Source organism: Lissotriton vulgaris, chromosome 2_1 (genome assembly GCF_964263255.1).
Source record: "Lissotriton vulgaris chromosome 2_1, aLisVul1.2, whole genome shotgun sequence".
NCBI lineage: Eukaryota > Metazoa > Chordata > Amphibia > Caudata > Salamandridae > Lissotriton > Lissotriton vulgaris.
In genome coordinates this window covers 1,864,929,762-1,865,073,940 of record NC_141687.1, presented here as the reverse complement: position 1 = coordinate 1,865,073,940, position 144,179 = coordinate 1,864,929,762, and positions in this window count along the sequence as shown.

Sequence of the window (144,179 nt, the reverse complement as noted above, 5' to 3'; positions counted from 1 at the left end):
ATATATAAATTTTATTTTTTGTCTTATGAGTGGAAATGTATCTACTTTAATGATACATTTTTATCGAATAAAGTATTACAACAACAAATCTGCCATGGTCCCTGATACAAGAGTAACGCCCTCTCTAAGATCTTACTTTAAAGTGGTACCACAAGTCTTGGCTTTAGTGAAAGAGGGAGCCTCCTGTAGAGCACCCCCTAGGCAAATCTCCTTACCAAACAATTGTGACATCAGTCGTGGGGCCTTGGGCGCTGCAGAGATCGTAGAGGCTGCCATTGTGGAGATGGGGGATACAGGTGCATTGGATGAGCCGGCTCCAGAACTACAGCAGACAACAGAGACAGTGGAGCAAGATGCGGTTCAGCAGGAAGTTACTGCCTCTATGACTAGCTGCCTTCAGGTTGAGGGAGGGCCGCCTGTGGTCTCCTTGGAATGAATGTTTTCATCTTTGTCGTTGGACACATAAAAGGGATTTGAAGTGTCTGCAGCCAACCAGATGAAAATTAGAAATTTCTGTGAATCCTTGGAGAGTAAAATAGATGGACTTAATGCCAGGACGGTGGCTCTAGAGGATACTGTGGCAGGCCTCTCTCTCCATCTTGATAAGGCCAAAGTTGATATATTATCAATCACAAAAAAGAAGATCTCGCCCTCTGTGATAGAATGGAGGTGTTGGAGAATAATTCTCGACGCAACAGCCTCTGAATTCTTAATATTCCTGAGGGCAGTGAGGGTTCCGATATTAAACAGTATGTTATTACGTTTCTAAAGGATTCTTTAGGGTTCGAGCAGTCAGTAGAAAATCTAGGTACTGACATTCAAGGAATCCATAGGGACCCCTTGAGGCGGATCCCACAGAGCTACAATCCTAGGAAGATCTTGGTTAATTTTCACACCTACTCTCTCAAAGAGTCTATTCTTAACCAAGCTCTGAAACAGAAATCTTTGAGTAGTAAGGGGTTTACCTTTCAAATAAGCTCAGATTTGTCCAGGGCGACCCTGTACAAGCAATGGGAGCTGGGGAGGAAGTTAGAGGCCTTTAGAAAGTTAGGGGCGGTAGCACAACTCAAGTTTCCAGCTGCATTAAGGATAATGTACAACAATAAAATGTATAATATTAGATCAGTACAGGCCGCAGACGAACTGCTGTTGGACTTGAGTACAGATGAACCCATCAGGCTAGTTTGGAGTTGTTACTGGTTTTCAGTAGAGCTTTTTTTCTTCAGTTATCAAACTCAGTACTGGGGTAGCCTAGCTTTTTTTTTTTTTTTAGGATAGTTTCACATTCTTCTTATACTTTACACTAAGCATCGGGATATCATTTTTAAAAAGAGTATATTTATAAACAAAATAGGGAAAAAAGATTGAAAGAAAGGAGAGATAAAAAATAAAATAAAAAAAGGGCCTTAATTGCTTAATTGTTTGGCATCTTATTTGCTTCTCTTCTATCTCTTGGCAGGAGTTAAGCTTTGCGGGAGTACTGTGGGGCTCTACTTTCTGGACCTGGTCCGGATAGTTAGGGCAAGGGTTTCCCATGTGGGTAGGTGGGACTAGGGCACAGGGAAGGGGGGTGGGTGTCGCAAGGTAAAAAATGTAAAACATTTCCTCATTTTCTTCTCTGTAGTATCTTTTTTCTTTATAGAGTGATTGCTGGTGAAGATATGGTGGTGTTGGATAGGTTTAGGGGGTGAGGTTGGAAATTTGGCCATATGGTAGGGGAAGGCATTGTTACATATGAATAGTCTACAGATTCTCTCCTGGAATATTAATGGCCTTCGCACCAGTCCCAGAAGGGACAAGATCCTGCAATATCACCGTGATTTTGGTGCGCAGGTCATTGTTCTTCAGGAGACGCATTTGACAGAATTAGAGATGCTTTCCATAGTTAAAAAGAATAGATGGATTGATTTTTGTATCTCTACAACTCAATCCATGAACACTAGGGGGGTTGCGATACTTTTTAAGAAAACAGCAAAAGCTCGTCTTATTTCTAAGTTAGTAGACCCAGGTGGCAGATGGGTCATCGTAACAGTAAATATTTCGGGTGCACAATTCACAATTGTCGGATATTATGGTCCGAACCATGATGACCCCTCGGTTCTTAAATCCATTTTTTCTAACTTACTATCGTATTCGGAACCTATTGTTTTGGCCGGAGATTTTAATATAGTTTTAGACCCCCTCCTTGATAAATCTCCTAATAGCTGGGCCTCAGTCCCCTCTAAAACCAGTGCCTTCTTATTAGATACTATGAAACAGTACGCCTATTTAGATATATGGAGACTAAGGTCAGGGCAACAATAGGCATCTCATTTCGCAACTATAAATATCATCATCAATCAAGAATTGATTTTATCTTGATTAATCAGACTCTGAAGAGTGCAGTAAAGAACATTTCCTACCTCTCCTACCACTTGTCGGACCATTCCGCTATATGGTTGGAAATGGAAGGTATTGTCCAAGCTTCCCCTAGAATTTGGTTGTTTGATCGCTCGCTTCTCTTGGAAGAGGAGGAGATGTTGAGTGAGACTGAGTGGTTCATGAATGTGAACATTGGCTCAGCCTCATTAGGGTGTGTTAGGGACTCCTATAAGGCCTTTTTAAGGGGCCAAATAACCAGTAGGGCTATCTATAGGAGGAAACTATATAGGGAGGAGGTATCCACTATTGAGGCTGAAATTGTAAAACTACAATGAGAAATAGATTTCCATTCAGATGCCTCGGCTCACACTGTACAGGAGTTACAGAATAAGTTAATGCGAGTGAAGGGGCTGCTGGATTCAGTGTTGAATACTCGAGTACTTCGTAGGTGGGAGGCGAGTAAAATCGCTCATTTTGAATATGGGGAGGGTGCAGGTAAACTTTTATCTTGGAAAACTGAGACTGATCAGGTACGAAACAATATTGGCTCAATTACTAAGGATAGTGTTGTATATACATCTGATGATGATATTCAAAGGACTTTTAGGCTGTTTTTTCAGGACATTTATAAGGAGGATAAGTGTATTAAATCTGATAGTATTGAGGACTGGTTGAGTGAGATTCCATTACCCTCATTGACCCTGGAAGAACGTACCTGTCTGGATCGTGTGATCTCGCAGGATGAGGTCAATGCAGCCATTATGAGTAGCAAAAAGGGGAAGGCCTGATGGCCTTTCCGCTGAAATCTATAGGGATTTGGGCAAAGCAATTGTTCCATTCTTAACTAGCTTATTCAACCAGATCCCCCAGGAGGGCGTATCTCCCCCAGCCTCGTGGGATAATGCATCCATAACCCTGATTTTAAAATCTGGCAAACCTGCATCAAATTGTGGGTCTTACAAGCCGATTTCTATCCTTAACGTGGATTATAAAATCTTCACCTCTATTTTGGCCAATAGATTGGGGCTGGTAGCAGGTCACATCTTGCACGAGGACCAGAAGGGCTTTGTTAAGGGTCGACAGCTTTTTGAACGAACTTATTACTTGATAGAGGCTATTGATATCGCATCCACTGATCCCCCCCCCCCTTGGCTGTTCTTTCGCTCGACGCTACTAAGGCCTTCAACAGGGTTAATTGGTCATACCTGTCGGGGGTCTTAGGTAAGTTTAACATCGGAAATAAATTTTGGCGAGCAATGAGATTGTTATACCAGAATCCCTCGGCTTGCCTGCTGGTGAATGGATCTTTGTCGGACCCTTTTAACATCACAAGGGGAATGCGTCAGGGCTGCCCACTCTCCCCTCTCCTGTTTGACCTATATATCGAACCCTTTGCCCAACGGCTAAGGGATGATTTTAACATCAAGCCGTTTAGGTACAGGGAGTGGGAGAAGAAGGTGGCCCTTTACGCTGACGATATTTAGATTTTTTCATCAGAATTGCATACAGCCCTTCCTTTAGTGATTAAATTGGCTCAGGGTTTTGGTGCAATCTCCGGATATGAAATTAATGCCTCTAAAACAGAGATCATGTCTTGGAACATCGAGGAGCCTTTAGTAGGGGTGCAGCCTAGTTTAAAAATGAGGTATCTCAATATCAATATCGTCCAGGATGTCAGTAAATTAGCCAAAACCAATTTTTCCGTAGTAGTGAAGGAATGTCGAAAACTTATGAGATCATGGTCCTCATTACCCTTGTCCATTTTGGGATGGGTAAATTTAATAAAAATGTCTATCTTACCTAGAATCACTTTTCTTTTGAATACTATTCCTCATTATTTCGAGCCTTCTTATCTACTTAAGTTGCAGAGTGATATCAATTCATTTATTTGGGTGTACCATATACCCAGGATTGCCTGTAAAAAACTCAGGCACCAAAGACAAAAGGGAGGTGTGGCCGCTCCAGAGTTTCAGCTGTATGCATGGGCATTCCAATTTACCCATTCTCACATGCTACTGAAGTCGCCTACTAACACAGGGGTCAGATGTATGTTTAAGGCTATGCTTATTGTGGCAAATCTATCACAGCAGGGCTTTTTGTTTAAATTTGGAGATCCCAAATTTAAAAAAAATAAAACTAACAGTTTCACAGGGTATAGCTAGAACATGGGCCAAGCTGCGTAGCTCTGTAATGCTAGGGTATTTCTCTAGCATGGCACCTTTGTGGGATTCAGCTGGGGCCCCAGGATGGCTTAAGGACAGACTACCACCAAGTGTAGATTCCCAGTAGGGGGAGGTAACCATCTTGAGTTTCAGCTCACTAATAAAATCCCGGCAAAAAAGGAAATCTCTTTTTGGTACCACACAATTCTTGATGAGATTGATGGCGAATGTTAGCTGGCTGATAAGCTCTGGGGGAGTTCCTTCTTCGACCAGGATGTGAGAAGCCTGTGACTTAACTCACTTAAGACTTTGTGGAACATTGTTAAACCAGCATGGCTCCGAAGGAATCACCTCTTCACACTGCATAGGGCCTATTATTCACCACAGAGGCTCTCGAAATTCTCAAATAACTTGCCAGTATCATGTTTGAGTTGTGGAGCAATAGTGGCTTCAGATCTACATACGTTTTTTGATTGTCCATCTCTGTCTCCCTTTTGGGACTCTATAAGCAGATTAGTGTCAACCTCGCTGGGTCGCCCCATTGCAATCAATCACGCATTAGCAATATTTGGTGTGAAGGAGGGTGTTGTAAGCCCTGCCAAATATCTTCTTCTCTATACCTTCCTCCTGACTAGGAGAGAAATCTGCAAAAAATGGAAAGACTCTACACCACCCTCCTTTGCTGAGTGGCGGGCATCAGTAGTGCAGGTTTCTGGGCTAGACCTAATAAGATCGGGCAACTAAAATAAAAGAGCATTTTGGTATCTTCTAGAGTGGGGACAACAGTGAGACGAGGGATGTTTTTTTTTCCCTGTCCAATGATTACGCTGTCCCTCCATATCCTGATACATCAGGTTGTGCCCTTGTGTCTGCTTGGCTATATGCCTAGTTGGGCGGCCCCCTAAAGGTCTCTGAATAAAAATCCCTAGAGGTTCTGACATCACTGATAGGCGAAGGTCACCTTCTTATATGCCTATGTATCCAGTGTACTGAGGCAGAATGTCGCTCTCTCTTCGATTTAATGGAGCATCTAGGGCGGAAAATGAGGGAAAAAAATGATTGATGTAATATGTGATGTCATCAGCAGTGCATTGCAGGGGCGCAAGTTATAGTTAGCTGAACTAACTATAACAAGGGAATTTCTATGGTTTTGCACAAGAGAAATGTCCAACTAACTATAACGTCCCTGAAACCTATGGTTTTTTCAGTGAATATATATATAGATATGTACTCACACACCCACTTTGACATTCATACAGACACTCTCACGCCCACTGTGGTATCCAAACAGATACTCTCACACCCAGTCACGCCCACTACCCTCGACAAGACACAATTTGCGTAGCAGGCTGACATTCCAGATCTGACTGATGACGCCTGGGCCAAAGCAATCGCCAGCCCGAGGGGTGCGGTGGTCTACACATGCTATCGCTCATCCAGTTCAAAGACCTACATAGAGTGTACTATACAAGGCTTCTACTCTGGCAGGGTGTTATCCAGTCCTCTACATGTCTGAGGTGTGGCTGGGAGGAGGGGTCCTTCCTACATACGGTCTGGAGCTGCACGGCGTTGCAGCCCTTTTGCCGTAGGATTAGATCATGCCTCAATGAGGTGTTGTCATGGGAGCTCCCACTCGACCCACAACTTTTCCTGTTACATTTCCTGTTACATTCTACTGATGATATTGGGGAGAATCGATACAAACAGCATCTGTTGTTTCTAGCCCTTACTCTAGCCAAGAGGGACACAGTGCAGTTGCGGAAGGTGACATCTCCCCAGACACTAGGTAAATGGAAGACTGGGTTAGACAAATGAATTTGAGCCTAGATTGCTATTTTTGTTGCCCGGGGATGCCCCACGAAGCAGAGCAAGATTTTGACCCGGTGGGAAACATATAGAGGAATTGACCATCCCCCTCTGCAGGATATGTATCCATAAATTGTGCCCCTTAATTCCTGTTACTTACTGCCCTCTACTTTCTCTTTATAGCATGTTGCTGCCCTGTTTATTTGTGTACATCGAGACTGGTATGCCGTATATATACTAATGTGGAGATCGAGAACTGTCTGTATATTGTTTATATTGTTTCACCTGCATGTTTGGCGGGTATCATTAAATGACAGAAATGTGGTTATTGGAGCGCATAACATCCTTTCTCTCTTACAGATCTTTGTAGGGCTATTGCCATTCCTAGTGTAAAATAACCTAATAAAATTTGTTGCTAAAAAAAATAAAAAATCCTTTGAAATTCACTGAAAAACATAGGTTTCAGGCACGTTGTAGTTAGAAATTAGCATTTAAAAAACCTTAAAAATTCACTGAAAAAAACATTGTTTTCAGGGATGTTATAGTTAGTTGGACATTTCTCTCGTACAAAACCATAGAATTTCCCCTGTTATAGTTAGTTCAGCTAACTTGTGCCCCCATAATGCACTGCTGATTATGTCACATATTACATCATTCATGACATGGTCAGTGACATCACTGATGACATCATCCACGTGAAAATCTGATCCACCTCCTCACACTCTAATATAACCTTTGATACACCCACTGTAAAATAAAGACTACCATTTTCGAGACCATTGACATACCAATACCAGTTACTACATACGTACTCACTGATTCCTAGGTCTAATTGCACATCCACTCATTTACCCATGCTATCACTCATAAATGTAGTCATTCATCAATACAACACTATCATAAGCACTCGTACAATATACAGAAACACACACCACACCATCTTTGCACAGAGTCACACACCACCCACACACACACACAGGTACCCATACAAATACTCAGGCAACCAATTGATAACCCATATAGACACTCATGTAGCTACTGACCAACCCACGCAGCAGCTTATACAACAACAGACAGACTAATACAGATATTTAGTCACTAACCCATGCATTCAGTAAGACACATGTAATCACTCACTTAAACAGTCAGTCATGCACCTAGTAAATCTTCCATTCAGACACTTATACACCCGCTCATTCTTCAATACACATTGGCATATATATAATACATATTTAAACTTTAAAGAAAAGCACAGTCACTGGATGATGTCATCAGTGATGTCATCAGTGATATCACTGGCCATGTCATGATTGATGTAATATGTGACGTCATCAGCAGTGCATTGCAGGGGGGCAAGTTATAGTTAGCTAAACTAACTATAACAGGGGTATTTCTATGGTTTTGCACGAGAGAAATGTCCAACTAACTATAATGTCCCTGAAACCTATGTTTTTTTCAGTGAATATATATATATACATATATATATAGATATATACTCACATACCCACTCTGACATTCATACAGACACTCTCACACCCACTGTGGTATCCAAACAGATACTCTCACACCCAGCCACACACCGAGACAGGCACTCTTATACCCACAGTGGAGACATTGCCACATTCACTCTGATACCCATACAGACACTCTTACACCCACTCATGTATATAGACACTCTCACACCCATTCACACACACAGACACTCTCACACCCATTCTGATGCCAATACAAGCACTCTCTCTTCTAGTCACACACCCAGACACTCTCACACTCACTCTGACTCCCAAACAAATATTCTCACATCCAGTGACATATACAGACACTGACACCAACTCTGACACCCATAGAAGACACTCACACCCACTCAAACACACAGACACACTCACACCCACAGACAACCTCACATCTACATTTATGCCCATACAGACACTCTCACACCCACTCTGACACCCATACAGACACTCTCACACTCACTGTGATACCCAGACAATATCACATCCAGTCATATACCAAGATAGATGCTCTTACACCCACTGTGACACCCAGACAGACATGCCCACATCCACTCTGACACCCATATAGAAATTCTCACACCCACTCACACACCCAGACAGACACTCTCCCACTTATTTGGATGCCGATACAAACACTCTCACACCCACTCTGACATCCGTAAAGACATTCTCACACCTACTCACACACACAGAAAGACAGACACTCACATCCACTAAGACACACAGTCTCTCTCACTCCCACTCTGATGCCCATACAGATACTCCTGCACCTACTGTAATGCCCAAACAGACAGTCTCACACCCAGGGATACATCCAAAAAGTCACTCTCATACCCACTTACAGACCTATACAGACACCTGCATACCCAATCACCAGCCCATACAGCTACTCACACACCCACTCACAGACCCATAAAGCTACTCACATACCCACTCACAGACCCACACAGCCACTCACACACCCACTAACTGACCCATACAGCCATTCACACACCCACTCACACACCTACAAAACCACCCACACACCCACTCACAAACCCATACAGCCACTCACACACCCACTCACCAACATAAACAGCCACTCACATACCCACAGGTTACAAATAAGAAATACAATTAAAAACAATAGAACTTCACTAAAAAAACAAAGGTTACAGAGACCTTATAGTTAGTCTCAGACTTCCCTTTTACAAAACAAGTAAAATTCAGCAGCAATGGTTACCAGAGCTAACTATAAGGTGAAATGCACTGCTTATGACCTCACATATTATATTACTCATGACATGGTAGGTGACATCACTGATGACATCACTGAAGGCATCTCAAATAACATCACTGATGACATTGTTCACAGAACCACTCATGCACTGACACACACCTGCACAACCTCTCATGTATACACTCACACAGCCATATAACCACTCACACACCCACTTGCTTATCCACAGAGTCATCCACACACCCACACCCACTCACTTACCCATACACCTACTCATACAGCCACTCACTCCGCCATACAGTCACTCACACAGCCACTCACTCACCCATACAGTCACTCAACCAGCCACTCACCAATAGTTACTCACACACATAGTCATTCACCCAAACAGCCTCTCAACAGAGCCAGTCACACACCCACACAACTACTTACATACCCATTCACATATTCATACAAACACTCACATATCTACTCACTCACCCATACAGCCACTCAACAGTCACTCCTGCACCCACTCAGTTAACCAAACAGCCGCTCAAAGAGCCACTCACTCGATCATACAGCCACGTACACACCCAGCCACACACTCATACAGTGACTCTGACAGCCACTCGTCACCCATAGAGCCACTCACACAAACGAATCCACTCATTAGGCTATTCACACAGTCACCCACTCACCCAAACAGCCATCCACACAATCACTCACTCACCAATACATCTACTCACACAGCAACTCATTCACCCAAAGTACTACTGACATACCAACATATTTATCCATACAGCTACTCACACCCACTCACACATCCAAACATTCACTCAGACACCCACTCACACACAGATACAAACAGCCACTCATATATGTTAATAATACTATCACGCAAAGTATACTAATTTAACTTTTGTAGTACCTAAGTATACGTAAGCACTCATAAACATTAAGAAATCACTTGCAATCACTGTATGATGTAATTAGTGATGTCATTTGAATTGTCGTCAGTGATATCCTTGGCCTTGTCATGAGTTATTCAATATGTGAGGTCATAAGCAATGCATTGCAGGGGCATAAGTTTTAGTTAGCTTGGATAGCTATAACTGCTGAATGTCACTGGTTTTGTATGAGTGAACTCTGAGCCTAACTATAAAATCCCTATAAACTTTTGTTTTTTAATGACTATATCTATCTATGTATATTTTATTATTATACGGAAAAAAACAAAGGTTAAAGTAGCATAATAGATGAAAATTTCAGTGAAAACGTAACATTTCAAATAAAAAAAACCCACTGAAATTCCCCTGTTACAGTTATCTCAAGTAACTATAACTCATGTACTGCAGTAGCCATAACCTGCACCCCCACAATGCATAGTCTTCTCATCAATGATGTCATTTAAATGTTGCAGTGATATTATCAATCGTGCCATAAAATATGTCATGAGTGATGTAATAGCTGGGTAAATTAGCAATACAAGCAGTAACTAAGATAACTATAACTGTAATTTTCAGTGCTTTTTTTAGTCTAAAACATTATGTTGTCACTAGTATTTCAACCTAGCTATAATGTTTCTTTGACCTTAGGTATTTAAAGTGTATTTCTAGGTTTTTTTGAAACATAAACTAATATTTCATTACCATATGTAAAGGTAATCGTCCATTGCGCAAGCTAGCCTTGCGCTGTGCATGTCTTTAAGCCTTGAGTGTTGTGTGATTGACAGTAGGGATTGTTCTGTGGCCAGGCTTTACAGCCAACTACCCATAGGCAGCCAACGAAAACACTATGCATGGCCTTCGGTCATGTGTGGTGTAGGGTTGGCCACAGGGCATCCATTGCTCATAGGCAAACAACCTATTGGTGCATCCCTCCTCACTAAGCTACTTCAGTACAGGGACCCCATCACCCGAGGCCTTTTCTTTAAAGGGGAGGAGGCACGTTTTCCCGCTTTCCAAGCCACTTCAGGCCCTAGAGTTCCACTGGGCCTTTTTGTTAATTATGGGAAACGGGTGCTCAACCCCCTCACCAAGCCAATAATGGCTCCTGGGACCCCAAAGACCTGAGGTCAAAACTTATGTTACAGATAGGAGGGCACGAGGGCCCCACCCGAGCCTTAATAGGCCCCAGGGACCCCATTTCCCAGGGCTGCAGTTAACTTAAAGGGTAGGGCGTTAAGACCCCCTCCCCAAGCCTTAATAGGCCTGTGACCCCTTCCCTGGTACTGCAGTTAACTTAAAGAGGAGAGGGTGGGCGGTCCCTATTCCCCGTGGCCTATCTTCTTTTAGGTGGGTACCCCGGTGCCCACCATGGACACCCATCAAACCACAAGCTGGGGGCTGTGAGGGGAGCCCCCAAGCCCTGTGGCAGCAACGACTACCCACATGCTGCGGGAGTGGGCATTACTCCCGCCAGTAGAAGCAACTGTTTTTAGCTTTATCTCGCTGGGTGATGTGTGTTGCCCTGCCCACAGGAGTGCAGGCAGGGAAACAAAAGTCTGCTCGCATCTGTCAGGAGCATTTTTAAATCTTCTGCTGGGTGAAAGACACGGCTTCTCTGCCTTCATTCCTGCAGGCAAGGAAGGCATGTTTGCTCCCACCTGCCGGGAAATAAAAAAATTCTCCCTTCAGGCAGCAACAATTTTTTTTCCCCAGGCTCCCCTGGACACAGAAATTAAACTGGCCCCGGAGGATAGGGTTCCCAGGGTCTTAACAGGCTCTGGAAGTGAGGGCACGTTCCCCCCTTTAAAGTTTAGTTCAGTCCCGGCGATAGGGGTACCCGGGCCTTTTACAGCTTGGGGAGGGGGGCTGCGTGCCCACCTCCCCATTTTTATGAATTAGGCTCATCTGTTGTTGTGCTATTTTTTTATTTTAATCAGGAAAGTAGAGTTCAACTCAGCAGTGGTAGTAAAGAGGATGATTACTTACCACACTTGCAATGGTCAACCAATTGCTCTCATACATGTATGTGTCTTTTGGAGTCTGAAGTTTTTTTTTAGTGATGAAATGTTTATTCATTTTAATTACCATCAGTCTCTACACATTTCGAGGCAAGAAACTGGTCCTTCTGTCCAAGACAACTGCCCCAATTGCACTGAACCCCCACTCCAAAGATTCACTGGCTACCAGACATATATTTACTGTCAGCCTGCTGAGTTCTACTCACTGTCCCTTTTTCCCATGTCAAAATATGAATAGGTCTTGATACAGGTACACTGCTGTTGGGTAATCTAGATAGTCTTGCACCCTCTCCTCAACTGTCATAGTTGTTGACATTTGCTCTGTATGAATTGCCCGCACCTGTGTACTTTACTTAAATCCTAATACATGAAACAAACCCATTGCAGATTTTGGAAGTGAGTCTCTTGTTGTTTAATGTTTATTTGCCAGAGATGATGATGGTTGCTGCTGCTGCTGTTGAGAAAAGCTTCTGAAGGGCGGTGAACCAACAGCACCACCCTATGCAGAGGTTGAAGGCTGACCTTCAATTCTGCCAGGGCCTCAAATTTGCAAAAGTTCATCATCTAGATTACCCACTTTCCTAACCATTCAATTCTTGTAATTTGAGACATTCAATGCTGAGAAAGTATGAAAGGGGCCAGCATTTTTTGGTCATGTGTCCAGTATTGTGGTGCAGATGAAAGATACAGTCTATTTTCGCAGCCTTTGATTTGTGCAGTAAAGGATTAATCTGTTGACCAAATAAACTGTTTATTTCTGGATGTTGTTAAATGTGTGTTCCACCTTTTGTAAATGTCCCTGCAGCAGGTGCAACATTACGATTACATGGCTCATGGTACTATCTCCCCTCCATGTCATAATCTCAAAAGTCAGTATCATTTGGATCAGGCACTCCTCTAACCACCATTTGTCCACTTCCATTGTCATGACTTTGACAGTTGCATCCACTCTCGTTTGCATCATGTAATCATTGACAGACCTTTACTCCTCAAATGTGGAGTTCCAGCGTGTTGGCCCCTTCTGTATGAGGGCTGTTACAGGCACTCTTTTAGCACACTGAATGATCCTCAACTGCTTCCGGGCTTAAAACAAATTACTAAAATAAGTGCAAATTCTGGATCAGGTGGCCCGTATGTTGTTCACTACTTCTGGTTTGAGGAAGTCCTGTAGGAATCTGACTTTTTATATAGTGCACCAAAATGAGGTACACTATGTAAAAAGTCCAGATGTCCTTATTGGTTTACAGGGCTTACATTGATAATCCCAAATGGTCTCTTTGTTTTGTGGTAGTGTGGGCAAGCAGTTTAGGCTTATCAGAGGGTAGTGTTAAGCACTTGTTGTACATACAGAGTCCATAAATGAGGCACACACTCAAAGAGAAACTTGCCACCAATTTAAAAAAAATAACACATTTAAAAAAAAAATTTAGACACCAAGATCATCGGAATCAGGAGGTACTTTAGACGATATAGATTTTTACAGGAAAAATAGCTGAAAATTACAGCTGTCAGATTTGTGGTAAGAGCCTTGAATGCAGAAGTGTTATCCTATAGGAGACACATTCACTGCATAGGGACACTTACAGACGACTTAAAGGACTGTTCTTCTGGACTGAAGATAAGTAGGGGCCAAGGTCCAAGAAAACACTAGCAGCTTATGTTTACTTGCCCTGAGGTGTCCAGGTGGAGAGGTGCTGTATGCGTAGTAGCCTCCAACGCTACACCCTAAAGTCAATGGAAAAAGTACCTGTAAGAAAGAGGCTGCAGGTGGGAACTGTGGGGCCAGTCCGGCAGAACCGAAGAGGGGGCTCAGCTTTTGAGGGTTGCAGGACCATAGAGACACTGTCAGTTTACTTGAGCCTTGGCTGGGGAGCTTGGGTATAGAGTCCTTCTACTAGGGCGCTGTTCCCTCAGTGGGAGGGGGGTTGGCAAAACGGTGTACCGGGCAGAAGCGGTCAATGCCTGCTGGGGTAGGGAAATGGCTCCTCCACTCCAAGGAAGAGATTGCTGGATCGATAAAGTGCTGGGCAGACCTTCAAGGGTTTGGGGAGGCTGTTCTGCTTCTGGACGAGTCAGTCTTTGTGATTGTTGGGACAGCAGCAGCCAGACAGGGTTTTGCATCAAGTTAGGTGCTGGTCCACAGTTCTCATGCCTTTGGCTCCTTTGTCCTTCATCTTCTTTTGGGCAGACAAATCTGAGTTCTTGGTGTCAGGGAGCCACCTAAATACTAAACTTAGTGGTGTTAAGGGGAGTGAAGGGTAGTAACCAATGGTTGACTTATCCCTGGGTCCACTACACCCCCTATATGACCAATTCCTGTGGGGAGTAGGAATAACCCTGTCCCAGAGTACCTAATTCCACCAAAACAAGATGGTGGAACGCTTCTTTCGTGGAGCACATCAGGTAGCCCACCGTAGGGGTGTAACTAGCCTTTAGGTGCAACACGCCTACTGCTTAGCTAATTTCTCACCTGTCCTGGTAGCAAATAGGTCTCAGGGCAGGGGGTGGCATTCTCCAGATCTGGGATCGCATATCAAAGGTGGCAGAGGTTTTGAAGCCTCTGGCCTTGGTATACAGATTCACTAGCCATCCTGCTAGAGGAGGTGATAACTCCTTCTCCTGAACAGGCATTGTTTCCTGACCTCAAAGAGCACTGGCTCTCACCTAAAGGGGGTCAGAAACTCATCTGTGGTGACAGACTGGACAATACCAGTCACCCAACACACTAAAAGACTGTGGCCCTGTGGGTACCTGTCATAAGAAAACCAATACTGGAACCACGTTTGTCATGATGTGGATTGACTGAAGAGAGCTCTCCTTCATAGATTCACCAAACAATTGCAGCACTTGATGGCACAGCAACAGTGGAAAAATTTGGCTGGCTGGGAACCTTCCATTTTTGACAGAAGGTCTCCACAACCGTCAGAATCCTATTGCCTTCCACAAAAGACAAGCATTGGCAAAGCCAATACATCTTGCCTATGCAAGAGGTATTAGTTTGCCCAATATGTTTAATCATGTTGTATACCAGCATGGTAAAAAGTTAGTGGGGTAAAGGAGAGTAGAGTAGGGTGTTGTAAAGTGGAATAGAGTGGAGTGTTATGGAGTAGCGTGGAGAGTCGTGGAGGGGCATAGTGTGGAGTTGAGTGGGGTGGTGTGGTGTAAAATGAAGAGAGGTGGAGTGTCATGGAGTGGCACAGAGTGGAGAAGTGTAAAGAATTGTGGAATGTTGTGGAGGGAGTAGAGAGTCATAGTGGAAGGGCATACAGCCACATGCATCATTGTAGGAATTTGCGATTCCTAAATTGCGAAAATTAAGGAATCGCAATTTAGGAATCGCAAATTCCTATGCATCAAGAAATCGCAAAAGTTTTTGCGATTTCTTCATTTTCCTTATTTGCGATTCCTTAATTACGAATCGCAAATAAGGAATCGCTTTACATTGATTCCTATGGGCCTAGAGGCCCATAGGAATCAATGGGAAGGCATTCTCATTTCGCGAATTCGCAATTAAGGAATCGCAAAATGAGAATGCAATTTCAAGGGTGCAGGGGGGGGTCCAAAGGGCCCCCCCCTGCACCCCTGAAATGTCACGTAATACATTTTACTCACACACATGTCCCAAGGGCATGTGTGTGTGTGTAAAATGTAAGTTTCAAAAATGCATTTATTTGCATTTTTGAAACTTTTCGCAAATTACCATGAAGGGCAAAGTGGTACTGGGCTTTCATAGCTGCAGGAGATAGAAACACAAATACCGAGGATCAAATCTGGGGGAGAGACTTACCTACAACTGATTTGGATAGAATTTGGGAAAAATCAGTGGGAAAATGCTGGTTGACCCTAAAATCTGCGGCACTGAAAAGAAATCATTTATATACTATACACCGAGCTTATTGGACACCGAAAAAGCTGTCCACATTTAAAAACGCAGGAGTAAAGAAATGCCCGAAATGTGGGGAAGAAAAGGCAGACGACATCCATATGTTCAGAAACTGCCCCCTATTGGAAGAATATTGGAACGAAGTTTGTAAGACCTTGAGCATGATCATGAACAACAGTTAACTGTAAGTACAACCCCTACTCTTTTTGGGATTTAAGATACAATAGATGGAGGGGGACTAACCAAATGTCAGGAAAATCTACTCTTTGTGTTAATTGTACTTGCAAGGAGGGAGATTTGTATCAAGTGGGTTGGGCCCTCCCCTCCAACACATGGAGAATGGATGAACTCTGTTTTAAGGATTAACAAACTAGATAGGAAGGGGAAAACCTGTAAGAGATTTAAGTATTGGGTAATTTTGGAAAACCACCTGAATCCCAATACAGGGTTGGCATAACGGTCCCATGATTAATGCGAAACAACTTCTGGCGGACAAGTACGGTACTTGTCGAGTAGCCAAAGCGGCTAGCTCCCCCCCATTTCCAGACCAGATTTGACACTATGTAATGGCTTAAGGGTACTCCTCTAGAAATAATCGGGAAGATGATAAACTCCCCAGACAAGAGAGATCAAGGGGCAGTTTCGGAAAGGAAAACATAAAACCAGAGGCAGAAACCTGAAACTCCAAATACATAGAGCTTCGCAATATGAGGACAAAAAACCCCCCAAAAAAAACATCCTGCTCTTCAGCAAGTTCAAATTGATTTCAGACTCAATGCTCTCCCTGACTCCAGCCACTGCAGAGTTGAAAGCAATGGGCTTTAGCTTTGCTGGTAGTGTTGTTGATCCCCCGGCGATCCTTCTCCCAGCCTTTTCCTACCCAGAGGAAGGTGCAGCAGGTCATTTTCATTTCAAGAAAAAGGATGAGAGCTTGATGTCAGTGTGACACTTCTTCCCCTCAGTGGTCACTTTATTGGCAGGGACCTACTTCTTTGGGGGCCATCTTCTTTGCTTCTTTTATAGATAAGAACTCAGCATGAGCAGAAGAACTTAACAGAGACCTCTGGTATTATTGTCAACTAATTCTCATATTTCTTTCCATCTCAGTATCGTGCATGATGTCTTGTGCATCTGCAGGCAACAAAAAAAAATAAGTACAATGTCAGTGAGACTTGGGCAATCTGGTCAATGTAGTACAAGTCATCGCTGTCACAAATGGTTAAGAATAATGTGCCTATGCATAAACTATTGTTTACTCGCCGTTACACAGGCCTAGCCTCCATGATACTCCTATAGGTGATAGGCAAAAATGTAATACATTTATTAAGGAACTGCTGCTGCCCCTTCAGGGTCCAAGGGACCCCTATGGGAGGAAGGCAGAATTCTAATAAATTAATTAAATGATAGCTGATGCCTCTCCAGGGCCCCTAGGACATCTCTGGGAGGCAGTGGATGCTGTGGGAGGCAGGGGAAAGCAGGCAAAAACGGTGTACAAGCAAGTACTACAACCAGCCACACATACAAATAACTACATCAGGAAAAATATATTAGGAAAAAAATAACAAAAATGGCACGGGCTACTATTAATATCAATGCTTCTAGAAAATTATATTAAATTATGAATAATCAGAAACACTCACTGGTTCAACAAAACTGTGGTAGTGCACCACACAGCATGGGCAAGCAAGGAAAGAGGCATGGAGAAACAAGGCAAGATGGCCAACTATGGCACACGCACACAGATGCCACAAAAGTCCATCCCCACATGGCCAGCAAGGAACGCATGGAGAACAAAGACAAAATGACTGTCTATGACACATACACACGCATGTATGCACACAAACACATACACACACACTCAACAAAATGGCTGCCACCACATATAGGCATGGAAAACAAAGAGAAGTTGGCTGCCCTAGCCTGACTGGAGTCCCTCCACCTTCCAGTTACAAAACATTGCAGGTAATGGATTGGACAAATATAAATTTGAAATGTGACAGGGCCTACCCTAATATAGCAGAAACACTACATTCAACATCACAGCAAAACGGAAACTGCAAGAAAGATTAAAATAAACTTTTAAAATGTCTCAAACATAACCAGCACATGTTAAACATTGCCAATGTTACATACTTTTTAAAGTTGAAGAAAAACAATTAAACATTCATCTCACATAAACACAAACTCACCAAATGGTGGGAAAAAACATGTGGAAGAACAAAGGTACATGTCATATGCCTGGGCTTCTGGAGACAGACTAACCTTAACCCCAACATGCACATACAGACAAAGAACCCTAAATTCGGCACACATACAAGGACAAATAGAAGTCCCTAAAATAATAAAACATATCTCTACCACACAAGGAGTGAGAAGCTGAAGAAACTCTGTAAAAAATGACTTGCTAGATCTACAACAGACTAGGCACTAAAATGTAAAGCGTACCACAGAATGAAGACAAATCTAGCAAAATTCATTTAAAAACACACGGAATGGAAAAAATGCATATATATATATGTACATGGGCATGTGATCCGGGGCAAGGTGCACTCAGACCAATAGGAGTGGAGCAAGCTATTCAAAGGAGCGGGTGGAGAAGCATCCTGTTGTTTATTGGCATCCGACGAAGGCTGTTAAGCCGAAATGCATCATGCCCGAATTTTCCATTAAAGGTTGTTCCTGGATTCCCCTGGGCTTCATACTTTTCTGTATTGGAGGAGTCTGTGGTGATATGTGTGTATATATATATATATATATATATATATATATATATATATATATATATATATGTATATATATAGGCGTTTTCTCCATTCCGTGTGTTATATATCTATATATATAGATATATAATATATATAACAGCTCGGTGGGGTGTGTCCATTAAATGACCACACACAGGCACAGGTTAGCTGTCCCCCAAACAGGCCTTTATTTGGTGCAGAAAGTGCAATCTTTCAGTCCATAATTCATCCGGCTGCATATACCGCTGTGTTTCAGGACCTCCCCTTCTTCCAAGGTTATGCAGTCAACGTGAAGCATTGAAGATCCACCTTCCTTTTAAAGCATGTCACACGCGGAGATCAGCTGCTCTTTATGGGCTGTGCGTCGCCTGCTGGGAGATGTAGTTCGTTCTGATGAATGGTCACGTGTAAATAAGATGCAAATAACAGCCCATGTTTAGCCCAAAAGAGTACACTTTTCTCAGTCCGAAGCCTGTGCCCCACTTGAAGTCTCTCACATTCAGCGATTCATGGCCCCCACGACATGGGGTGGTGCAGGTCTGCAGCAGGACGGCCGCAAAACATGACGGCTCGGTGGGGTATGTCCATTAAATGACCGCACAGAGGCACAGGTTAACGGTACCCCAAACAGGCATTTATTTGGTGCAGAAAGTGCAGTCTTTTGGTCCATAAATCATCCGGCTGCATATACCGACGTGTTTTGGGACCTCCCCTTCTTCCAAAGTTATGCAGTCAACGTGAATCATTGAAGTTCCACCTTCCTTTTAAAGCATGTCACACGCTGATATCAGCTGCTCTTTATGAGACTGTGCGTCGCCTGCTTGGAGATGTAGTTTGTTCTGATGAATGCTCATGTGTAAGTAAGATGCAAATAACAGCCCATGTTTAGCCCAAAAGAGTACACTTTTCTCAGTCCGAAGCCTGTGCCCCACTTGAAGCCTCTCACAATCAGCGATTCATGGCCCCCACGACATCGGGTGGTGCAGGTCCGCGGCAGGACGGCCGCAAAACTTAACAGCTCGGTGGGGTATGTCCATTAAATGACCACACACAGGTACAGGTAAGCTGTCCCCCAAACAGGCATGTATTTGGTACAGAAAGTGCAGTCTTTCGGTCCATAAATCATCCGGCTGCATATACCGACGCATTTCGGGACTTCCCCTTCTTCCAAGGTTATGCAGTAAACGTGAAGCATTGAAGTTCCAACTTCCTTTTAAAGCATCTTACACGCTGAGATCAGCTGCTCTTTATGAGACTGTGCGTCGCCTGCTGGGAGATGTAGTTTGTTCTGATGAATGCTCACGTGTAAATAAGATGCAAATAACAGCCCATGTTGAGCCCAAAAGAATACACTTTTCTCAATCCGATGCCTGTGCCCCACTTGAAGCCTCTCACATTCAGCGCTTCATGGCTCCCACGATATTGGGTGGTGCAGGTCTGCGGCAGGACGGCCGCAAAACATAACAGCTCAGTGGGGTATGTCCATTAAATGACCGCACTCAGGCACAGGTTAGCTGTCCCCCAAACAGGCATTTATGTGGTGCAGAAAGTGCAGTCTTTCGGTCCATAAATCATACGGCTGCATATACCGACGCGTTTCAGGACCTCTCCTTCGTCCAAGGTTATGCAGCCAACAAGAAGCATTAAAGTTCCACCTTGCTTTTAAAGCATGTCACACGCTGAGATCAGCTTCTCTTTATGAGACTGTGCGTCGCCTGCTGGGAGATGTAGTTTGTACTGATAAATGCTCACGTGTAAATAGGATGCAAATAACAGCTCATGTTGAGCTCAAAAGAGTACACTTTCCTCAATCCGATGCCTGTGCCCCACTTGAAGCCTCTCACATTCAGCGCTTCTTGGCTCCCACGACAAGGGGTGGTGCAGGTCTGCGGCAGGACGGCCGCAAAACATAACAGCTCAGTGGGGTATGTCCATTAAATGACCGCACTCAGGCACAGGTTAGCTGTCCCCCAAACAGGCATTTATGTGGTGCAGAAAGTGCAGTCTTTCGGTCCATAAATCATACGGCTGCATATACCGACGTGTTTCAGGACCTCTCCTTCTTCCAAGGTTATGCAGTCAACATGAAGCATTAAAGTTCCACCTTGCTTTTAAAGCATGTCACACGCTGAGATCAGCTGCTCTTTATGAGACTGTGCATCGCCTGCTGGGAGATGTAGTTCGTTCTGATAAATGCTCACGTGTAAATAAGATGCAAATAACAGCCCATGTTGAGCTCAAAAGAGTACACTTTTCTCAATCTGAAGCCTGTGCCCCACTTGAAGCCTCTCACGTTCATGGCCCCCACGACAAGGGGTGGTGCAGGTCTGCGGCAGGACGGCCGCAAAACATAACAGCTCGGTGGGGTATGTCCATTAAATAACCGCACACCGGCACAGGTTAGCTGTCCCCCAAACTGGCATTTATTTGGTGGAGAAAGTGCAGTCTTTCGGTCCATAAATCATCCGGCTGCATATACCGACGTGTTGCAGTACCTCCCCTTCTTCCAAGGTTATGCAGTCAACATGAAGCATTAAAGTTCCACCTTGCTTTTAAAGCATGTCACACGCTGAGATGAGCTGCTCTTTATGAGACTGTGTGTCGCCTGCTGGGAGATGTAGTTCGTTCTGATGAATGCTCACGTGTAAATAAGATGCAAATAACAGCCCATGTTGAGCCCAAAAGAGTACACTTTTCTCAATCTGAACCCTGTGCCCCACTTGAAGCCTCTCACATTCAGCGCTTCATGGCTCCCACGATATTGGGTGGTGCAGGTCTGCGGCAGGACGGCCGCAAAACATAACAGCTCGGTGGGTATGTCCATTAAATGACCGCACACAGGCACAGGTTAGCTGTCCCCCAAACAGGCATTTATGTGGTGCAGAAAGTGCAGTCTTTCAGTCCATAAATCATACGGCTGCATATACCGACGCGTTTCGGGACCTCTCCTTCTTCCAAGGTTATGCAGTCAACATGAAGCATTAAAGTTCCAGCTTGCTTTTAAAGCATGTCACACGCTGAGATCAGCTTCTCTTTATGAGACTGTGCGTCGCCTGCTGGGAGATGTAGTTTGTACTGATAAATGCTCACGTGTAAATAAGATGCAAATAACAGCTCATGTTGAGCTCAAAAGAGTACACTTTTCTCAATTTGAAGCCTCTGCCCCACTTGAAGCCTCTCACGTTCATAGCCCCCACGACAAGGGGTGGTGCAGGTCTGCGGCAGGACGGCCGCAAAACATAACAGCTCGATGGGGTATGTCCATTAAATGACCGCACACAGGCACAGGTTAACTGTCCCCCAAAGACTGCACTTTCTGCACCAAATAAATGCCTGTTTGGGGAACAGCTATATATATATATATATATAAGCCCTGGCCTCCACCATCCCAAAAAATGCGCAAACATTATCCCTTCAAATCTTTAATCCCACAAGGGCCCCTACACCAAAATTTCTTGCCATTTAGCAACATATAAACCAATAAGCTTAAAAGGAACAAAAAAGTAGTGCCTGCCCTACCTCAACCAACAATTCTTTTGCAGATTACTACATTGAAGTTACTTGTTTTTCTCAAAATAAAGTACACATTTTAAGGGTGTGAATGCTGCAGACGATGCAGATAAAACGAGAGGGATGCTTTTCTTCCAAAATCTAAATCCAAAAAGTCCAAGGGCAGAACAAAGCAAAGGAAGGATGGGAAAGTTGCTCCCTGTATGGACAGTAGCCTCACAGTCTTTATGGCACTTTTTCCCTGTGAAAAAAAACAGAATGAAAACGTTTTTGGTACATAAAGTATTACCTAAACGGTCAGCTTGGGTGAAAATTCAGCTCGAAAATATACGTTTGACTTGATTTTTGGGTGCCCGCATTAAACGAACTGCTACTCATATTTAGAAGTGCAGTTTCATGCTGAAAAATTACCTGAACGGTCCACTATGGTAAAATATCAATCTGAAATGTATGTTGACAGTCTGCATTAAAGTACTGCTGCTAGCCTTTGCAAAATGCTGTTTGTGTTCATGTCAATTCTATTGTTTCCATGGTTCTCACGTCAGGATTTTTCACTGAATGGAATTCTTGCTAAGGGGTGTGGTATAAAAACATAATCCCGGGCATTATGAGTAAATGTCATTATGTTATTTAAACAAAACTACCTGATTACACATGTGTATTTAATAATTCATCATCATCATCATCAAAGCTTTATTTCGATATACAAAATATCATAAAAGCACATAAAAATATAAAACCACAGTTCATTAGCATTACATTTTCTGAAAAAAGATTATTAAAAAAAAACATTCATATTTCAATAAATATTTAAAAATACATATCAAACTTTTAGCAGCTTTGTGAGTATTTAAAAAAATTCAGCTAGGACTAAGAGCCTTTAATAGCCTTCAATCTAATCAGCCAGGCCCAACTAAGAAAAGTGGCCACCCCACACACCAAGGTTGTACTAGTGTCAGCCTTGAGTATTCTGAGTGCAGAGGAATGGTCCCTGGTTCCAAGCAAAAGACACACAGGTTTGACCATTTCTGCCTAGGTTTTACATAGGCTGGGCATACAAAGAAGACATGAGGGATGTTTTCAGTCACACCTTCACAAATTGGGCATACAGAAGAGGTTTGGTGCGGCGGCTTCCATTTGCAGGTCTGATCGCGGAGAGGGAGTGTTCCCAACCTGAACTGGATAAAAAGGGATCTATCTCTAGGTTTCTTGATAAAGTCTAGGTATGACTTTAATCATTAAAATTGTGCCTGGGCCTAGCCCATAACGCCATCACTGGCAAAGGCTCAGCTTTCTACCAAATATAACTTAAAAAATACTCATTAAACCAAACACTCTCCTCCAGGCGGGCAATTAATCCCACTTTGAGAGTTTGTTTCTAAAAACAAAAAAAAGTTAAAAGTTTGGTGAACAACCACCAAAACCGACGACTGCTGTCCAGAAAACTTTTTGTACCTTGAAAGGAACTATTGTGACTGAAGTTCCTTTAAAGGTACAGAGATGACCGCTGGGCTAGCGATCATCTTTAAATTTGATGGGCAGAATACGGAGTGCTCAATAGAGGAGTATCCTGTCCGCCAAACTCTAATTCAACCCCTATTAGGCAAGTCAGTTGCCATGTGCACCCTATATGTGGCCTCAATTCTTATTATAGATGGAACAGTATTATAGTCTATTAAATCAAACACAAGAGGTTTTGATTCAGTGCACATCCAGAACTAACATAAAGAAATGGGCTTTTGTGTGTGATATTTGACTAGAATCACACAATTTGGATAAGCGAGGACCCGGAATCGATATCATTTTTTCTGTTTTTTGCAGTTCAGCCACTAGATGGATATCTATTATTCTCTCCTTTTTTTACATAAAAGTTTAATGCTTTGCTTTTAGTTCTTGGTATAGCAGGTAAGAGTGGGGCTGGCAGTCAGAATCCACATGAAAGCTGGACTTCGAGCAGAGCTAGATGCAGGTACCTGGCTCAAACCTGACCTGAGCTTCTACTGGCTCTCTAACCTCTATTCGGGATCTCGCATTGTCTGGGACAGGCCTATGATTTTGCACACATGCGCGAGTGAGGGCCAGAATAAAAGTCGCAATACCAGATGCACTCGTAGTCGGGCAGTCCAGGCAGGGACACTTACTTGTTTGTATACCATACAGGGGACATTTATGCCCTAACAGAAATCAGTCCTAGTGGAAGGCAGCTTGATTCTAATTCTTTTCAAAGTACAGGCTCAGATGCAAATAATGTTGCCTTCCTATCGTTTCTTTCTACAGTTTTACATCCTCATAATGTATGTTATACAAAAAAAACCTACTCCCCTATATTCTAAAATATTACATGAAGGTCTGACCTTAACTTAAAACTTTAAATTGTTCTTCTTCTTTCTCTCTAATTACCCTTTTTTAACCTCCATCTTCTGCATGCCTCCTCTGTCTGAGTAGAGTCCAGTGGCAGCCAGTACGTTTTGGAGGGAGGGGGCGGACGGGACACACACACATGAACACATACACACAACACTAACACCCATGCATTCACACACACGCACACACACAAACACATTCATTCACAACACTCTTTCCCAAATATTCATACATGCATGCATGCACGCACCAAACAATTTAAAAACAAAACACACTTGCCTTCAGCCAGTTCTGCGCTGCCTCGGCGGTTCTAGAAGACTTGGGACTACCTCCTTCCCTCATTGGCTGATCGGCGGTTCTAGAAGACTTGGGACTCCCTCCTTCACTCATTGGCTGACCGAGAGACAGCAGCAGTCCCAACGTCTTCACAGAGTGGGATGGGGTCAGTGAGACTACTGACCCCACCCCATTCTGTAATGAAGTGTCACTGATTGGCACTCGACCCTGGGCGCATCAGGGCTTAAAACTGAAGCTCCCAGGTGCGAGGCAATCAATGACTCTACCCCTCATCACTGAGGGGAGGACCTCAGCAACCTGTGCTGAGCTGAGAACGTCACGCCCACCGGAGCTGTGACTTTCTCAGCCCAGCAAAATCCAGTTCAGGCAGCCAGGAGCCAGCTCTAAATGCGCATGTCTGGCTCCTGGCTGCTTGAACTCAAAGTGAACAGTGTCTGTCAGGCTGACCTTTGTTCAGCCTGGCAGAAGCTGTTCCTATGGGGCAAAGGATGGGGGGGCATGGCCTCTCTGCCCAAACGGACCTGCCGCACCTGGTACAGTCTACTTGCATGTCACTCTCCCTTAATGTCTGTATCCTTTATTGTACTTTTGCAATTCACCTACACCTCATTTTACAGACAGCAAACTTCCCTCTTTGAACGCATATCCAGGCAACCTAACAAATCCTAATCACATCTGTTCAGCCCATCAACCTTATGCAAGAACTTGCAAAGCCTCCACTAATTATCACACCTAACTCCTATTAATCTATCCTACCAAAAAGAACCCGGAGCAAATGCATCTAATAATTTCATTGAGAGCACTAGACTACTTCCAATAACTATCAATAACCACTAGATTAACCACTAACCTTAGCTTCCGCAATGGTGTTCTACTCACAGTAAAATGCTTCAACCGCTTGGCGGCGGTAGGAGTGCGCTATATAAATCCAATTAAAAAAGAATTACAATACAATACGTACATTACACTACTCAAATAAGAATCATGACAGACACAAACATCCATAACACTCCTAGGAGTGGCATCCTACAATTCACAAATCCACTTTGAGAACTCATTAATTAACTATAGAAATGGATCTAAAAACAATACAATACGAGACAATTGGACCACACTTTCTCTTAGAGACTATGATAGCGCCTCTGAATAATGGCAGTACTATTTTCAAGTTGTCTCTTAAAATAGTACAATTGTAATAACTAATTAGTTGGCATTATATAGCAAATGCATTTGCATAGCACATGAAAGATTAAATGATGTATATAATTGGCACAGCACTCATTATGCCTGCACATCATGACTGTTTGAAGGTGATGCTACACACAAAGATTCAGTGTGAGTGAACATGCTTTAATAAACTTGACCTTGGCTGTGCAAAACATCTTCCCCTTTAAAAGTATGTATGTAAAAATACAGACGTAAAGCATGAAGCGGGAGCCCCGTATCAGTCAAGTACTTTAAAGTGGTTGTGGTCGGTGGCCCTTACTCCCACCAGCCAGCTGCTCTTAAATGAAGGAGCAGCCATACTCTAGGCCTGAGTCAACGAAGCTTGGGTCAGCGGACTTGAAGGGGCCCACCAAGAGCTATAAGGTATAAAGGGCCATATGTATCAAGGCCAAATGGGTTCGCAAACGCCGAAATTCGCAGAATTTCGGCGTTTGCGAATTCATTTTCGGAAAATGGTATGTATGAAAGAATTTGGGTGCAAAATAAGGAATTGCAAAATTTGCTATTCCTTATTTTGCGATTTAAGGAATCGCAAATTTTGCAAACCCTTAAATGCAATGTATTAAGCAAAAACAAATTCCAAAATGCCCTTAAGGAATCGCAAATTACCACCAACTTCTAGTTGGTGGTAAGTTGTGATTTCCTTGAAAAATGCAAATTTCAGAATTTTTCAAAGTGCCATGTGACACACATACATGCCCTTAGGGAATGTATGTGCACATGTGCACCCATACTTTTTTCTGGGGTGCAACAAAGTGTCCTTTGGACACCCCTGCACCCTTGAAATTATTCTCAATTTGCGATTAGCAAAATGCGAATCGCAAATTGTGAATAACTTCCCATTCCTTCCTATGGGCCAGGAGGCCCATAGGAATGAATGGGAAAGTATTCCTTAATTGGAAATTCTCAATTTGCGAATTCGCAATTACGGAATATCAAGATATCACTAAAAAATTGCGATTTTCTTGATACATACCAATTAGCAATTCTGAAATAGCGATTTCTTAAAAATCGCTATTACAGAATCGCTAATTGGTATCTTGATACATAAGGCCCTATGTGCCCCCTGCTGTACATTATAAGGATATTTCAAGTCACCAAGGAGTTCCATAACCTTATAGAGGAACGAGGCCAAAGGCTGAATTCCATTATAATTTTCTGTTACTCCAAGTTGACTTGCATTACCCTTGTCATGTACGCCAGGACTTAATCCCATGCAATACATGGTCATACCATCACTTAGCGCACCTTTCACTATAGTGGATTTTTAGCCGGTGACAAAGGGGGAGAACCGGTGGGTTGGTTTTCCCGGCCTCATAAGTGGTGAGGCTTGCACTGGGCGCGCGCGGCCAAACTTTGCTTCCCGCTCGCTGCTTCTCTGCTCCATGTCAGGATAAAGAAAAAGTTATCAGTTTCCAGAAAGGAGCGGCGACTCATTCCTCGAGGGATTTGAGTTCCAGAGGCATACACACAGGTTTACTTGTGCTCGGGGTTATCCATCTCCCGAAGAGTAAATGGGAGGAGAAAACGTCATGCTAGGAATAAGTGTGGCTTGGGCGCTCGCGCTGGCGATGTGCTGTTTGGGGGATGGATATAATCTTCTCAGCATGCCACTTTTCCCATTATTTGAGAAAATAGTCTTAAATCACAGTACCGTTTCTGAGAGGAAAGGGGGGAGGTGTGCCGTGGCCCAATCAGCAGGAAGAGGTGGCTGCATGTTACAGATGAGAGCCAGGGCGGGGGCCAGTTGCTGCACTGCTTGGATCCAAACAGAACCAAGAACCACCATTTTAGTATTGTGCGTATGGTGCGTACATACTGCTCACTTGTCCACCCGTAACCGGGTCTCTCTTTTATTAGCTGCTTTTGAAAGATGAAGGTCTGAATTTACAGTGCCAATGGCGACTATAAACATATGAAACTTGTGATGCTCAAATTTCGCCAGCTCGCGACTTCAACTACCCTATCATGGAGATTTGCACTGCTTTTAAAAGCTTGCACCTCCAACTACTGCATCCCGCAGAGCTCTGCAGGAGTTTCTGTCAAGCCGACCTAACCAGTCGTTTGGCAGATGTTGAATTTCCCCACCGAAGGCCAAATTGAAGTGCACACCACCACTTCATATAATCAAATGTTAAGTTAAAGGACGTGGCTGTTCTGTCTTTCCTTTAGTCGTGTGCACACAAGCTGGGAGTGATGCACACAAAGGAGTAAACACATTCAAGCTAAGGTTAAATTAATACTTGGTTTTATAGGGCTTTTAAGGGGGTTGCCATGGCCTTTTCAGCTATATTCCTGAATAAAGCCCTTCAGATATTAGTCATCCCACTAGCAGAAAGTGTGAAAATTCTTCTGGCGGGTGTCCACCTCGGAGCGTCATGGAGGGAGTACATCCCAGGGAGTCAGGATGACCTCTGGCAAGGAGTCCAGACTTCTGAAACGCAGATCGAAGTTAACTGGTTTGCCACACAACATCTATATTCTTGAATCGCAGATGGAATATCCTCAAAAAAAAATGTTAAAGGAACTATTGGAAAGTGGCCTGCACTAGTAGATACTATGAGGCATATTCTCAAGGACTCATTGCAGATTTAGCTGCACTTTTCCACCACGAAAGATTGATCGCCCTATTCACAAGCCTGACCTAACAGCCGACATTGTCAGTTTACCTGCGATAGCTGGCGCTAAAAACATCGCTAAGGCTGACAGCGAAAACTAACGTTAATCATATGCCTTGTAGGCGTTCCCATCCAAAAACATACGATAACACCATTTCGCCATATTCTCAACGACCAGTCAGATCGGCGATGCCGTCCAAAAACAGGCGAAAAGGCATGTTAGCAGCAGGGACTTAAGACCTGCTTTTTTCTGGTCTTTTATAGGACGAAAGCCTGCAGTATAAAGGGAGCCCAGCCCAGAGCCACATCTGAAGACCAACAGATGCCATGGAGCTTGGAGACCCAAGAGGGCCACAACACCCACCACCACCACCCCAAGGACCATCTCCATCCCCAGGAACCCCCCCCAGACTAACACTGAGGCAGCGCAGAATAAGACGGGGGACCTTCCAAAAACACACCAGCCTCAGAGACTTAACGCTAGAGGATGTCATTGCCCACTATAGGCTCAAAAGAATAACCATCCTCCGCATCCTGAGCCACATTGCCCACAGGCTGACGGTATTAACACAGCAGACAACCAACATCCCTCCGCAGACAAAGCTGCTGGCTGTGCTGCCCTTGTTGGCCTCTGGAACCTTCCAACCAACAACTGCCAGAGTCAGATGAGTCTCACAGCCAGCCCTATCAAAGTTCCTCACACCTGTCTTGGATGCCATCATCAGCTTGATACCCCAACACCTTCACTTCCCCCACATTGCGCAGGAAGAGCTGGAGACCAAGCAAGGCTTCTATGCCATAGCTGGCTTCTCGCACGTGTTGGGAGCAATTAACTGCATACATGTCCTATTTGTGACCCTGCTGACACTGCACACAATTACAGCAACAGAATACACACCCATTCCATCAATGTACAGGCAATAGTGAACCACCGGGGACTGTTCACCAATGTCGTCGCCAACTTCCCAGGCAGTGTGCATGATTCCTACATCTTCCGACAGTCCATCATCAACCAGCGCTTTCAGGATGACACCTATGGAATTGGACTGCTCGTTGGTAAGTACCAATGGAACACACCACACACCTCGACTCCTCAACGGTTAAAGGCGGCAGACCCGGAGGCAGAGGTCGGCCCGGGACCAGGGTTCAATTCCCGACGCGGCCGGGTGCAGGACCAATGTCAGCGGCCCGATAAATCTCGCCTCGGTGCCACACTAACCATGGGGTCCCACGCTGCAACTCTGGGCAATAGCTTGCTTAATCTCCACTCCGGCCCTTCGCAATCCTGTGCGTCTGCTGCACCCCAGACCGATGGTCCCTACACCAGTCCGGTGCCCAGCGGTGATTGCCTGTCCCTGCGCACCCAGGCCTCACATCACCTGCAGCCACCGGCGTGTCTCCAAGAGGGCCCACCAAGTGCCGGTGCAATCTTCAGCCCCAAGGCCTGCAAGCTTGGCTGCCTCCTCAGCCGATCACTGGTTTCCGCACGACAGGCACCCAGCGGCACCGCACCGCGGAGTTTTGTGTGTGCTGACTGCTCCCTTCGCCTACACTGGGGTCCATCAGGTCTCACACAAATCAAATCCAGTCTGGACCTCCAGGCCTACTGCATCATCGCAGACTGCACACCCGCTCCGCTCTTCAGGTGGGCCTACCTCAGTGCACCACAAGTCATTGCCACATGGCGGTAGGCCTGTGACGGACACAGGGCCTCAGGTGCCACTACCTCTGTGCACCTGAGGCATCGGGACTCTGTGCGTGGTTCAGTTCTGGGCTCTGAGCGTGGTTCAGTTCTGGGCTCTGGGCGTGGTTCAGTTCTGGGCTTTGGGCATGGTTCATTTCCGGGTTGGCCACAAAAGTAACTATGGCCTGTGTCTCTGTTGTAGTGTTGGTGCCACCCGGACCTTAATCGACAATGTTGCAATGTTGCATGCACCCGAAGGGCGGGTTCACCCGAATGGATAAATTAAGGAGCATATAGTGTTGTGTGTGTATCTTCATTGATGCAGCATAAGCCAAAGGCCAAGCCTCAATCGCAGTGCGAGTACAGCCAGGCCTGAACTCTACATCTGTGTCCGCCCTATCCTTACCATAGGCCTACACACACGTGAAGAACCGGGTTTCTAAACCAAGCGGCGCCTGGGGCACGCCCAAAGTCTTCGGATTCACCTGTCTTGGTATACAGAGTCACGGAATACTTCTGGGTGGCGTCAAAGACCAAATTTATTAGCTGCAGCTAGTAACAGTGATCCTAAAAATACAGCATGGTAGTATTTCAGGAGACTGCTCAAATTCGTAGAGCAAGACATCTCCTTTTATACACAATATTCACATTTAGAACATACAACCACTGCGCAAAATTCTAACCAATGGGGTACATTCTCAAACAAAGTATCACATAGCCAAAACCCTCAGTTTACATTGCCCCAACCCACAAGTTCATTATTAGGAATGTCCCAAATCCAATCTCCACAAGCCGGACAAATGTAATGAAAGAGCATAGGAAAGGAAACAATGACAGATAGCGAGCAAGATAAAGCATGTGTAAAGAACCTAAAAGTTAACGATGTCCTGAACCTTGATTGGCAATCTCAGACAACGATCAACCAAGGAAATTGGCTTAGCGAGGTCAGTTTCTTACAATGCACCTTAGAGTCAAGAAAAGGCCTAGTTAATAAGTGTATGAACAGCGAAGCCCAAGCAACTTCGTTCGTTCGGTTACCTCCACTGGCCCACGGGCCTACGTGATGGCAACACAAAATGGAGTCACAAACAAAATGGAACCCATATTCAAAACGAAGTCTCTGAATATGTAATGAACTCGCTAGTTAACGTGACAAATTCACTCTATATTAGCCGCACTTACTAAATACGGTACAACTTCACCAAAATCGTGACGAAACCATAACCTCACAAGACAAGTCAGAATTTCACAGAACCTCAGACCCTCCTTTTGCCATTACGTAGGCAACAACCCAAACTCATGTTAATCTGAATCTAGGTCTATATCAATATTCATCAGATCATCAAGATGTTGCTGCAGCATCATCCTACCATTCTCTACTTCTCTCGAGACAGGTCTCCGCGCACACAAAGTAGCACAAAGGCTACAAACGGCGGGAGCACACTGGATGCAAAGACAACAAGAGAAGAGAATAGCTAAAACCATACCAAAAAACATCAGAATCTTCCATCCCCATTTGGACAGTAGTCCCCAAAACCATCCAGTCAATGACCAGTCTCCTTCGTCCACATGAATAGACTCGGAAACCTTATGCAGTCTAGAAAATGGCCTGGTATACCGTAGGGGCATTATCTGGTATGAAAACACAGCAACTAGATTGGATCAATTTGCATACCCCTCCTCTATCTGCAAGTATAATGTCTAAAACTATACGGTTTTGTAACGTCATAAGATGATCCGCTTGAAGCTCAGCGGTGACATTACTAAGGGCACCTGCAGTCTCATTGATAGTGGCCTCAACCACTCTCGTAAGTTGTCGTATGTTCCTGCTATTGGCCATAGTACCCCAAAATGGTAGGAATCCCTTGAAAAAGTCTCCTACTTCCTGTGCTGCGGTATCCTCCTGATCGAAGACATCTCTACCATATCTTGTCCTATGATAATCCGGAGTAGCAATGTACGTAGGGGGAAGCAAAAACGCCACATAACAAGTTCCCGAAAAATCAGGTGGCAACCATGTGTAGGCTCTGTCGTGACAAACAAAATACGTGCCTTTAGCTGGCACGAATGGAGGAGAAGTCTGAGATGAATAAACATAGGTGTGAGGCGAGCACACACACTCTTACCTAGCTGAGCTCTCGGATTTCCACCACTACCTTGCAAACAAAAGTGGCCTCGATGTGGAACAATCCAAATCGGGGGAGACTTTTTCGCCTCTCCTTCTCTGTCAGAGTAGTACTATATCCTGTCACATTCCAACCAACGTAAGCCTGCACCTCATCCTTAGGGATAGCATTATACGCATCAATATCTTGGATCATATCTACTATTCCCTTTATCAAGGCACTATTTCTCGGATTGTCTTTCACGGAACGTAAAGGATATACCTCATTCGCATAGATGAACATAGTCTGAAAAGCCCATACAGACCCATTGAAAGAAAAAGGCAAAACCAAGTAAGGCATACCTCTATCTGTCGTATGAGGCATAAGACCACAAACCCAGCAATTAGTGGTATTTACTACCAACTTATGCTGATGCAACAGCTGTATAAAAGAATTGTTAACAAATTCTGACCTCCTTGTCTGTTCATGTTCAGGCAACGTGTAAAATTGGTGCGAAGAAACAGTAGAAAAAGAAAGCATAGGTTGGGAAGTGGGTGCAGAATTCAGTGGGGTAGCATTGACAATCCAACCCACACAAGCTAATGTGATACTTAAAAACATAAAAGAACACAATATTATAAAACATTTGCTACGTATCAGTGTAAAAAATTTCATCTTAAAATCCATTTTATCAACAACTTTCTCAGTTATAAAAAACTCCATCCTCTAACCGTGCTGTTCGCGGCAGTTGTTTCTTTTTGCTCAAGTGTGCGTCTGTAAGTCCAGGGAACGCCCTAGAACAAACCAGAACCGCTGACCTTGTGTCAACACAGCTCACAACCTTAAGTCTTTGTACCGCGACCCTACAGCTGAGCTCGGATGGTAGCTCAAAAAAGAAAAATAGAACAAAAAAGTTTCTTGTCTGAAAGAGTATAGTTCTCGAAAACTCAAAAATGTTATTTGTCCATGTTAGATCTCAGATTGTAACGTTCTTTACCAGACACTGTCTGATCCTTAAAAAGCAACTCTGGCTGGGTAGTATCAAGCTTCAGGTGCTGAGGCACAGCTTCTTGAAGAACTTCGTCATCCGCACGTTCCGACTGAGTCCATGTCAAACTTGCATCACTAAACGGCACAAATTGTGGGACTTTTTCGGTTTCTGAATCAGCAAGTCCATCCCTGACGCATTGGTCATATGGTAAGGGCAGGGGAATCCTTTTACAATGGGTGGCATCCACCCAATTTTTCTTGCCGCAAACTTTGACAGCAGTCCGAGTCACCTACAGCACCTGGTATGGACCTATCCATCTCGGCTCCAAATTCTTCGTCCTCTGGAAATTCCAAATTAAGGTCCAGTCGCCAGGTTGGATCGGGTGACCTGCATCCACAGAAGCTGAAGGTAAAGTATTGTGCACCTGTTGGTGAAGAACACGCAATTTAGCAGTCAAGTCATGTAAGTAATCAACCAACATAGGATACTCAATGTTGCTATACTCATTCGGCCTCGGCACACTCCAAACATTCGCCGGGCGACCAAAAACAATCTCGTATGGGCTAAGTCCCACGCAAGAATGTACTGTCGTCCTTGTTGACAAAAGTGCCAACGGCAAAGCATCGGGCCATATAAGACCAGTGCTTGCTTGCATCTTAGCCAATTTAAGATTAAGAGTGCCGTTGTAGCATTCAACCAGACCAGCTACTGGGGGTGATTCGCAGCATGAAATTTCTGTTTGATTCCCAAACCCGCCCACACTTTCTTCATAATCTGGCCCACAAATTCACTTCCGTTATCACTCCATACCATTCTCGGCAATCCGTACCTAGGGAAATATTCCTTTAGCAAAACCTTGGCTGTAGATAAAGCAGTATTATCCTTTAGGGGGTAGGCCTCAATCCATCGGGAAAAGGCACAAACAACCACAAGGACATACTTTAGGTTATTGCATCTTTCCATGTGAATAAAATCCAACTGCAACACCTCAAACGGATACGTCGGAGGAGCAAAATGACCAGCTGGAGTTGGGTTTCCCTTGCAAGGATTATGCATCAAACAAATCATACAGTTTTTAACCAGATTCTCAGCACATTTAGGAATTCCAGCATTCTGCCATACTGGAGCCAACAACTTACATATCCCTTTCGAACTGATATGAGCCAATCCATGAGCCATTGTAACCACTGGGAGCACATACGCATCAGGCAACAACCATCGCTGGTGCTCCGACAACTCAACCCAACAGCCAGTCGAATCCAACATTCCCGTAGTCTCTCTCCACACATTCAATTCTTTCTCAGTAGCTTCCGCCTGAATCGATTTCACACTTTCTATTGTGTCTTCACACATTCCTCCTGCCATAACCCATCTGGCAGGGCCTGCAACATACATTCGACTCGTCACATTTTTCGCCGTTTCTCTCGCTACTTTATCCGCAAACGCATTACCACGACCAACATCATCCGTAACCTTCCTATGTGCACTGCATTTCACAATCACAACTTGTGTCGGCAAAGTAAGAGACTCAAGAAGTTCGTTCACCAATTGTCCATGCTGAATTTTCGTACCATGAGAGGTAAGGACCCCTCTCTCTCTCCACAAACGCCCAAAGCTATGAGCAACACCAAATGCATATTGGCTATCGGAATACACAGTGTTGTTTAAATACCCCTCACACACCAACAGGCCCCTTGGTGTCATGCTTCATCATCGGGGTCTTCGCACCCCTCTACGGGATGCAGCGTGCTGCGACTCACGGCTACGTAGGAGCACTGAAAGTGGACTATGTGTTGATGTGTGTGAAGGAATTCAAATGTGAGTGGTGAGGTGAAAGACAGTGATTGTTAAAAGACACCTGGCTCGTAGGAGAAAAAATAATAAAAAGTTTTTATTAAGCCCTCGACTGGTGTCGTTAAAAAAGTGCAGAGTGAGGTTGTTGGTACTATTTAGGGTACATCAACCTCTCAAGTGCGTCGACATGTTTCGGAGTAACAAGGACTCCTTCTTCAGGACGGGATGTGCACTAATATCCCCACCATACTCACATGTGTGTAGATGTCAAAGTGTGCTCTACAAAAATTGGTAGGAATAGGTGAAATGTACCTAATCGTGTTATGGATGTAGTCTGTTGCGCCCAATTGGCGTAGTTAATACAGAACTTTTTGATAAAGGCTAAATGGCCTCATGAGCCAAGGCGTGGTATTGGGGGTTCTTTTTTCTTCTTGCCCAATGTAGCAACAGTTACTGCCAAATCTGGTGGTGTTCCTCCCCTCAACGCGGCTCCGACGGTATGCAATTTTTACCGAATCGCATAAAAAATGAGATTTTCAAATTGCGAATTCGCAATTCCCATTCATTCCTATGGGCTGAAATGCCCATAGGAATGAATGGGAATTGCGAATTCGCAATTTGAAATCGGAATTCAACAAAGCATTTCAAGGGTGGAGAGGGGGGTCCAAATGACCCCGCCCTGCACCCATGAAATGCACTTTTACCTATAAGTTACATACACACATGTCCTAAGAGAAGCCAAAAATATTCCTACTTTCTTCAGCAATCGGAATACTAAAGAAAGCATTCTTCAGATCAATAACAGAAAACCAAGCAGCCGAAGCAGGAATCATAGTCAATAAGGCAGTAATGTCCGGAACAACAGGAAACTGTGGCACCACAATTTTATTAACCTCTCGAAGGTCGATCACAAACCGATACACAGGTGGCTGAGAAGCATCAGTACGCTTAAGGACAGGCAGAACAGGACTATTACACACATTACCTCTCGTTTCTTCAATCACATCCTTCTCAACCAAATCATAGATAATCGCCAAAAGAGCTCTCTCACCATCACTAGAGATCTTATATTGGGGAATGCGAGGTAACTTAGCATTCGACTTGAGGGTAACAACATAGGGTGGAATCTGCAAAAGGCCAACATCATTCGGACCTGTAGCCCACATGGCATCAGGGAGCAAACGCAATTCCAGTGGAAGCCGATCTTTAGACAAATACATCGGAGAAATCACTCTCTTACCCAATGTAAGATGTACTCCCGAAGGAGAACAATGTAATGTCGCATACAATCTTTTCAACAAATCCAAACCCAACAGATTCTCACCACAACCTGTCGTTAGAATAAGGGTTGCTTCCAATTCACATGGCCCAATAGAAAGAGAAAAAGGACTAGAAACCGGATTACGAACTGGGGCGCCAGAAAATCCTACCGAGACATTCATCAAGCCAGACAAAGGTGCGTCAGGGGGTTTAGAGTGCATGATAGAACCCTTAGCCGCACCAGTATCCAAAAGAAAAGGTTCTGACACACCTGATGCAATTACTTCAACATAAGGTCCACTCTGGTCTACTGGAACTGACACTACTCCCTCTCTTTGTCCATGGCTGTCCTAGCTAGCATTAAAACCAGCACTCTCACTTTCAACACAATAGTCATCCGTGTAGTATTGAGCAGACTGAACAGACTGAACATTCTGTTGATCAAAATAATTCATAGAATTCTGAGGGGGAAATGAAGGTTCATTCTGAGAAAACGTACCACGTCCTCTACCCCTAGACGCTTGTTGAAAACCACCACGGCCTCTCTGACCAGACACACCATTCGTACGTTGCAGCAAAACCGGACAACTGTTCTTGAAATGACCTTCTTCCCTACAGTAAGCACACTGATTAGGGCCTAACGGAAGTCGCGGAGGAAAAGACTCAGGCTTCTGCAACAATCTCTGGAACTGTGGGGGCTGCTGAAACTGGGAAGGTTGCTGACGCTGATTTGAGCGAGGCGGATACGCCTGCTGTAAAAGAACCTTCGTTTTCAATTCTTTAGCCTTCTTTTCTGCTTTATCCTTCTCATCTTTATCTCTATTCTCATAGTACTGTGCAGTAGCCAATATCTGGGCCAAAGAAGAAACAGCCCATGAACTCTCAGAGTCCTTCAACTTATTACAAAGTTCAGGTAGCAAATTAAAAACAAACTTATCCGCAAACAATCGTTGACCACCTTCTGTACTCATGTCCTGACCACTGTAATCGATGAATGTTTCTTCAAACCTAGTGAAGAAATCAGACACACTCTCGTCTTTCTTTTGTTTGCATGCTGCTAACTTGTCCCAATTCACTCGCATAGGAGGCATCAAAGTTTTCATTAAATTAATAATCCTACCAGGTAATTCTGCAACTAAAGGCTCAGGTTTGGCACCTCCTGCCTGTCGACCATCTGCAGCAACAATATTAACCCACGTATCTCCTAACTCTTGCGCATGATCCTCGTGACGGATCTTCGCTCACAAAGGTTGAGGGACTACATTACCCAACAACATATCCACATCAGCTAAATTCATGACACATGCATCTACTGTCTGAGACAACTCCTTGTAGTAACCAGCATGATTCTTACGAGGGTCAGGCAAAGTTTGCTTAAGAGCCAAGACCTCTGGTCTCTTCCAAGGAACATGTACCCATACACGCTGAAAATGCGCCGGAACACCTTGAATACCCTGATTAAGATTAGCCACAACTTCCTCTCTCCATACAGGGGGAACCTCTCTCAAAGGATACTGCTTCACTTTCCTCCGAACAGAAGGATCAGGTTCAAACAACGACTGAGAAGGAAGTCTACACCTAAATGCAAGAAGCGTCTCTATCGCCTCTTCAACATCGGGACCCACTATCGTCCCTTTAGCAAATTCAGACTGAACATCAAGCACTTCCCGCGGAATCAGACCCAAACATTATTTTCCCATTCTTCACGAAGGAAAGTACACATTACATCAAAAACATATGTTTGCTTAGGCGGATCCCACTGCAAGAAAACATCCATAACTGCTTGTAAATCATACCTAGAAACATTCAAAACCCATCTACGAGCCAAAAGATCCAACACTGCCCGCTCTTTGGGACCTGGAAGCTGACTACTACTCTGCTTACATTCCGAAACCGGGGTCATATTCAGTGACCCAAAGAGTGGAGACAAAAGATTAACAACAGTCTCAGTCATCCGTTTTCGAGCAGAAGGAGAAGAAGTTGACATAAGGACAGGAGACAAAGTGTTTTGAGGAGACAAAGACATAGGGTCAGTAGAAAAGGAAGTCAAAGGCAAAGGAGAAGAAGGCAAAGGAGTTTGAGGCAGAACTGTTAGCAAAGTTGGCGGCCCTAGAAAAGGCTGCGCCAATGGAGGAAGAACCAACTGTGGAAGAACGGCTGGCGGCTGAACAACACCAGCAGGAGGTTGAACAACTGGGGGTTGCGGAGGTGCTGTAGCACTCTGCACATAAGGGGTTGGTAATCTCAACAAATGCGACATCAAAGGATCCTTTTCAGGGTCATTTGTCGCATTCTGATGAAGAGGTGGCAAAGCATTTATCAATGGCCATGCAATGTTGTCTATCTGACAGCTCAATCGCACGATATTCTTCATCTTCTTTAAACTGCCTAGCAGCTTGCATTATCGATACATTCTTCTTTTTCCTATCTTTCTTCGCTTGCTTAATTTCTCGCTGTCTGGCTTCCTTGCGCCAAAGGCGGAAAGAGTCAAACATCGCCGGCCGGGCTTTCTTCCTAAATAGCGCAACTTCTAGGTTATCTAAAACCTCTGATTCTAAACTACCATGTTGGGGCCATCTTAAGACACCATCTTTCCTAGTATAACGGATCCATACTTCATTAAACGTAATTGGACCCACGCAATGCTTTGAATAGAGCTCATAAGTTGGAGTTCCAATCGGAGGTATCGGACACGAATCCTCCAATCGGGAATCCCTTTAACAACTACAACAAAACCATTTCCTAAATTTGCTAAGATCAGGCATCTCATAGCTCACTAATCTAGCGTCAAACTTCAAGGAGTTATCAATACGATATACTTGCAAATATACAAGCCCCTCGGCTTTGGTAGTTGCAACAACCAAATCTAAGAAACCCAAGAAACCAAACAAAGTCATGGGAGCGACCCACTTGTACTTAACCAAAATGTCTGTCACGCCACCAGAAGACCGTCTATTGTCTCGCCTTACAAATCATCAAAAACGGGTCCAAGACAGGGCGACAGTCAGGGCAGCAGTCCTTCGTAGCCATCGGAAAGGGGAAGCCTCGCAGTAAAGACCTTCGGTCCACAGTCGACATGCAGGGGTCGATGAAGTGGGGGCCCTCCTCCAGAATTTCCTCACGAAGCTCCTCACGATCTTCGGGCTTGGACCGGTACCGCTGAAGTCGCCCCACATTGGGCTCCAGTTGAAGAACCGGGTTTCTAAACCCAGCGGCGCCAGGGGCACGCCCAAAGTCTTCGGATTCACCTGTCTTGGTATACAGAGACACGGAATGCTTCTGGGTGGCGTAAAAGACCAAATTTATTAGCTGCAGCTAGTAACAGTGATCCTAAAAATACAGCATGGTAGTATTTCAGGAGACTGCTCAAATTCGTAGAGCAAGACATCTCCTTTTATACACAATATTCACATTTAGAATGTTGGACCCGGCCCGTTGGGCAGGTTCACCCCTAGACTTTTTGCTTTTTCCTAGCCTGTTTATGGAACCTGGTGTTGGTGATTTTAGGCCTCTGCGCACTTTTTCACTGTGGTACAGTGTAAAGTGCTTGAGCTCTCTGTGAATGAGTGGTGAGTGACCTGCCCTCCCATAGGAATGAATGGGGAATATGTATGCCCATAGTAGTTCCTGATGTGTGGGGAGCACAGGGGCGAGTTTGGTATGTATGAACTCGTGAGAATGAATGCTGCCAAATGATATATGCGGCATGACTGTGTCTAGTCTAGAAGTACTACTTTTGGAAGTTGGCATGTTTGTGTAAGTTGGTGCTGGCGTGTGATTGGCTGGTGAGCCTGGGTCTGCTTGTGGATTAACTGTCTGGTTTGAGGGTGACAGGGGCTGGAGAGCCCAGGAGGTTGTCTGAGTCAGCCCATGGATGAAAGGCAGCATCTGCTGCCAGGGAAGTGGGAGGAGATGGCACCTGATAGTGAAGGGCTGTGCCTGCCTAACTACAAAGCTGGCTCCACCTCCCGCTTGGCGACTGTCACCTCTGCCCCTGATACTGAAGGGACTTCCCTCTAAACCAGTCCAGCTGGTTCTCACACTGAGACTTCAAAGACTTCAAAGACTTTTCACTGTATAAGAAGGGGCTGTGTCCCCTTCCAAAATGTTCTTGTTTCTGACTTGAATCGACCAGGGGCAGGCGCTGCCCAGCCCCTGGATGCCTGGAGGACTTCTGGGGGGACCCCTCTGCCTTGCCTGGGCTGAGGGGGGGACTTTGCTGGACTTTCTGCCCCCCTAAGCACCTTGAAGTGCTTCTTCTTTGCTATAGCGCTGGGAGCGCTTTTTGCTTTATATTAGCATGTCTCTGCCCCGCATTTTGCGTGGGGAATTGCAGGTGCCACCCTGCTTTTTGCCCGACATCGCTATACTTGTATTTATGGGTGCCACCCCATTTATTTTATTGCCCTAGCGAGTGCCTACCTCGCTTATTTGCTATTTATATAATTTTCCTCGAGGGAGCCCACTCCTCGGGAAACTTTGCCTGCCCGCCTGCCTGTCCAGAGAGGGCCGCCGCGCTGCCCGCGGCGACCCGGAAGTGCTCGGCCGGCCGGCCAATTGCAGCGCGGCCGGCCGGAAGTCCCACCCCCGCAGCCCGGGTGCCGAGGAAAGGCGACCGCGAGGCGTGGGGAGAGAGAGAGAGGAGGCAGCATGGCGGCCGGATCGCAGGGCTCCCGTGATGCGAGGGAGCCCTGCTGCAGGAGGGAGACCGGCAGCAAGGAGAAGCCTGGCGGTCGAGGAGGAGGGCAGCTTCAGGCGCAGGTGGGGCTCCGGTGTCGTGGAGAGCCCCGCGCTGCCTCACGAAGAGCCTGCCGACACCAGAGGAAGATTGCCGGTGAGTGGGGCAGACAAAGGGGAGGGGCGCCGGGACACATTGTCGGTGTCCGCCCCCCCCCCCCCGCAGTAGTGCGAGCTCGCGCTCCTTGTGGGTGTGAAGCCACGAGGGCTTCAAGGGCGGCCCCGGTTGGCAGTGGGTCGCCCCAACGTGCACGGAGCCCGGAGAGGCTCCCCGCCCCATTTTTGTATTTAGAGCCCTGAGAGGCTCTGGGGGCATTCTGTGAAGTGAATGGAGAGTCAGGGCGGCCCCGTTTGCCAGTGGGTCGCCACAACGCGATAGAGAGCCCATGAGAGGCTCTTGGGGGCACATTGTCGGTGCCCATCCCCTCCTGCCTCCAAGTGTGAGGGTTAGAGTCCGGTGAGGCTCATGGGGGCACCATTGTTTTTAGAGCCTGAGAGCTCCAACGTCTGGGGCATGTGTGATATGCCCAGAGCCTGTGTGGCTCCAGCAGTAGCGCAGTTGGCGCCTAAGGGCCAGTGAGGGCCCTGGCGCAGTTTTGTTGTTCCCCAGCTGCCCAGCACTTTGTGGGCAGCTGCCACGTTTAGGCTTTTTGTACTTTGTGACTGGCGCTGCATGGCAGCGCGCTCTGACATTGGACTCAGGGCATCTTTGCTCCACAAGGCCAGTTGGCCTAGGGACTGCCACAGGTGGTGGCTTATGTAAGTCATGCGCAATGTGATTTCTATGGTTTTAATAGTAATTGCCTACTGCGTGTTTTGTTTGCGCTATTGACTTCTGTTCTGGCACCTCTGAATGTGTAGGTTTATGCATTATGTGTCTTTCTTTCCCTGCGCTGCACCTCTGAATGCTTAGTCATCATGTGTCTTCTTGCGCTGCACCCCCGAATGTATTGTATTGCATCATGTGCTTTATTCTTAACACCTCTGAATGCTTAGTCATCATGTGTCTTCTTGCGCTGCACCCCTGAATGTATTTTATTGCATCATGTGCTTTATTCTTAACACCTCTGAAAGCTTAGTCATCATGTGTCTTCTTGCGCTGCACCCCTGAATGTATTTTATTGCATCATGTGCTTTATTCTTAAACACCTCTGAATGCTTTAGGCATCATGTGTTTCTCTTTATTACTCCTCTGAATGTAGGTTATTGCATCATGGGTAATGTGCTCTTTTCCTAGACCCCTAAACGCTGAGTGATACTTAGGTGGTTGTCTTTTCTACTCCTCTGAATGTAGGTTTATTGCATCATGAGTAATGTATTCTTTCTTAGACCCCTAAATGCTGTGTGATACTTAGGTGGTTCTTCTTTTTTTAGTACAGGTGGTCCTAGTAAGGTCCTGGTACCTGTTCCCAGTAGTTACTGGATGTGAGGTATAACTGTTATGTTATGCTACAGTGATTTTATATTCCTTTATTCTGATTTCTGACAGTATTTCATTTCTACTAAGTGCTGATTATGACAGTGGCCCATGTGGCCCTGTCTTGTGAATTATCCCATGTGAATATTACCCTTGCCAGTTGGCATCATGTATATGTGTGATTTTATCTGATATGTTTTTACAATACAAAAGTTATTTTTATAATAACCTTGTGTGGAGTCTCTTTTGTGGTGTGCCTAGTATGTTGTTGCTGTTGTGCGCTCGCGCAAATGCTTTACACATTACCTCCGAGTTTAGCCTTACTGCTTGGGCCAAGCTACCAAGGGGGTGAGCAGAGGTTATCTTGGCGTGTGACTTCCTTGCCCTGACTAGAATGGTGGTTTCTGCCTGGCTTTGGCGTCAGCCTTAGCCTACCAGAAATAGCCAGTTCTAACATAGAACATACACCCATTGCGCAAAATTCTAACAAATGGGGTACATTCTCAAACAAAGTATCACATAGCAAAACCCCTCAGTTTACATTGCCCCAACCCACAAGTTAATTATTAGGAATGTCCCAAATCCAATCTCCACAAGCCAGACAAACCCATAATTGAAAGCACAATGCATGTAATGAAAGAGCATAGGAAAGGAAACAATGACAGATAGCGAGCAAGATAAAGCATGTGTAAAGAACCTAAAAGTTAACGATGTCCTGAACCTTGATTGGCAATCTCAGACAAAGATCAACCAAGGAAATTGGCTTAGTGAGGTCAGTTTATTAAAAATGCACCTTAGAGTCAAGAAAAGGCCTAGTTAATAAGTGTATGAACAGCGAAGCCCATGTAACTTCGTTCGTTCGGTTACTTCCATGGGCCCACAGGCCTACGTGATGGCAACACAAAATGGAGTCACAAACAAAATGGAACCCTTATTCGAAACAAAGTCTCTGAATACGTAATGAACTCGCTAGTTAACGTGACGAATTCACTCTATATTAGCCGCACTTACTAAATACGGTACAACATCACCAAAATCGTGACGAAACCATAACCTCACGAGACAAGTCAGAATTTCACAGAACCTCACACGTGGCCACCCACCTTCAATGGCCAACATTACAGTGTTGTTGTCAGGCTTGTGGAAATGCACAGACAGGCATGACAATGGTGTGCCATAGGAGTGCAAGTGATGCAACCGCGCAGCTCACACAAGTAGTAAATAGGCTCGGGGGAGGGAGGAGCAGCTGTGAGGCTATGTAATACACATTGTTCCGGCACATTTGCCAGAAGCAATACATGGCACACATGAATCCCAAAGTCGCACAAATCACACACCACAAAACTTGTAAATCTGCCAACACAGCATGCAGGACCACCAATGTACACTAATCTCACTTACCTCTCATCAGGCAGATCAAGGATATGCATTCTGCCCATGGATGATGACACCCCTCTGAGCCCTGAACACCCCGGCACAGAGGCAGTACAATGTGGCCCCAAAATGCACCAGGGGCATTGTAGAGCGCACATTTGGGGTGTTAAAGTCACGTTTCTGGTGTCTGGACATCACAGGTGGAAGACCCCTGTACATCCCAGAAATAGTGTGCAAGATGATCATTGCATGTTGTGTATTGCACAACATATGTGTACGTACCAATTCCCCATGGATCCAAGTGCCAGATGCACCAGACGATGATGAGGAAGATGAGGCAGGTAGACCACACCCCACTGCGGCTACAGCAGGAATAGCCCGAAAGAACACAATCATTAACAATTTATTCGCATGAGCATGTCACATTGTGACTGTCCTTAGCAATCATGGAACAGTACAAAATGACCACATGAACAGCATGTGCAATTAAATTCATTGTAACACACATTCCCTGTGTTCATGTCAGTCCTCTGCATTAGCTCATCAATGTGACAAGTGTAAGTACAACATTAAGTGCTAACAGTCTCACGAATAGCAAATAGATGGTGGGGATGTCACCTCTGTACAAAGAGGCTGTTTAGGGTGTCACGTATTCAAAATACTATTTCAGGGTGTCAAATGTAGTACATAATCCCACTCATCAGCGTATCACATGTGTACAAAAACATGACATGAAGGCTGTCATTGGTGTTCAAAAAAAGACAGCAGGGTGACATTTGGGGTCAAATATAACATTTTGGCTGTCATTTGGGGTCAAATATGAAATTTCGGGTGTCATTTAGGGTCAGATATGACATTTCGGCTGTCATTTGGGGTCAAATATGAACCACCCTGATGCAGAGATGCACCCTGTGACTCAAGTCCCACAGCATGAGCAACATGAAAGTAAGGGGGATGACGTCAGGGGTTGTTTGTGCACATGGATGTGTCAGTGTGCTCTGTTACAGATGTGGTCCACTCTCCGCCACCTCAGTGTTGTGGTACACATCATGTCATGATAATTGGACTGCAGCCATGCTAATCATCATGCAGTATCACTTGCATTGTCAGCGTGGCTCATGGATCCGCAGCTTTGCTGGGTTCAGCACATGTGCCTGAGTTGGTTTGGGAGATTGGTGATGTGTGGGGAGTGCCCCCTCTGGGCACATTGTCGACGGGGGCCTACTTGCTGTTTCTATGTGTGCTGCAGTATTCAAAGGAGATCAGGGACATGACCCAGAGTCATTGGGGGTGTGTACTGTGCTATACTTAATTGCTCATGTGTGCCATTGTGCCCATCTCCCTCCGTTCCCCAGTCCCAGGTCATTGATCACCCTGTTGCTGTTGGGTAAGGTCATGTTGAGCAGTGTCCGGTCCCCCAATTTCTGTCACCGTCCCCCCACTGTTGACTGTGGACACCATTTCCTCCATCTCATCAAGCTCCTGCTGTGGTGCTGGACTCCCACCTCCAGTTTGATTTGCTGCTTTCTGTTGGTTAGCGAGGTTCAGTTTGGTTTTGAGCTTCGCATCATTCCAGCGCTTCTTGTAGTCGTCCACTTCCCTTCTCTTCACTCCGACTGCATTCACCTTGGCCAAGGTGGACTGCCATATTGCATTTCTAGTTGCCAATGACACAGTGGAGGTGATGAACAGTTGTTTGTGGTGTTCTATCACCTCCTTAATCAGGATCTTGTTTTTCTGCGGGGTCTGAATATCGGGTTCTTCTTCGTCTCCTTCCCCCTTGTGCCTGGCTGGTCCTCCAAAGGGTTTGTGGGGTTCTGGTTGGCCTCTGTAGTTGTTCCAGCTTCCTCCATGGTGCTTCTCAGATGTTTGTGTTTTTTTGTTGTTGCAGCTTTTATGGTGATTTTTCCCGTCTGACTTGGGAACAGCAAGCCTGACGCTGCTTATCACTGATATTTTTATCGCTGTTTGGCCCATCGCCACTTTTTTCACGTTCGGATTTCCTTTTTGATCGGCATCCCGGTAATTTTAAAGCAGACATTTGACGCGTTATCGGGAAACTATCACTTGCTGCCGGCGTGTTGAGAATACGACGTTAGTTTCCTGCGATAGATGACGTTATCTAAAATTGCATTAACCTAGGTTGGCGTAATTATCGCCCTTTCTTGTGAATATCCCCCACAATGTGCTCTTTTTAGCTAGCACATTATGCAATAATTCGCAAGTGCTTTTCATCAAATTGCAGGTGCACGTTTTAGCAAGAACACTTGTTTTGGAGACCCACCTGCGCGCAGGTCAGTATTTGTCAAGATGTGAAGCCATCTTGCAATCAAATCTCAGCTTACTGAATCCATGGGAATCAAAAGGGCACAAAGCCAGGGAGTGATGTGTCCCAGCTCAGTTCCTGTGGACCACACATTAACCATGTCCTTCAGGGTCAGAGATAAGCAGTAGGTAATAACATTTTGGTTGTGTACCTGGGAATGGTGAGTACCTGGCCCATGCATTATTTCCATGTGATTCTGATGCTGTGGTCTGCTATGGACAGAAGACATCCTTTTCTCCTAAGAAATGGATGGAATGATGATAATTTGAATGAAACAATCTACCCCACGGCTTTCCAGAATTTGGACATATTTATTTTTATCTCTATGAAAAAAGTAGTTCTATGTCGGTGCAGACCTCGCTCGCTGATCGCCTTTAGGTTGACACATTGGGCTCAAGGGATGAAGAGTCCGGGACGGCTCCCCCACTATGTGGAGTAGCGTGCCCCAATGGTTTTCAGCAGTGCAAAAATTGAAAAATAAAATAATAATAATACAATCTTCTTATCAAGGAGTGACCCGTGCAGGAAGAGCGGAGGGGTGGAGTGGGAGGGGGAGCCGACAGACGACGAGGGAAAATAAATATACAAAAAAAACACTTACACGGAAACAGCATTGCTGGAAGTGACGGAGGCAATCAAGGAGGTTTTGGACACTGGGGGAAAGGCCATGCTGGTAATGCTGGATCTCTTGGCGGCCTTTGACACTGTCCCTCACGGCCGCCTACTTTTAAGACTCCAGGAGATAGGTCTGAGGTGTACAGCTGGTTTGAGTCCTTTTTAGCTGACCGCCAACAAACGGTCTGGGCCCCTCCGTACTCAGCTTTAGTGCCACCACTGGAGGTAGGAGTTCCTCAGGGCTCAATTTTGAGCCCTACTCTTTTCAACATCTATATGGCCCCTCTGGCGGTGCTGGCTGAGTCCTACGGTGCCCAGATTGTTTTGTACGCGGATGACACCCAGCTTCTCTTTTCCTGTGGTAAGAACTCAGATTTTAATGGAGAGAGCATCAGGAGTTGTCTTGAGGCCGTCTTTGACTGGTATCAACTTAATAGCCTCAAGTGCAACTCGGATAAATCTGAGGTGCTTTTCTTCGGCTGCCCTCCCGATTCGGGCTGGAAGTCCTGGTGGCCAGCGGCTATGTTTCCACCCTCTGCCGCTACCTCTGCGGCCAAGAATCTTGGAGTAAAGGTTGACAGCGGTCTTACTTTGAAGCCACAGATCCTTGGCCTTGTGTTTTGGTCTCCTAAAAATGCTAAGGAAGTTTCTGCCAATACTATCTCTCACCCACAGAAGAACCACTGTCCAAGCACTGATAGGCTCCCGCCTGGATTATGCCAACGTGTTATACCTTGGCCTCCCTGAATTCCTTTTATCGCGTTTGCAAATTGTGCAAAACTCTGCGGCGCGAGCCATCTTTGGTCATCATCATAGATCTAGTGCGAGAGACCTTTTAAAAGCTCTTCACTGGCTTTCAGTTAGGAAACATATTATTTTCAAAACTCTTACTCTGGCCTTTAAGGCACTCCATGGCACAGGTGCCAAATATATTAGGAAAAGATTGGACTTCGCGGTCGCTCAGGTAGTCTTCTTTGGCCTTGGCTTCTGTCCCAGCAATCAGAAGAGCTCGTATTGGAGGTTGCTCCTTCAAACGCTTGGCGCCACAACTGTGGAATGCTTTGCCTTTGTCCTTGAGGAAGAATGCCAATCTCTTGGCCTTCAGGAAGGACCTCAAGTCGTGGCTTTTTGTCCAGTAAGTCTGCGATCCTCTCCTGCTCCGCACCTCTTTGGATTTTCAACGCCGGGACACTCTTCTGAGTAGCTGAGCGCTATATAAAACTCATTTTAACATAACATAACATAACATAACATAACATAACATAACTTACCTTAAATTCGGTGATGCGACGAGTGCAAGGTAAGTGTTTTTCATTTTTTATGTTTAATTTTATCTCGTCATCGTCTGTCGCCTCCCCCCAACCCACCCCACCACTCTTAACTGCATGGGCTGCTCTCTTGTTATCATTTTATTTTTCTGTGCTGCAGCCAGTTTTGAGGTGGGGCAGGGCTCACTGTCATCACTTAAGAGCGCATGATGGTTTGGCCAGCCATTTTGGGAAGCGGCTGCTTCTCAGCTAAGGCGGAGGAGCAGCACTCCACTCCTTTCAGCAGTGCAACAAAGAGAAAATAAAATAAATATGATATGATGTTATTATCATTTTATTTTTCTGTGCTGAAGCCAGGTTGTGGTGGAACAGGGCTTGGCTGTTATCACAGCCAGCAGGGGAAGGAGTTTTTGGTGCACTTAAGTGCTCATGACAGTTTGGCCAGCTGTCTTGGGCCGGCCAAACAATCATGCACACTTAGCATGTTCTCCACCTGACTGTATTGCACAATCTGTGTGAAGAACATGCAAAGGCTCCCACTCCCTGTCTGAGCACTGAAGCAGGCCGATCAGGCCACTTACGACACTGCTGTCATTCTGGTGACAGCAGCGCTGTGATTGGCTAGGGGAGTCTGGGAGCCTGTGAGCTTCCTTGCTGCCAGTAACAGAAGAGGACAGAGGGGCGGCAATGGCTAGCTGGCCAGCTGACAGGTAAGTTATATTTTATTATCTATTTTTTCTAACCCCTGTCCCACCTTTACTGACCTGGATCAGCCACCACTGTGAAGAGTGCCAGCTCACCATTGGTGGAATTGTGATTTATTATGGTAGACCACCCTTATATACCCTTATAAATTAGCCCCTCTCTTGAGAAGATGGAATCGTTGCACGTGTGCATCGTTTGAGGGTGTGTCTATTCATGAGGGCCCTTCATGGACTTCTTTTTTGGACATGTTTGGAATAATTGCGTTACAACTGAGTCGGTTCAAATCTTTCAGGAATCGCCCCCCTTGGCTTTACATACAGAAAACTGAAGTTTAATAAGGTCAATACCGAAACGTTGAAGGGCTGCAAACTAGGCCAGAAATCAGGGTCCATTAAAAAAATATATAATTTTGCATAGAATGTGTGTGGGAGGTCACGTTATCTCTAGCTAGATAGTACTGTTTCTTTTACCCACAGCTGCTCACCGACGAAACTCTGAAATCGCGATACTCTCCAGCAGGCCACAAACATCTCCTTTTTGGGACAGCTCGGCCCTACATGAGTCACGTCCACCAGGAAGTTTATTTCTCGAGAGGCGCCCTTAAACACCCGAGCGCTCGCGCCTCCCGAGATAAAAGAAGCTGGGTTTCTTTAAAGGTTCGGTAAAAGGCCCTTGACAGCGCTCTGTTTACAGTGATGTCGCGCCCCGCATCTGGCTTCGAGCAGAGCTGATAGCAAACAGGAAGGAGCCCTGGGAGCGGGAGCCAGGCAGGGGCCTACCCCGGCCTCTGGAGAGGGGGGACAGCTGCTGAAAGCTGGTGGCTGACACCAAAGGCCTCTCTGCGCGTCACTGCGCCCATGCTTAGCTTGGGGTGGAATACTGAAGTGCCTGGTGATAAACCCTATATCCATTCGAACGGTTCTTATATTGAGTGCCCCTGAAAATGAACAACTATGCAGGTAATCTCTTTAAAATCAATATCGCCTAGTTCTGCTCCCAACCTGAAAATATATTTTTCGTTTAATCATTATTCCATTGCATTTTGTGCCTGGTTCCTCCTCTCGGTCATTGCTTTATGTCTCCTGTACCCACACTCACCTTCACGGAAAGATGCATCTGTATATCGTTTCCTCTACAGACCATCGTATTTGTGGGAAAAGAGGTTAATTCCAAGTCGAACATGCCAATTTTTGATGCACTTTAATTACTTAACTGAAACAAGCATTGGCATAGCCAATAGGCCTCGCCTTTGGGACCTTATATGTGTAGAGTCACAGATATTGCTAATGTTTTTAAGGTATGCTGTAGAGCAATGTATCTGCTGTGTTCAGTACTGTAAAGTTTGTGTGCAAGTTGTGCTTAGTGTAGTGACGTGAGGGCAGTGGCATGGTGTGGAATGTCGTGGTGAGTGTGATATGATGTGTGTTGGTAGGATGTATGTGTGTAGTGTGTTTTGCTGGTGTGTATGTTGGTGGTATATGTAAGTTTACATCCGGTAAAAAAACAATTGTAATGGTATTAATTATGTGTGGTGTGATGCGGTTAGTACCTTTTGTAATGTTTTTAAAATTAAATACATTGTTTTGTTAGTTGTGTGTTATTTTTCTATATTTACTGAACAATAAAATATGAACCTATGGATGGGCTGGAACATTGTTTATGGTATTTCCACCGATAACAAAGTGACTACTCCTTGACTCTACTGGAAATGCTTGTAAATGAAAGCCAACATAAATATCTATTTAGCAGTGAAACTTATATGTGTTTTCTCATTACCTTGCAACCCACACGGACAACGGGTGGGCGGACGGGAGTAAAGAGGGCACGGACAACGGGTGGGAGGGCGGGAGTAAAGAGAGCACTGACAAGTCATATGTAAAACAAGCGGAAGAGAAAGCACTCTTGTTCCTCTGGTAAAGGTGTTGTTGCTGCTGGCCTAGGCAAACACACCGCTCATCCACCAAGGCTTGGAAGACATTGGGGACGAGGTGACAAGGGAAGCGGTCAGAAAAAGCACAGAGCTCCAGCAACATGAAGGAAACAACGGACATGCACTGGCAGCAATGGGTGGATAACGGACTCCATAAAAACACAATTCTGCCCAGTCTAAGACCCCAGCCCATCATCGCCCAGTGCCCGACTTCCCAGTGCGGCCCTGCTAATGGGGTCGAGGGAAGTGAGGGCACGGTGTTGAATTCTGTGAATCTCAAGGGCAGGCTGTGTTTAAATCGATTCATCCAGCTCACAGAAGCCAGTAGAACTAGGCACCCTCCCGGCACTAGAAAACTCTCCCATCTGTAAAGTCAGTAGAGTGACTGAGATCCAGGTGACGTGGTGGCGTGTGCGGGGCAACCAGCCGGTGAGAAACAAATCAGTGCTGTGGGATCGATGTAGGCCTCTCTGCACTGACCTTAGCAGCTGTAAACTGTAGATGCAGCACTTATGGGGTTGCCCCTTTGCCATCTTCTCCCCCACTGCTGATGCACAAGAGCCCGGCACAGACAACGGGTGGAGGGGAGTAAAGACGGCACAGACAACTGGTCAGGGGGTGGTAGTAAAGACGGCATGGCCAATGGGTGGGCGGGACAATTTGTAAAGATGGCACGGACAACTGGTGGGGGGTGGGAGTAAAGACATCAAGTAAAAGTGGTGTGGGTCGTCAGGAAAGACAACATGGACAACGGGTGAGGTGTGTATGTAAAGACAACACTGACAATGTCGTATGAAAAACAAGCAGAAGAGAAAGCACGCTTGTGTGACCGCGAGAAAGACAAGACCGCAAGTGGCTTGACCTAACAAGCGCAAAAGTGAAAGCGACCATGATAAAGAACAGATGCCCTGCGTGCCCCTACTCGTAACCGCAAGCCGTAGGCCGAGGGCGGATGCGTTTCCTGGGAAAGGTGGGACATGCACCTGCCTTTGCCCAATTGCGTGCTGTCTTTTTAGCAAGACGCACGCAAAGCCCAATAGAAAAAATGCTAAAAAAACAACCACACGCACAAGCGTGTGAAAAGTCCGGAGTGATTCCAAGAGGTCGTTTTCCTAGAGCAGCGCATGCGTTCTGCGCCAGTCTTGACCTAAAAATGCAATAATGATAGGCTTTCTGAGTCTAACAAGCTCCATTTTATATGGCAGTGAGTAATAACATTCATAGAATACAACCTCGATAATGTACTTTGTTGTGTGGGGGGTTTCTTCCCACACCCAAGACATAAGCAGAAATTTTACAAATTCTTTTCCTCTCAGTGATTGGAAACAAAAAACTCAACATCTTTAGAAAATAAACCTCATAGAAAGTGTCACTGATTTTACATACATTATGATGTTAATCTTAGATTTTCCATTGAGTCTTTGACGTCCAAAGCTATAGATAAAGCGGGATAGAGTGGTAAATTGAGCACAAACCTTTTGCTGCAGTTCTTTTAATGTGACCACAACAAGGTTAGACCAACTGTTCCAAACTGTGCCATCAGTCTGACGTCCAGGGGAATACATGTGTAGTTTGTGTAAGGTGTTGTGTGCCCATGATACTTCCAGGAGGAGTTAAGAGTCAGTGTGCCAAGGAGGGAGTTGAGTGGTAAGGAAGAGCCCTGGTGTTTAGTGGCAGTGCATGACATGTTTGATGGGGCCTGTGGTATCATGATCGGTTGAGAGTCTGCAGGGGAGTGGTTGTGGTCTTAATGGGAGAATTAACTGGGGTGTATCAATAGGTTACAAAGGCAGTGGTGCTGTGAGTGCCTGCACAATGGGAATGTCTGAGGTGTGGGACTTCAGCTCTGAAAGTGGAAGGGTTGAGATAGGTAGCGGATTACCACATAAGACTGTGTAGGAACGTTTAGGGTAACTCCCTGGCTGATCCTACTTCCTCAGTGCCTTTGTGTTTCAAGAAAGGGTTTCAAATGGCAAGCAGCAGATGAACCTCAGATTTTTGAACTCCAAGCAAGGCAGTGAGTAGGCCATGCATGGCAGGCCACCATTGTAGGTCAACCGACCCAAGTGAGTGAGATTGGGTTTGGACACTCGGTTTCATTGTCTGGGGGGGTCCATCCTGCCTTGGATCTTACAAACACGCTGGACTCCTCTTTGACTTCTCCATCCTACAGTGTACTGGGCCTCTGTAGATGCTGAGGAAGGCTAGTTACTTACACTGGTTCCTTGGGCTCAGTTGTGTCAATTTTGTTTATTTGTCACCAGAGTAGGTGATAGAGGCTACACAGAGATTTCTAGAGAATTGTTGCCTCCCAGCCTGATGCATATTGTAAGGCCTGATCGAGATCCTCATTCATGAGTCTCAGGGGACTGTTAACACCAAACTGGAGTGTTGAATGCCCTTGTGAATGGTGTATAGGACCCCGGGATCTGGCATTCCAGATGGCTCTCGTGTGTGTCTGTTTATGTTGATTTACCAGTAGTCAGGTAGATAGACAGATAGTCTCATCCATATCAGTATTATTTGTGTAATGCTGATGTGACCATAAAAACCAGTGGTTATTCATTCATAACATGAAGGGGAGACCCAGACAGATAGGCAGAATCACCATTATACATAGACTTTTCGGTACATAGCTGTTAGGACCTCCTGGAGCCATATTATGCATTTTGCCCTGGGGTGCAACAGGCATGTGTACTCACTTAGAGTACCTCCCCAGCAGACATTTGTGCAGCCCCTTCTGTAATATTGATAGTGCTGGCGCACATGTAGCACCAGTGCGATCGTGAGAGAGCATTCTCTTGTTTGCTATGGGATGTGGCCCCATCCAAATGAGGGAATCACTTTTCCTCTGTGCTGGCCCCCTATAACAGATGTGAGCACAGAGGCACACTCACACAGGAGCCGCACTGTCGGTGTGTCCTCTCAGGGCAGGAGAAAAAAAGAGTACCATGGACCCCTGGACGATCCTCCTGCAGACGAGTGCAATCACTCACAGCTCCCAACTGTGGTGGAATGTCTTCACCGGCACTGTGAAACGTGGAGTGGCTTGTAAGCCGCTGCACCTTATTTCACTGAATGTGCTGCCCCAAGGCAGCACATTAATTGTAATAGGGTGCACTGTCTCTGTTTGTGCCCGGCACACCTTCTTAAAGATATGCCATGGCGGTACCAATTACATAATACGGGCCAGGAGTCTCTACATGTACACTCTGTACTTGCTCACTGGCAGCTGAAATGCTCATTTCAGGCCTCTCCTGTACAATTGCCAACATTTTAGAACTTCAAAGGGTGTGACTTGTAGGGAACGTTTGGAACACCTGTTTATCTTTGTTTGACATTCATTATAAAAACCACACCATTTTGAACAAAACACCCCAACAATTCAGATTTATCGTTCTTATCTGTGCCTACTAGAAATATAAAATTCTTGCACATGACACACACACAATTTTGTTTTTAAATGAACATGCTGCACCAGGCCTCAAGTTGCATTAAGTGGAAGGGAGATCATTGATAGTCTCTGCTCTGCTGACTCTATGTTTCAATGACCTAGTCATTTCTTTTAATTTCCTTCAATTTAAATACAATGTCACCAAAACTCTGTCTGAACAAAAGGATGAACAAGTCTGCTCCATCAGGATGGAGCGGGGTGAGACAGGTGGGACAGAGACGTTTCTGAAAGAGAGGAAACGCGTGAAGAGTGGAAGCAGAGAGTAGCAAGAAACTGAGAGTGTTCCAAGGATTAGGTACAAGGAATGAGAAGCCTTGAATTAGGATTGACCACAGAGAGCACAGTGGGCAGCAGGACGAAACCATGAAGCAGTACACTTGCTACAGGCTTGAACATAACATGCACCGAAAAGAAGAAAGGCAGGTAAATAGAAGACTGTGGATACACTTAAAGACAATGCAGAGGAAGCAAGCAGAAGTCAAGGGTAGGATAGGAGCCATCAAAGGGGAACCAGGGAAGGAGAAGTGGTATCAGCTATAAGAGTAAGTAGAACAAGCATTTGCAATGCAATAGGTCTTGCATTTGTAAAGTTAGAGCTATTGGCGTTATAAATGACTCAGTTTTTGTATTTATGTAGTTTTATTTGCAGTGGAGTGCTTTTTTAAAGAAAAAAGTGCACTCTCTAACGTATGGAAGCGTATGTGTAAGCAGGAAGCGTCGAGGGACTGAAATCGTATGTAGGACAGTTGTGGGAAAGAAGGGAAGTGGCATGGCGACTTAGTGGGGGAAGGGAACAACGTACAAATAGAAAAATGACAACAGGATGGAATAAGTGAAAAAAATAAACATGAAGGTAATGCGCCAACATAAAATGTGCATCTGTCGAAATATCGCTGGTGTGTTCATTTTACCCCTGAACATAAGCATTACTCGGATGCATTGAAATGCCACAACACAGGGGCGTAACACAGGCCCCCGCCACCCACGTGGTGCGGGGGGCCCGAAGCTCCAGGGGGCCCCCTCGGCACTGCACTCTGTCCAAGGAGCTCCTAATTGAGCCCAGAGGGGGCCCCTCTACCTACCTTGCAGGGAGGCCCCCTCAGTTTTCGTTACGCCAGTGCCACAACATGTCATGCCATGGCATGCATGTGTCCCACACACCACCCGGCCCACTCCTCCTCTGCAGTCCCGAGTGGTGTACAGCAGCAGGGTGGACTGAAGGATGCGCAGGTACAAGGGAATGGAGGGAGAGGCAACATTGCTAAAAAAAAGCTGACTTACGAGCAGATGGTTTTAGGTTCCGTTAATTGTCCAGGTCCTGTGGTTAGTTAACCATTTTGTTGCAATGTGTGTTCAGGCAGTCAGAGAAGCCTTTAAAGTCCGCATTACATTTGCATGGAGCAGGTGCGCTCCTAAAACCTTTGTTAAACAAACAAATGCTACAAAGTATACACATGCAATGCCGTTGGGGAATGAGTGTGGCCTCCATTTTTGAAGATTAAGGTGACATGCTGGGCTGTTTAAAAAAGCCTTTCATTTTGTTTTAAGAAAGGTTTGGTGAGCTGCCTATGAGAAGAAAAACGAGTTTAAGCTATTTCCATTGTAAATGACAACATCTTTTATTTATGTTTTATAAACCAAAACCAATTAAAAGGAAAAGCCATTTACAATGCCAATAGCTCAAACTCACATAACTGTGAGACCTATTGCATTGCAAATGCTTGTTTACTCCAGCACTAGGTAAAGCCTTACCTTGATTACATACCACTTCCCATCTCTTTGGTCTTGTTGGGGTAAAGGACCAGGGTGGCTTCAAAAACTTGGACCACAATAAACCCCAAATAGAAACTTGATTTATCAACAGCAAATCTCATCACCCAACGAAGGATGAAAGTCGGAGGCTGTATGTCAAGGTCACAAAGTAAGTAACACATTGAATGCAAACTTAAGGGCAACCTACATGTGGTTCAGAAAAGGCCTGAACACTCATCTGTTCCAACCCCCTTTTACCTGAACATCCCACAAAGTGGGAAGTGACTGAAGAATATTGGACCAAGGCCCCTACTAGAATTAAAAACGACTCGCATAGGATAACTGCGCAGGCTAGTGGTTTTTTTGCAAACTCTAAAATTTGTAATACTCTAAAAATAAACAAGGAAACAAATTTACATCCATTAGGCATCTGGTTAGTGTCATCCTACGCTGGTCACTATAACGTATTCCTTGTAAGCTTTGTAGAAAGTCATTATCATCAAAATTAGAGGGTAGCTTACATTACATCACACACCCTCCGACCAGGTGTGTATCTGAGGCCTCTGTAGCAGAAGGCCTTGTCATCCTTGAGGGGGGAGGGGCGTGCACCAATCAATCATTCATGTGATTATCCGTGAGGCACTGAGATCCCTCAACACGTTCTTCCTGGGGGGCATCATTTTGGATAACCCCACTGCCTCTGACTAATGGCGTCCAAGGAAGGGACTTACCGTCCACGTGGCTATTGTAATTAAATATGAGACTGCAAGAGTTCATAAACTGTAACTGACAACAGGCACAAACGTCCAGCGATTAAGGATGTTGCCAAATGGCGAGCTTGGCCGACTTTGAAGCTTGGCAACCAGGTTCGAGTCTGACCGGAGCTCGAATATCCTGTGATTCTCGGCAAATCACGTGCTCTCCTGTGCCTAAAAATGAATGTGTCCGTCTGTAATGTAACAGGTGCTCATGTAAAGCACGCTGATACATTCGGGTCGTGTTCGTGCTATATAAAACTCCAAAATATAAAATAAAAATGATGAGAATACGAGTGGACCCCTGCAGACCCCCTAAAGTAACTGCCGTGGGAGCAGGCAAGATCCGTGAACAGTTGTTTCCCCCAGGACGGGACGCAGCAAGCGTGGGCCACAGCACAGCGTTACTCAGTCATTATGGTGTAAAGAAGGACAAGCAGAGTTCAGTGAGTGAGCCCATGGCTGCACGCATGTAGAAAGGCATTCTGGGCGGATAGAAAACATCCTCGATCTCCCCGCCCGCCCGCCTAACTAATGCCTCTCGCTGGTTCGAATGTTGGCACATCTAGACTCAGGAAGAGGAGAAGGTCAACAAACGCTTTACAGCCATGTCTCTGGCAAGCCAGGGGTGGAGGCCGGAGAATGCCTGCCACTCCCATGCAGGTAGATGCTGCAAGGCCAGCCAAGCTAAACAATGTCCTGGCAGGAGCCCGCTGAGCCAGAAAGAATGAAAGCACAGCCTACACCCTCAAATGCACTGCCCCACGCACCCTGTCATCAGAAACATCCTATTGGGCATGTTGGTGTGTGCACCCACTGTTGTCTGCACAGTGATTGCGCTAGTTCTGAATCTACCTACAGATTTCGTTTGCATGCCCCCTTTGTCCTAGTCAAGCGCTTACAAATGTATTTCTCTGTGCAGGGATTTGTGGAAAGCTATGAAAACACATTGTTGAGTCTCTCACTGAAATGCACATAAAATCTTTGCTGTTGGGCGAATCCGAAAATAAATCCCTTTGCGGTTAACAACCTCACTGCAGTTATTTTACCTGGTTTTTACAAAGAGAAATTTCAAATATTGTCAACAGTTGTGTTGTGGCACCGTGCTGTAAGGGTATCTACTTGTCTGTTTTTATGCTATTAATAACTTCCTATTCGTTTAAACATATAGGAAAACCCTACCACGTACACACAACACCGTGCATACACCCAGAACAGTACAGATAGGCCATACAGCTGGCAATAAGCATGTTCACAATAGCAGCTCCGCCATCCCAGACTAGCATCAAACCAAACACGAGCAGACTTGAAGAAACGGTTCACAACCTCTCTTTCCTTCTTTCATTTAGTTGCTTCCCTGTGAAATGGATCCAAAAAAGAACAAGCCAGTGAGTGGTGCGCGCACGTCACAGCGGGACATCTATTTCTTATGATCTCACACGCCTCTGTGCACGATAATTGAAAACAGATGTCGGGCCTGTGGGTAACCGACACCAATAGGCCATGGACGGAGCAATGCGCCCACCTTTGGCCAATTGCATGCTGTCTTTGTTAAAAAGACGCACGCAAAGGCCAGTAGCGTGGGCCAAAACAAAAAGCACACGCACAAGCGTGTGCGATTCCTGGGTAAGTTTTGAAACCCCCTACATGAAGTCTCATGCTGCGCATTCAGTGCTGCACACTGCAACGCTAGGCGCGAGACCTAAATAGGAGACGGGGAGTTGAAGTTGCACAAGAGAAGAAGCAGGAAGACCACGTAGGAACTGGTGTCCAGATGGTAGATTATGAGGGTTGCAATGAGTTTCTTAGTGGCTTTAAGTGTTAAGAAAAGAGCATTTTTATGGCTATTGCGTCACAAGCAGCTGGGAAAGCAGAGTGAAGGGAATTGAGAAGGGGTGAGGTTGGAGGGAGACTGGAATCAGGTTCAGATGCAAGTTAAAACCGAATTACAGTATTAGAAGTGGTGAGTTGGGGTGAGTGGGTAGGCCTTCAAGTGTAGCTAGTTGAAAGATGAGAAGGAAGTAAAGGTCTAGGAATCATATGTGTAAAAATGACAGAATGGGCTAAGTGCAGATGCAATGTAAGCATGAGGTGTACTCATAGAGATAAGAAGCAAGCCGAGAATGGATCATATCAAACTGAAGAGGCAGAGTTAAAGGACTGACTGGAAGATGTAAGATGAACAAGTGGAGTGTGGATCCTGTAACCTCTTGTGTAGATAGAGAGGAACAGATATTAGAGTGGCAAACCATGGCAAACTCTGCAGAAGCTTAACAAGAAAAAGAAGTGTAGGTAGTTGGGAGTGATGTACAGTATATAAAAAGTAAGTTACAAAGAGGAGAGCAGTGTCAGCGAGTGCTCAAAACAAAATTCTACTAGCAAAGTACAAAATTAAGCAAAAACACTGTGATAAATATATTTATGAAGATTAGCAAACGTTTCAGAAGTCCTGGGGTATACTTTAGCAGAAAGCTGTCTTTGGTCAAGATACTGTAATATTAAATAAAATCATAAAAAATCAAACTTGCTGAATGTTGTAATTAGCAGTTTAATCCATAAACAAATATCATGTCAATAAATAAGTGGGTGGCTACCTCGCTTCTTGGAAGTTTTTTTATGCATGTAAATAGCTTTAGCTTTTCTATTTTATCGAATTCTACTGCCTAAAAAATATAGCTAAAATTGTTCATCTCAATACTCATGGGGCTCATAACTGTCGGCTTTCAGATGCACAAATCTGCCTGCTCAAGGAGATTCAAATCAATGTTTTGCACAGAGATGCATTTCTGTGCTTGTGGGGTTCATGACAGGCTCCAGGCAACACTTTTCTTACATTTGCAAATATGGATCATACATTGTTAAAAGCTTTGGCATCACATATACTAACATTGGAAGGAAATTAAAGATCTCACATAGAGTAGGGACCCCGTCACATTAAGCTCAATTCAAGATACTGCAATTTTCGAGAATTTGAGATAGAACTCTATAGTTCTATTTAAGTAGTACAAAACAGTGTACAAACCTATGCTTAGAGATCTCCGTCCTCTACTATCTTTTGTGTTTTTACCATTGCTGCCATGGTAGCGATCTTCACACACATATGTATACGTTTTTGTAGTTAATGTGATGGGGACCGGAGGAGTGGTGGGAAAATGGGGAATTATTATTACTAAATGATGAGGCTAAGGGAAAATTAAGCAGGGGTTTAGGATGGAATATATTAATACAAAAGCACAGCTAAAATAAATACCAGTGCAATTCCCAAAATGCACTCCTAAATTTATCCTACTAGCATCAAAGCATGCTTAAATGTAATTCAGTTCAGCGCTGGAGTAACTCAAACACTACACATGGTCAAACACAAGTAATCAAACAACAAAAGGATCCAGCACGGAAATCCACAGCAAGACGACACAATGCCAAGCAAAGGAGGAAAAAACAAATAGGTTTTGAAAAAGAACCCTCACCCACCAACCTAGTTGGTGGCATGCTTCATCATTGGGTTCCCAGCTGGGCTGCCGAATGCAACCCACCCGACCTGCGATACCTGAATTACAGCGGAGTGGGTGATTTTTTTAGTGGAGGGGTGAGTTTTTTTGTGCAATTTAAAAATGCCTCAAGGATCCTCCGTCAAGGTAGAATGAATTTGTTCCTGAGGTCCTTGGACACGGTTAAAAAGGTAGGCTGGGAGGGAGGAGCTACGCGCGGGACCAAGATGGCCGCGTGAGACCTTAGCTCCGTAGAGCCCGCTCCTCCTTTAAGTCTATCCTGTCTTGATCCTGTCACCCGAAAGCGAACTTCGACGGTTGAGTCGAAAAGATAATAGTAGCCGAAAATTGGGACGAAAACGAACGTTTCTACCCCTCCGGAGCGGCATCGGAAGATTCGGGCCTGACGCCTTTCGAGTCCGGGAGCTGTGGTGTGCCTCTGAGCCGGATGTTAATGCAACAACAGCGGCCTGCGACACCGGAAGTTCCGGCTCGGTTCGGACGTGGACCTCCCTATCGCCCATTGGAAAGCTGCGACATCGGAGAAGACCGACGCTGCACCACAGAGACAGGCTGCGTATTGTATGCACGACTGAGGTGTGATACAAAGTCCAAGATGTGAAGTCCTGCTTCGGAACACGAAAGCGGCGGCCATTATGATCCCGCTAATGGACAACGAAACCGGACAACGAAAAGCCCCCCTTCGCGGGGTGGAAGAGGGTTGAAGCATGTACAATCCAATAAGATGGACAGATATGCACAGGCCAAGGGTTCGCCAGTGGAACGGAGGAAGTCTCCGCCACTTGGGGGAGACTCCTTGAGAGAGGCAGTGGAACCCACGTTGGCCGATGTCATGGCTGCTATCAACAAAGTACAGACTTCTATGGTGGAAAAAATGGACGCCTTGGACAATAAGTTGGACACAGTGAAACTGGAGTTTAACCTACTCCGGGCTGATCATGCCAAGACGAGCGAAAAAGTTAAATCGCTAGACATTAAGACATCCAGCCTAGTTGACGACATGGCAGAGGTGCAACGGGAGGTCCGGGCCTTGCTAGCGGCCCGTGAGGAAACGCGTCGGAAGCTGGACGAGTATGAAGGGCGTAATAGGAGGAATAATATCCGAATTCTTGGAATACCGTAGAAATCGGAGGATCAGGCCCCAGACCTATTTGTAGAGAACATTGTGCTGAAGCACTTAAAGCCGAAGGGCCTCAGTAACTTTTTCTCAATTGAGCGGGCCCACAGAGTTCCGGGTGGCCAGCCGAGACCCGGGGCGCCTCCTCGTCCTATGATAGCTAGAGTGCGGAACTACAGAGACAGATATGTGATCCTTCAGGCGGCACGCTCAGCAGACCCGCTTCCCTTTGAGAACACATCTTTGTCCTTCTTTCCAGACTTCACCCAGGCGGTACAACGGCAAAGACAGAGCTTTCTTCCTGTTAAAAGGAGACTGAGGGAAAAGGGACTGCGCTACTCAATGCTTTTTCCAGCGAAGCTTCGGGTGGAGGTGGATGGGAGGGCATGGTTTTTTGATAATCCGGAGGTGGTATCGGACTGGTTGGACAGCACCACACGGCCTCAATCTGAGGAAAGACAGGAGGAGGCTACAGAGTAACACTGAGACTGGATTTAACTGATCCACAAATGTCGCAGAGGGAGAGGGGTTTTTAAATGGAACTTATACATGACTGTGAATTGGGTTGTCCTATTTGGAGGGGGGGTGAATGGGCTAGGGTCTGAGTTCCCCCTCGTACTATCTTTAGTTAACTTGTTGGGGCAGGGCGACGGGCACACTGCGAGTTGGGGTTGGGCGCTGTCCTTATGCAGGGATGCAGGGGGGGGTGGTGTGAAGGGGGTGAGGGGATATATATGTTTGATTGAGTTTTTGTTTTTGTTTGAGTTGTGTATGTCTGTGCATTTTTTTGACTCAAGTGACTATCCAGTTTTGATCTTTCTCATGTATGGGTTCGAAGGCACGTGAAAAAAAAGGATCAGGGATGAATGTGCTGAGCTGGAACATGAATGGTTTAGGAGATAAGATCAAGAGGGGGATGGTTAGTCAACTCATTAGGAGACACTCCCGGATGTAGTGTTGCTAAAGGAAACCCACCTAATTGGTAACAAATGCATGGCTTTACACATAGGGGGATACAAAATGGTGGTGCATGCGGGTTTCACATCCGGTTCCAGGGGGGTGGGTATACTGGTCAAAAACTCCCTCCCATTCTCAGTACAGAAGACTTGGATTGATCAGCGGGGTAGATATGCCGGCGTCACAGGCCAGCTTGGGGGACACACGTTTACTCTTCTGTCCATATATGTGCCGCCAGCCCTTCAGTCCGAGACGTTTAGAGACTTGAGTAATATATTCCTTGAGCTTCCCCAGGGTGGGCTAGTACTGGGTGGAGACTTTAATGCAGTGCTTGATGGTGAATTAGACCGCAGTCCGCCCCGGGTGCTGGCGCAATCACAGAGATGGCTTTCGGAGTTCCTGTGCACTTTGGGATTGATTGATAGCTGGCGTGTGCGCAACCCGAGATCCGTACAGTACTCCCATGTTACGGCCGCGCATAGGTTCCTGTCCCGCCTTGATTATGTTTTAAATCCCGGGCGGCAGCAGCACCATCGATTGTAGAGGTCAGATACTTGGGGAGAGGTATCTCCCCGCTATGGCTTAGTCTCGCGTTTGAACTTCCGGCAGCAGGTAGAGTGGCTCCTATCGGGGCGTGGAGATTGAAGGACCCTAAGATACGGAAAGAAATTCTTAAGGTGGCAGATAGATACTTCCTAGAGAACAAGGGATCGGTGGAATCTGCCAGATCACTTTGGGAAGCTTATAAAACCGTTGTGAGGGGTGAAGTGTTGTCTATTGTTTCGAGGCGGAAGAGAAATGAACATGATAGTCTTCTCATTACTGCCTTCTCTCTGCTTTAATACCTCACCTAGCACCTTGGAACTGACATCAGTAACCAAGGTGGATTTCTCTAAAGTCAATCAATAAATCAATCAATCAGAGTACTTGGAAAACGCGCTACTTACCCGTGAGGGTCTCAAGGCGCTATGGGGAGGGGGGGGTGCTGCTACTGCTTGATGAGCCAGGTCTTGAGGAGTCTTCTGAAGGCGAGTAGGTCTTGGGTCTGTAGTATGCGGGTAGGGAGGGTGTTCTAGGTCTTGGCGGTGAGGTAGGAGAAGGATCTGCCGCAGGAGGTCATTCATTGGATGCGGGGGGACAGCAGCGAGGGCGAGGCTGGCGGAGTGGAGCTGGCGGGTGGAGGTGTAGAAGCTGAGTCTGATGTTCAGGTAGGCTGGTCCGGCCTTGTGGAGTGCTTTGTGTGCATGGGTGAGGAGCTTGAAGGTGATCCTCTTGTCGACGGGGAGCCAGTGTAGGTCTCTCAGGTGGGGGTGATGTGGCTGCGGTGGGGGACGTTGACGATCAGTCGGGCGGAGGCGTTTTGGATGCGTTGTAGTCGTTGTAGGTGTTTGGCTGGGATTCCTGCGTAGAGTACTTTGCCGTAGTCCAGTCTTGTGCTGACGAGGGCCTCTGTCACCGTTCTTCTTGTTTCGGTCGGAATCCACTTGTAGATCCTGCGGAGCATGCGAAGGGTGTTGTAGCAGGAGGAGGAGATGGAGTTGACCTGCTTAGACATGGAGAGGGAGGAGTCGAGGATGAATCCTAGGTTGCGTGCGTGGTCAGTGGGTGTTGGTGCTGTTCCCAGTGTGGTCGGCCACCAGGAGTCATCCCAGGCTGAGGGGGTGGGTCCGAGGATGAGGACCTCCGTCTTGCCCGAGTTCAGCTTCAGACGGCTGCTCCTCATCCAGTCGGCGACGGCCTTCATTCCCTCGTGGAGGTTGGTTTTGGCAGTGTGTGGGTCCTTGGTGAGAGAGAGGATGAGCTGGGTGTCGTCGGCGTAGGAGATGATGTTGAGGTTGTGATGGCGGGCCACTTGTGCGAGGGGGGCCATGTAGACCTTGAACAGCGTCGGGCTGAGAGATGAGCCATGGGGGATGCCGCAGATGATGTTGGTGGCTTTGGATCGGAAGGGTGGGAGGCGGACGCTCTGGGTTCTGCCGGAGAGGAAGGACGTGGTCCAGTCAAGGGCCTTCTCTTGGATTCCGGCTTCTAGGAGGCGTGTCTTAGAGTGCGATGGCAGACCGTGTCCAAGGCGGCTGACAGGTCCAGGAGGATGAGGGCTGATCTTTCGCTGTTGTCTAGTTGGTGACTGATGTCTTCTGTGGCGGCGATGAGGGTTGTCTCGGTGCTGTGGTTTCATCTGAATCCGGACTGGGATGGGTCCAAGATGTTGTTGTCTTCCAGGTGGCGGGCCAATTGCATGTTGACGATTTTCTTGATGACCTTTGCCGGGAACGGGAGCAGGGAGATGGGCCGGAAGTTCTTGAGGTCCTTGGGGTCCGCCTTGGGCTTCTCGAGGAGGGCGTTGATTTTGGCGTGCTTCCAGCTTTCCGGGAATGTCGCTGTTTTGAAGGAGATGTTAATGACCTTCCGTAGTTGGGGTGCGATGGCTGCGTCTGCTTTGTTGAATACGTGGTGTGGGCACGGGTCTGACGGAGATCCTGAGTGGATGGAGTTCATGACCTTGCGTGTCTCGTCGTCGTTGACGTTGGACCAGGAGGTCAGGCGGTTGGTGCTGGTAGTGTTCACTAGGATTTTTTCACCTCTTTTCCCCACCACCTACACCCTTACCTCCCTTACCCACGAACCCCAACCCCCGCAGGTACCCCCCTCCCTACCCAATAACGAGGCTTTAGGACTTATGGTCCTGCAGATGCCAACTGGCTGCTCCCTCTCCCACTCACAAACTGTTTGAAATCGTAAAGAAGCCTAAAGAATTTCCTCTCTCAATGTAGGAGAGACAACATATGCGAAGCGAGAAGAAAAAACAATTGCGAGCGACTCTTGCTTATCTTAATTTCACCCCTGGAAGGAAACAATAGCAAAACAGAGACAAAAATGAGCAATACAAATCAAAGTTGACAACAAAGTTGCCTACAAAGATGAAGACTTAATACTACAAAAGTAATGCTGTCCACACCTAATTCCAGTCTATCACATTATAACAATTGGCCAGTATGTTCTTAGAATCTACATACTATTCAAGAATTCCTTGGCCAATCCCACAGTAGTGAAGAATTGTGTACGCTCCTTGTATATAATCTTCAATTTCGCCGGATTTAGAAGATACACTTGTGCTCCTTTGGCTTGGAGCGGTGCTATTAGTTGACGAAGTTGCCAACGATTTTTCATAGTGTACTTACAAAAATCCGGGGTAATAAAAAACTCAAAGCCTGGGCCAACTCTCTGCTTGTCAGGTCTGGCGAGTCTAAAAACATCCTCCGGGCTAAGAAGTATTGAAGGAGATTAGCAGTACACTGGGCTTCGCTGAGTTTTCCCCACCTAAATTACCATTGGACTGGGCAGCTTGACGACGAATATTGAAAGGGAAGCGATGTGCTCTTTCAATTTCCCTGTCCCAGTCCCATTTAGTTAACTCAGGAAAAGCGTTCTTAAATAAGTCCACTATGAACTTCCGTGGGTCCTGCCCCTCTTTTCCTTCTGGCACTTGGAGAACCCTCAGGTTATTGCGCCGTGCTCTATTCTCAAAGTCTGCTAATTTCCACTGGGTATCCTCTTTAATCCCCTGTAATGCCTCTTTCACTCCTTTCTGCTGCTCAACCATGTCTTCTAGATTTGAGATACGGGTCTCAGCCTCGTTGAACCTGGATGCGGAGTCTCCCTGTGATTTCACGATAAGCCGAACCGAATTCTGAAGCTTGCGACATAAAGTTTGAACCCTCTGACTCTCTGCTCTTGTCTCGTCACTGAGGGACATTATGGATTCATAAATCAGAGCTAGCGATATATCCTCGTCCGCCACCTCCGGAGAGCCCTCTAGAGATTGATGCCGGGTCCCATCTTCATCTCTGCTGACTGCGTGTTTCCCTCCATTTCTTCGAACAGTAGATGGGCTTCCTTCAACTATGGCGACAGAGTCATCCAAACAGATACTACTGGCTGGGCTCCCCCCTTCCATGCTCATCTGCTGAGCATATTGCATTACTAAGTCCTCACAAGAGGAGGGTAACGACGGTTCCGACATTGAGTAAAAGTCACCAGATTACGCATCATTTTGTGAAAGTTGGGGCTCCCCCTCTGCACAATTTCCTATTATCAAGGGTACAACCTTCAAACCCGGAGCCTCTGTCCCCTTTTGTTGAATACTTTGTGTATTTTCAGTGTTTTCAATGTTGTTTGAAGGGGCAGTCTCCTCCACATTCAGCCCTGCCACTGCTTTTGCGGGTACCCCTTTAACTTTATCTTTTCCTTGTGCAGTTTGAAAGATTGTCGGTATGGTTTTGCTCTTCTCTATCCCCCCTTTAGATTTAACATTGTCCACAGGACCTTTGGAATTTTTACCACTTGCCTGAAAGGGGGTAGTCATGCTTCTGCACACCTCGGATAGAGCGCCATTATCCGCTTGCTCCTCCGGCACTCGTGGCTTTTCCCTGTTTCCTTTAGGTGGCATACCAATAGTTAATACTCCCGTCCTCCTACACTCAGCCTGTTGCTTAGTTTGTAAGCTGCTTTCTCCCAACCGCCAAGGACAATAAACGTGGCTCTCCACAGCTGATGGAGCCGCAGAAGTAAACGACTAATGAAGCTTCCACGTACACGCTGGCTTCCTTCTCCCCAGCAGCACCAGTAATTGACGCGGCTCTCCCCAGCTGATGGAGCCGCCAAAGTGGAGGGAACGAGGGTGTTGGCGACCGTGGCTCCTTGTATGCCGCGCCGGAACCAACGCAACTGCGGCGGTCTCTAAAGGCAGTGAAGAAGCTGACCCTCGGTTTTTCGTAGTAGCTGCCACTGCCCCTAAGCTTCAACAGGTATTGCCTGTGTCTCTCGGAAACAGCTTCCCTTCGCACCGTATCTCTCCCGACGGCTTTCAGTAAACCTGCAGGTGAGTCGAGGAGCGGTCAGTTTACACTTCCACTCGCGTGGGCGCCATCTTGCCTCCCTTTCAGTTGAGAAAAACAAATTAATAAAAAGAGAGTTAACAAAGTGCTTTAAATGTTGTAGTAAAGATGGTTCATTTCTGACTAAGGCATTACTTTTTTGGTAGTGTTCACTAGGGAAGTGGAGTCTGGCGTAGTCGGGGTGGTCGTGGTGTTGAAGCTGTTGTGGATGTCAGCGATCTTGCGTTGGAAGAAGATGGCTAGTGAGTCACACAGTTCTTATGAGGGCGGGATGTCATTGGCATTGGCGCTGGGGTTGGAGAGTTCCTTTACGATGCTGCACAGCTCCTTGCTGTTGTGTGCATTGTTATCCAAGCAGTCTTTGAAGGAGGATCTCTTGGCTAATCTGATGAGGTGGTAATGTCTGCGGGTGGCGTCCTTGTGAGCTGCGTGGTTGTCCGGTGTGCGTTCGTGGAGCCCTATCTTCTCCAGTTTCCGGCATGCACGTTTGGAGGTCTGGAGCTTGTCGGTGAACCAGGTGGCTCTCTTGCTGGCGTGGCTGTTGGAGGGTTTCTTGAGCAGGGCGAAGGTGTTGGTGCAGTCGTCGATCCACTGTCTGAAGTTGCAGGCTGCGGCGTCTGGGTTGGTGGGGTCGGCGGGTGGGTTCTGGGCAAGGGTGGTGATCAGCCGGTCTTCGGTGACTTTGCTCCAGCAGCGGCGAGGCAGCTGTTGGGTGCGGTGGTGCGTGGTTGGTTTCTTGAAGGTGAAATGGATGTAGCGGTGGTCGGTCCGTGGAGTTCGGTGGTGTGGTCAAAGGCGACGTGGGTGCCTGTGGAGAAGACGGGGTCCAGCGTGTGGCCGGCGGCGTTGGTGGGTGCGGTGACGAGTTGTTTGAGGCCAAGGTTGGCGAGGTTGTCGATCAGGGTGGCGGAGTTGGCGTTGTTGTTGTTCTCGAGGTGGAAGTTCAGGTCCCCGAGGAGGATGTAGTCCATGGAGGCGAGTGCGTGGGTGCTGGTGAGGTCGGCGATGGAGTCGCTGAACTGAGCCCGGGGTCCGGGGGGGTCTGTAGATGAGTGTTCCTCTGAGGGTGGTGTTGGGGTCGGTGTGGATCCGGAAGTGGAGGTGTTCGGCGGTGTTCAGGGTGTCGTCTGCGTGGGTGGCGACCTTGAGGGTGGACTTGTGGACGATGGCTATTCCTCCTCCGATTCCCTTGGCGCGATCACTGTGGGTGATCTTGTAGCCGTCCGGGATGGCTATGGCGATGTTGGGCACCATGGAGTCGTTCCACCAGCTCTCAGTCAAGGAAGGCCACGTCTGGGGCGGAGGTGTTGAGCAGATCCCAGAGCTCGACAGTGTGTTTGCGTGCGGAGTGGGTGTTGAGAAGTATGCAGCGGTGGTGGTTGGGTCCAGTCCTTGGAGGTTTGGTGGCTCTGTCGCAGGTGAAGCTGCAGGTGCGGCAGGAGAAGGATCAGAGGGCAGAGGGCAGAAAGGCACAAAAAACGAGGGAAAAACGGGTAGAACAGAGGGCAGAAAGGCACAAAAAACGAAGGAAAAACGGATGGAACAGAGGGCAGAAAACGAGGCACAATAGGGGGAGACAGAGCCACAGAGCAGAAAACGAGGCACAAGAGGGGGAGACAGTGGCACAGAAGCAAAAAGGATGGAGGACACTTACCAGCGGCAGTGGCAGCGACAGCAGTAGCACACAGTCGGAGCTGCATGAAGGGGAAGGGACCTACCAGGAGGGTCAGGGGTCGCTCTGTATCCAAGGAGCACTACATCCTTCATGGCTTGAAATTCCAAAGTATATTGAGGTGACCACATAAAAGATTACCTCTTTTTCCACAGCATCCTCAAGTTACATGTATGACTAGCAAATCAGGTAACAAATTTGCTGTAATATTTCACCATTCCTAAGAGTTTAACCAAATCATCTTTGTTTTCAGGTATGGGCAACTTCTCAATTTTCTTTACTAAATGGTCATTAGTCTTCACACACCCCCAAGTCAAACTGTGACTCAGATAAACAATATCTTTGCGACTGAGCTTACATTTGGCTTCTTTCAGCGCGAGACCCCTCTCTCTAACTTTTTCTAATACAGACCACAAAAGAAGGACATGTTCCTCCTGTGTTGCTCCATAAATAAGCACTTCACCTTGATAGATTTTCACCCCAGAAATCAATCCTAACTAGCACATCCTGAATGGCCCCAATGAAAAGCTGAAGCCACAGATATGAGCCCAAACAGAATTCTTGTGAATCTAAACAAACCGCTGGGACGCTTGTGGGCAGCCATGCGCTTTATGAATTTAATTTAATTTCATTTCATTTCAAACCAAAAGCACTAATGAATGAGGTCAAATCCATCTAACTACTATCCAACCAAATCCGGTGATAGGCAGATCTTAGATCTAAAGTGGAAAACACCACTGCACCTTCCAACTGAGCTAACATAGCCGCAATATTGGTAAGAGGATAGATATCTAGCCACTATCACTGACTTATTCTCAGATCAATGCCTAACCTTTTATCCCCTGAAACTTTGCGAGCAAGCATATCCGGGGCTATCCACTCAGTAGCCTCCCCATCTTCAATAATGCCTTCCTTTTTTAACTTTTTAATCTGTTAGGCCATTGCCTGTCATATAATCAAAGGGTGCACCTTATACCTTACAATTAACTGTGGTGAAATACTCTTTGAACACAATTTTGTGAGATTAATCCAATAAACAACCTAATTTATTACAAAATTGATTAGAAAACTACTGCTGCAACTATGTAACTAAAGCATCATCAAGCTCTTCTTCACACAGACTCAACACATCAGAGGTCTAACATCAGATGTAAGTTTCTCTGGTGGACCCAGATGATTATACTATCTCCCTTACAGGATATGTAAATCTTCCCTGCTGTGATCTTATTCTTATACTCCAATTCATCAATAATATATATCCAACCAGTTTTATTGATTGCCATCCATACGTTAATGGTTGCATGTCTGGTATAAACATTTTGACCTTATTTAAGAGTTTCTGCTCATGAAATGGCCTGGGAACCAAAGAAATGTTTGTACCGGATTCAAATAACATCTTCATCTTGTTGATGTTGACAAAGTTGACAGGATCTTCTTTCTCTGCTGTCCCATCTGAAGAGCAATCATCCATACTGAAGGCTATCATATCCACAATCATCTTCCAACACCACCTCTTCCACTTTTTACATCTTATTTTGAGATTTATAATGCTTTATATAATGATCATTTCTACCACACACTCTACATTTGTGGGTACAAGTAGGACAACCCTTATCATTTGTCAAATCACCTGCAGCCCCATATCTGAAACAGTCTCCCATACATTTTCTTCTTTTGCATCTCAGAACTCATGCTCTTTTTTATACATCATATTTTTTCCAAAGATAGACAACCATTTTCTTTTTTATCACATCCATGCATTCATGGGATTGTTCAATTTTCTTTGCTATAAGGAAGACTCCATCTAGTTTGGGGTCATCTTTCTGTCACAATTCACCTCTGACCTTTTCAATATGGCATCCCGACATGAATTGATACTGAATACATTCTTCTAAAGACCCTAAACATTTACAAGAGGCACTAAGGTGCCTAGGTGAAGGGCCCATCAAATACCAGCAGAGTCATAGAGATTTCCAAGCAGTAAAGCTTAGAGGTGGGGCTGGAGTACAGTGGATTGGGGCTTTGGTACACAGGCAAGGCGAAGAAGCGAGATTCTGCTACTGTTACCCTAGACCGGAGCATTCCAGAGAGCTGTAGTGCCTTACCTGAGTGGCTGTTGAGGACCGGGGCACCTTGGGAGATCCCGAGTAGCCCTTGGAGGGAGCACCGATCCCAAGGCCAAGGTAGTGACCAAGGTACCTTGACTGATTTTTTTTTTTTTTTTTCGAAAACATTTATTTAACATTTGCAATCAAATACAAACAAGGGCCTACAACCCCCAGGGCTGGCCGCTAATCATAGGATCTTAATTCACAATGCGTATCGGTTGCAAAGGTAATTCAAGTTAGACACAGGATAAGAGGTTTTCATTTTAAATTAATAAGTAGAAAGAGTCAGATATGGCACAGCGTCTCGGATCACAAAGTGGGGACGAGCAAAGAAACAACATATCCAAGAGAAACTCGCTATCAACTAAGTCAACGGAGGTAATACAAGTCATCAGGATAAACTAGCGCATTTTGATCGTCGACTCCATCAGTAATGTCCGCCCCAGAACGCCAAACCCTCGAACAATCAAGGTACAAATATAGAGATCAGGATGCGTGAAACCGAACCCACTATACTAACCTGGGAGAAAAAAAGAGAGGAAAACAAGGGAAAGAGAAGGAAGAAAGAGGCCATAGAACAAAAATAAAAACAAACACCCATCCCCACACCCCCCCACCCTGCACCCCTGCTGATGACTACGGCCACCCCCCTCGCAGCGTGCCTGTCGCCCAGTAAGAGAACCCGAAATATAGAAGATGAGAAAGAAAGAAAAGACAAAGAACCCCACCCAGTGAGGGAAATCGGAGGAGGGCATGTTGTACGGACTCCCGGTCTCCTTCCTCCGTCATGACCAACCCCGCCCCGGACTCCGTTAGATCAGATAAACAATCCCGGTAAACCTATACGACAATGAGAGACCCAGATAACAGTATCAACCCTGGCCCCGCCTATCAAATGCACAGAAATCATTAATTAAGGAAGGTCTTTTCCACGAAGCACTGCAAGAGTCCAAAGAACAGGGGCAAACAGAGAAGAAAAGTGCGACAGTTCTCGATGTGGAAAGTCGGTGCCAATGATGCCCCTCCCGCCTCCGAAGCCAAGCATTACCCCATCCGCCATCTTGAGATCCCGACAGGGGAGGGGAGTCGACAAAATCCAAAACAACAAAGGATAAGGAATGGAAAGTTCCAGAATGGAGATATCTTGCAAGTGTCCCACAGGATACACAATCGGGGGTTCCAACGGCTCCACAGGGTAATCGGGCACAGTACAGTCGGATAGGTCAAATATAGTAGGAGCAAACCCTGCTTCCAGCGCCGGGTCAGTACAGGTCTCCGAGGCATAAATTGAAATGCAAGCTGGTTGCCGGGGCGCGGGTGTCGAGTCAGGATCCGCTCTCAGGTCTATGAGTCCATCCGTCTCAGACAGCAAGCTGCAAGTCCAGGCTGCAATGGTTCCCTTAAGTGCCATAAGTGCCTCCAGCACCGTTCGCAGTGACTGGCCAGTTTGAGCCTGCTCCGCTAGCTGCTTTTCTTCCTCCAACATGGTAGTACCCACGGAGTGGCGCCTTCTCCGGGGCAAAATTAGACGGAGCAGGAGTAAGCCATGAGGGACTAATGTGTAACAAGCAATAATACGCAGCGAGGTACCGACCCGGGGGGATCGACGGTGCGAATGTCGTACCCCCGGTCAGGGACCCCCGCGACACATCGCCGTGCGTCACTCGTCGCCTCACCTATTGTAGAGCACCAGGCAGTTGGTGGTAGCAAACCAATCAAAAGTCCGAATCCTCCAGAGAGCGGACCCGACCACGTTCAGCAGTCCGTTGTTATTCAACCCGGACCCGGCAGGGCCCGCACTCGAGACCCCGGCTTCCCCGCTGGGTTAGGCCTCGGACGACCATCGATGTATCTCCGCTCCACAACGGCGGAGAAACTCCGGGATTGCACCACTGGAAAGCAGGTCAAATCACACACACGGATCCGGTGCGGGTAACCAGGATAGTCGACAGGATAATGGGCCGAAAGACGGAGGTCGGCGGAGCCGGGAGACTATGCGGCCATCTTGGTTGGTGTTGTAGCTCCTCCCCCTCACCTTGACTGATTTTGATGATCAACAATTCTAGGTGGCCTCATTACAACTGAGGACATTTGAGTTCACAATGCCTGGCTTTACAATGGAGCCATACCACGCATTGTGGCGATTATCCTCTCTTGACTACTGGAATCTGTGCCCCCTTCTTCCTTTTACACCGCTCTACCTTCAGTCCTATCTTGTTGAATCAGTCCTCCTCACTTCGGTGACTGCACATTAATTAGGGTATCTTCAACGGACTTCTGCAATGCATGCCCCCTTCTTGTCCTTATACTTCTCCTCACCACCGCTACCCTAGTACCACCCTTCTCATATCCCCACCACCCTCCTCCTCCTCATTTTCCCAAAATTGCCACCACTTGAGTTAAGTCTGGAATTAATTGCTTCAAAATCATTTATCCTCCTAACCTGACTAAAGCTTCAGTAAAACGATTCAAGCATAACACCATTGAATGTTTTTCTGATTCCCTTTTTGTTGATCAATTCTACAATGGTCGTTATGGGAGGCTCAAAAACGATTTCATCTTTTTCACTCACGACATCCCCTCCTGGTCCACCAGCTTATATAATTACCTTAACGTCACCTCCTCCTTCTCTACCCCTCATGGGAAACAGCTGAAAATGTCCCCCTCTGTGTGTTTTAACGGCTCCCTCACTATCTCACTCTACAACAACGGTACTGTCATGATCCAAACCAAAGACACCTGTCTCTCTCTCTTTGACCACCTCTTTCCTTCCCTACTCCCATCCCCTGCGACCGGGTTCTCCCTTGACTCTTCATCTAGCTCCACCCAGTACTCCCTATCTCCTCCCCTGACCCCCCTACACTCCAATAGGCTGCACCCTTGGGAGGCACAGGTCGACCCTCTTCCCCCCTCCCCCATCCCATTCTTCCCCCCTCACAGTATGCCCCCTTCATCACTTCAGCCTTACCTCTAGCTAATACGCTCCTAGTCCAAACTGTACCATCCCGGTATTTCAATCTTACCTCCTCCCTCCCTATCCCTACCTGCCACCCCCCTATTTAGTCCACCTCTCCTCCAACCTTCTCCCCTAGTTAACTTTCCTTACGTTCCCCCTATTCCCTCCTCTTCTCCTCTTTTCTACCCCCTCCTCCCCTCGCTATGTACCCCGATTTCTTCACAAACCCAATGCATCTCTCTTCTTCCCCCCCACTTCCCCAGTAATGCTGCGCTACCCCCATTTCCCCCTTGGTAACCTTTTCTTACCCTCAGGCCTAGCAGAACCACTTTCTTTCTTCAACTTCCCTATCTCCCAACCCCCTTCACTCTGCCAGGTGCCCGTTCCTTCACATCCACCTCACCTAGCTGACAGGACCTTTCCGACCCCCCTACCCTCTCTTCCTCCCAAATCTACTTCCTTCCTATGACTCCACACACTCCCACCTCTCTTTGGGCCCCAATGCCTCGCTCCTCACCTATCTTCCCCTAATTATGTCCTTAATTCCTATCCTTCTTGCAACGTCAACAAAGACAACTCTCCTTTCACCTCAGATGCATCAACGCCCGCTCTCAACCACCACCTTTCCCCATCTCTGAACCCTGTACCCCAACTCCCCTCCCGTACCCCCACCTCTCCCTGCCTTCCACCGCCAATTGCACCCCCTCCTGTTTCCATCGAGCCACCCAACATGCCGTGCTCTGCCCTACTCTCTCTGGAAAATAAGCTAGGTTCTCTCATCACCTCCATCTCCCAACTTGAATCTACCATTTCACTTTTAAGCTCCAAGATGTCCACCTTTCCATACACCTCAATTCCTTTGAAAAATACTCACCTTCCCACTAGATGCACCTCACCCCCACACCCCAAAATAGCCAATCATAACCTGTTGTCTGCAAACATCGCAAACTCACACCAGTCCTCAAACGCCACCCTTCTTCCACTTTCCTCTCCAAGTAACCCTACTATCTACACTATTCAAACCATCTCCTCTGTCAGAACCACTCATCCACCTAAAACCTCCTCCTGAGCACCCTCATATAAGTACAATATCCCTATCACCCCTCATTGCCCAAGTGCTCCCGTCACCGAAGCAGTCTAGAAAGATCTGCGCTGTCTGCTCCACAACTGCAGATCTGCAATAAAACACAAACTTGAAATCTCCGATACCATCATCCTTCATAATATTGACATGCTCTTCTTCACAGAGACCTGGTTCAACGATACCTCTCGCTCTATGTTTGATCTCCTATTACCCACATGCTATTCTATACTTAGAAATGACAGAATAGACAAAGTTACAAAGTTGGGGGAGGTGTTGCAGTAATCTTTAGAAACTCCCTTCAACTTAAGGCTTTTCCTATCAGCTCCTTCCGCACTTTTGAATGCCTATCTCTTGAGCTTCAAATGCACCACCGCTCACCCCTCAGATTCCATGCCATTTACCGCCCGTCTGAAAGCGGCCCTTCGTTTATGGAGGAACTCACTGACTTCATCAGTTACCAATACTCGCAAAATGACAATCAGATCTTTGTGGGTGACTTCAATCTCTATTGGGGCTCGCTTCAAGACTCTTCTGTGAATATGCTGGCCACCTTCCTCTCTGCAAACGATCTTATCCAACACCTCACAGAAACAACACACTTTATGGGCTCAATCCTGGACCTTGTTATTTCTAAAGCAGGCATGCTTACTATCGCTATCCCTATTCATGTAGATTGGTCTGACCACCTCCTCAATCCATTCTCTCTTCACCTATCACACTCTATAAATCTCGGCCAACCTAAGAAGGCTACTTCCTGGTTCTGTGACACTAAAAATATTGACCTCTGTGATTCAGCTTTGCTATCACTTCCAAGGCTAGACCGGAACCTGGATGTTAACGAACTCACCTCACAATGCCTCACAGTCCTTGCAGTCGAAATCAATAACGTCGCTCCTCTTCAAAGCAAAAAGAAAAGGCCTACTCCCTCAGCACCTTGGTTCAACAAATCTCTTTATGAAGAAAGGAAGTACCTAAGATTCCTGGAGAAACAATGGAGACATGCGCCCTCCACCGAACATTTGGCCACGCTTCCACTCAACCTCTGCAGGTAAAGTGGAACCCTGCTTATGTGGAAGTATTCTGTGACAGCATTCGCCAGTGTGTCTCTGAAACCTGAATCTTCAACCCACAGGGGATTAAATATCCACGTGGGAATCCCAGGTGATCACTGACAGGCCTAAACTTTAAGAGGAGTGGACTGTGGTCAGACATCGTGTGACCCAGGTACTCAGTGTGTGACACCAATTGACTAAACTGTGTGGAGCAAGGGAACCTATCCAGCTGGGTATGCAGGTGGTGAATACTAGAGTTAAAAGAGTATTCCTGGTCCAGCTCATGTTGTACCCCCCAAATGTCCACCACGTCCCAATGCACAAACCGGTTACTGAAACCTCCTGAAAATCTATGCGCCTGGGCCCCTTCTGTGGGTGGGGGGGTCGGAGTAGGGCGATCCTTTACTAAATACCTCACACAATTGTAGTTGCCTCCTTAAAGGAGGGCATCTATGGAAAGTAAGGCCAGTTGGGTGGATATTGCTTGTAGAAACCCTAATTACTCTTAATTCAGGGCGTAAATGCTTCCCAACATTATTCTCTGGGCCAACAATCGAATTTGCAACAGAACATAGCACCCAACTGTGTATATATCACAGTTTGAGAGTGTTCGAAGTGTTTTTCCCCATCCCCCGAATATTCCATGACAGAACCTTAAGTGTAAATTTGGGGTCTGCCATTCACAAGTTCTGCTGAAAACCCTGCTTCCCCCGAAACACCACCCATTCTCCCCTCCAAAGGAAAGACTGGCGTGCTTCCTCCTGAGACATAATAAAACAATCCCCATCTACAAAGTTCCACACCCAAGAGCAGCCCAGCAATGACCGACCTCCCAAACCTGCAAAGAAAAAACATTATTACTAGTGTGCCAGTTCCAGAGTCCCGACAAGGGTCAAACCATTAGGAGTGGGCTAGGCCTTTTGAGCCTACCCACTCATCCCTAGTAGGATACACATATGTAAACCTCCGCATAGGGAGAAGCCACTAAAATCTCTTTGCAAACTCAACTGGTATTAATATAGTATAGCAGTCGTACCACAGAGGCCACAAGGGGAGGGAGCATCCCAGGACAACCACCACCTCAGACAATATGCAGGAAATTCCAGTACATCAGCAGAGACAAAGCGACATGAGAGCATCCACCACTTCACCAGTTCAGTATGCATCAGAGCAATTCCTCCGCTGTCTGTGGGGTGAGCTGAGGTAAGATGGTTGATGGAGAAGGAGCTCTTTATACGAGCTCCTGAGGTAAGGCATAGCCATCAGCGTTTATCCCTTGAAAACCTAGCCCATCGTGCCCAACAAAGAAATGAGCGAAGGAAACTTCGAATGGAGGATTTCATAATCGATTGCAAAGAGGGCATTGAATGTTTCTGTACCTGAAACCTGGGCCTGCTAGACCCACAGCGCGAGTACTCCCATCTTTGGTCGCTGTCAGGTGATCCCGGACTGGCACAGCAGACTGCATCGGGGCTGTACTCTCACTGGCAAGCAGAGGCTGTTGCCCCCTCTGACGGAAAGGAGTCGAACGGTCACACCAGCAGTACCACCCCTCACCCAGTGCCCTCGAACACCGAGCCGGGCTTCTTCTCTTTCTTGCAACAGGCTGGAAGCACAGGAGATCCGTCACTCCCGCAGCCAATGTGTAGCCATCTATTGGCAGTGAACCCCAGGTAGAGGTTCGAATCCAGGTTGCACCCCCAGGAGGCTGGACCTGGACAGAGGAAGCCTTACACTACGAGCGCCCTCTAAACAGCACCAAGACTTTAGACACCCGACTCAGTGGGATCGGCCCGAGGACGCCTTACACTACCTTACCTACACTACTCTACTACAAAACTCATCAGAAAGGCTCCGCATCATAGCATGGGTTGCTTGTGGTCCTAAGGAGGAGCGAAGGAACACCCGGCTCAGCGAGGTCGGAGCCGCATCTACGATTCTCCAGGGGGTGGGACGATCAGGTGATTGACCCTGGACCCTGGCCGCTGGCATTTTGGATCGACTTCTGACTTTGCTCGTTTTTCGTTCCGCATTTGCATGGGAGTGCTGACTTTGCCACACACACCCAGTGTGCAGCAGCTCTCATGCTCGTTTCTTTCTTTTCTTTTGTTCACATTAGGCCTGGGCGGTAAATTTTTGTCCGCTCGCGGAATTTGCGGAATTTGGGTCATTTCACGCTCCGAGGAGAATGCAAAATTGCCCAAAATTCAGTGTTCCGCGACTTCGTGGAGATAGCGAACAGTAAAAAAGCATCACGAACAAGCAATTCCGCGTGTTCGCAGAATTTTTGCTTGTTCGTTGAGATTTTTAACCGTTTGGCAGAGATTTGCGTGCCACGATTCTGCAAATTCCGCCCACCCCTAGTTCACATGTTTTGACATTATTGCCCCGGCCATTTTGAACAAAGATCTTTTAGCCCTGATTCCGAATCCTCTAAAATGGTGACTAACCTGAAGGGTCAATAGAAAGAGGACTGCAAACATCTATCCAAAATGGTGACTAACTGGAAGTGAAAATAGAAAGAGGACTGAGCAACAGAAACAAAGGCCTACTGCTACACGAGGAGCTAACATCGCTAAAACAGCGGCCATCTTTAAATGTCTCCCAATAGCCTCAAAGGAAGGAAGTGTTGGATTTTAGAATAGCAGAATAGCATAAGAGAGTACATTTTCACACGTCCTAATCAAGTGTTACCCAATTAAATAATATCTATTCTCCGATGAGAATACTACCCAAATGATCACAAAATCAGGAATTAAAGGATAGCAAAGACATTAACAGGAACCACAGCAAGAGTCAGGAGGCATAAGGATACATCATAGTGAGTCATAAGGAAATAAAGGAGAATAGAGACACCAATAGGATCCACCCTGGAGCACTACATATCCCCATCAGTAATTATGGGCAGAACCAATTAAAAATCAGCAGGTAATAATTCTTACGTGATAAGATTCCCAACTAACCTATCCAAAAATGCTACCAAAAAATTAAAACACAATCTAATTAGAAAAAACCCAGACGTGCGGATCTCTGACCCCTCCTCTAATCTAAAAAATGGCATTGTAGTGAATGACTTGATATTTTTCACCAGAAGAACTGCTAAATGGTGCACTGCCATTAGGAAGATGCTCAACATAAAAAATATAAGCAATATCCCACATGGTACTAAACTATTGAGCATCCCGTCACCAAGATTAAGAGCGGAACTATGTATAACTATATACAAGCATAGTATTATGCTTATAGAAGCAGCCAACAACGAATTAAAAAAGTTTGACAACCTGTTTTCAACCTCAGAAGAGTGTTTAGATAACACAAGGTATCAACAACATTTATCCCCACAAGCAATCATCCTATCTACCACCAACACAACCCCCATAGACGTCATAATACCTAGAGACCCCCAACAACCACAATCTACACCTTGATCAGAAGACACAACTTTGCTAAGAGACACAGTTAACGGGAAGTATACAGAGATAGGAGATGAACCTCTACTAGACGCCAATAACGCCCCTACAACTCTACATTTGGGAAAAATCAGTACCTCTCCCCCAAGATATGGTTACTCCCACAAATAGACCACTTAATGGGAACCCCCATACAGCAGTAAAGAGTAGGGAAGTTAACACCCCTTCCATACCCCCTCTTCAACAGTACAAATAGCATCTGTGTCTTTACGAAACTCATATCCCCTTAGTTTGGTATTAAGTACACAAGACAAAGAGAACGGATCTCAAATCATACATAGAGGAGTCGTAGACACCCGAACTAATGACAGAAAAAGGAATACTGAAAAAGTCACGGATCTAAAGCACCGAGACACAAACAAAACATGAAAAAGGGCAAATGCGCACTTCTAGTATATCACTGCACACTTAGAAATAAATCAAAACTCTTCAAATACAAAGGCGCAATATGTCGCAAGGCATGCTAAATGCACCTCAAGTTATGGAAAAAATACTAGAAATCACTGTAAGCACTCACTCCAAAGTCGAGCTCATACGAAAATCAGTGCATGATCTACTAGAAAAGAGTATAAGGACGGCCATGCCAGTGTCAAATAGGCATAATCGACCATACAAAAACCTTAAATATCTATTGGATGATGAAACCCAAACCCTACTCCTTTCATATGAGTCTAAAGCCAGTAGCATGGGGTGAGAAAATTAGATCAGTCCCGATTGATGCAAATAGAATATCCTGGCCTAAGAACAGAAAACCCAACCTTGAGAACCTAAAACAAGTCCAGCTAACCGCCAATACTCAAGAGATGAACTTTGATATCTCAGGGTAACCACTGCTATGCCTACTGCTCAACTGTCGTTCCTCAGCAAAACATGCATCAGACATTGCTGCCCTCATCATTAGTCAGGAGGTTGATGTGACCATCTTAAAAGAAACATGGCTCACGGAATCGTTTTCCCCGTTCATGGATCTTTTGGTACCTCCTCATTACAACATTGTGAGGTTAGACAGACTAAAAAAGACAGGAGGCGGTATAGCCTGCATACACGATCTGATATCAAGGTCAGCCAAATACAATCCGACCTTCTTGAATCCTGTGAATCCCTTGGTCTCAATGTAAGAACAGCAGATAATCAAAGATGCAACTTGCATAGGCTCTACCATCCACCAGGCAATAAGGCCCCTTTCATAGACCAGTTATTGGAGATCATCATGGCTAACTCTAACAGTCACACTAACAATATATTTCTAGGCAAATTTAATCTGCACTGGGAAGACAATAATTACAAACAGGTCAACATACTTAAAGAATTCTTAGCATACCTAAACCTTACTCAAGCCTGCACACTGCCAACACACTCGAAAGGGGCGCAACCCTAGACTGGGTAATCTCGAGAGTCAAGGATACTATGATCAACTCAATTGCTCCTTGCGATTGGTCGGATCACCATGCCATAACCTTCCATATATCCACCATAAAAAAGAACAAGACCACGCAACCTGTCAAACTCAACCTGGACATGAGACACCATAGACCCTAATATTGAGCAATTGGTAGCAATTTTTTAGAAGGATCTAAATTCAGCTAACAATTGGCTGAATGTTAACGAACTCACTGATCATTACACCACATCAATGACATAGTCAACTCCACCATGCCGGTAAAACTGAAAAGAGTCTCAGAGAAAGATAAAAATCCATGGTTTAATGGAACACTGAATGAAGACAGGCAGAAGCTGAGACTAGCAAATGGGGACAGCACCCAACATCCCCCAGCTAAAAACTCTAAGAAAAATTAGAAATAAATACAACAAAAGTGTTCTCAACTCTAAAAAGGAATTCTTTAGATCGGAATTGGATAACGCCAAAAACAGACCACGGTAACTTTTCGAGATATTAAAACAACAATTCAATAAGTTGGCCAAATCTGCCCAAGAAACAACTAAAACTCAACTGAGCTGCGAGGAATTTTCAACATTCTTCTCAGACAAGGCCAATACACTAGAAAGAGAACTCAGGATGGCAGCTGACAACCTATCAAGCCAACTATCATCACAGAACGATGCTATCATGAAAAACGGTCAGGCTATGATGAAAAATAAAGTACAATGGTCGACCTTTAAGCTATATGACCAGAATACCTTTGTCAAAACACTCTTGGATATCAAACCTAATAACCACGTAAATGTTCCCCTCCCCGCTAAATGCTTAAAAGAAAAAACCATGTTGTCATCCCTATAGGGACAAAAATAATCAATGCCTCACTATCTCAAGGATTACGTCCGGAGTGCCTAAAAACAGGTCAAGTCCTCCCCATCATCAAAAAACCTACAGCGGGCCCCCAGAAACCCTAACAACTTTCGTCCAGTAACCAATATTCCATTACTTGCCAAACTAATTGAAAAATGTGTGCAAAATCAACTGAGCAACCACATCACTAACTTCAATCTACTGGACGACTGCCAGGCCACAGTACGGAAAGAGCATTATTACATATAGTGGATGCTGCGCTAAAGGTCCTGGATCACAATCAAACATGTCTTCTCGACCTGTCTTCTGCATTTGACACTGTGAATTATGAAAAATTACTAGCAGGTGAAGACAGGATGGGATTATCTGGAAATGTTCTGAAATGGTTTGAATCCTTCTTTCAAAACAGATCACAAAGATTCCTGGTCAACCAGATGCTATCCCCGTCATGCCCTAATTCGATTGGAGTTCCACAAGGATCAACTTTATCTCAATCACTATTTAATCTATATGTCGAACCCCTTAAAGAAATCCTCCGACACGCAAACTTATCCTACTACATGTATGCTGATGACACTCAGATCTACTTAACACCTTGATTGCTACAGTAATTTCCCCTCTGTGCTGCAGATCCTTGAATCCCATTATTCATGACGAGCTCAGCTCGTCATAAGCACACGACCAGTGTACTGCATGACGAGCTGAGCTCATCATGAGCAGGGAAGGGGATAAAGATAGCGTCGCTGGAAGAGATCAAGACAATGAATTATACCCTATAAATGTCATTACAATGGTTAACTAGCAATCATCTAAAATTAAATGCACAAAAAATGGAATTCCTATTAATATCACCAACAAAGAATCCCGCAAATGTGTGAGGAATGGACTAAACTGATCATAGCACTAAACTGCACCCCTGCCCTGGTAGACTCGACCAAATCACTAGGAATCACACTTGATTAGTACCTAGACATGAAAGCCCACATCAAAGCAATGGCAAAAAGTGCACAGTTTCACCTGAACTATATTAGAAAAACGAAACCACTAGTTACTACGGTGGACCTCAAACTGGCAGTTCAGTCTTAGTGTTGTACATCCATATTCAATCCTTGATATAACTAACAGGTCTTCCTAAGATCTCCACAGCACAACTAAAAGCCTGTCTCAATGCGGCTGCAAGACTCATTACAGGCTCTAGAAAATACAATCACATTTTCCCACACCTGAAAGCATTAAATTGGCTACCATACAAAGCCAGAATTCAACTTAAACTGGCATGTTTTGCTTTTTTATCAATCAAGAAAACTTTATTTAGTTTGTTACAACCATAAAAGTATGCACTTTACATCTATTCTTCTATTAAAACCATAGGCAAATCAATTTCTAAAAAATATAGCACATGTTCATCACACATAAAATGACCCATGACCATAAAAATAGAAGTTACATATTATTATAAAATAGTTAAAACCAACAGTTCATCCCTATACCCCCAATACTTCCAATGGAATAAGTACAGTACTGTTATCTTTCAATTACACCATCTCCTATTATCTTCAGGGAACACATATGTTTATTACTCTGTACACTTGAGGAACACTTTAACTTTACACATAAACTTCCCCATGGCACAGGCTATATCTAGGTTCATCAAACCCATTAGAAGGTTAACAGCTTGCACCCTATTCATAATCCTATATTTTCTGAATATAGGGCATGAGATCTCCTTGACATGTATCACACACAAAGCGCTCCACTACGAAACACCAATGTACTTAGCCCAGAAAATCGAGCTATCAGGGGGAAGCAGACCTTCCAGGAGTGCCGGAGACCTGTTGCTAAAACCGCCCATCTTTCAGAAGAAGAAAAAGTATTTCAGAGCATTCTCCGGAGCAGCCCCCAGAATCTGGAATTCACTCCCTCCAAACATTAGAAAAATTCCGAACATGGCAACCTTCAAGAGGAAAACGAAGATCTTCCTAATGAGCAAGTTCCTTCCCTAGACAAGATGGATCATCATCTGCATCGTGGCAAATAGACTGACGTAACACAGACCTGTCATATAGGGATGCATCCTGCACATATAGACCACAAAAGACAGCAAAACTAACCAAAGACAAATGTAAAGATAAACTCATCAGTTAGCTGCAAAGATTTCTAAGACTGTTCAGTACTACAATTAATGGATCTTTGTAGTGGAGATGTTAAACATACGAAAGGACACATTGGAACCACTGTTATACCTTCGGTACATTAAGCTGATCCTAAACGTGTTATTGTTGAAAATGTTAAGAAAGACATGTACAGGAATCATGTATATATCAATGCTACTATACCTACTGTATTCTAAACTATTTACCTCATGTAACTGTGAAGCGCTCTGATACCCTTCGGTCATGTTCGCGCTACGTAAAACTCCATTACTAAAATCTTTAAAAAAAAGGCTTTGCTATGAATAACAGAAACTTTAGAATCTGAACCCAGGGAATCGTTCCCTGATGGTCTTCCAGGGTCCTCACGGTGTACATTCTCCGTTACCAGTTCCGTCACAGCCACCACTGCTGCCGCATGGTCCTGTTCTGCCTGTGATGGGAATGGTTTCTTCAGAAAGTGACCACGTGGTGGCTTCCAGGAGCGTTTCCACACCTATTGCCTAGCCGCCTCTGCCCTAGGCTTGGGACCACGGATGGCCCCACCCACCATATAGGGTCCTCCACCTTAAGGGACGGAGTCTGTTGTACCAGGTGTAATTAGTTCAAAGAGGTTTCAATGCCCCCACCTGGTTCGCTAATTTACGATGTTCTGCGCACAAAGGCACAGTACTAATTTCCTGCAGGAGTGTGAGTTTGGTGTCCACAATAGCAGCCAAGTCTTTTTTGAAATGAGACTCAGGTATGTCTTGGTCTCCCGACTCTGTTTACAACGAGCGGGGAAGACTCCTTTGTGCCAGTCTGTGCTGTAGACTGTTTGGCTTTTGGCTTGCCCATGATTTTACAGAGGGCGCAATCTCTACTGACGCACAAACAGTGCCCAGGCTCAAAGTACCCTGCTACTTGTCCACCGGTTTGTACTTGAATCGCCCCCCCAGACCTATAGGGTGCAGACCAAGGGTAGTTCCAGCCTGTACCCAGCCACCACCACTCCAAGTCCAGGTTGCCTCTCTCTCCAACACCACACAGCCACAAGGGTAGGGTTCGCCCTAGGCCACACAAGTCACTCATGTAGTTCACATCCACCGCTGATGGTCCAAGGGTGTTCGTAACACATGGTGCTTCTATCCCCCTTTCCCATTGCCCATGGGGTTGCCTGCACAGCCAGCAGGTCCCCCACGACCTCCCAGCAAAGGTTTCTCCAATAGGTGGACCGGCTAAGTGAATGTCCCCTCCCCTTGATCAGCCAGGGATAAGCCTCCCCCACACCTTTCTGCACGGATCTGTGCACCATGCGGCTTCCCGTGCTCTCTAGGACCTACTGGAACTCTTCTGGGGCCCCACGTACTTCTCAGAATTGCCAGCAATCCTTCTGAAGAGTTGCGCCCGTCCTGCCGGGCATCATTGGAATAGGTGTTACTCCTTGTTGCCACACCTTGTCAGCAAGAAGACTCTAACGCGGAGCCTGGTGAATGCAGAAAAGCCAGCAGGGACTCTTCTTCACGCCCCCCTCACTGCTTTCACTCATGTTCACTGCTGACCTCCCAGGACCTCACCATCACACTCCCATGGGAGTGCGTGGACTGGCATCCTCACTAGTACCTCACAGGGACGTTTGGGGGCCCCACCTTTGCATTCCCTGGTTCGCAGGGCTCAGGCACCTGCAAAGCACTGCACTTCCTCCCTGCATCACTTCACAAGTGCCTGCACCGCTCTCAATTGTGACAGTGCCCAGACAGCAGGCTCCAGCTGCTCCCGTTTTCCCAGCAGGTCTCTGCTGGCCTCTCAACCCCGCCACTCTGGGGAGGTCCTCGGGGTCGAGGTTGGAATTATTCGGACTCACCACAGCACAGCCAGCTCCCAGGGCTGCAGCTCACTGTCTCTATGCCAGCTCCTACCTTGACCCCAGCCATCGCCATGGGCCACGCACCGGTTGCTATTCCAAAGGGGAAAGATCTGAAGACTTTGTTGGCTTCACAGTTCTTCTGTCTGCCCCACTTCACACTGGACCTACGGGGGATTCACCTCTCCAGGACGACTGTTGTGGCTGCTTTGCCTGCCACCGAGGTCTAGATAATTGAAGGATTGTCGACAGGCAGGGGCGTAGCGATGAGCTCATGCGTCACCCATTCTCAGCTTCCAAGCCACGAACTCACTGTTGCACCACTTTTAATATGGGAAAAAGTGACATATCGGCGGATAGGGAGCTTGAAAATAAGACCATTGGTTTCATGAAGATCTAGTTAAGTGGGTGGTCAAAATATTTTTGAATGCTAATAACTTTGACATTTGATGGCTCTGCATGCAATTTGTCTTGGACTCAGCACGCTTATCCTTCTGTTAGTATTTTTAAGTTCAAGCAGATCTACCAAGGGGAGCCAATTTAAAAGGTGGGTGGAGGAGGGTTCGTTTGTTAATAACATTGGCACGGCCTTATGAATCCGCACAATATTTTACTGAGGCTTTAAAGGTTTGGTTTGTGATTGTTGTGTCAAGTTTTTAGGCCAATTCAACAAGGAAGCAAAATTAAAATGAGACAAGCATTAACATTTTCAGTTGCTTATGATTTTAGCACTTTTTGAAGAATCTGCATAAAAATGTGGCAGGCAGTTTGCAAGTTACAACCAGCACCAGTATTTCAGGTTTTGTGCAGACCTAATGGAGTAGGAGTTAAAGAGGGGTACAAAACATTTTTGATTTCCTAATAACTTTGGGCCTCATTATGATGGCGGTGGGACTGCCACCATCAGGCTGTTTGTGGCGATCCCACCACCATCAGACTCTGCTTGTCTGCCTGCTGCATTATGATGGTGGGCAGGGCGGTTTCCCATCCCAGCCATGCATCCCTTGCCCTTAACCAAATGAAGCAAGCAAATGAGAGTGACAATATATCCAACCATAGGTAAAGAATGGGCAGGCTTTAAGCCCACTGTAAATTCTTGGAAACGGACCCTAGAAATACAGTTAGGCTGTATTCAGACAGAATATACAAACTAAATATTGTATCTAAAATATTGTGATATAGAAATATCGTTTGCAAGATTATTGTTGCCAAGAATATCAATTTTAAGGTAGGTAACGTCAATTTCACAACTATCAAAATCCTTAATATAGTTTACAAAAATATAGTTGTTTATAATATTGTTTTTAAATGATTTTTATGTATTTTAGTATTTATCCTTAATGTATATGTTATAAATGTTTTCTATAATTATTCTTTATGTTTTTTAATATAGTTGTTAACTTTTTATTAGTTATTACATTTAGGTTAATAGATGTTTGTGAGTTTTAGTACTGTATCTGCTTGTGGCGTTTATAGTGGTACAGGGTGGGTAGTAAATTCATTATAATCAATTCTTATTTTTTTAGTAATATTATTTGATAATAGAGAATTAATTATGTTAATTGTGTAATTGTTTGTTACGTTAAATTTTAGGTTCTAATTTTGGGTTTTGTAGGGTATAGGGTGGGAAGTAAATTAATTATAATTAATAATAATACATTTCCAATTAATATTAATTATTTAGTTGATAATTTGTTTGTTAATTTTGTAAATCATTTTTTCCTATGTTAAATTGTAGGCGCAGGTTGTGGTGTTTGTAAGAGTATAGGGTGGGAAGTAAATTAATGACAGTAAATTACTTATTAATTTTTAATTAAGTTTAATTAGGTCATTGATAAATATTTATGTTATTTGTGTAATTATTAGTTTTTTAAGTTAAGTTTCAGGTGTGGTTGGGAGTTTTGTAGGGGTCGAGGGTGGTAAGTCAATTAATAATAAGTAATTATTAATGTTTTTTTATTCATCTTAATTATTTAATCAATAAATATTTATGTCAATTGGTTTAAGTCACCCTATTTTAAATTTACGTTTCAGCTACAGGTTTTGGGTTGTATAGGGGTATAGGGTGAGAAGTACATTTACTTTAATTAATTAATATTTATTTTTAAATTTGTATTAATTAGGTTTTTGATAATTCATTACTTAATTATGATGTTATTAAGGTTTTAAACTGTTAAGTTTTTGGTGTTGGTTGAAGGTTTTGTAGGAATATAGGGGTTGAACTGACTTGAGTGGGAAGAGTAAATTTTACCCCACCACGATCCAACACCCAACACTTTCTTACTGTTTTACTAACTGGAGTATGAATAATAAATGTTACCCCTCTGGAATCCAACACGTTCCCTACTGTTGCACTGACGGAAGTGGAAATAGTAAATCTTACCCCTCCGCAATCCAACACTTTCGTTACTGTTGCATAAACTGTAGTGGAAATAATAAAAAAAATGTCTCCGCAATCCGACACATTCACTACTGTTGAACTGAGTGGAGTCCGACAAGTAAATTTTTCCCCTTCGCAATCAAACACTTTCACTACTGTTGCACTAGTTGGAGTGGGAATAGTAAATTGGACCCTACAGAATCCAACACTTTCCCTACTGTTGCATAGTTTGGAGTGAGAATAATACATGTTACCCCACTGCAGTCCAACATTTTCACTACTGTTACACTGACTGGAGTGGGAATAGTAAAATGTACCCCTCCGCAATCCAGCACTTTGCCTACTGTTACATAGACTGGAGTGGGAATAGAAAATTGTACCCCTCACCAATTAAATATTTTTCTTACTCCATTTTTCTTACTGTTTCACTGTGTGGAATGGGAGTAATACATTGTACCCCTCCTGAGTGCAGTATTTATCCTGCCATTGTATAAATTGGAACGGGAATAGTTATATGTATTATTTATAGAATGTTATAGCTTATTTTATTTAAAATGTAACTATTAGTTTGTGTATGTAACAATATAATATTTATAATTATTACTATTTTTAATATTTAATATACTTTAGGTAAATTAATATTTTGTATGCCATTTACTCTTTTAATTTTAATTAAATTGGTATGTTTTATAGCTACCTGGTGTCTGTGTGTGTGTGTGTGTGTGTGTATATATATATATATATATATATATATATATATATATATATATATATATATATAATTCACTGAAAAAACCAGTGGTTATAGACCATATATAGTTAGGAATTCGCATTTACAAAACCTTATTTTACTCACACAAAACCATTGAAATTCCATATATAGTTAGTTGCACTAACTATATATCGCGCACCCGCAATCCACTGCTGATGATGTCACATATTACATCATTCATGACATGGTCAGTGACATCACTGATGACATCACTGATGACATCTCAAATGACATCACTGATGACATCACTGATAACATCTCATTTGACATTACTGATCACATCACTGATGATATCATTCATGTGATAATACGATGAACCTCTTCAGACTCTAATATAACCTTAGATACAATCAGTGTAAACAGACACTCACAGACTGTCACTCATCCATGGAGTTACTCACACACCTAGTCAGTCATGCAAAGAATCAATCACACCTCCATTTCCTCAACTATACAGTTATACAAACTTTACTTATTCAAACATATACTAACACATATTTACTCTCTTATACAATCCCTGATACAAGTTCACAATGATCCATACAGCCACTCACACATTCACTGGCTCTTATGCACAGTTATTTATATATGTCAACTCTCACATGTACTGTGTTTTACATATGTACTTACTTTGACATGTAGCACTGAGATATCCATTCACTCACCAATACACTCATGCACACAGTCAACCGCCCATACAGCTGTTTCCACATGCACTTTTGAAACCATACATCTAGTGAATCAACTGCTCACACATCTATGCACAGAGTCATACACCTCCCAGCCACCCACACACACACTCAGTCTCCCATACAAATACTTGGGCAACCAATCAATAACCCATATAGTTACTCATATAGCTACTTATCAACACATGCAACAGTTTACAGAACAACAGACATAATGATGCACAAATTAAGACAGTTTAGTCACTAACCCATGCACTCAGTGAGACACATTTAATCACTCACTCATACAGTCAGTCATGCACCTACTAAATCCTTCATCCAGACACTTATACATCCACTCATTCTTCAATATGTAAGACATATTTTAACTTTACAGAAACATACAGTCACTGGATGTTGTCATCAGTGATGTCATCAGTGATGTCATTTGAGATGTCATCAGTGATGTCATCAGTGATGTCACTGACCATGTCATGAATGATGTAATATGTGACATCATCAGCAGTGGATTGCGGGTGCGCGATATATAGTTAGTGCAACTAACTATATATGGAATTTCAATGGTTTTGTGTGAGTAAAATAAGGTTTTGTAAATGCGAATTCCTAACTATATATGGTCTATAACCTATGGTTTTTTCAGTGAATTTTCAAGGTTTTGTAAATGCTAATTCCTAACTATATATGGTCTATAACCTATGGTTTTTTCAGTGAATTTTCAAGGTTTTGTAAATGCTAATTCCTAACTATATATGGTCTATAACCTACGGTTTTTTCAGTGAATATATATATATACATACATATATAAACATATATCATCTGTATATCTATATAAATACAAACATAAATGCATGCATACATATACTTATATGCATACAGATGCATGTTATTTACATAAAAGTTGAAAAAACACTAATAAAAGCAAAGCTAAAAAGCCACCTCATTACAAACAGAATGGCTTTAACTTAAACGAGGGCGAGATCTATTGCATTTTCAATGCTTGTTTACTTTGGTTCCATCAAGAAGGCATTCCATCAAGAAGGCATTCAGATGTGTCACACATTTGCCATAAATTCTGAATGTTAGCACTCTAGTTGCACATTAGATCACTGTAGTAAAGCTACTGCTCACCAGGGACGTCTGCTGCTGGTATTCAAAGTGCATGTTTCAGTCTGCATGTCAGAATTTTTTTAATGAAATAGAAGAGGATTTGAGAAGTCACTCAAAATGATCCCTAATTTTTCTTTCTGAAGCACTAATCATACTTTCTATGGCAAAATTAACCCCCTTTTTAAATTGAGTGTTTTCAGACTTACCACTTCATTCCAATCAAGATGGCTTCTGGTGTGCATACTTTTGTCATAAGTAAGACTGTTAGCGCTCTAGTTGTTCTTTAGAACACTCTGGGACATTCTGTCATTGGGCTATACTTGGGGTACATCTGGGTGATATTTGGGCTACATTTAGGCTCTTTTGTCTCTGGTGGCCATCTTGGGAGACTGTATGTCAGAATTTTTTAATGAAATTGAAGAGGGTTTGAGAAGTCACTCAAAATGTGCCCTAATTTTTCTTTCTGCAGCACTAATCATAATTCATATGGCAAAATATACCCCCTCATTTTGTTCCTTTTTAAATTAAATGTTTTAAGAGTTACCACTTTATTCCAATCAAGATGGCTTCAGGTGTGCCATACCTTTGTAATAAGTAGGACTGTTAGCGCTCTAGTTGTTCTTTAGAACACTCTGGGACATTCTGTCATTGGGCTATACTTGGGCTACATCTGGGTGATATTTGAGCTACATTTGGGCTCTTTTGTCTCTGGTGGCCATTTTGGGAGACTGCATGTCAGAATTTTTTAATGAAATAGAAGAGGATTTGAAAAGTCACTCAAAATGTGCCCTAATTTTTCTTTCTGCAGCACTAATAATACCTTCTATTGCATAATATACCCCCTCATTTTGTTCCTTTTTAAATTAAATGTTTTAAGAGTTACCACTTTATTCCCATCACGATGGCTCCAGGTGTGCTATACCTTTGTAATACGTAGGACTGTTAGCGCTCTAGTTGTTCTTTAGAACACTTTAGGAGGCTGCAGTAGAGCACAAAGGAATCAACTGACAGTCTCTGTCCTTGTTGGATGTACATGTTTTACTGAGAATGTCAGACTTCATTTTCACATGACTGAGAAAGATAATGTGAATTTACAGAAAATATGCTTTCAGTTTAGCTTATAGATCCCCTTCCAAACCACTGTGGGAAAATCATGAGATATTAGTTTTCTTTCAAACAATATTCATGATATCACAGCAGAAGGTTTTTTCACATGGTAAAATCACCTTAGAACCCACCACAATTCCTAAAACGAGTATGGTACCATCAACAAATGATTTATAATGTAACTAAAGTCCTAAAACCCTCTATTAACTACAATGCTTTTTAATGAGGTGCTATCATGTATATTGGTCCCAAGATGGCTGCCAACACTTCTTGGATGAAGTGCTGACAGCCAATCAGATCAGATGTGTGGTTAGGCTCCGCCCAGATATATATCTTTTTTTGAACCTAAATTACTCAAAATCCACTGGAGCACATATATTGAGACCTAGCAAAGGCACATCGGGCTAACAGTCCCTACAATTTTGCCAAGTTTCGTGCAAATCCATTCAGCCGTTCGAGCTAAAAGTGAGGCCAACCGCCCTATGGAAATTAACATGGGAAAAACGCGTTTTGGGACCCCCCTTTTTTCTCGGCCCCCCCTTGATGAAACCCCCCCAAATTGTCAGGGGCTGCTCAGAAACAAAATGTTCCATTTTCCTGAAAATTTCAGCCAATTCCGTCCACAAACGCCAAAGTTATTAGACATAGAATTTTCAAAAATCCCATAGAGAAAAAATCCTAACTATATATACCTACTGGCGACCGCCAGTAGGTAATATATATATATATATATATATATATATATATATATATATATATATATATATATATATATATATATATATATATATATATATATATATATATATGTATGTATGTATATATATATTACCTACTGGTGGTTGCCAGTAGGTAGTTATTGTTAGAACCAGGTTTCCATAGGAAGAGCATTTTTTGTTTTGCTTATAAATTTGTAGTCGTTTGATGAATCTTCATGAAATTTTCCAAACTAATTCTGTGTTCTTATCAGTTTATATGTTAAAGATTTGGGGGTGATTCGTCAAGGGGGGGTGGAGAAAAAAGGGGGGCCCAAAACATGTTTTCTCCATGCAATTTCCATGGGAAACTTTAGACAAGGCTGCAGGTCCAACGGGTAAACGGAATTACCCCCAAATTTGGCAGGGAGAAGGGTCTTGGTCTAGAAAGCAAGCTTTTGTTTATTTGGTGTAAATCCGTTCAGTAGTTCTGGAGAAATATCAATTCTGCCATCTGATTGGCTGAGGTGTTACGAGCACAAGCTTGCTGCTTATTGGCAGCGAGCTGTTACAATTAGGAAGTGTTGGCAGCCATTTTATGATTCAGTTGAAAGGAGTAAGGGGAAAAATGGGCGAAAAGAGTAGGAAACAGGAGGATAGCAGCACTGTAACCTCTGTGGGGGAGTGCGTAGCGAAGTAGTCACTGGTATCGGTCTGAAAGTGCGGTGTTGCTCAGAGTGATATGGTGCTGAGATGAGATGCTGCTACACTCGGGTATGAAACCGAGAGCCTAAACCGTGAGCTCATTGCTGTGAAGTGATGTGTTCTGGTCTTTGTAGCATATGTGTGCAAGTAGTGTTAGTAGGCATTTATACCATACAGGGAGTGGGAAGCGAACTACTGACCCCTAACGTGCGTTTATACTATACCGGAAGTGGGAAGCGAAGTACTCACGCATACCAGTGTGAAGACTGGGGTATCAAACTGAGATGATTGCTGTAAAGTGTTGGGCTCTGGGCACTGTAGCATACTGGGTGCTGTAGTATAACTGTGTAAGTAGTGTTAATATGCATTTATACAGGGAGTGGGAAGCGAACTACTCACCCCTACTGGTCTGAAGACTCAGGGATTATACCGTGAACCTAAACTGTGAGATCATTGTTGTAAAGTAATGTGCTCTGGGCGCTGTAGCATACCTGTGGAAGTAGTGTTAGTTTGCATTTATACAATACAGGGAGAGGGAAGTGAACTACTCACCTTTACCGGTCTTAAGTCTTGTGGATGAAACCATGAGGTAATTGCTGTAAAGTCATGTTCTCTGTGTAGTATTCCAATGTAAGTCATAGTAGAATGTTAGTATGCAATGCTACTCGAATGTAAGTATGTAATGTTAGAATGTAGGGCTGTCATGAGGGGAATCTTGGGGAGTTTGTATACGGTGCTGAAGAAGAAGGTTGCCTTGCTGTCCTGTTGGTGGCTGTTTAAGCTGTCTTGATTTCGGGACAGCAGGTTTTCGGGAAAGCCTGCTGCGTTGTCAAGTCAAGTCAAGTCAAGATTTATATAGCGCGCTACATACCCATAGGGTCTCAAGGCGCTTAAGGAGGGTGGGGAGTTACTTGTCGAATATCTAAGTTTTAAGTTGTTTTCTGAATGCTAGGTGGTTCTGAGTAAGGCGTAGGTGAGTGGGGAGAGAGTTCCAGGTTTTACCTGCCAGATAGGAGAAGGATCTACCTCCCATGGTGGCTTTGTTGATGCGAGGTACAGTGGCAAGGGCTTGGTTGGAGGATCGTAGCTGATGGGAGGGGGTGTAGAAGGACAGTCGTGTGTTGAGGCATTCGGGTCCAAGTTCGTAAAGTGCTTTGTGTGCGTGGGTTAAGAGGCGGAAGGTAATCCTCTTATTTACGGGGAGCCAGTGGAGGTTTTTCAGGTGACCAGAGATGTGTTCTTTACACGGGATGTCTAGTATGAGCCTGGCTGAAGCGTTCTGGATGCGTTGAAGTTTTTTTTTCTGGAGTTTTGCGGAGGTACCGGCGTATAGGGTGTTTCCATAGTCCAGGCGGCTCGTGACCAGTGCGTGAGTGACCGTTTTTCTAGTTTCGGTGGGGATCCAGCGAAAAGTCTTTTTGAGCATGCGAAGAATGTTGAAGCAAGATGATGAGACGGCGTTGACTTGTCTGGTCATCGAGAGTGAGGAGTCCAGAATGACTCCCAGGTTTCGTGCGTGGTCCGTCGGGATGGGTGCTTTTCCAAGGGCCTCTGGCCACCAAGAGTCATCCCAGGCGGAGGGGGAGGTGCCTAAGATGAGGACTTCTGTTTTGTCTGAGTTGAGTTTCAGACGGCTGTGCTTCATCCACTCGGCTACTTCTTTCATTCCTTCGTGTAAGTTGTTTTTGGCGGTGTTGGGGTCTTTGGTGAGTGAGAGGATCAGTTGAGAGTCGTCAGCGTAGGAGATGATGTTGAGGTTGTGTTGGCGTGCGATGGCTGCGAGGGGGCTCATGTATACGTTGAAGAGGGTGGGGCTGAGTGAGGATCCTTGTGGCACGCCGCAGATGACTTCAGAGGCCTCTGACTTGAATGGAGGGAGCCGGACTCTCTGAGTTCTTCCGGTAAGGAACGAGGTGATCCATTCCAGTGCTTTTCCTTGGATACCGATGTTTCTGAGGCGCTGTAATAGGGTGCTATGACAGACTGTGTTGAAGGCTGCGGAGAGGTCGAGGAGGATGAGCGCGACTGTGTCTCCATTGTCCAATAGAGTTCGGATGTCGTCTGTTGCTGCGATGAGTGCGGTCTCAGTGCTGTGTTTGGCTCGGAAGCCGGACTGTGAGGAGTCGAGGGATTTGTTGGTTTCGAGGAAGGCGGCGAGCTGGTTGTTGACAGCTTTCTCGAATGGAAGGAGAGAGATGGGGCGGTAGTTTTTGAGTTCGGTGGGGTCAGCTGTGGGTTTTTTCAGAAGGGCGCTGAGTTCGGCGTGTTTCCAGCTTTCCGGGAAGGTGGCGGAGTTGAGGGAGCAGTTGATGACGTCTCGGAGGTGTGGTGCTATGATGGAATCTGCTTTGTTGAAGATGTGGTGAGGGCATGGGTCGGTTGGGGATCCTGAGTGGATGGAGTTCATCAGGCGGATGGTGTCCTCAGTTGAGATTGGGTTCCAGTCGTTAAGGATGTTCAAGGGGGGTGAAGGTCCTGCAGTAGGTTGAGTGGGTTGGTCTCCGGGTCGGTTGTCGAAGCTGTTGTGAATGTCTGCGATTTTGTTGTGGAAGAAGGAAGCTAGGGAGTCGCATAGGGCTTGGGAGGGGGTGATGTCGTTGGAGTTGGCTGATGGGTTGGTAAATTCTTTGAGGATGTTGAATAATTCCTTGCTGTTGTGGGCGTTGTTATCTAGTCGGTCTTTGAAAGCGGCTTTCTTGGCAGCCCGGATTAGTTGGTGGTGTATGCGGGTGGCGTTTTTGAAGGCGTCCCTGGTGCTGGTGTTTGGGTCTTTTTTCCAGGCCTTCTCGAGGGAGCGACAGAGTTTCTTGGATTTCTTAAGATCATCTTTGAACCAGGAGGCGTTTTTCCTGCCTAGCTTGGTTTGACGTTTTTTCAACGGTGCTAGGATGTCGGCGCTGTTGGATAGCCAATGGGTGAAGTTAGTAGCTGCTTGGTCGGGGTTTGAAGAGTGGACAGGAGGGTTTTGAAGAAGCGATGAGGAGATCTGGTCGATGGTGAGTTTGTTCCAGTTTCTACGCAGGGTGGGTTGAGGGTGGTTGTGGATAGTGGTTTTATTGTAGATAAAGTGAACGCAGCTGTGGTCCGTCCAATGAAGAGCTGTGGTGTGGCTGAAGGAGACATGTTTGCTGGAGGAGAAGATAGGGTCGAGTGTGTGACCTGCAATGTGGGTGGGGGAAGTGACAAGTTGTTTGAGTCCGAGGTTGGCGAGGCTGTCCAGAAGGGTGGTGGCGCTGTTATCATTGCTCTTTTCCAGGTGAAAATTGAGGTCTCCCAATAGGATGTAGTCCTCGGAGGGGAGGGCGTGTGGGGTGATGAAGTCAGCGATGTTGTCATTGAATTGTGCACGGGGTCCCGGGGGCCGGTAGAGGAGGGTGCCTCTGAGAGTGGTCTTGGGGTCGGTGTGGATCTGGAAGTGAAGGTGCTCGGCGCTGGCAAGGTTGACGTCTGAACTGGTTGAGATGCGGATGGAATTCTTGTGGACGATGGCAATGCCTCCTCCTGTGTGCTTGATGCGGTCTTTACGGATGATCTTGTATCCTTCCGGGATGGCAATGGTGATGTCTGGGGCTGAGGAGGCGTTCATCCATGTGCGATCTGAGCTGTTGCTGTGGGGAGAGGAGCCTACCGCCCGCCATCCTGCCAGTTTGCCGCTTCTGCTGACCCATTCACCAGACGGGGGTCGGCGCATTGCTGCTGAATCGTCCAGGCGGGGGGAGTTGAGGAGGCAGCGGCGGCAGCAAAGGCAAAGGCAGAGGCAGAGTGAAGAAGCCGCTGAGAGAGGCCACGGGAGCACTTCCTAATCGCCGATTGGGAAAGGCTTGTGAAGAGCTTGGAAGAGCTTGGAGGGCTTGGAAACGAGCGCTTGGCAGTGTCGCAGTGAGTCGGGGAGAAAACCGGGTAGCTGCGGTCACTGGCGACCCCCCCTCCCTCTACCTCACTCTACCTCCCTCTACCTGGACTGAGCCCAGTACACAGTGTGACTCTGGGACTCTGGGCCATTGGGCTGCATCGTGTAGCTTTAAAAACAAAATATGAGAACAAGAAACTCGAATCTTCTACAACACCAAGAGAAGCCTCACCCTCACAAGTCAGCAAGACGCCTCAAGGAAAAAATGCTTTACCCCTCTGGTAGAGGGGCTCCAAAAATGGGGTTAAGCCATAAAGACGGACTCGTGGAGGTGGAGGTGGAGGTGGATCAAACAGGAGACTTGCCTTTAAAGCCACCTCTAGCGCCTAAGCTTCAACAAGGACAGGATGCAATTCCACAGGTGCCTAATAAGAGCTCACTTATCGTAGTAACAGAAAAAAACTAACTAGCTCTGACAGTAATAAAGACATAAGGGACTTTTTGGTTCACACAACGCCAAATTTTGCGTGTTCAGGCGCAGGTCATGTTAAAACTGCAACTAGTCCAACCTCAGTTGTCTCTATTACACCACCAGGATCCCACTCACCTAGGCGCCTGGCCATTCCACTATCGCCTAAAATAATCATGGTGCCGGGCGGCTCAACAGCACAAGCAACAATGGCACCAACCTTGCTTAGCAACAACTGTAAAAATAGCCCACCCAATTTAGCAACCCAACGACCATGGGACATGCAAACGGACAATCTGGCCAATGGAGAGAATGGAGAGATTCGGGTAATTGGGCCGATCGGGACCAAGGGGATCGGAACAATTAACGCTCAAGCACTAAGTGCAAATGCTTAACCATTCGTAGCCACAACAACCTACTGTCCAAATCAAAGTAGCCCCGTACATGACATTGTAAGCCCTAGCCTGCTAGGACGGGGGTGGAAAAGGTTACAGAGCTGCAGTAGTCTACACTAGATCATCAATTTGTGTTAATTAATGACGTCCTGTATTCAATGGTAAATGCTGCAATAATGCACGCAGACAAACTGGATGTTCAGATAAGTATTCTACAAACAGTTGCTGGTCTGATTTCAGGAATAGACTCCAAACTAGAGGACCTGAATTCTTTGATCCAACAAGCTCAGGCAAATACAACAGCCACACTTAAACAGCAGGACTGTGGTTGCAGTCCTGTACTGCTTAACTTGGAAAAGCTCCCAGAGATAATGAACACACTGATTGAGGATCTAAAGTCAGAAACGAGCAGGCATCGGTATACTGTACTCCCCCAGCAGAATAACAACAAGGACAACAAGGATTACGTTCTTATTGAAAACTTGCAGTATTCTCAAACCAACGTCAAAGAACTCCAGCAAGACACCACAAGGATAGCGGAGGAGCATCCATCCAGGGACACAGAAACGGCAACAGACGCGAGCCGCGCCAAAGTTAAAGAACAAGAAATCTCAAACATCTCGCCCTTGACAAGTTTAGACACCGCCCACCTTTCCCGGAAAAATAAGAAAAAACTAGAAAAGTTGAATAAATAAAGAAAAAACAACTCCACCTCCAACGGCTCAATCAGGCAGTGGTTATTGCCGGAAAATAAAGAGACTGTGATCCATAGCGACAATGACTCTGAGACCAATACTCCTCCAAAGCCTCATATTTTTTATGAAAATACTATTTGTTCAATTAACTTGGGTAAAACTAACCTTTAATTAACCTTTGGGGACTCCTTGAATGAGCGCACGGACCAATGGCCCCAAAAAAAGGTTACAAGCGACGAAAAAGCTGGTGGGTGCTCTAACCCCCATCAAGGACATATACCTTGGGACGGCAGGCATGTCTCGCAAAGAACCCAGGTATCCAATTTAGGGAGCTCCTTGCTGACCAATGCGGTGGATAAAGGTTTGTGCGGCACGACCAGAGACACTCTAAAAACAATCAACCAATCACCCAGGGCCGAAGGGGACCCCAAGGCCCCATCAAGACCGCAGCATACAGAGTGAGGGAAGCTTCATCTACCTCAGCTAACCCGGACAGGAAAGACCAGTTGACGGCTGTCAACATAAATCAAGCAGAGGGCAAGGCCGACGTCTTGGCACAGAAACTCCTAAACAATTTAACTTGTTAAGAATCGCAGGAAGCCATGACACAACAGAATCTGACTTCCTCCACACACGATGACTTGAAAATATTTCTCCATCCCGAATATGTCTCACAGGGCAAGTGGGACATCCTTAATCGCAGTATTCTTTTAAAACTTTGTGCCAACATCTCAGGTCTAAAAACTATACAAACAACAGATATAGAAAGCGTTTTCTTCCTCACTCCAGGACCAGGCGAGAACAATGAAATCACAGAACTGCTTTTTTCCAACCTGGATATGGCTCCGGCATTAAAAAGAAATAAGAAACAACTGGAAGACTGGGGCATAAAGATCACGAGTAGGCCTGCGGTAAAATATCCAATGCCCCTGAAACATTGTTATTCGAAGCAACAAAACGCCTCTCAGGAAGCGGACTTTCAAAGAAAGACTCCATTGCTGGAGTTACCCCATCCATTGCCAACAGCACTGTCCATTCTTCACGGGACCAATAGCGGCAATAATATAAAACAAACAAGTGATGGCTTAATTAAAGTAACCCCAAATCCGGGCAAAGGCACTCGGTTTTGCTCAATAGAGAATAAAACCAGCGAAGACTGGTCTTGGGTGCCAAGGGCCTTAAATCACAATTCCTAACTCCAGTTTCTTCGTAAGCAAGAAATTCCTACAGCACCCGCAAACGGAGCCTCCAGCCATGAATAAAAATGCGACAATTAGTACTCAGAGTGCAATTATTATGTCCTGGAACGTAGCAGGAATCGCAAAATTAGTACAAAACCCGGCAACACTGCCGTTCCTTGAAGGAGTGGACATATTTTGCATTCAAGAAACATGGGCCATTAACCCATTATCAATAAGAGAATTTGTGGAATACTGTAAACCAGCCATCAAGGAGAATATATTTGGTAGACCATCTTGAGGTATTTCCATATACATCAGGCACTCTCGGAAAATACAATACACAGAAATAAAAACATTGTCAAACATGTTCATGGCAGGCATTCTGAAAGGCTTTTCATCGAGCAAGGGCCCACTTACAATACTCTTAATCAACGTTTGCTATAATCCTCATGGACCGGGAGCCAATGACAAGCTGTCTCAGTTAATACCCCACTTGGAAAATCTTCTCCTAGAATTCGCTCATTTGGAATCAATAATACTTGGGGATTTTAACACCCACAATATTGGGGTTAGGTCAGTCCAAAGTAACAATTTGTCCGCTACAGAGGCCTTTAATGCCCTAATGCTTTCTTATCAGCTGCTATCAGCACACTCTCTACTCTTAAGGGACACACCAGGAGCCCTTTGCCCGCCAACATACAATAATCAGACTACTATTGATTATATTTTACTAAGCAGTCAGCTACAGAATCTAATGACAGGCTACAAAGTTGAACAACGTAATAAAAGCGACCATGCCGCACTAACAATCATGTTAAATTTTACAGCAGACAATCACTATACGTTACTACACGTTGGGTCAACAAATGGAGCTGAACAGTTTACATTGGTGAGAAGGATTAAATGGGGCACTGTGCCGATTAACAAGTTTGAGGAATGGAAAAAAGATCGGGCCGATGGACTACAAAGCAAACACAACAGGGGTGCAATAGAAGAATGGGATCAGACCGCTCGCAACCTAGTAACACAACTTCAAGGAGGAACAATAAATAAAACTCATCCACACCACTTGCACAACTTTGGTCATATCCCCGCAATTAAAGAGAGTGCAAAACAATTAAGAACTAAACGAAGGGCTTACCAGAGAACAGGCTCAGCACTGGCTAAAAGGCTACTTCAAGAAACAGCAAAACTCCACTCGAAGAAAGTTTGGGCCGCAAAATGGGGCTGTATTGAGGCGAAATAGCTAAAAATATTTGACCTACTGAGACCCGGTAAGTCCCAAGAGTTTTGGCAATATCTAAACACCTTAAATCAAGGAGGTAACCAGAGGGAGAACTCACTTGATGCTGAAACCTGGGCAGCCCATGTGAAAACATTGTACAATGAGGAAGGCAGCATAGCTCCACCGAATAAAGATCTGGACGAGGCGGGACAATCGGCCAACATTACCCATCCTATACAAACTGTGGACCAGCCAGCTCTCCCTGAAAAAAAGGTAGTTAAAAAATCTTAATGAAGATTAGATACAATGGGGCACCAGGACTTAACGGCCTGCCTGGCTCCCTCTTCAGGGAAGACACAGACTTTTGGACGGACAAACTGACCACGCTATACGCCGAATGCCGACTGATGGGGGATGTCCCTGATTCTTGGAGAGGGTCGGTACTGATAATAATAATAGTAATAAAACAGCTTATGAAGCGCCTAGTAACACCTTCACGGCGTGTCCCCGCGCTAGTGAGGAAAAAGAAACTAGCCAACAATAACAGAGACTGCCCACCTTTCCGTGAACCCTACATCCTATACAGATGAGTTTTTAACAATGCTCTAAATTTGACTTCAGCGCCTTCTAGTCTTATCTCCAAAGGGAGATTGTTCCAGCTCTGTGCCACAATCACACTAAAAGAGCGCCCCCCCATTCTTGCTTTCTTCACTCGAGGAACCACCAGCAAGCCCGTTCCTCCCGAGCGAAGAGCTCTCGAGGGTTCATATTTATGCACCAAGTTTTGAAGGTAAGAAGGAGCCCTATTCCATGCAATGCGATGGCAGATCAGGAGGCATCTATAAAGCACTCTCTTCCTGACCGGCAGCCAGTGCAGAGTATCCAGGGCCAGACTGGAGGCTGCTCTCCTAAACCGCCGCAGAACTAACCGTGCGGCAGAATTTTGCAGAACTTGCAGCCGCCCCAAACTTTTCTCGGTGGCCCCCAGGAATAGAACATTCCCATAGTCCATCCGGGAGGTCACCAGGGCCTGAGTCATGGTCCGTCTGGCTGGCAAGGGCAGGAGGTCAAGCGTTTTATTTAAGGTCTTTTAGCCTCCTCACAGGGTACCGGGGTGGGACCCAAACATGGCGGCCACCACTCGGCTGACCAGCTGCTGGTCTCCCCGCCCAGCACCATCACCTCCATTTTAGAGCCATTCAATTTTAGGCAATGGTAGTCCATCCAATTCGCCAGAGCCTGCATACAGGCCTTAAAATTGGACGCTGTCATTGCGGGGCCTTGAGATAGGGATAACAGCAGTTGGGTGTCGTCGGCGTAGGATACCAACTCCACTCCATACGCCTGGACGACCCGGGCCAGGGGGGGCCATATATAAATTAAATAGAGTGGGGCTCATGGCAGAGCCCTGAGGCACCCCCTGGTCAAGTGCCAGCTCAGTAGAGCGGGCAAGTCCCTGCTGGACCTGGAAGTAGCGGCCCGTGAGGAAGGACTTTAACCCCAAGCAGACCCTGTGACACCACCATCGCTAAGACACTGTAGCAAGATAGAGTGCGCTACAGTGTCAAAAGCGGCACTAAGATCTAGCATCACCAGTGCCATGGTGTGCCCCGCATCTGCTCCCTGTCTCAACGTTTCAGTGGCTCTTAGAAGGGCCGTCTCAGTCAAAAACCCCGACCGGAAGCCCGACTGAGAGGGATGTAAAATCTCAGCCTTCTCCAGGTGCTCCACCAGCTGACGGTTTACAACCTTCTCACCACTTTGGCCAAATAAGGGAGAAGAGATATAGGTCTTAGATTTTCAAGAACCTCCATACCCACATTAGGCTTTTTCCTAATGGGCAGGACTATAGCCTTCTTCCAGTCTGCTGGGAGCTGCTGGGAGGTAAAGGAGACCTGAAGTACATATCTGAACAGGGGTTCAAGTACATCCAAGCCCTCAGCAAGCACCCTAGGGGGCGCGGAGTCCCGCCCGACACTACGACAGATGCTGCGCAGTTCTTCAGATGGAGGAATGCAGAAGTGCTCCAACCTCTCCGCCGATCCTCTCCATCCCAGTGATTCCATGAACTGAAGGCTACTAACCGGCTGTTTGTAGAAAGAGGCATAAATACTCTTTACTTTGCCAGCAAAGAATTCAGCCACTCGATTACATTCCCCCACAGAATCGGTAGACTGGGAATTCACGCCAGGTACCAGGGATATTTCTTTAAAAATTTTAAACAGCTCCTTCGAGGAGTTCTCCGCCTCCTCTATCCGGATGTGATAGTAGGCAGCTTTGGCCCCTCGCACTTGCTTTTGATATTTCCTCATAGCTAATTTGCAGCAGACCTTACTCCCAGAACAGGATGTCAACCTCCAACTGCTCTCCAGATGTTTACAATCCGATTTTACCAGCTGTAAATCTGGTGTGAACCATAGAGCAGTCCTAGCTCTTCTACCACAAGTCTTGGAACTGCTCAGTGGAGCCGTGGAGTTCACGGCGTCTAGGATGCGCTCATCAAGCTTAGAGTTCACACACTCAACATCATTACCATCCAGCGGACCCCCTATTTGTATCAGCCTGTTAAAGCTATTTTGGGAGAACTGCTTACATTTACGGTACGGAAAGTTTTTGATGTCCGCTGCGCGCTTCTCACAGCCAGAGCTACTTATCTGAACGGGAACTAAGTAATGGTCTAGGAATAGGGGTGTCCACAGTCACCCCCTCCCAGCTCGCAAACACAGGATCCAGTAAGTGACCCATAACATGCGTAGGAGTGGTATTTTTCAGCTCAAGCTGAAGTTCCTGAAATTCCTGACGAAGGAACCCCTGCACCCAATACATAAGAAAGGGCCGAAATTCATCCTCAAAACTATCGCATGATCGCCCTGCTCGACATCGAGGGAAGGCCTATGCAAGTACCCTTCTAGTGGAACTCTCAAACTGGGTCAGTAATAAGGGCCTTCTGCCCTTTTATCAAACAGGGTTCAGACCCGGCGCCTCAACAGTGGACAACATTATAGCACTCTCATATCTAGCCCAGAAGGCTGTGGCATGAAAATCTCTGCCGATTTTTGCTTGCTTCATCGATTATATGGCTGCATTCAATGGCGATGACCGTTCCATCCTCTGGCAGAAATTGGAAAGCTAGAACATTGACCCCCTTTTATTACAAGCCATTCGATCATTATATTCAAGAACCTGGGTCAGAATCAAACTTTCAAGCACCGCTGCCTCAGAGAGAATTGACACTAACCGCGGCCTGAAGAAAGGATGCGTCTTAGCTCCGATGTTGTTCAACCTATATACCGCAGACATGGGCCAAGCCCTGGCTGGAGCCTCATTAGCAACACCAAGGATTGGACACACTAAGACCCAACTACTGCAATATGCCGATGACTTGGTGCTCCTTGACCACACTAAAATTGGCCTACAAAAAGCACTTACGGCCCTGGCAAATTACAACGCCAAGAACAAACTAATTGTTAACCCATCTAAATCAAAAATAATAAATTTATACAAAAAAAACTGGCAAAATGGAGGATAGGTAAGCTGCCCTTGGATTGCACACAAAACTATAATTACTTGGGAGTTTGGCTTAGTGAGACAGGGCGCCCAGGAGTACACCTTGATAAAATACGTGTAAAAGGGAAGAGCATTACGTACGCCCTTGGTAAGCTGTATGCTACCTTACACAACCCCACAACAACAGCAATTCAAAGAGTCATGAGGGTGAAGCTAATACCTTCACTTAACTATGCACAACAGGCCTTCCCAGGAAAAAATACTAGTGCTAGAAAAAATCCACTGCTCGGCATACAAAAAGTTATTCCATCTACGCGCCTGTACTAGAAACAATCTAGTGCGGTTAGAATTCGACTTGAATCAACAAAAATTGGAAGAGATGGCTTCCATGAGCAAATACTTTTTTCTCACCATGGCAGCATCAGAGAACACATTGAAGTTCATCATAAAAAGCATTTTTCTGGAACCAGACAACCCCTGGTAAAACAGCCTCTCTGCCGCCAAAGAAGCTCTGAAGCTCGCAGTGGAAAACTGGGACCTGAGTTAACTAAGTACACGCCATTTAAAGTGCGATAAAAAAACAGGTTCGCCTTTGCTCGCGCACCTCTGACCTGGAATCATTGGAAATAAGAGGCTTTCATGAGTCCCAAAGCCTCCCACATACAGAACATAACTCCAAACTCCATCTTACCCAGGCGGTGGGAAGACAAGCCCTAAATAGGATCGTAGCGTTCAGATTACATCCTCTCCCCCTCAAAGAACTATACCCCTCGAGGTTGATACGGATGGGGTACTCGGAGTGTCGGCTATGCAAATATAAACATGAGAGTTTGGTCCACATTTACATTTTACTTCAACAAGGGATCAGGTCCACAAAGGAGGCTGTTTATCACCTGTTTACACTGGAAACAGTGAAAGATATGGCCATGTTCGGCAAATTTACACAACAATCACACCGGAAATTGATGGACTCTTCCAGCTAGGTAACTGGACAAGTACCTGCACTGATCTCTCACACCACCGAGACTTAACAGCCCATCCCATTGAGACCAAGCAAGATTGATGGGTGAGCACAAATGGACTAATGAATTTAAGATTTTAACAATGCTTATGTTTTTAACTATTTACGTTTTTTTTTTTATATTAATGGAATGTTCTTCTCTATTTCGTTGTTTTATTTTAATGGTTTTGAGTAACCACAAATACATTTTATTCATTCATTCATTTCCTACAATAAATGCACTTATCAGGTCCACTGCTGTCTGCCTCTTCACTACATAAATTTTGGACAAGCTGTAGAAGGTAAAAATGCAGCTCTCACCAATATTCCGAGCTTCCTTGCGTTCTGCTGAAGACCCATTTCCTTTGTGAAGCTTTTTCTACTCATACCAGGGTCATTGGCTCATCGAACTATGTCATCCGACCTCTGGTAGGATTTATATTTTTTGATTTTGAGTTTCCTCTGCCTCTTCACTACACTCTCTTCACTGTACTACGCGTGTGCAAGTAGTGTTAGTATGCATTTATACTAATTCTGTAGTTATGCAGTAACCAATGCATCATGCCCTATGGAGCTCTACCTCCGAGGTGCAGCTCGTACAATATCCCGGGGTATGCATCCGCGGGACATTTATGTTTGGTATTACAGGGCGGACGCATGTCTTCCACCATGTGATAGCAAATCCTTGTTAGCCTTATTAAAGCGAGAGGAGGAAAACCTTGTATCGCTACCATAAAGCGTATCTGGATGGTAAAAATGGAGAGAAAAAAATGAAGCAGGGTCTCACCTGTTCATTTAAATGAGTCCCCTGGTGGGTAATGTTCCGGTGCCAATCCTATTATTATATTGCGGGGTCTCTGCAGTAATGGTGACCTTAATCTCACATGTAAATTAGGCGTGGGAGGGCACAGAGACATTTTGCAGCCTAGGGGATCGCAACGTGAAGCTGTTTCTACTCATCCCAGGTTTGTTGGCTCATCGAACTATGTCATCCGACCTCTGGTAGGATTTATATTTTTTGATTTTGGGCTTCCTCTGCCTCTTCACTACACTCTAGTCGCTGTACTACACATGTGCAAGGAGTGGTAGTATGCATTTATACTAATTCTGTAGTTATGCAGTAACCAATGCATCATGGCCGTATGGAGCGCTACCTCCCAGACGCAGCTCATACAATGTCCCGGGGTGTGCATCCGCGGGACATTTATGTTTGCTATTATAGGGCGGAAGCATGGTTTTCACCCTGTGATAGCAAATCCTGTTTGCCTCATTGAAGCGAGAGGAGGAAAACCTTGTATCGCGTCCATAAAGCGGATCTAGATGGTTAAAATGGAGAAAAAAAATGAAGCCGGTCTCATCTGTTCATTTAAATGAGCCCCCTGGTAGGTAATGTTATTTTCCGGTGCCAATCCTTTTATTATATTGCAGGGTCTCTGCAGTATTGAGGACCTTAATCTCACATGTAAATTAGGCGCAGGAGGGAACAGAGATGCTTTGCAGCCTAGTGGATCGCCATGTCCCCGGGTATTGTTTACTGATTGATCGAGGGGCTTTGAGGCCAACTCAAGTCCGGGGATCGCCACCCTCCGGGGCTTTACTTGAATATGCAGGGTGGGCCTCGCCAGTCCCTGAAGCCTTGGTTGCCCTAGGCAGTGCCTTATTGGTTCTGTAATCACACGGGCAGTACTCTTGATGTTATAAAGTGATACACTCATAGAACCCTTGCAGTTGTTGAATTACCCAGGCTTCAATTATGTAATAGTCTGTTGGTTTATATTTGGTAGGTGCACCACAAAATTACAAATGTTTTCCCTCATAACCTCCTATCAACCACCGATTTTCACAATAAACTACAGACAAGTGTTGTCAGAAAAAGAAGACCCATACACTCACTTATTTATTGGTTAAAAAGATAACCTTAATTAAAACAACACAAAGAAATGGAAACAACTTTATTTGAACAAACAACAGTATAACATGAACTAAGTGGGTGGGACTCCTGCAAGGCAAAAAAGATACATAAGTATGTGTGCCATGTCCAAGGGACAAAGAGAGGTAGACAGAATGAAAGGAAGAAAGTGAGAATGGGACCGAGAGATAGTGGGTGGAAGGGAGAAGGGGAGGGAGAGTCAAAAAGACAGAGAGTCGGCCTACTGCACCCAGACCTTTTTTTTTTTTTTTTTTTATTTATGTATCAGACAACAGCACATTACAATGCACACGGAGCCATTCGCCTACATCCCATCTCGGGCCGGCAGGAGGCCAGATCAACTTATCAATGAGGCAGGAGTGTGTCAAATGGAAACCACAAAGAATAAGCCCCAACATAGGAACAGCCCAGTATACAGTTCGAGCGGTGAAGGCTCCAGTATGGCGATACCATCAGTAATGTAACGTGCACTATGCATATTTTGACATATCTGTATGATTTTAATTTTTCCTCCCAACATGTTCCCCCATCCCCAAACCCCACCACCCCATAACTGGTCCCTAGTCTGCGTGTTCCCTGAGAAGTAACGTGTAACCTGATGGAGTGACATGGCGTGTGGTGCTATTTACATCCTGCTGAGCACGTGGGTGCTCGCGTGGTCTTGCAGTGCTGGAAGTGGCGTAAAGCCTACAGTGCCTGGTGGCGCAGGCTATCTAAAGGTGACGCCGCTGGAGTCAGGGCGGATCCAAACTCGCTGCGCCCCCCTGTTCCTCACCCTCCCCCAACGCTGAGTCATCCTCGTCTATCCTGGAAGTGAGATAGGTTCGATAAAGCTCCCAGAAGTTCTTGGGGTGACTCCGGGGAGGGAGTAATTCGCTATACGCCTCCGCTTGCGTGTTACAGTACAGCATGTCGCTGGCCCATCGCTTCAGAGTCGGGAGCGGGCTCCTCATCCAGCATGATGCAACGACCCGCTTGGCAAGTAGCATGCCCATGCTGACCAATTTACGCACCGGCGCTGGCACGTTCCTCGCATAGCCCAGTAGGGCGAGGGCGGGGTCTATGTCCAGATCCAGGTCCGCTATTCTGCTCATTTCCGCAAATATGTTGGTCCAAAATCTCCGAACCCCCGGGCACAACCAGGCCACGTGTATAAAGTCCGCTACTGGGGCGCGGCATCTCTCACAACGGGGTGACTCGCGGAGGCCATACCGGTGTAGCCTTTCCGGTGTGTAATACACCCGTTGCAAAAATTTAAAATGGATCAGGCGGTGTCTCCCGTTCAATGAGATCCGCCTGGAGGCCGCGCAGCAGTACGTCCACATTCCGTCGTCAATGTGTGTGTCTAAATCAGTCTGCCAGGCCAGTCGCGCCTTCGTATACTGCAGTGCCGTGTGTTCATGTCCTATACTATAAAGTTTAGAAGTGAGCTTCTTCGGAGATTCTGTGTGAATGACATACTCTAGCTCTGGTATCGGGTCCTAGGTGGTCTAAAAGGGCACTACGCACTCTGTGATATTGGAAGTGGTGGAGCAGGGAGGGACGGTCACGCCCTCGCGTCAGCTGGCCCCACGTCTTCACCTTACCGAGTTCGAAGAGATCTCCCATCGTGCGTGCACCCAGATCACTGAGTGCTCTGTGTACACCCGGTTCCGTCAATGTAGGAAGCCACAGTGCCCAATGTATCGGCATATTAGGGGCATACAACAGCACCTTATCTTGCCTCTGCACTATGGAGTGCCAAGCGTGGTTAGTAGACCGGATAGAATCCAGCACCCCTACTCTGCGGTCGCTAGGGCTACAGATAGTCGCTGGGAGCGGGGTTGGGGCAGCGAATAGGCGTTCCAGAATCACATGTGGGATGTCCGGGTTGCCATGTATCCAGGTATGGAGATGGGAGGCCTGCGCAATCCTATAGTAGCGTTCTAGGTCAGGGGCCGCCAATCCCCCTTGCTCCTATGGGAGCTGAAGCACCTTCCATTGAACTCTAGGCTGTTTCCCGGCCCAGGCGAGTCTAACAAGGAGTTTGTTTAAGGTCGTAAAGAAAGCTTTAGAGAGGACGATCGGGAGGTTATGAAAGAGGAACAAAAATCTCGGGAGGACCACCATTTTCATCAAAGCAATGCGGCCCATTAAAGAAAGTGGGAGCTTAATCCAGAGCTCAACATCATCTGCGAGTTTGCTATAAGCAACCCCGTAGTTTTCCCGCAGCACAATATCAGGGTCCGTGTGTATCCTTATACCCAGGTATCTGATCGGGTCTGTGGACCATTGGAGTGGATATTCCATCTCGAAGGGTTCGGTAACAGGGGTCAGGGGGAATGCCACTGACTTTGGCCAATTTACTTTCAGTCCCGAAAGGGCCCCAAACCGTACCACCTCCCTCAAGACCGATGAGAGGTTGTTCACCGGATCTCTGACGTACAACAAAGTGTCGTCCGCGTATGTGGAGATACCGATCTTGTAGGTAGGGTAGTTGATTGCTTCGTAGGAGTGGTATTCCCGCATCGCGCAGGCCAACGGCTCTGTCACCAGCGCGTACAGTAGCGGCGAGAGGGGGCAGCCCTGTCTCGTGCCCCTGCTTACAGTGAACGCCTCCGAGACCGCATCTCCCAGTCGAACTCTCGCGGTAGGCCGGTGGTAAAGCGCGCCCAGCAGTTGGAGGAAAAGGTCTCCGAGCCCCAGCTTTCTGAGGACTTTGCGCATGAACGTCCACTCCACGGAGTCAAACGCCTTCTCCATATCTAAGAAGACTGCAACGGCCTTGGTGTCATGTTTGGTGTGTTGCATGGCTCCCATAACCGTTCTGATGTTGTACGTGAGGTTCCTGGCCGGAATAAAACCCACTTGCTCTGGGGCCACCAGTTCAGGGGCTACGAGCGCCAGTCTGGTCGCCAGAACCTTAGCATATAGCTTCGTGTCCACGTTGATAAGGGACAAGGGGCGGTATGACCCCGGGAGATTGTGCGGCTTGCCTGGTTTTAATATCGTCACAATGAGTGCTTCTCTCATAGAAGGTGGCATAGCACCGTATTGGCAGATCTCGTCAAAGAGGGTGGAGAGGTAGGGCAACAGCTTGTCTTTGTACGCCTTATAAAAGGCCACAGTTAGTCCGTCAATTCCAGGCGCGCTTTCGGACCTCATGCTGTCTAGGGCGTCCGCAATCTCCTCCCGGAGTATGGGAGCCATCAGGAATTCCCTTTGCCAATTCTCTAAGAACGGCATTTTGATGTAGTCTAGATAATTGTTGATGTGGCCCTCCACTCCCGAGATCTTGCTGGAGTACAGCTCCTGATAAAATCCCTTAAATTCCGCCAGGATATCTTCCTCCGTTGACAGCGTCGCCCCGTCCGCAGAGCGCAATTCCGTGACTGCCTGTCGTCGCCTGGCGCCCTTCATAATTCTGGCTAGCAGTGAACCTGGCCGGTCCCCCTCACCGTACGTGCGGGCCGTCGCGTATTTCCCCAGGTGCCTGACCTCTCTGTCTGCCTCCTCGTGGAACTCTGTCAGGAGTTCCTGCAGCGTCCCATCCCCAGCCGGGGACGGGTCTGCTAGCCGTTGGCGTTCACATTCCGCAATCCGCCCCTCAAGATATGACAGTCTGTGCCTAATGGCTTTTAGGACACTTGAATGCTTGGCCATGACGACCCCTCTAACGTAGACCTTAAATGTTTCCCACACCGTCCCGAAGGTGTCCACTGTGCCTACATTATTAGAAAAGAACGTATCTATGTCCTCCCCTAGTTCTGCCCGAAATGACTCATCCAACAAGGAGTACGGTGGAAAGCGCCACGTGAATGGGGGTATTCTTGGTTGTGGAGTGTTCAGAACCAACAGTATGGGGGAGTGATCCGATAGCGTCCGTGGGAGTACCCTGCAGTCCCTCACCATCGTTAGCAGGGCAAATGCGGACAGCCAGTAGTCAATCCTGGTGTGGATGTTGTGATACGCCGAGTAGTGTGTGTAACCCCCCCCGCGCGCTGTGTCTCTCTCTCCAGACGTCCACCAGCCCCAGTCTCACCATTTCCGCTTGCATTTGCTGCGCAGCCGCTGCCGGGCGCCTGGGGGGCCCCCCCGATCTATCCAGTTCCGAGCTAAAAGTGAAATTGAAGTCCCCCCCAAAGCATTCTGTCTGTGGGCCAGTCGGCACAGTGTCCCGCTACTGCTGCATAAAAGTCAGGGGAGTCGTAATTCGGGCCATACACATTCATGACCAGGAGGTTATGTCCCTTACCCGTGCATTTGCTTAGCACGAAACGGCCCTCCGGGTCTGCTCTCAGTAGTGTGAGGGATAGCTTGGATTTAGGATTTACCCACGTGAGAACTCCCCTAGCGTGTGAGGTGAAGCCTGCATAAGTGGAGTTACCCTGAAGGCCTCTATGTGTATGCATTCTACTGTTGTTGGGTAGGTGTGTCTCCTGCAGCAGGGCCAGGTCTATGTGATGTCTTTGGAGGTAGTGCAGCACCTTGCGGAGTTTCCGGTAATCATTCAAACCCCTCACGTTCCATGTCAGCGCGGTAAGGGTCTCAGTGTTATTCAGTGAATCTCCGAGTAGTGTGTCAGCCATTGGGGAAGTAGCAACATCTTATGATCATCAACAGTACTTGTCTCGCCTTCCGGCATGTGTCGCCACCACCAGTCCCCTCCAAGGTATGTAACATTGCAGAACACATTCTGGACCCCCCCCGAACTTCCCGAAACCCAGAACAGATATCCCATCCCACCTCCCACAGCCAACCAACCCCAACCTGGTGTGACCGAATCTCCCGCGTCCCCCCCCCACCCTCTAACAATCCCATTCAACAACACCCCAAACAAGCTCACTCTGAGCTGTAACTGCTGGAAGCGCTAGGGCAGAGGTAGCCTACTCAATCCTTCCGTCGTCCACTGACCCTCCTGGACCTCCGTACAATGTTTATAAGCTGCTCCCACGCCAGCGCCCTAAAGGAGAAGCCCAGCAAGCAAAGGTAAACAATATGTTCCGGCTCATTGTCCGGGCCCCCACCCCCCGCCCCCCCCAACCGCATCTGACCTGTCCCGTGTCCGGCCTCAGGGCGGATGAGCCCGCCCAGGGCAGCACTGTGCCGCAAGTGTGTGAACCCAGGGGCACCAATCCAAAACATTCGGATCTCACCCACTCGACGGCGTCCAGTAGATCAAAAATTCCAGCAGCATGGTCCAAGCGGGAGTCTGCCTCGTGTCCAAGCGGAGAGGTGCCATGGGTGCCCCCATGGCAGCGGCTCCCTGATGTGCCCCAGAAATCGCTCTTCTCCTCAGTCCTGTTCCTCCAGGTCCTCAGCGCCAGATTGATCCGCTGCACGCGTCTCCGAGCTTCCTCTGTTCTCCCTTATCCACACCTTCAAAGATTTTTGCAGTTCTTTGGGGTCTGTGAAAAAGTGCGAGTGACCCTGTCTGTTTATGCGCAGCCGCGCCGGATATAACATAGCGTAGTCCAAACCAAGGTCCCTCAACTGTTGTTTGTATGGGACAAAGCGCCGTCGTTCCTCCTGCACTTTTGTGGTGAAATCAGGGTATAAAGATATGTTCATTCCCTCGTATTGCAGTGACCCCTTCTCACGGGCCACGCGGAGCGCAGCGTCCCTGTCCCTATAGTTCAGTAATTTCGCTATTATCGGTCTAGGGTTGGCGCCCGGTGGAGGTCTTGGTCCAAGGGTGCGATGGGCGCGCTCCACAATGAACATTGGGGAAAAAGTGTCGTCTCCCAACAGCGTCTTCAGCAGTTTTTCAACAAAGAGTTCCATCTTACCTGTTTGGGTCGACTCAGCCACTCCCGTTATGCGAATGTTAGAGCGCCTGGAACGCGCCTCCAAGTCCTCCGACTTCTCCTGAATCACCTGGAGCAGGCGGCCAAATTGTTTTCGGTCAGTATCCCACTCCGTCTGCGCCTCTTCAGCCTCCGTCAGTCTGCGCTCGGCCATATCGAGCCGCTCCGCATGCTTATCCACTCTCTCCGTCATGCGGTCCATCCGATACGCCAGCGCATCGATCTTGTTGCCAATGGCCGACATGCCTTCCTGCAGGCCCTTCTCCATAGTTGTAAGCATTCCTTTTATTTCCGCGCAGAGCGAGGAACCCGGGTCGTTGGTTGCTCCCGGAGAGGTCGGAGGGCCTGGTTCCTTCTGTCGGCGTTGGTCGAACGACAGTTTCGACTGGGTCCTGTCCCCCTTGACCATCGTTGCGTTTCTCAGACAGCCTGGGCGCCTCATGGATAAGGAGAGTGCAAGCTGCTAGTACTTTGTACGCCGCTCCCGCTGGGTGCTGACCGTTACAGTGGGTCCGAGGGTCTGCCACCGTGGTCTGTGTGCCGTGGCGGGCTCCGCCCAGGCTGTTGACTGAGCTATTATCCAGCCGGGTGTCCGCTCCCCGCTCCCAGCAGTACTGTCCGAGTCCCCTGCGGAGTGTGGCACATGCGAAGAGGGGGCCCTCGATACGCAGGTGGCCTCTCTCGCTCCAAGCTGTTCTGCGCGCCCTCGTAGTGCTGGGGGGCTCGCTCGATGAAGGGCCCTGGGTGATCGTGCCTCGCCGGGATCCGACCGGCGCCACGGCACCGTCTCCGCAGCTGGGCCAGTGTTCTTCCGAGTCTCGTGCCTCCGGGAGCACCCACCGGCTGTCTATCGGGGCTCCCCTGCGTGGCGATGTGGCGCTGTGGAATCGGGGGGGTCAGCCTCCGCTGGGACCCGGAAGGGCCCGGGTCGTCCGGTCCGCGCGGCCGCACGTCGGGTCACGTAGCTCGGCCCCGGCGCTCAGGGGAGGTCGGGGATCCTGGCCTGGTCTCGCGCCACCTCGTAGATGAGGAAAAGTAGTGTTTCCGAGCGCGAATCGCTCCCAAACTTCGGTCGGAGGTGCGGTAGGGGCAGGGTCGGCAAATCCTGCCGTTTTCACCAGGATTTCTCTGCTGGGCAAGGATCTTTGTCGGATATTCGGTGGCGCCGACGCGGAGCTCTGCTCTTACGCGTCCGCCATTGACGCCGGCTAGCTCCGCCCCCCTACTGCACCCAGACCTCACTGTTTATCTGCCGTCACCCGTGTGTTTGGGACGCAGGGGTCCGCGAGAAAGAGTGAGGTCCAGCAAGTTCTTAAAATGAAACAGAGATATGAATGATGCCAGAGATTACATTATTATCTACGGCAACATCACTTGCCTGCACCTGTGCATCCAGGCTGCTGCACCCCAGCCCCTTCCGCCGCACTGTGCTCAATTGCATCTCCTGTGCAACGAGGCTTCACTGCTCACCTGCCACCACCGGTGTGTCCAACGAGGTGCCGGTGCGAGCTCCGACTCCGGGGTGTCTCTCTCAGGGTGGCACAGCAGGTCTCCAGTCGGGGACGCTGTCTTGATACCAAGATGGAAGGCTTCAGAATGCCCAGGGCATGATCACAGGCTGAGGACCCGCTCCGCCCATTTTGGTGTAACCAACTCAGTGTCTGAAAAGGGAGAAATAATATAATGCTGGAAATGTCTTGAGGTAAATGAAGTCTTATATCAAACTTAATAGAGAACACCAGTTGAGTGCATCCTTCCTTCTTGAAGTACGATCTACCAACTGTTAGTGGTCATCTTGGTTCAAAGAGGAGTTGGAGTGCACAAGAATACAGAAGGTTAAATAATAATATGTTATACCAACGTTTACATACAAAGGAACAGAGCACATGCTAGAAGCATAATATACGCGTGTAATGCAGTGGTGGACGCCTGTGTGCATGTACACTTAGTAATCAGCTCACTACAGTGCCCCAAAAGCCAACGCCTTGTGTCTGTAGTGTAGGGCAGCGCTGCCCACTGGCTCAGGCCTACAGTACGGTCCAGTAGGTCCTTAAAATGAGACATAGATGTGACTAAATGAGGTCAGAGATCCCATCATTACTCACAGCAACATTGCTTGTTCGGACCTGCGCACCCAGGCTGATGCACCCCACTCCTCCCACCGCTCTCAATTGCACCCCCTGTGCACCCAGGCCACACTGCTCACCTGCTGTCATTGTTGTGTGTCCAAACACTATGGCCAGCAGTGTTCACAATTCAGATGGAGTTTTCACCTCATGGACTCCTTTTTTTATTGCGCATTGTGAGATGCGAGGTGGATGCAGCCATTTCACCTGAGGCAGTGTGGAAGAACTGGGACATGTGGCGTCGTCGTTATCCTATTTATATGTACGGAAAGTGGGCTGGGCTTGCGTATGCCAGGCCAGCTTAGGGGTGTGGATAATTATTCAAGGGACCTGGGCGTTGTTCAGTTCCTGCCTGGGCAGGAAGTGTACTTATGTGTGTGTCCCTGTTGCAGTTTTGACGTTGCACAATCCGCAATTTACATTAATGTAGCATGTACGGGTAGGGGGGCAGCTATCGCTAATGAGATGCTGTCCGAAAACATTGAATGGCCAACATCACATGTCGTTGTCAAGCTGGTGGATATGCGCAGACACGCTTGTCAATGGTGTGCGGTATTATTGAAAGTGTTGCTATCGCAAAGCGCACACATGTGAATGTGCTCGGATGGAGGGAGGATCAGCAGTGAGGCTACGTCATACACAGTGATAAAGCTCATTACAGTCAAGCAATGCATGTCAAACGTGAATCTGAAAGTCTCACATATGACACACTACTATACTGGTAAAGCCTGACAACAGAGCATACTGCAACACAAATCTACACATTACTCTTTACTGTTTGTCACATGTGATCTAGGATGTGCACTCTGCCCATGGCTGGTGATACCCCTTCAAGACACCAGTACCCAGGCCGAAAGGCAGCACAATAATGTGCACACACACACACACACCAGGGGCATCGTGTAACACACATTTGTTTTTTGATGTAAAATTTCAGATGCATGACCATCACACGTGGAAGGCTACTGTACAGACCATGAATATTGATCAAGATGATCATTGCATGGTGTGTGTAGTATAAGATATGTGTACGCAGCAAAAAACTTTTCAAAAAAGCTCTCTAAGCAAAAGAGGTTTCTCTTATCAAACGCTGTAGAGAGAATGACTAAAATGGGTGGGGTCCTCCAGCAATGTTACAATGGGAAATGCTATGAACCAATCAAATGCTTTTTTTTACGGTCACATGGCAATCGGGCACCGAGCGCGGAAGTAGGCCACACCCGACGCGATTTTGAGAAAATATATTTACCATAATATAAGTTTATCACAGTTAGAAATATATAAATGTTTAAAATATTTTAGATTATCGCTTGCTCTCATATACACTTTAAACTTATTTAGATATAGTTTTGAGACATAAAAAAAAGAGGGAATGGCGTACCCGTTGCAACACCATATGTCTATGACATAACACAGGGCCTGGCAGCATGCACTCGTCGCATACGCAACGCGCAGCGGGCGCAAACCCTTACGTACATGACGTATCGCGCGGCTTGGTAAAGTGTACCCGTTGCATACCAAAGTAACACCTGGTGCGACCTCATACGTATATAATGTTACGCGGGACACGGTGCCACGAACCCGTTGGATACAAAATGCGCGTCATTTACGAGTTTAGCATTATGGCAGATAGGATTCGCATGCTGATGGAGCTTCGAACACTACCGGTAGGGGACTGCAGTTTTCTCAACAAAAAAAAAAAAGATATACATATTTTTTTTAAGATATAAAACATTACATCATTTTTAAAGTTAAAAAAAGGATAATAGAGCTCCAAAATATTACAAAAACAAACAGAAAAAATATAGGCTTTATAAATATTAAAATATTAAATTAACATTAAAAAACTTTCGAAATTTACTGAAAAAAACATATGTTTTACAGATGTTATAGTTAGGGATTAGCATTTAAAAAACGTTTGAAATTCATTAAAAAACCATAGGTTTCAGGAACGTTATAGTTAGTTGGACATTTGACTCATATAAAACCATAGAAATTCGCCCGTTATAGTTAGTTGAGCTAACTATAACTCACGCCCCCGCAATGCACTGCTGACGACGTCCCATATTACATCACTCTTGACATGGCCATTGATATCACTGATGACATCTCAAACGACATCACTGATGACATCAGCCACATGATAATCTGATGCACATACTACTATTTTTGAAACCATACACACAGCAATGCCAGATACTAAAGACCACCCACTATTTCCTAGGTCTACACACACACCCAGTCACTTATACATGCAGTTACTCTTCAATACAGTACTATAATATGCACTCATACACCTATACATACAGTCACACTCTGCCACTCATCCATAGAGTTACTCACACACCTAGTCAGTCATGTAAAGATTCAATCACATACCCATTTACTCATGTATACAGTTATACACACCAACTCAGTTATTTATACACACACCACATCACTTACTTATGTAGATACTAACACATACTTACTGTCTTATACAATCAGTGATACAAGCAGACACTCATTTATACAATCACTCTTCAAATAACTTACTCTCACGTATAGTCATGTATATACTAAAACACTCACACATACTGCCTTAAAACATATGTAGTTACTCACACATATACCACTGAGACATTCATTCACTCACCAAAACACCCATACACAAACTAACTCAGCCGTACAGCCCTTCCCAGATGCACTTTTGAATCCATACAACCAGTGAATCACCCACTCAGACATCTATGCACAGAGTCACACACCCCCTCACCCACCCACACAGACACTCAGGCACCCATACAGCTACTCAGACAACAAATCAATAACTTATATAGACACTCATGTAGCTACTCACCAACCCATGCAGCCGCTTACACACCAACTGAGAGACTAATACAGACTTTTACACAGTTTAGTCATTAACCAATGCATTCAGTAAGACACGTTCAATCACTCACTTATACAGTCAGTCACGGGTTAGTTAAATGCTTCATTTCTGCATCATTTAAAGGAAAGGGATCATGCGATTCACTGTCATTGACATAAACAAAATACTTCTTTTTTAGGTGTTGATATTTGTCAATAAAGAATATATTTGGAAATGTCTTTAAGATATACAGTGTTACATAATAAGGCCGGCCTTGGACTTTGAACATCATTATGGTCATCATTTCATTTTTAAATCATTTTTAAATGATTTCAAATCATTTCTAAAGGGAGACTCCCAATAGTCCCCGCTTCGCATCAACAACATCAATTAACCGCACTAGTGGGCTTTTGGATGAGACTCAGGACTGACATTAATAAAAAACCTAAATAAATGTGTGCACTATAAACACGATACATCAGGGGCATTTTGTAATGCTTTTTCCTTGATTGTTGAATAATGTCAATTCTTGAACTCTCATGAATGTCAATAAAGTTATACAACACACAGTTGCAATTTGTGAACAATACAGCTCCAGTGGGCAAAGCATGAACTTCATCATGTTTATAATAATTTAAATGACTCTATAATTCATAAACAAGAAACTAGCTGGCCTGGCAAAATTCAAGATATAAGAGCTACTCTGCATTTCCGCATTCTTCTAAATGAAACAAAACCAACAAAGAAAGTACCAATTAAAATCCAAATTGCAACACACATACATATTAAAAAGGCAAAAACCTGTACAGAAGGAAAGAGTTAGCAACTGACGTTCTTTTCTTTTTAAATTTTTAATTAATCAACCTAAGTGTACAGCTAATTCTTCATCCATATTTAATCCACTTGGGTGAAGGGTGTTACATTTAATAATCAATTTAGATTCCAATCTCCTTAATTCCAATAGTCAATTACCCCCTCTCTCATGATTTGGGATTTTATCGGGGACCAAAAATTTCATTAAATTACAATTTAGATTGTGATGTGTTTTAAAATTACGCGCAATGGGGTATTGTTTGTTATCATTTTGGATGGCGCGCGCACATGTGCTCTAAAATACACTTTTTTGCCTTATGGATTGTACTTCCTATGTATCCACAGGGTTAAATGTAAACGTTGGGACATTTCTTAGCACTCCCGTGTATGATGTAGTAGAAGGCACAAGCCGTTCAGTAGGAGAAACTACTGTGTAACATCTAGTAGGCAGCCAGCTCATCCTGTGCCCAACATTTGGGCTCTAAATACCATTGTGTCAAGAGGGCTCCCAAAATTTACCAAAACCAGACTAGTAAGAGTGCAGATGCTCCTGTTCCCTATTTTTATGTAACATGGTTCATGTGTTTGTCTAAACAAGTTAGCATCCCTTGCGCTGATATATAATTCCTGTCATCTTGCCGCATACACGACTTCCCTTGATTTGCCATATGAGCTTTTTGCTTACACCTCTTGCAGTAGTTCTATAATTCATGTAATTTGTTTTTCCAACCCATGAGCATTCCTTTGGGTCTGCATCATTTGCAAGGTATGTATTATTATGTTGTTTATGGTCTTGTTTTATATTAAATATACCATATATTTTCATATAAATCCTGTGTGGAGTCTCTTTTGTGGTGTATTCATTGTGTTTTTGTGTAAGTGTGTTGCACAAACGTTTTACACATTGCCTCTGAATGCAAGCCTGACTGCAGTGCCTGACTGCACTGCATCAAGCTATCAGAGGGTAAAACAGGTTATCTTTGGTGCGTAACTGACTTGCCCTGACTAGAGTGAGGGACTCTTCCTGGCTCAGGTACATACCGTAGTCAACCAGAAACCCCATTTCTAACACAGTGACTCTTCCATATGTATAATTAGGTCTCCCAGTACAGTGCAGTAAAACTGGGACAAATAAGGTCAAATAGTACTAAATACAGTAACATTGTTGTATAATACGCAGGCAAGACATAGGTCACACCTTGATAGCTTAACTGGACATAGAAAAGTGCATTCTGGTTGGGCTGTTTCATATCTGTGAACTGCAGACTATGAATTGAACTTGGAAGAAGTTTTATTGGTTCCGGTTCTGTCCCTGGGTTTTGGGATGATGCTTAGCTTTTTTTTGGAATGGCCTTCTGTTCATCTGTCTTCTGCAGTGCAGATGCTGCTGAATGCTTCAAATATTGTCTGGAAGTGAGTGGCAGAGCTTTCCAGCTTGCACTCAGAAGGCATCTCCATACCAGTCATAGGTGAAAATGAATGATCTAATTAGGTCTGGTAAAAGGGTTACTTAATGTTAAATAATAGAGGGGATATGAAGGACCCCTGAGGGACAGCAGTGTTCAGTGGGAGAAGACGACGAGAAAGGTGGTAGGTACATCAAGCTTTGTCTGTTGTTGAGGAAAGAGTCCACTTTGGTGTCAAGCGTAGTTCACGAGGCTCCTGTTGTTTCCTTCTTGATGATGCTTGATCCCAACCCCCTTATGGATCAACCAGCAGATCAAGGAAGTTGCACTTAAACTGACTGACTGGCCCACAAGGGAAAGGGGAAGTGGATTGAGAAACAAGAGATAAAAACACAACACTGGAGCTCTTCTTTGCGGAGCCTTCAATCAAGTTTCTCTTTGAGGTGATCTGGACTTCGTGTTCTGACTCAGGAAATATCTTTAGCTGTGCCTACATTTATAACAGGTATTAGAATCTGCATTTATGAATTACTCCTGGTTAAACTTGACTCTAAAGAATTAACAGTACATACCAGATGACTATAAGCCCATTCAAACACCTCTGCAATTGCTAACGACTAGGATTCTGGTTACTGACATAAAACAAACAGGAATATATGTATCACAATATGTTTTGAAGAAATAAACTGCAATAAGAAGTGTACATATGATTGGTTAGTTAACTGGTTAGTGAACAACGAGTTTAATGTCACTCTTTGAACTGTTCCTACCTTGCAATTGCTTTTGGTGATCTTAAAATTGGATTCTAAAAGAGAGAAGCAGAAAGAACAACCTGCCTACTCATTTGTTATCAGCTTTTGTTCAAGGACTCATAAATTCTGTGTCCTTTTTAAAATCAAACTAAACAATGCACAATAATAATAATAACAGACTTAAGACTTTCAAACAATAGCCACAATGTTTCTGTAAATATTCCAATAACAATTTTGCTTTGTTCCTTTTTAAAATGTCCTCAGCGCTTTTGGTTTTACCAATGTTTGTTCTTTGTCTCTAGACCGATAGCGCTTGACTTTGTCAATGTTTATTCGCTGACTCGATGATTAAGGTTTTGCGTTGCCAAGATACTAAGCTGTCTTACTTTTAAATCCGGAAGCGGTAGTTCGTCATCAAGGAAACCGGAAAGAAAACCTCACCGGAATCAGGAAGTGGAGTGATGTCGGAAGAATCGGGAGCCGAAGCCGAAGAAGACTCTCTGCCGAGGACTCCCAATGCAGGTAAGGAGATGGGTGCAGGAGACTAGGGATACGGGAAAAACAGGAACTGAACCGGAGGCTGGGTAACACACAGGAAAGACGGGAGGTCCAAACACTGCCAAACAGGAGCTCACGCGAAAACGCCGAATCAGGAAGCGAAGCGTCTCTGTGAGCGGGAGCGGGGTTTTTATAGTCTTGTCAGGTCGGGCGTTGTCTCTAGATTCACGTGTAAACCAAAGCGGTTAAAACACGTGTTGTGAATGTCTGAATGGGTTTTTCTGTACAACGGCAGTATTTCTAACAATCATTGGCAATCCAAACAGTAATTCGAAAACAAGCCATGACAATACAAATTCTGGTAACATTATGCTACATTACAGTGATATTACAAGATGTTCAGAGCCTGGTTGAACACAATGTCGATTACCAATTCAATATCAGTGCCATTCAAATATATTGAGCATGTGTTCAATATCAGTGCTGAGCATTACTAACTTACTGAGCATGTGTTCCCATAACAGTTCTCCCCCCGTCGGGGTTTATTGGGGTGAAGAGCATGAAATGAACAAATCAACCGAGGAGCATGAACATTTCGTTCAGGCTCCCAGGATCGTTCGATTGGATCATACCCCTTCCAATCAATCAGGTAGTACAGGCGACCTTGAACCCTTTTAGCATCTAAAATTCTTTTCACTTCATATTCAACATGATCTCCTACTACTACAGGGGGTGGTGGATTATCTGTATGGGTTTTAAGATCATAGGGTTTTAAAAGGGACACATGAAAGACAGGGTGAATCGAATATTCTTGAGGGAGTGCCAATTTTACAGAGACTGGATTTATAATTTTTTCAACTGGGAAAGGTCCAATGAAACAGGGTTTTAACTTTTTAGGTCCTTCAATCTGAATATTCTTGGTTGATAACCAAACCAAGTCTCCAGTATTATACTGTGGAGCCGGTATTCTATGTTGATCTGCTGATTTCTTCATTCTTTCTTTATTTTTGGTTAACACTTTTTTAATGTGTTCCTGAAAAACTGACAAATCTGTTAATTGTTCCGAAACAGTAGGCATATCACTGGATTTACTAGGCAAATCAATAGGTAGAGCTCGAGGATGCTGACCAGTAAGAAAATAGAATGGGGAACATCCTAAAGCAGAGTGTACTGAGTTATTATAAGCAAACTCTGCTAAAGGCAATGCCTCATCCCAATTGGCAGTCAAAGTGGTAGTAAGACAACGCAAGCTCTGTTCCAGGTATTGATTCACTTTTTCTGTTTGACCGTCAGATTGGGGATGGAAAGCTGATGATAAAGCCAATTCAATCCCCAACTGACCACTAAGTTCTTTCCAGAATTTTGAAAGAAATTGAGGACCTCTGTCTGAAATGATTTTTTGAGGTAATCCGTGTAATGTAACTATATTTGCTAAAAATACATTACTGAACTCAGTCGCAGATGGAAGCTTAGGTAAAGATATAAAATGTGCCATCTTGGATAGTAAATCTACAACCACTAAAATTGTGGTGAAACCATGAGACTTGGGTAGGTCTATGACAAAATCTAAACTGATTGTGTGCCAGGGATAGGGTGGTATTGCCATAGGTTGTAAAAGACCCATCGGTGGAGTGTGTAGAGATGTTTGTCGAGCGCATACTGGACAGGTTTGGACATACTGATGTACATCATCTTTCATGTTTTTCCACCAAAAATGTCTCTGACATAATTCAAGGGTTTTGCAAATTCCAGGATGAGCAGCAGTAGATGAATCATGATTCCAAATTAATTATTTGTTCTTTCAACTCTTTTTCGGGAACAAACTATTTCTTTTTGTGATAAAAGAAACCTTCAAGGATTGAATGGTGTTTTTGTGACAGCCATTGTTTATGATCTAACTTGTTGGTCTTTTCCTTTAACAAGATCAGGAAATCCTTTGCAGATATTTCTGCACAAACTTTCTCGGCAGGAATTATGCTTTGATATTCTTTCTTAAGTTCAGCATCTTTCTCACAAACCAAACGCGAGAGTGTGTCTGATAATAATTGTTTAGCACAAGGACGATAAGTTATCAGAAAGTCAAATTCGCTAAAGAACTGTAACCATCGCATTTGCCTGGCAGTAAATGCCTTAACAGTAGAATAAAACTGCAAATTCTTGTGATCAGAAAAGATGGTAACTGTGTGTTTAGCTCCTAACAAATGATGTCTCCATTCCTGGAAATCTGCTTTTATTGCTAATAACTCGCGTTTTGCAATTGTATAATTCTGTTCGGCTGGTAAAAGCTTTCTGGAAAAGAAAGCTACCGGGTGAAGATGTGCTGAATTCATATCTTTTTGCATGAGGACACCTCCTATGGCGGTTTGTGAAGTGTCTGCTTCTACAAAGAATGGTCTATCAGGATCTGGATGCACTAAAATTGGTGCTGATGTAAAAGCTTTCTTTAAGGCTGTAAAAGCTACATCTGCTTCTTTTGACCAGCAAAATTTCTTTCCTTTTTGAAGTAATTGTGTGATTGGTGCAACAATTTCAGAAAATTTAGAAATGAAACGCCTATAAAAATTTGCGAATCCTAAGATTCTTTGCGTTTCCTTCACTGAAGTTGGAGCTGACCAATTTAAGATTGCTTCTACCTTTTTTGGGTCTATAATGATTCCTTCTGTGGTCAACCAGTAACCAAGGAACTCTACCTTAGAAGTATTAAACACACATTTCTCTAATTTGACGAACAAGGAATTGTCTCTCAGCCTCTGAAGAACAGATTGAACGTGCTGCACATGTTCTTCAGGATTTTTCGAGTAAATCAGAATGTCATCAATATATATACGATAACGCAGATGTCTAGTAAATCATGCAACACTTCGTTAATAAAAGTATTGAAATGCTGCAGGAGCATTACAGAGCCCAAATGGCATTACCGTATACTCAAATAATCCAAATTTAGTGCGGAACGCAGTCTTCCACTCGTCGCCTTCTTTAATGCGTACCAAGTGGTATGCTCCACGAAGGTCCAACTTGGTATAAATACTTGACCCCTTAACTTAATTCAAAAGCACAGGAATCAATGGCAGTGGATAATGGTTCTTAATTGTTGCTTCGTTCACTGCGCGATGGTCAATGCAAGCCCTCAAGTCACCTGACTTCTTCGCAACAAAGAAAAGAGGAGATGAGACTGGTGAGGTGGAATGCCTACTGAAACCAATCTCCAGTAATTCATCCAAATATTTTCTTAAGTACTGGTTTTCTGGCTCAGTCAAGGCGTATATACGACTACAAGGTAGTGCTGCTCCTGGGATCAAATCTATTCTGCAATCGTAGATCCTGTGAGGTGGTAACTTAGTTGCCTTAACCGGGTCAAATACGTCAGCAAATTCTCTATATTCACTAGGAATATTGGTCTGCTCTAAATGTGATGTAGCAAAATACAGAGGCATGACAGGATCTTTTGTTTCTTGATAACAGTGTAATTTACAATAAGATGAACTTAAAGTTACAGTTCGTTTTACCCAATCTATCAGTGGATTGTGAAGTTCAAGCCAGGGGATTCCCAAAATGACTCCGAAAGTTGGTGTATCAATTAGGTCGAAAACCGTATGTTCAGTGTGACCATTGTCAGCAACCAAGAGCAAAGGTGTTGTATTAAATTTGATTAAACCAGACGATAATGCTGTACCATCAACTGCCCGTACTGGTTCTGGTTCTTCTTTGGGTACAAAGGTCAGGTGTAATTTCCGAGCAAATTCTAAATCAAAGAAATTCCCAGTGGCCCCTGAATCTATGAGCACAGGTATACTGTGTCTTTGTTGATTAGAAAGAATCAAAATGACCCTGATGGTAAAATGTTTAAGTACATGGTTAGTGACGCTAGTTGCATATTGTGAGATCTTTTGACTCACAGGTCCCGAGGAACCGATCTCTAATTTCCCCGAGACATCTAGTTTTCCTGTACTTGGGAAGAATCTAAAGCTATTGCCAAAGCCTTCTTTTTGACTGGTTTAATCAGACAATCCTTGGCAAAATGACCTGATTTACCACAATACAAACATAAATTTCCTTTACGTCTGTGTTCCTTTTCTTCGAGAGATAAAGGCCCTTTAACCCCTCCTATCTGCATAGGTTCGACCTGAGAATGTTTATCTTCACTTTCTTTACGTTCAGACTTAAAGTGTAAACTCCTAAAGTCACTTCTGTGCTTGTCACTCTTTCGTTCTCCCAACCTATGATCTAATTTCACTACTAGATCCTGGAATTCTGTGAACTGCTCTGGTAGATCTACAATGTGAGCTAGAGAATCTTTTAAATCATCTTTAAGGCCGCGGTAAAACAATGATATCCTTCTTTCCTCAGGCCAGCGAGTTTCTGCAAGTAGTCTATTGAAAGTCGTGACATAGGTAAGCAGGTCTCTTGAGCCTTGTCGCAGGTTCAACAACTCATTATCAGAGGCCTGTAGAAAAACATGTTTAGCAAAAAGACTTGACATAGCGGTTTTAAAATCACGTAAGTTATGTAATAGTGGATCATTATTATCAACTAAAGGCATAACCCAATTCGCAGCCACCCCACCAAGATAAGAAATAATAAAGGCCACCTTAGATGTATCTGTGGTAAAAATCTGAGGTTTGCACATGAAGTGTAGTTGACATTGACTCATAAATGTGGTGAAACGATTACTGTCTCCAGTGAACCTTTCAGGATTTGCTAGAGGGACTGGATTTGGTGTTACAACCGTAACCTGAACTGGTTGATCAGGCTTTTGTTTTGAAGATGTCTGAGGTGAGAAGGCTGAGACACCAAATTTTGGAGGTTGTAAAATGGGGCGTCTATCATCTGATGACTCTCTCCATGTAGTAAAACCTGTCCTAGTTTTATCTAACTCCTGCCTCGGAACTTGATTTTCAGTACGCAGCTCTTGCATCTCACTATTCAATTTTTATATCATTTGTGCTAGTTCTGAAACATCACATTCTGTGAGATCCATGATCAAAACACCATCAAGAGGAAACAGAGGATTTTTGGGCTTCGCTTTCTGTCATGCGTAGTTCACGAGGCTCCTGTTGTTTCCTTCTTGATGATGCTTGATCCCAACCCCCTTATGGATCAACCAGCAGATCAAGGAAGTTGCACTTAAACTGACTGACTGGCCCACAAGGGAAAGGGGAAGTAGATTGAGAAACAAGAGATAAAAACACAACACTGGAGCTCTTCTTTGCGCAGCCTTCTATCGAGTTTCTCTTTGAGGTGATCTGGACTTCGTGTTCTGACTCAGGAAATATCTTTAGCTGTGCCTACATTTATAACAGGTATTACAATCTGCATTTATGAATTACTCCTGTTCAAACTTGACTCTAAAGAATTAACAGTACATACCAGATGACTATAAGCCCATTCAAACACCTCTGCAATTGCTAACGACTATAATTCTTGTTAGTGTCATACAACAAACAGGAATATATGTATCACAATATGTTTTGAAGAAATAAACTGCAATAAGAAGTGTACATATGATTGGTTAGTTAACTGGTTAGTGAACAACGAATTTAATGTCACTCTTTGAACTGTTCCTACCTTGCAATTGCTCTTGGTGATCCTAAAATTGGATTCTAAAAGAGAGAAGCAGAAAGAACAACCTGCCTACTTATTTGTTAATAGCTTTTGTTCAAGGACTCATAAATTCTGTGTCCTTTTTAAAATCAAACTAAACAATGCACAATAATAATAATAACAGACTTCAGACTTTCAAACAATAGCCACAATGTTTCTGTAAATATTCCAATAACAATTTTGCTTTGTTCCTTTTTAAAATGTCCTATGCGCTTTTGGTTTTACCAATGTTTGTTTTTTGTCTCTAGACCGATAGCGCTTGACTTTATCAATGTTTATTCGCTGACTCAATGATTAAGGTTTTGCGTTGCCAAGATACTAAGCTGTCTTACTTTTAAATCCGGAAGCGGTAGTTCGTCATCAAGGAAACCGGAAAGAAAACCTCACCGGAATCAGGAAGTGGAGCGATGTCGGAAGAATCGGGAGCCGAAGCCGAAGAAGACTCTCTGCCGAGGACTCCCAATGTAGGTAAGGAGATGGGTGCAGGAGACTAGGGATACGGAAAAAACAGGAACTGAACCGGAGGCTGAGTAAGACACACAGGAAAGACGGGAGGTCCAAACACTGCCAAACAGGAGCTCACGCGAAGACGCCGAATCAGGAAGCGAAGCGTCTCTGTGAGCGGGAGCGGGGTTTTTATAGTCTTGTCAGGTCGGGCGTTGTCTCTAGATTCACGTGTAAACCAAAGCGGTTAAAACACTTGTTGTGAATGTCTGAATGGGTTTTTCTGTACAACGGCAGTATTTCTAACAAGCACTGGCAATCCAAACAGTATTTCGAAAACATGCATTGACAATACAAATTCTGGTAATATTATGCTACATTACAGTGATATTAAAAGATGTTCAGAGCCTGGTTGAACACAATGTCGATTACCAATTCAATATTGGTGCCATTCATATTTACTGAGCATGGGTTCAATATCAGTGCTGAGCATTACTAACGTACTGAGCATGTGTTCCCATAACATTTGGAGCATTTTCATATATTTCAAGATGATAGAGTCTTTGAAGTGCCATGTGGTGGTGGACAGTGTAAAATGCTGCTAGTAGGTCTAGATGAATTAGGGCAGCCATTCTATAAATGTTTTAATTATATTTTTGAGAACAAAAGCAAACAAAACCATATCAAAATCAGGTACAGTCATGCAGTGTCGTACATTAGTAAACCATACATCAGACAGTACATCGTTATAACCATTTCGGGGCATTGAGAAGTCATCTTTAGAAAGCCCACATGATTGTATCTCAGTTCCATAGGGTTTACCTCCCCCTTAGGTGCTAGAGCGCCTTTTGTTAGACTTTGAGCCTGGAGAAACATCCCTCTGGGGTCCAGCTAGTTATCCCCCACTGTAACATAAAAACCATTGTATTTCTTCCATTTGCCCCATCCCCTGTGGTATTTCTTCGGGCACCCCCTCACCTTATAGGTGACCCTTTCCACTGCCATATACATGTCCATCCCAGCTCTCCATTCTCTGAGTAAGGGTAAGTTGGTGGCTCCCCAAGTTCTCACCACTTCCCTCTTTGCCACCAGCAATGCTAGAGCAATAAAGAGTATTTGTGGCCGATCCAATTCCGCATCGCCCAGAATACCCAACAGCACAAACTTAGGGTATAATGACTTCCAGGACATTATTCAATTCCCACAATATACTCCCCCAATAGACCTGTATTTTGGTGCACTCCCAAATGTTGTGGTAAAAGGTCACTTGCTCATCCTATTTTGTGTAGTCTGGCTCGTTCATAATAGGCTTTGTGGAGTATTTTGTATTGAATGAGGTAAAGGCGTGATTTAATTGCCACCTCACTAGGGTGCATTAAGGCTGCCTCCAAATCTATGGTTTCGAGTGTGCCCAGGTTACTTTCCCAGGTAGAGCTCAACTTGCCCAGTCTGACCGGTGCATTATCATTGATTGTCCGATACGTAAGTGCCACAGCTTTGATGGGAATATGTTCTTGGAGCAGCCTCCCCTCCAATGGTGCGTAGTCCGGCAGTAGGGAATCGTCTACATACTCTGCTTGCCATGCATTTCTATTTTGGGCATATTTGAGGAACTGCGAAGTCTGCCCAATTGTGGTGCAAAGTCCTTCTGGAGGGTATGGAAACTTATAAGTTTACCCTTGTCCATAATATTGCCTATGTTGGAGATACCTATGTCATCCCAACCTCCAAAGCCTCTCAACTTTTGTATTTCTTTTAGCCAGGTGCAATGCCATAGGAGAGTCTGTTTAGTTAAGTTTCCGATCCCACCCCATTGCCTTCGTTGCTCTCTACCATGCTTCTATCATAGCCTAGGTGGCCGGGAGACGTCTAGTCATTCTATTATTGCACACTATGAGTTTAAGGTCATATCAAATGGATACAAGGGCTGACTTTGTGCCTCTATCTAGTCTGAATCAGGATTGGTTGTGTAACATCAAGCCATTTTCCTCAGAAAACTTGTTGAATTTATTAAAATCTGCTCATCAAACTATTTTGCCTATGAATGGGCTATTAGATATTAGTCTGTTATTCCCAGCGTTGGATTGATGTTTTAGAGGATGGGTCTAATGTAGGAGGTTTTCAACTCTGGAATGAAAGAATCTAGTTACAGGGACTTGTTTAACAGGTTTCAAGCTACATTTCTTGCACAGAAAGGGCAAAGAATATCTTTAAAGATTTTTGGGAAGAAACTGATCACCAGGTAATCCTGGTGGTCTTCTTGTGAACATAATATGATGGAATTCTTTTTCTGAGAGTGTATTGAAAGTATTAATTGATGAAATATTACTTATGTCCGTCTTTACGGCGAGTGAGTCATGTCCAGGAGAAGTGTTAGCTGAGTGCTGCTTAAAGTAATTTTCTATCTTTTTAATTTTGGAACTGAATTCTAAGGATATTTTGTCACAGAAGGGTTGTTTTGTTCTGTTTCTGTGTTTTAACACTCAGGATTGCAGAATTATGCTAGAATATTGTGATGTTCATTAAAATGGCAGTGGGGTCCACTTATGCGTGTGGAATAGTGTTGTATTTTTTTGTTTCTGATGGCTCTTCTGTATGTTCTATTATACTGGTGTAGTATAATTTTGTATTTTTTATCTCTTGATTTTATCCACTTGTTCTATAGTATATTAGGCTGTGCTTTCATTCTTTTTATGTTGTCATTATTCCAGGAGTTTTTTATGGTTAACCCTGGATGTAGTCTATGATAGTATCTGGTTGTCCAGTATCTGGTTGTCCAGATGTAGAAGGTGTATAAGTCTTGAGGTTGCATATTCCTTTGGATCCTTCAAGGTTCGAGTAGGGTTTTATGAGGTCTAGTTTGTTCCATTGTCTGTATGTGCATCTGTAGTTGTGTTTATTTCTGTGTTTGAGGTAAATTGATCCTGAAGGCAATGATGTTATTGTCACTCCAAATTACTGTTGAGTTATGGATCATTGTAACTTGTCAATGGGGAGGGAGGCAAATATGACATCCAAAGTTTGTCCGGCAGTGTAAGTTGGGCCAGGAACAATGTTTTGGAGGTGAAAGGCCTCAGAGTTGGGTGTGATGGATGGAGGTGATAGTTAGATTTTTCTTATAAAACTCAATGTTGATTTTGAAAATAAAACTGGACATGAAAGAACACATCTCTAAAACTGCCAAAAGTGCTTTCCTTAACCTGAAACTTCTTTACAAACTTAAACCCTTCCTCCCCTTGAAAGACCTGAAACAGGCCACTCAGGCACTGGTTAAGCATGGGCGAATTTTGCTAATTCGCGATCCGCGAATTTGCGGATTTGCGAATTCGCGATCCGCAAAATTCGCAAATTTGTGCGAATTTGCGGATTTTTGTTTTTTTACGTGTTTGCGGGGTTTTTTGCGTGTTCGCGGGGGTTTTTGCGTGTTCGCGGGGCTTTTTGCGTCTTCGCGAGCCGCTTGCATAGCGAAGTTACCCATGCAGTCGTTTATGGGAGAGGGAGAGAGAGATAGATAGATAGATAGATAGATAGATAGATAGATAGATAGATAGATAGATAGATAGATAGATAGAAAGAGAGAGAAAGAGAGGGAAAGAGAGAGGGAGAGAGAGAACGAGAGAAAGAAAGAGAGGCCGGATCTCTGAAGGGCCAGATTCCTGAGTTGCCCCTACAGAACATACAGCTTTTTATTTTTAGCAAAATGCATATGAAAATTGTGCTGTAAAGGTCTCTTTTAGTTTAACCCCTCCTGACAACTCAAAATGGGTGTATTTGCCATCCTCTCCCTTCTTCCTGTTTTTTATATCTGTAAGTGCTTCCTGATGAGGTTTAATTCCTTGGACAGGTGCCTCGTTGCCTACTTGTAACTATTCTATGACCCTGCTTCAAGGGTCAGAGCAGGGTCAGAGAATAGTTGCAAGTAGGCAACGAGGCGCCAGGAAGGAATTAGCAGCAGGTGTCCAAGTTGAAGTTAATTTGTTTGTAACCCTTTTGTAAAAGGTTACAAAGAAATTAGGTTCAACTTTTGCACCTGCTGCTGTAACCCTTGCTTGGCTGAAAATTCGTCCCCGCTGATTCGCGGATTTTACCGCGATTTCGCGAGATTCGCGGATCGCGAAATCGCGGAAAATCCGCAAATTCGCCTGCGAAACGGATTTTACGCCCACCCTTAGCACTGGTACTCTCCAGGATTGACTATGGCATTGCTACTCTGACTGGAACAGCCAAATCTCATCTAGGGCCTTTGACGGCTACCCTGAATGCAGCAGCTAGAATGGTCACAGGAACTAAGAAATATGAGCACATCTCCCCGGCTCTCAAGGACCTGAAATGGCTTCCTATTAATCTTCGAGCCAACTTCCGCACAGCCTGCCTCACACACAAAGCCCTGCATACAGGTAAACCGGAATATCTGGCCAATAAACTCAAGAGAGCCGGTCAGTCCAGGACCCTCAGAAGCTCCAACACGCTCCTACTCATACCTCTGAAATCACAGAAACGCAAAAGATCGAACAGGTCCTTTGCGGGAAATGCTCCTAAGATATGGAACTCCATCCCCCCACACATCAGGATGACAACCTCCTTCCTGAAATTTAAGACACTACTCAAAACCTTCTTTCTTGAGCGAGCTGGATCGTAACGAGAATCACCGTCTGACTTTAATAGTTCACTATCTCTTTGGTCCTAGCAAGAACCGGATGACTCTCCCTTGTTCTCCGCCTTATCGCTCTCATGCTGTCAATGTATAGACTTTTACTTCCTACTATGCTTTCCCATACTTTCCCTACCCTGCTCGACCCACCTTTTATGTTGATGCTTATTTGTATCCGTTGTGAAGCGCTCTGATACCTTCGGGTCTAGCTAGCGCTATACAAAACTTAAATAAATACAAATAAATAAATAAATGTTGAAGTTTCCTAGAATGAATAGGTTGGGATAGTTCAGAAGAGACTTAGAGCCAGATGTAGTGAAATAGATTTACCGATTTTAAATTACCGAATTTTACTGATTCGGTAATTTAAAATCGGTAAATCTATGGGGTCGACATGTAGGTATTCCAGATGTGCTGGAATACCGAATCGGGTGAATTCGGTATTTACCGATACCGAATCGGTAATGCCCATTCATTCCTATGGGCTTTGAAGCCCATAGGAATGAATGGGCATTACCGATTCGGTATTTACCGAATCGGTAAATACCGATTTTCACAAGGGTGCAGGGGGTGTCACTTTGACACCCTCTGGCACCCCCAAAACAGGCTCGGGTGCCATGTGGCAGGCATACATGCCCTCAGGGCAGGTCTGCCTGTCACATGGCATAGGTGTGCATGCACACATGTGCATGCACACCGGAATCGGTATTTTACCATCAAATTGGATTTGATGGTAAAATACTGATTCGGTAAGGCTCCTGGGACTCTGAAGAGTCCCACCTACATATGGGTGGCTCAGATTCGGTATATTTACCGATTTTTTATTTTACCAAATCGGTAAAATTACCGATTCGGTAATTTTACCGATTCGGTAAAATAATGCCCCCTACATGCCAATCACCTATTTACCGATCGGTAACGGCCGAAAATACCGATTTTCGGCCGTTACCGACCGACCTACATCGGGCCCTTAATCACTGTGTATAGTGAGAGATCTTTAAAGTTTGCATTGTTGAGTGGTTGTCTGCATATTAAGAGGAAGGAACATGCAAGAGTGGGAAAATTATAAGTGTGTGATTCTTTTAATGTTTCTCACTGTAATTTTCTAACGTACTGTGATAATTTTTCCTGTACACTGCACCCTTTTGTGTACACACATTCTGTGAAAACTGTACAGATTGCAGCACCCTAACATACTTTCTATGACACTTACATCTGATCTATTTAGGTGAATGTTAGATGTTTAAAGAAAACGGGAAGCGGCATTATCATATGTCCGGGAAGCTCCAGAAAGTCCAACTTTATGGGTGTTCCCTGCTTTTGCATCACATTTCCCTAGCTAGTCGATGTTGTTATCATAATTCTATCTTCCAAATCTATATAAATGTATGTATAATATACATTCATACTGTACAGAATCTATCCTTATAGAACTCACTCAACAAAATATTTCTAGCTTGTTCACTATTGTGAAGCATGTGTATGCTGTAGATTTTTAGTCAGATTTATACTTCGAATTTGAGCCTCAACACCAATGTGTCAAGCTGTTACATGTGCCACTTGCCTGTAGTTTAATTGTAGGCACCCCAGTAGTTAGTTCAATAGTGTCTTCCCTCGCAGACAAACATACAGATGGCACCCTGATTTTTAGTTTGGTGAATAATTCTGATTTATGCAAAAATGGGAGTTGCACAGGGATGGGAATTTAATACGTTTTTGCGGTAATATTTGCATTACTGCAATATTCAATAATGGAGTGGAGGTTGTATCAAGCACTTTATGACTGGTCTGATAGTTTTTTTGTAGTTTTCATACAACATACAGCCCAAAATTAGGTTTAATAGATCCTTACCAACTTACCAACTAGAGACGGAAAACCTGCTGGACTGTAGCCAAAGAACCACCTGACATGTTTCAGGATTTATTTCCAGACCGTAGCTTGAATGTGAACTTTCCAGATTCTTTGATACTAAAGAGTTAGTGAATGCACCAAATGAAACAGGAAACTTAATGGGGTACAGCCATCCCGCAATCCACTGTGTATGATTTGAGTGAGGTGGATTTTATGCACTGATCAGCCCTGTAAGACTTCACTGAGATTGTTAGTGGAACACTAGGAAACTAGGATATTTTCAAGATTTATTAAAATCAAAAAGCTATCCTAAGAAAAACAATTTGAATAGAAAATATTATAAAAATAAACAAGATAATGGCATTGAAACTTGTCAGGAGGCAAAATAATAGAAAATATTACAACATCCTGATGATATATGGCTTCTTTACATCAGTATCTCCAACCCATTTTTCTCTCGTCTAACCAAACTAAGCTTAGAACCAAAAGAGGCCTTCGTCAAGTTTCATAGATGGTTCACACATGCATGTGTTTTGTGGAAAATAGAACCAATATTCAAGAGCTGCCGTCCCCGTCTTACTCTGTAAATTGGCAGATAAGCTGAGTCAAGGCTAGGTGTGCTTTCCCCATAGCCTTTATGAAGAAAATAATATTACAGCTCTGTATGACACTCAATCTCGAATCCCTAGTTTAAATTGCTTTTCTATCTTATATCCTATCATGTTTGAACATTACTGAACATTTCCAAAATAAGCAATTAGTAGAAAACCTTTGCTTTGCCTATTGCTTAATAACAATAATTGAGAAGTCAGGATATCAATTTCTATGAAGTCTTGTTCTTTCTTTAAAAATCACTGAAAAGAGGATCCAAAACCTACAGACAAAACAAGAATATATTCAAGTAAGCTGAATTGTAAAATTACAATGAATAACCACAATAATAAATGTGCATTTATATGTCAAGCGTTCACCTGAATAAACAGCATATTGGATTCAAGTAGGGGTGTACCTAGGAGATGTGTCATTCAGATTTGTAGAGCGCACTATCACCTGGGATGGTATCCTGGCACTGAACAGGTGTGAGTCTAAGCCCACCAAAGGCCTGGTAGGACTATTCGAAAAGCCAGGTCTTCAACTTCTTGTGCAATTCCAGGATTGAGGAGAAGGCTCTTATGTGTAGCAGTAGGACTTTCCATGCTTTAAGAGTGATGTAGGAGAAGGCTCGACCGCTAGATCTGGTTTTCCGTATGTGTGGTATTTGTGCACGTAGGAGTCGGGACAAGCGGAGGTGTCTGGAAGGTTTGTGTAAGCGTATGAGATTTTTGGGGTATTCTGGGCCAGTGCTATGTAGTGCCTTGAAACTGTGGGTGGGGAGTTTGAATTATGCTCATTTGTGAATGGGGAGCCAGTGGAGCTCCTTCAGGTGTGATGTGATGTGAAAGCAGTGTGGGGGGTTGAGGGTAATTCTGCTCACAGAGTTCTGAATGGGCTTCGGCCTTCTGCAGATTGTTTTGCTGATTCTGTTATAGAGGGTGTTCTCATAGCTTAGATTGCTTGAGACCGATTGTGACCGGGGCTTGCGTAACCGTTTTCTGGGTGCTGATTGGGAGCCTTTAGAAAATCTTCCTCAGCCTCTCCATGGTACGGAAGCATGAGGATGTGATGGCATTGGCTTGGGTGTTCTTGTCGAGTTTTCTGAAAAGGATAATCCTGAGGTTCTTGGCTTGAGTTGTCGGGGTGGGTGGCTGCCCTAGATCTGTTGGCCACCAGGTGGTGTCCCCTAGTGATGTGCCCTTCCTGAAGACCACAATTTCAGTCTTGTCGGTGTTCAGCTTTAGACAGTTAGTATTCATCCAATAGGTGATTTCAGTCATGCAGGCATTGAACAATATCTGGGTACTGGGCGTTTTGCTTGTGAGAGAAAGAATGGGTTTCGTGTCATTGGCGTAGGAGAGGATGTTGCTATTTTTAAAGCAAATGATGGTGACTATAGGGATCATGTATACGGTGAAGACGGTCTGGCTAAAGGAGAGTGCTTGAGAAAATCTGCAGATGAGGTCGCTTGTACAAGTTGCACGGTGCTATGCTGACTGACTGGGTCCTTTCAGTCAGTAAGGAGCAGATCCATCAGAGTGTGTGTCTTTGGATTCCATAGGCATTGGATGGATAACATATATGATAATTATAACATCCCCAGAATGATTATGAAGGTTATGCTACAAATATATAAATATGTACAAGTAGATCTATCTATGAATAGAAATTTACAGATGTGCATGTATACTTGTTTATGCACTATAATATTTAAAAAAGCAGAGCTATTATAGCTTTTTTTCTAATTATTGTGGTTGGGTACAAGAAAAGGGATCCCACTTGCATAAATTACAACTATTGTTTGTCTTGTTTAGATTCAGATTTAACATTGAAATATTTGTACTAACTTGTTATAAAGTTTAATAAACATTTTTATTTTTCCCTATACTTTACCATGGGGTGCTCCCACCCTGACTGTGGAGTATCTCTAGGGGAACGTATAGGGACATGAAAAAGATGTATTTAACTCCAAAACAAATGTAAAATGTTTCTATGCTAAATATAAATTAATTTCATATATTTATTTTAAATGGGGATTAAAATACAAAATGCTAAAGCACTATTAACTTAATTAACTTAAATAAAAAGTATTTTTCTGAAGTTTGGATTAAAATAATGCATTGTCCGTTCAAGTAAAAAATGTACTTTTTATTATGCATTTGTAATTATAAAAGTGATTTATATATGTATTTAATTATATTTTTTAAACAATAATGTTACATTAATTTACAAAGTCAAAAAGGTTGTTAAAACATTTTTATAATTTTCATCTAAATTAAAAAAAAATGATTAAGCATTAGTAATTATAAAAAAGATGTGTACATGTATTTATAATAACTTCATTACATTTTATTAAAATATAATATTACATTAATTACCAAATCTAAAAAAACCTTAAAATATTTTTTGATTAAATAATAACTGTTTTGTTATTTATTTTTGATCTAAACAGAGCACCCAGCAATCGAAAGGTGACCTGCCACTGCGTGGCACCTCGCCTCCCATGGCACGGCATCTTGTGTGGTAGTGATTTTTATACCATTTGATCCAGTTGAGCTAGAAACATTATTACAAACTGCAAAAGATGATGAGTTACCTGATAACTGGCATATGCAATGGCCACCTGCAGGGTAGATGGAATGCGGACCAGTGCAACAGGCGTTCAACCTCAAACGAGGAAGTTGATACTGAAGAAGAAACGAGGAGAAGAGTGGATTCCAGGAGTCACATAACAGGTATGGCAGACAGCAACATTCCCATCAAGGTCTTAAGAAACTGGACGCTCGGTCCTGCCATGGACAGGCGACCTGGTACCTAAATACAAATAAAAAGCTCGAAGTCACAATTTTTGGACATTTGATGCGGCTCAGTAAACAACTGACAAGTGCTGTTGTCAAGTGGGCTTTGTATCATTTAAAACGTGGGATCTTGGAGTGGATGGGCCCCTTTCCACACACACTGGGGCAAATATATATGTATGTGAAATGCTGACCAATCATAAACAGACAAAGTAGCCCCACCACCTATATGAGTCTACTTAATCTGGAAGCATCGGAAGAATGGAAGGGTGAGTTGGTCCTCTCACAACATATTCATAAACATGGAACCATGGCAGTGCATGCCTTACTGACTGAGCTACCTGGAAGTTAGCACAACATTTCTGAAATGCTAGCTTGAGAAATTGCGACACTGACTCTTGCCCGCATAAATGCTGTTATTATGACGTTTGCAGAATAATCCTTGTGCAGTGGTGGCAAGATGAACCGCAGCAGGCAGAACACCTTAATTTGAGAAACAAAAGCCCTCAGTGAATAATGAAATGTAAACAGAGGCATTATCACGCTCACCAAGAATGTGTTCACGCAGATGCAAATCAGGGCAGTGTTCTTTGTTGAAAGGCACAAGAATCATTGGCACGCGTCCTTGTGTATCTTTAGAAAGGTCAGTGCAAATCCAGCAAGAAGGTTAAGTTCTGGTCGACATTGTTCCACGAAATACACGTGTTCCCCCAACACACAGAGCACTGAGTCAGTGTGCAGGTTTTAGGCAGGGTGCGGTTCACTTTGAGGCGCCCATTGTCCCTTTCTTCAATGCAGTACCTAACCGCAGACCAAAATACAAGACTTTTTGCAAACAAAACTGGCCAGATCCACAGCATGAATTAGTATCGGTGAACAGGAGTTGCTTTCTGGAGTGCATAAGACCATGGAGGCACAGCAGCTGGGACACTTCCCAGCAAGCTTGATGGGTGCTGGTTCACTGAAGCAGAACCACCAGGCAATAGCATTGGGAAGAACAAGTTATGAGGGGCAGAAGTCCAGAGGTTCTGTAGTCCTCTTGCAGTGACATGGACTTAGCAGGGATCCTATGGCACTTCACAGCGATGCTCATTGTGAGCAGAAATTGAAAAAGGTCCTTCCACAGAGGTTGTCAACACAATCTTTTGCTGATGAATCTGCACACATACCCACTCACCTGATGCAGATTGTGGCAAAATTAGGTTGGGCAGGGCTGCTTGAAACTGGGAGTATAAGCTGCCCAGACAGCTAATCAGATGCTTGCAATATGACAGAACCACTTCATCATTCGAGGGAACATGGGCATTCTGGAGGGTTAGAAGGAAGCAACATGTGATGACCCTTTACAATTTCATCTGAACTAAGCTTAATTTTCTGATACTGAATGGCTCAGATTGGCCGGGTGCCAAGGCGTGAGTGTTTGGCCACTGAAGGTGAATTTCAACACAAATCTTAGCTATTTTGTTTTTACGGGTTTCATTTCTTTCCACTTTCCTGATGAGTCAGGCCCCATGGATGAGTTGCTTGATAACGGAAAGCCTAGCACAGTAACTGTACTACTGAAGAAAAAAGTGAGACCCCTTGTCATTAGACAGTCAGAGAGGAGCCCCAAACCTAGGTATGACCCTTAAGAAGTCTTTTGTCTTCTCAGATAGAGTCAGTGAGAGGTACGCCTCTATCCAACAAAATAACATAAACACAGTTAAAGGAACATATGTATCAGAGCAGTACCTGGACAGCTGAAGAAAGTCCCTCTGTAGATGTATGCCCCACTCCAAGGACCTGGGTGGATAGCAGCAGTCTTAAAACATTTCCTAATATTATGAGCTTGGCTAGTGGCACAGAAATAAGAATACTATTTAATAATTTGGTGACCGAGGGAAAGAAGCATTAAAGTCAGTCAGTAGCGGCAGCACAAATGATATCATTCCCTCTGACAAAGGAATGCCCATGTTGGGGAGAAGGTTCTCTTCCGGCGCTATCCCTTCACGCTTCACGGGGTCCCTTTTACAATTGTCTATGCTCATTTCTCAGCCTCAGGTGCTCACTCCTACAGGGCAGGCAAATCTTTGAGTGTTGGAATAGATAATTCATTTTAATGAACAAGGTACATTGCTATTTACAGGGTTTGGGGGCAGAGCATGTTTCTAGCGGTCTGGACGGCAGTGCAGTCCCCCGAGGCACCTCATCTCGGGAGGATGGTGAGAAGATTATTTAACAATAGCTACTTTACATTGTAAATTTGTGAGTATCTAAAAAGTTATTTAGAAATGTACCATTCTTAATGGGCACTCCAGTAGAGGTAATGAACCCATGTTGCATTCATAAAAATCCAAAGTTGGGGGCTGCACCGAAGACATATTTACAATCAGTGAATATAGTAACAATCTTTGGATTTTAGAGAAGATGCTGACACAGATAAGCGCAATGAGCTACACTCCTTAGCAGTGGTGGCTGGTGAGATTTAAAAGTGTCAAGGCGTAAAAAACTGTTCCAAAGTTCAAAAACCAAGCATGCATGCCTTGCTATTGTTTGTATATATTTTGCAAACTCAGCCCAAGGAAATTGGACTGGAGCATTCTACAAGAGCACCAGTCAAATTTCACAAGGTCCGTGTCCTTTTTAGGCATGAAGTCATTGAGGGCCTGATTACGATCTTGGACAGTGCTGAATCGGTCTAAATAAATATGGGGTAATTATGTTTATATTTTATCGTGTTTCTCCAGGCACCGGGTAGCGGAGCAACACCTAGGTACTCCTGAAGAAGAACCGCCACTGCTCCCTAGAAGGAGCAGACTTGAGGCAAGTGGCGCCTCATAACAACTTCATACAATGTAAAAACATTATATCTGGCTATTAGAGATCTGATATCATTTTGAGGCAATGATTGCCTGCGTAGTATAAGTTCTCTTTTGGGTATTGGTGCATAAGAAGGATTAGTTCAGCGTTTGGTCAAATGGGTAGCAATGAATAAACAGTCCTGGGGTGGCCTTCTCATGCTGTGTCTGTGGTTCTGTAGTTCATGGGTCCGTGGTTCGGAGATTCTGAACCCGTGCAATAAAGGTCATCGGATATAGACAATTTTGGTATCAGCGGACCGCAAATCACGAGTGCGGTGTGTACAAGTGTTTTCGCAATAATCGATCAATGAGAACACTACGTATTCAGGGATTTGTTTTGAACCCTTGGGTTCCATTTTGTGTACCGCAGCCATTTTGTGTGGTTGCCCTCACATAGGCCGATGACTGCGGCCGAACGAGTCCTTGGGACACGTACACCTTAGCTGACTCTTGTTTGACCTGGCCGAACTGACTCCTTTGCCCGAGGCTGACCTCGCTGAGCCAGTTCCTTGTTAAGCAGCTGGTCAGATAAAGATCAAAGAGCAGGACATTGCTGAGTTTATGGTATACTGCACCCAACCTTATATCTTGCTTCTCATCTGTTTTTGTTCCTTCCTTTATGGCTTAATCACTGATTTGGGTTGAGGTTTTATGATGGGTTTGTCCAGCCTGATCGAACAGGAAAGTTGGAATGTGCTTGGTCATTTCTGGTGGGCTGGACAACGGAAAATGGGATTGTCGTCATGCGCTATTTTTGAAATGTCACTTGCTCATTGGTCAGTTTGTATGTAATCGATGCTAGTCTGGAATGTGATTTTTGGCATAAAAGACCATGCTCCCCTCATTGAATGTGTGCAGTCTCTAGCGAACCACCCGTGTTGTGCTTCATAGACCTCTGTTCCTGGTTGCAGCCAATAAACTTTGGTCTTTGACGTCACCAAGAAGTGTCCCGTGTCTCTGTTTGCCGAGGCAGGGGAATCCGAAGACATCAAGCGTTATCCCTGGCGCTGCTGGGTTCTAAAACCCGGTTCTTCAGTTGGTGCCCACGTGGGGCGACTTCAGCTGTACCAGTCCAAGCCCGAAGATCGTGAGGAGCTTCGTGTGGAAATTCTGGAGGAAGGCCTGCCACTTCATCGGCCCCTGTATGTCGTCGTGGTCTTTGCTGCGAGGTTCCCCGCCTTCCGACGGCTACGAAGGACTGCTGCCCTGACTGCCGCCCTGTCTTGGAGCCAAAGACGCTTTGTAGAGCGAAACGATAGACGGGTCTTCTGGTGACGCCATCGACATTTCAGTTAAGTATGAGTGGAGCGTCTCCCAGTCCTTGGTTTTGTTTTGGTATCCCTTCGAGGATCGCTTTGATTTGGTACCTGCAGGCCCCAAAGCCGAGGGACTCGTATTTTCACGAGGCTATCGTTTTGAGATTTCCCTTGAAGTTTGAAGCTAGACTAGTGAGCGAAGATGCCTGGTCTTAGCAGACTTAGAAAGATATTTGGTTTTGGTTGTACGAGGGATTCCCGATTGGAGGATTCGTGTCCGGTTCCTCCGATTGGAACTCCGACCTATGAGCTCTACGTAAAGCATGGAGTGGGCCCCATCGCGTATAATGACATATGAGGAAAATACACGAGAAAAGACGGTGTCCTACAGTGGCCCCGTTATGGTAGCTTTGAAACAGAGATTTTAGACAATCTCGAAGTTAAACTGTTCAAGAAGAAAGCCCGGCCGGCGATGTTTGACTCTTTCCGCCTATGGCGAAAGGAAGCCAAACAGAAAGAAATTAAGTTAGCAAAGAAAAATAAACGAGAACGAGGTATGTCAATGGTGCAAGCTGCTATACAGTTTAGGGATAATGAGGAAGAGCAAGAGAGCGAACAGATGCTTAGGATCCGTAAGCTAGCGGTGGATAAGTGATACCTAGCTTTGCCACCTAAAGAGCAAGACGAGGAGAAAGATCTTGCGAAAGATCCTTTAATGTCGCATCTATTGAGTTCGCCACCCCTTTATGCACAGAACGCAACGGCACCACCGCCACCAGTTGTAGTTGCGCAACCTCTGGTTGCTTTGCCACCTGCGATTCCTCAACAGCCAGCTCCTCTTCCGTTGGCTACTATTCCTTTGGTGCAGCCTTCTCAAGGGCCGCCGACTTTGCTACCTTCTTCGTCTGCTACTCCTGTGCCTGTCCTGTATACTCCTCCTGTTTCATCTTTGGCTTCTTCTCATTCTGTTCCGTCTCCTCTTCTTTTGTCACCTTCTCCTTCTGCTCGACAGAGAATGACTATTGCAGTTACTAGTATCTTTTCTCCTCTGTTGGGTTCATTGGGTATGTCTCCTGTTGTCGAGCGTAGACAATCGCTTAGTCAATTGCCTAATATTGATGAACGGACAGTGTTGGATCTCATGGCGCGTAAATGGATTACGTATTCTACACAGTATGATCTTGGGGGTATTATGGATGTTTTCCATCAATGGGAAGTACCGAAGCAACGGTATGTCTTTGATATGATGTGTGCTTTCCTTTGTGAACAATGGGAAGATGAAATAGGACAAGCTCCGTCTGAGTTGTACCGTATACGTTCCGAGTTTGCGAAAGGGACCGTTGTGGGTTTCGAGATTGAGAAAGCAGTAGGGACGTTGTTGTCCTTAAGTAGTGAGTCTCCTTCTCAGCGACTGTTTGAGCCTGATTCGTCGGTTAGGAGAAAGGCGCGTCAATATCCGATGCGTAAGGTTCCTCCAGTTTGGAGACCTGCTGATTCAAATGCTGTTCCACCTGTTGTTGCACACTTTCAGCGAGTTTGGGTGCATGTTCCTTGGAAGCGTGCTGAAGTTTTAGCCCTTAAGCAGACTTTACCTGATCTGCATAAAAATCCAGCAGGGTTTTATAAAGAGTTAACTCAAACTGCGGGTTCATGTATTATGAATCTGGCCGATATTGACATGTTGTTTGGGAATGTTGTTCCACAGCCTATTTGGAGTAAGATTCGTCATACGGATCATGCGCAGGAATTAGGTGATACATGGAATAATCTTAGAGATGCCGATAATAGACAAATAGGTGGCGCTAAGCCTGAGGATTTGATTGCTGACCTTCCTGGTAGGATTATTACTTATATGAAGACTCTAATGCCCGAAGTGCGTGTTAACTGGGACAAGTTGTCTGCGTGCAAGCAGAAGAAAGATGAGACTGTGTCCGACTTTTTCACGCGGTTTGAAGAGACCTTTGTAGACCACAGTGGTCAGGACATGGCTACTGAAGGTGGTCAGAGATTGTTCGTCGATAAATTCGTTCATAATTTGCTTCCCAAATTGTGCAATCGGTTGAAGGATTCTGAGAGTGCTTGGGCTGTTTCTACGTCAGCGCAGATTTTAGCTACTGCCCAGTACTATGAAAACAGGAATAAGGATGAGATAGAGAAAGCGGATAGGAAGACTAAGGAATTGAAGACTAAAGTTCTTATACAGCAAGCTTATCCCCCCCGTAATAATCAGCGCGATTATCAGCAGAATCAGCAATATTCGAGAAACTCGCAAAGGAACGAGTCTTCTCAACCACGTTTTCCCGTTGGCCCTAATCAGTGTGCAT